Source organism: Marmota monax, unplaced genomic scaffold (genome assembly GCF_021218885.2).
Source record: "Marmota monax isolate L192 unplaced genomic scaffold, Marmota_monax_Labrador192_F-V1.1 WCK01_AAM20220418_F8-fsc00019, whole genome shotgun sequence".
NCBI lineage: Eukaryota > Metazoa > Chordata > Mammalia > Rodentia > Sciuridae > Marmota > Marmota monax.
The window spans coordinates 19,493,897-19,638,075 of record NW_026695242.1 but is presented as its reverse complement, the minus strand read 5'-3'; the positions used below and the strand labels follow the sequence as shown (position 1 = coordinate 19,638,075).

Genomic DNA, 144,179 nt, shown 5'->3' with positions numbered 1-144,179 from the left:
GTCTGTACACATCTGCATACCAAACAGTACAAAATATTATAGGTTTGCTGACATTAAAAGGGACAAGCTTAAATGTTGCCTGTGGGAAGGCTGCAGTCAGCTTTACCCTCAGATAACAATCACTCATAATGATCCCAAATGCCACTGATACACATATCCCTTTGCATTTTGTTCCTTATCCATCAAAATAATGAGGAATATACTGAATTTTACCTAAGGTAAGAGTGTTGATATTCCTGTATTTCTACAAGATGAATTCTAGATAAGAAAAGTTTAGAAAAGTTTAAAAAAAAAAAACAATTTCATCATTTTCACAAAATACAAAGAAAAGTAGATCTCCCTGAACTTTTAGCAAGACTCAGAAAGGAGAAATACACTGGAAAAAGAATACGTTTGATGCTTTTTTGCTGCAACGTGCAGAATTACAATTTTTTTAAAAAGAAAGCATAGCCCGAGACCTCGATTACTAGACAGACATCTCTCCAGGTTTGACATGAAGACCCAAAGAAAATCGCTCTAATAAAGTCATATTTAAATGACATTTTTAAAGCCATACTCAAAATACAACCTTGCCAACAAAATAAACAGTAAGAATTGCCTTTTTTTATTCAGAGGAGGGAAAATCTGTGGAAGAAAAATGAAGGTTGAACAGTCAGCATCAGTCTGCACAGAAGAGAGCAGTCTAGCAAGCTGTCATTGCCAATACAGCACAGACCCTGCTGTCAGGATGGGTTAACACAAGGCAGATCTTCCAGGAGAAACCAGAACACTCTAATGACAATTCAAACCAACGAAAAGCAAACTTGGAAAGAGAAAGTGACAAAGATTTTCAGTGTGTTCTCACTTATCAAAACACTTCTATTGCTTCAACAGAAGAGATGTATTTGTGGTTGATTTTATATGCTTGCCTTTATTCCATGTATGAAAAGGGGCTTAAAATTACTGTAATAAAGACTATAATAACAGCATGTTATTATAATTAAGCCTTGTAAACAGATTTTTTTTTTCTGTAAAAGAGGCTGTTTGTATCAACTCTGGTTACCAGAATTCTGAGTGCAGTTAGCAGAAATGGTCCATTCATATGGGTATCTAAATACATCTGTGGGGCATATTTAACTCTGTAACAAAAGACAACAAAAAGATTTCTTGGCAAGGAGAAATCTGAATGCTGAGAATGAAACTGTATATCTAGTGTTTAGTGGCTAAGCCCATGTAGTGTGATAATTAAAATCTTAAGGCAAATCATTCTAGCTGTGTAATGACTCCGCTCCATACCAGCTGTGTGGTCTTAGGCAAAGTAGTTTACCCTCTCCAGGTCTCTTATCTATAAAATGAGCCTAAAGTGCATCAATCACTTATCACAGAGTCAATAAGTCCTGAATAAAACAATGATGACGACGTATGTTTCAAATGCCTCCTTATTAGGAATCTAAAAATGATTTGTGCAGTGTTTGCCTCTGTTCAAGGCCATTGTCATTATACTTACCACTGCTGTGTTTCTCAAACCTCTTACAATGGTATTTGGTGTGGATAGACAACTTTCTTTTATCAAGTTCCATGTATTTTTTTTAAACGTTATCTTTTTTGTACCTTTTTTTTTTTTAATGTGATGCTGAGGATCAAACCCAGGGCCTCACACATGCTAAGCAAGCACTCCACCACTGAGACAGAACCCCAGCCCCTATGTAATTTTTTGTACACTATTTTTATTTTTATATTTATTTATTTATTTATTTATTTATTTATTTTTGGTGGTGGTGCTTGGGATTGAACCCAGGGCTTTGTGCATGTGAGGTAAGTACTCTACCAACTGAGCTATCTCCCCAGCCCAGGTTTCCATGTTTTACACTATTTTTATTCTTTGAACCTGAAATTACATAAAAATTTCTTTAAACAGGTCTTTAAAATATTTTTCTTCCTCTCTTGTGCCTTGTAAACATTACCTGCTTATCTCACTTCTTAGTACAAGAATGACCCTGGTTTATCTGATTAAGGGTTAAAGTTCTTCAAACTCAACACCACTCTTTGCATTCTTTGTCATGTTAGGCCTTTAGTGGGCAGTCACCTCCCACTGGGATCCAACTGAAAACAAAATCCCTACAAGTGCCAAAACTATGGTATTTCCTATGTAACACCATTAAATATTACTCTTGACTATTAAATTATAGCACGGTTACCATTGTTCATCCTGTACTAGCCAAGTATTGGGCTCAAGCAGTGGAGAAGAAGTTCTTGTTAAGCTGAATTATAAAAAACTGAATGAAACAGTGATGTTTCAGGAAAGTTTCCCACAATCTACTCCAGCTCCCCAAGACCATGGCAGCTGCTGCATCATGCAGTTCCCCTCATCTGGGAGCACCTAGATGTGAAGAATACTCAGTAGAAGAGCATAATGCCACATGTTTTGGCTGGTCTGTCCCCTAAGTTATGGAAAACGGGGAAACAAAACCAAGAACAGTTCTTCTACCTTCCATCTTACTCTAACATCACTCGAATTTTGTTACGTATTCACTGCCCTGGAATTAGTCTATTCATAAAAAATTAAGCCCACGTCTCTAATCAAATAAGAAAGGAAATGTTTTCATGTAATGTCATCATTTTACATTCCCTTGGTCTCATAGATATGGTCCCCACTGCGCTCATATATGAATTATTCAAGGGAAGGGACCTCACCAGCTGATGGCTGGCAGCTTAAGTAAAATCCAGTTATTCCTTAAGATTACCCTAGACAGAAAATAAAACAAAATTTACTGGGAGAGGGAAAAATTTACCTATTTTGTGAAGATTTGTGATTCTTGTTTTACAGTCATTTATAATTGAGATATAATTTCATAAAAGGGCCTAGGAAAAAAAAACACAACAAATCCTCTGAACCTTATCTTAGCAAAAAATAGCAAAAGGAGTCCAAGACAGGGAACCATGTCAGAAGAACAGTTCTCATGACATCTTATCTGACCGATCAAGTAAGGCAGACGCAGTCAGAGCACCCATGCCTTGAGTATACTGAGTACAACCTCAGCTCATGCAGGTTGATTAACAGCTAAGAAAGAAGACTCTGGCGTTATCCAAGAAAGCAACAGAAGACTAAAATTCAGTGAGCAGCAATAAATAAATAAATAAATATTAAAAATCTATGTTATGCTGTTGCCATATCCCCAAGGACAAGGGGCAAAGCTGAGATGTACAAATTCAACCACTCACTCAAACATATTTCCCAGTGCCTCAGTGGTTGGGATTTCCCTGACCAGCCTTCAGAGGTGATTGGAACTCAGTTTCTAACATAGACTCAGAGTCCAATATAGACTCGGTATCATTGTCTATAAAAGGAAAGAGTTAAATTGAATGAATTATAAAATAATATAATACATGATATATTAAAATAATATAGGTAAATATATAATATTATTCAATTCATTAATTAACCCCCTAAGACAAAGTAAATCCTAAGACAAAACTGTGAAGAACCAATATTCATTTTTAGCTTCTGCTCATCTCTGTGCTTTGCACTCCCTCCTCCTGGCATACTATCTGCCTATGACTCAGTTCCCTTTATTCCTTCTTTCAATGTAGTTATCTGATAAATAGATGTTTCATGCTTACTAGTAATTGGTTAACATGTTACTCTTTTCATGGGACATTTATATTTTAATAGATGATAGAAAAAGACGTGTGTTAACCTAAATAATAAAATTTCAAACAGACCAACAAATCAATATTTAAAAAATCAGGGATTAAGACTGGAGCCTTCCCTAGCCTCAGCAACTTAACGAGGGCCTTAGCAATTCAGTAAGAGCCTGCCTCTAAATAAAATATGAAAAAGGGGATGTTGCTCAGTGGTTAAGCAACCCTGGGTTCAATCCCCAGTAGAAAGAGAGGGGGGGCGGGGAGGAAGAGTGGTGCCTTCCAACTGAATAAATTTGTTATTTGAGCAATGCATGTGCCTTGAGAATTACAACTGCTTAGTTTTCTTGGAATTTACCAAAGGATTACTCCATACTCTCAAGATACTTGATTTATCAGTTGGCTATTACCACAAAATTACTGAATAGCAATCAACCACAAAGTCTCAATGGCATACAACAAACATGTATTTTCATACACTGAGGGTTTCTGCTGATCTAAGATAAACATAGATGGTCTTGAGTTAACTCAACTTCTGTCTTGTCTATGGGTTGCCTAGCTCATTCATGATTTTTTAGGATAACTCTGTGTCATAAAACTTTCATCATTCCTGAGACCAGTGAACAACCTGAGCATGACCTTCTCTCATAGTGGTGGCAAAGATGAAAGAGCATAAGGGCATTACATCAAATCTCTAAAAGGTTAAGGTCAGAAGTGGCACACAATCATTTTAACCACATTTGTTGGTGAAATAAAACCATATAAACCAAGTGTAGAGTCAGAGCTAGAGAGTGCTGAAAATTTATATGACAAAGAATGTGGACAGAGGGAATGTGGATGGAGGGAATGTATATGTATATATATACAACTGATCTATTTATATCAGTTGTATTTACCCTAACAAAATCGTCCTATAAATGAGAATAGACTCTTGCAAGATTCTTACATTGTTCATGTAACTAAGAGTATTTAATGAAGATCAACAATAACAACTTAGATGCACTTTACTTTTTTTTTGCCTCAAAAAGTGACATTTATTCAAAGAAAAAAAATGACAAGATGTCCATCCCTTGGCTCCCTTCCCTTCCCCTTCTAGCTGCTCCTTAACCCCCAGGATTGAACCCTGGCTGGAGCTAGGTAGCAGGACAGACCCTCTCAGATGAGATCAGCAATATTGAGGCATCTCTTCAATGGAGGTGTAATAGAAGATGTCTCGAAGAATCCTCTTGTCTTTTCCGTCATTATGTTAATAGCCAAACCCTTACGGCCAAAATGCCCACCTCGACCAATTCTGTGGATGTAGTTTTCCCTGTTGGTGGGAAGGTCATAGTTGATGACTAAAGAAACTTGCTGCACATCAAGGCCTCTGGTCTATGTCAAGAAAGATGGCAAATTCAGCCTGTGAATTGAGGATAAGATCCATCCAGAGGGACTTAAATATGCCTGTAGGCAGCCAAAGGAAAGCAAAACAAATCAAGTATCCTCTGTCTCCCAAAGACCTTAAGCATTCCAGGTCTTCTTCCAAGCACTTTACTTTTATAACTAAACATAAAGTAGAACTCATTTTATCAACATATATCTAACTCATTTTTACAAAAATAGAATTCCAGATTTTTTAAATTTAATAAATTCCTCAGTGATTAACAAAACAATGTTTTGAGATTTTAGCTGCAATAAACAATATTGCAATCAATGTCCTTATCCATGACTCTTGGAAGATGTAGTTGAAGAGATTTTAGTTGAAAATTCTCCAAAATCAGAATTCAAAGGAATCAGTCATAGGCCTTTTACACATCATCATTCCCAAGCAGGATAAATACAAACATTACACTTATTCAAACACACCATTCAAAGAGCTGGGAGTAAAATAAAAACAAAGCACAAATTTTAAAAGCAGATTTTCTGTTTTCAAGCACAGTTCAAAATATAGACAGAGCATATACATGTTAAAATCCACATAAAAGATAACCATCTTGTTTCCTGAAAGAATGAAGGACATAGAAAATGCAACAATATCTTTAAAGAGACAAATTTTTAAAAAAGCCACTCAGGCTGGAATTCTATATCAAGAGAAAATATCCTTTTTTAAAAAAAGCAAGTAAAATAAATATATTTTCAGAGTGACAACAGCAAAGAGAATGAGTTTTCAACAGACCTTCACTGTAAGAATACTAAAAGAAGTTCTTCAGGCTGAAGAGGAATGATACCAGATGTAAAGCAATCTGCAAGAAGACATAACCATCCCAGCAAAATGTGTGTGTGTGTTTAATTTTTTTTTAAAGATGGGTTGCTTAAAGATTCAACAGAAGTTGTAGAAATGATTGCATACTTAAGGTAAAATATAAGACAACAATAACAAAAAGAATAGGGAGGGGCAAGGGGAAAAAGACTTCTGCAAGGTTCTTATGCTCTTCATGAGATGGGGTGATTTTTTTTGAAGAGAAACTGCAATAACTCAAAAACTGCAATAATCTCTAGAATAGAGCACTCTGAAAAAGGACTAAAAACTGTTTATAACAAAAAACTCAATATATAAAATAAAGTAGTGAATTTACCCAAAGAAGGCAAGAAAGGAGAAACAGGAATAAAGAGTGTCACAGGTGACCTCTGAAGGTGACTTGTTTCAAAGGTGAAAAAAGAATGCCAACCTTACATAAGCCCTTTCAGAAAACAGAGGAAAGAATGTATCCCAACTTGATTATCAAAAGACAAAAAAGCTAGTGACCTGTGATATGCATCATGAAGATGAAAGTCCTTAGCAAAATACTAGCAAATTGAACCCAGAAGTGCTAAAAAAAAAAAAAAAAATTAAATAAAATAAAAAAATGACCAAGAGGTGTTTATCCAAGGAATGCAAAGTTATTAAGTTATTTGACAAATATCAATGTTCTGGACTTCCAGTTTCAATTCCAGGGTATAAAGAGCTTGGAAGTCATCTACAGCTGCCCCAACAAAAGTTAACATATTTAAAATCAATAACTCTTCTTATATCTATGACTGAATTGAAATCACAGAGCAAATCATTGAAAACCAGAGAGACATGAACACAAAGGATGACAATTTACCCACTGATGTCATAAACCGGAAGGAACACCTAATAGTTTTCTGGAGGCTGAGTGTGGACCAGCTGGAGAATTAAAAATCCCCCATAGTCCAGTCAGTCTTAGTGGCACCCCCAATCTAAGACTTCTGTGAGTCTTACCTCCAGGAGCTCCTCCAAATGTTTTCAGTGAAGATCAGAGAAAAATAGTTTCCTCCTCTGGATGAGGGGGGCACAGAGAAAAAAGTAACCAGTTTTAAAATATTTCCAGGGGAAAGTAATCCTTCTGAAATAAGCTCAGAGCAATATGTTCTCAATAACAAAGTACTTCCTTAGAGGAAAGTTACTTTGCCAGAACATTGTCTGACCTAGGGAAAGGCAATTAGACAGTGTCAGTCCTCTAGCCTTCCTATATCAAATGAGGGTGTAAAAAGAATGACTAAGAAACTTTCCCAAAGGTCACAGACCAGAACTCAGACCCACTAAAAATCTGAGATTAATTTTAATATTACAGAATGATTTCCCTCCCCAGTACCTACATATCATATTAAGGAAACTCCATTATAAAACAGTGAGTTACAACTGCGAGAGTTGCGAGGTGCACACTATTTAAGCATTGTCCTGACGCACACCCACGGGACAGGCCCCTCTGGTCATTTCCCAATCAGTCATGTTTATAAGAGTTAGGGGGACATATTAGATTCCAATGGCTGCCATAAGGTTACCCACAAATTTGACATCTTAGAACAATAAAATACTGTATTCTCTTACAGTTCTGCAGGTCAGAAGTCCTAAAACAGTTTTAAGGGGTCAGCAAGGCCAAACTCCCTCCAGAGGCTCTACATGAGAATCCATTTTCTTTCCTTCTGCAGCTTCTGTGGCTGTGTTGCTTGGCTGGTGACCACTTTTCCACCTCCAAAGTCTTAAGAGCAGCATTTTCAATTTTCTTTCTTCTTCCATCATTACCTCCTCTTCTGCACTCTGTGTCAAGTCTCTCAGCTACATCTTCATATCACCCTCTCTCCCATTAAAAAAAAAAAAACTCCCTCTGCCTTCTTCAGATAATTCCCACTTAGATAATCCAGAATAATCTCCCTGTCTCAAGATTCTTAATTTCAACACATCTACAAAATATTTTTAGCCACATGCTCCAGTGATTAGGATCTTTAGGAGCCATTATTCAGCCCAGCACAAGAGCCAGGAGAAACAGGGGCACATTCTATTTTAGGATTTGTATGGGAAAAGTTAAAATAAAGCATAATTACTTTTCTAATCAGGGTTAAGATCGTGCCATTAGCTAAGCATTTTATGCAACATTGTAGAGAGTGAATTGTGATGTTCCATTCACTGTGTTTCCACAGAATTATTTGTCGAAATTTAGCAACTAATTTTCAAGAGCTCCTTTCACTCAAAAACTTTTTCCATCTCTAACCAATATACAAGTCAGGAATTATCATAGAAATGGAACTATTTGGCGGAGAGTAAATATATTTTACCTTAAAATGCACTTTGAAAGTTTTGCCCATGGAGTTTCATGCAAAGAAAATTTATTTTAAGCATAAAATCAGTGCTAACATTCTGAATGTGAACATGCTGTCTCTGTTGGTCTTCATGGGGGGTCAGTGCCCAAAAGGCATAGATATATTCAAATTCTAGTTGTTTATTGCTTTTTATTATTTTATTTTACTTTGTCTACATTTATTTTGGAAAGTTTCAAATAAATGTAAAAAACAGAGAGAATAACATAGTAACTCCATGTCATCACTACCAGCTTTCAGCTACCAACCTTCCTACACTGTTCTTCTATAATACCTGCAACCACTTTTTTTTCCTGCATCATTTTAAAACAAAATTTAGCCATTATTAAAACTTCTCCTTAAATGTTAGCTTTTTATTTTTTTAAAGTGAGACTTTTTAAAAAATTGACTTGCCCTACATTCAGCACAATGGTAATTCATTCATTAATAGCTTTTAATATTAGTTGGTCTTCAGTCCCTCCACTTGTTTCAAAAATGTCTTCTCACATTAAAAAGCTAATTCTTCTTGATTCTAACTTTCCCCATACATACAATCCTAAAAAGGACTGTGTCTCTGTTTCTCCTGACTTCCACAGTAGGCTAAAAATTGCTTCCAAGGATCTCTAGGTCCTAATCACTGGAGCATGTGGATATGGCCTATAACGGCACTGGTGGTGTGTTCAAATCAGAATCCACGCAAGTTTTATTATCATTTTTTAAATCTATGTTGTACCTATATTTATTACTTTTTCATTTTGTACATTTTTCTTTCAGCCCTTCTTCTGATTAGTCTTGCCACCCATTTACCAGTTTGGGCTTTATTAGTATTCTCTATTATTATTAGTATTCTCTCTATGGCTGTTGTCCTGATTTAGTTTTTATTGTGAAAAAATATACATAACATAAAATGTACCATTTGAACCTTTTTTAAGTGAACATTTCAGTGGCATCAAATATAACTATGACCAGTATTTATTTTCAGAACTTAGAAAAAATAATTTTATGAGGAGAACCAAGCAAGTGATTGTAGCTCTTCGGATAACTTCCCTCCATAGGATGACTTGAGATTTCAAAAATAGTCATTTACAAACTCCTTAGAAGTTTCCAGTGTCATATAACAATTTTTAAAACTCTGACCTGGATCACAGTTAGGTAACCTTAACTGGTATTTAATAAATGCCATTTACAAGAAGGATATATAACTGCATTAAATCTTGATCAAAATAAATGTCAGGGCCCCACCCTGAGGTAGAATCCTATTATGTATTGATCTTTTGTATTCAACAGCCCATCAAATACCATCATATAGCAAATGAGATTGCTGGTTTCATCCCAGGGCTCATTGAATTACAAAGTTGTTTATAAAGATTAACTCAATAATGAATGGTATTGCAAAAGAGCTAGTTTACTCTCTGAAAAGTTTGCATCCCATTAACAGCCACAATCTTATTGAGCCATTTTCCTTGCTATTATTATTAATTAGAAGTGAAGCAATCAATTCTTAGGTGCACAATTAGCAAGCTGTGAGCATTCTTCATTGAACATGTATTGGGATAAAACAATTAGCAAAAAATGTAACCTAATTAAAACAGTTGGTAAAGTGAAAAGAACCTCAATGATAGATTGCTCCTCTAGTTCTACTGTCAAAACTTCAAAATAAAATGTGACACCTATTTTTTTAATTAAGCGCTTATTCAAGAAAATCAAGAGGATAAGAAATCACATACCCTGAAGAGTACATAGACTATTTCACATGAGATTTGGTTTATGAGCTAACAACTCATCATTTTAGAAAATGTGAGAGACAGAGATGGGCAAACTGTAAAGTACTGTGATATATGGGTCTCCCTCAATATGAGATCCTTTACAGATTGAAAAAAATCATAAGATTGAGGAAGATAGGAAAAGAGAAGAAGTAATCCTGTTTTTACATCTCATCCAAATATGAAGATAACATTGGAAAACCTGCATACGAAATAAAGTATGAAATTACTTTCATGGTATATGAACATCATGGTGACTACTAGTCTGTCATAATATTCTTTAAGGGATGTTTTATGCCAGTACTTTTGATTTCAGCTCCTGGCTGATAACAGTCTACAAAACATCTGCATGAATTAAACATGGAAGGATCACAAAACCTTGAATGATGGAAGGGGATGATAATGAAGTTTGACTTCTAGATGTACAATTAAAATGAAATATCATGAAAAAAAACTTTCTTAGAGATAAAAAAAGAGAGAGAGAGAGCAGTTTCCTAGAGGAGTAAACAAGATGCCTTGGATGTAGTTATGCTAACTAAAGAAGAGATGGCTAGTTGAACAATTTTACTTGCAACTGATATTCTTGAATTGTATAAGGACCAGGCTAGTCAGTTCTATAGTCAGTGCCACCTTTATCATTCATGAAATGTGTGAGTGCCTACCATGCACTAGTACTGTGCTAGGTTCTTGGGATACAAACAGGCACAGGAAAAATACATTCTCATCTTCATGAAGCTGGTATACCAGAAGTAGAGATGGATACTAGGTAAGTAGATACATTTTCAAAATAGTACTCACAGCTCAAGTTTGGCAGAAGCACATTTAAAGAATTATTACAGCAATGTTGGCAGAAGCAAGAATAACACACTGTAGGAGACATGAGTGGTCACAGTCTGATCCCTAATTTTATATTTATCCTCACTTGATGGAAGATGCTTTTTCACAACAGTCAACCAGACCCTCACAGAGTGACATTTCATTGATGATGCTGGTTATAGATGTAAAAGCAAAATGAAAGAACAAGTGCATGTGTCAAGCATTTAAGGAGTTGATTGTCTTTGGTAACCTCCTTGGCTATGGAAAAGGGTGAGATTCTATTATTACAACAAGTACATATGCATGTATACATGTACATATGCAGAAAAGACCAAAAAATGCAATATTTGCAACATAATCCTAGTGTCTATTTAACAGGACATGGCTGAATAAAAATATGTCCCTAACACAGGAAGCTTCATTTCTTATTTGGCCAGGGAATACTAATGATCTTCTATGTTCTTCTTCATCTCATTATAGAGCAAAAAGGAGCTAAAAGCAAGCAACATCTTTCCCACCACACTCCTCCCTGACCAATCCTCTGACTGGTATGGGTTGAGGAAGGCTCTCTTCCCCCAACCCCCTGCACATTCCCTTGGCCTATAAATACTTCTCCTAAAGACAGAAAATTCCACCCAAAGTCTTCCTGTGGAGTTAAAGTTTGAGAGTCTCAGCTCACATCCATATATTTTACGTGAGACCTCTAAAGCCATTAACATGGTGGTTCTCAGCTCTGGCTATACATTAGCATCACCTGAGAGGCCCTTAAAATTTTTGAGATCCCAGACCCATCCTCACAAATTGTGCTTTGATTGGATGGGGTAGAGCTCAGTGTGGGTAATTCCAAAAGCTGCCCCTATGTTCCTAATTTTGGAGCCAAGGCTAAGAACTGCTGCATTGGTGCATTGATGTGAATTCATTTGTGCTTTAGATAACAGAGGCCTGCCTCGGAGAAGAGGACTCATTTTACTAAGAAGGAAAAGAGAGACAGAAAGCAGGCAGGAAAAAAGATCCATTTCATAATAATGATAATTTATTTAATAAAATGAAGAATTGACTTGCTAAAGAAATTCATAATCGCTCAACTTTAAGTTTATTGTGTTATAGCACTACGAAGTAAATGAAGCTGAGTTAATATCCCAGATCTGTCACTTACTAGATGTTGTTTTGACAAATAATTCCCTGAGACGTAAATATCTTACTTACAAAAATTAAGCAGGGAGTGGTACTGCACACCTATAATCCCCAGCAACTCAGAGGATGAGGCAAATTTGAGGTCTAAATATATATATATATATATATATATATATATATATATATATATATATATATATATATATACCTCAAATTTGCCAATATGCCTTGAATGTAATTATCCTAACTAAATAAGATCTATCTCTATCTCTCTCTCTCTCTCTCTCTCTATATATATATATATATATATATAGAGAGAGAGAGAGAGAGAGAGAGAGAGAGTTGTCAATGGACCTTTATTTTATTGATTTATATGCAGTACTGAGAATTGAACCCAGTGCCTCAGACATACTAGACAAGCACTCTACCACTGAACCACAACCCCAGCCCTTAAGGTCAGTTTTTGTCAGATACTGTCTCAAAAATTTAAAAATAAAATGAGATATATAATGATACTAACCAACTCAGAGTATTATTGCAAGAATAAAATTAAATAATGTACTAAGAATGCATAACACATAATATTGTTTAATAAATAAATGTTACATAATATTATTGCTAGTGTTTTTATCTGTTTTTTGGTGCAAATATTAAAATACTTATGAGCTAGGTGGGGAGGTAAGGTAGGAGGAGGAGGAACATCTAGCACTAAGTGACCTCTTACAATGTGCTAGGACGACTTCTCAGGTAATGTAAAGTGTAGTCACAGGTATCACCTCCAAGTGTCTTCTGGGCAATATAAAAGGCATTGAAATATAAACCCATTGAAGTGGGACCAGGCCTTTGATATTTTCCTGACTTTCACAGATCATTGTATTCCTAAGGACAAGTATTTATCTCTAAATTGCTCCCTGTCCTTAGATACACATTTCCGATAAGTTAAGATCATATGATAAATATATGCTCTTTCTTTGTAATCCTTTGATCCATCAAAGCTGGAGAAGGAACACAGGAACAAATCTCCATTCCTAATTTTTTGGGGAATCTCCAACAAATCTCCATCTCTAATTCCCTTTGGTCGTGTTCTCTCTCTTTAGACCTGTTTCATCCCAAGTAGTTAGAAGAGGTGATCCTGGAGATGACTCCCCCTTCTAGAGCTTCTTGTCCTATTCATCATTACAGGGAGGCCTCTGGCCCTTGCCACTGGAGCTATAAGATCTGAGACTCAGGGGCACACCTCATAGGAAGAAAACAGAAGAGTCTAGTGATGATTATCCCTCACTATGCACTAAAATCTACTTTATTAGGTTTTTAAAATAATGTTGGCCAAGCCACATGCTATCCCAATTTAATGTCAGTATCTCTAGTGGCAAAGGAAAGAAGAATCCAAGAGTATTTTTTTTAATTACAGATTATCCCAAAAGGCAACAATAAAATTGACTGTGTTTTAGTTCTAGGCCTCATAACTGCCCTCAGGATGGATAGAAGTAAATTCTCCATATGATTCAATGTAGACTCTTAAAGTAGACTGTTATTGTATAGTAGAATCTAGGACTAAAGCCAGAGTATAACAAAGAATGTTCCTTGATTCCACAATTTTATTCCACTACTATATATTCCCTTTGAAAGCTTTGCATGGTTAAACTAGAAAAATATCCCAGGGTTTTGAGACAAATACTATTAATACCCTCTACCCCATAATGTTTTTCCCAAATTACGGAACCCAAGTATCTCTTATTACAATAGCTCGCTTTCCCCTTCCCATTTCTTTCAAGTCTTTGGTAACACTTAAGCAGAAAATTAGATCCTCTCTAATTATTATATGGTTCCTAAATCATCTAAAATTATTTTTAAAACATCTGGAAAACACTTCCAGGCAGAGGGAAAATGTATCTAAGAGAAACACCACAGGTTTCCCAAAACTCCTATTTATGTGTAAATCATGAAACAAAATCTTGTTTCCCTTTGTTCTATAACTATTTTTGAAATAACATATTATTTTCACCAAGGAAGAAAATTTTAAAAACAATGAATTATGCACAGAGAAGATAATAGATTTGATAACAGAAACAGCTATGGCCACAGTGGCTCTCAACTTAGTTCACACATTACAATATCCCAGTAAGCTTTTTAAAGACCAATGAATCCATAATCTTTAGAGGTGAGATCCAAGCATCATTTCCTTCATTTCTTAAATTCCTAAGAGATTCCCATGTTCAGTCAAAATTCAGACCCAGTGTGCTGAACAGTGAGTGTTTCAGAACCTTGGACAGCTACATACTGCCCAGGCAGCGGACAGGGAAAAATTATAAATCCAAGCTCTTTTTTGAATGATTAGTTTCCGCTAAGCAGACAAATACATGAAAGAATAAAAAAGGGGGAAAGCACAAACCATCTAGGGAAAGCTCAATTCCTGTTTAAAACAGCATTCTCAAACCAAAATGACTTGTAGTATCCATTTATAAAATGTTACATAATAGTAATGTAAGTTGATTCTTTTGATAAAGGCACCCGTTGCATGTAGACTACTATTCAGTTCCACAAAAAAAAAAAAGACTTTTGACTTTTCATGAAAAACTATGACCTTCTAGGTCTGAATTTTACTCTTCCACTTTAATAGAAAATTATTTAAAAGACATAATTGCATTTTTTCTTTTTATTCTGCTGTAAGAAAAACAGGATCATAATAAGTAGAAAATTCATGGGACAACAACAAAAAGGTTAAACAGAACATATCAGTGGGAAATTTTTGGCATATGTAATATCAATAGAAACTAGAGGAAATTAACAAAAATAAGGTCAAAGAAATGAAACTTCTTTTTGTTCCAAACAAGCTCAAATTAAGTTTCAGGTCATAATGTGGTATGATTTATGAGGCATTTAAGAGTGAGAGACCTCATCACTATTTATCATCAGCCTTCCTTCTTCCCAAATTATATTAGCCAATTTCTGTTTTTCAAAGTTCCTGTTGGCCTGATCACTAAAGCCCACACAATGCAAATAATTGTTCCAATTACCTGGATAATTCACAATGAGCAGTGCATTCACACAGCATCAAGATACTCCATTGTCATTTTCATTACAATATGGGCAAATTATTTCTTGGAAACCAGATAAAGCAGTTCACATTTATCAGGCAAAACCATGGAAGCTCTGTGCAAATACCTCAACTTTTTCTGTCAAATGTGATATTTCAGTCAGTTAATCATTGAAAGCACCTTTCATTCAGCAAAAAGAGGCTGAAAGCCAAGCAATCAGTTGTGGGAAAAAGGTAAAATGCCTACATTTCTAATTCATTTATAACTGATTAGTTACTGAAAATCAGAAATGAGAGAAATTTGTTTTCTCCTTGAATAAAGTAAACCACACGAAACACAGCTTCTGAAAGAGGAGGGTCTTTCTGGCCTATGGTTCATCTTACATAAGAATAGCGACTTCCTGCTAACTTTAAACTTTTTGCTTTAGTTTAGTTCAGCCTGCTAAAATCAGAAGCCACTCTTTCAAACCATCTCCCAGCCACTCTTGCAGCAACCAGTGAGCTTTGGATAATGCTCTTTCCAAGAGAATCAGGAGTGCTTGACTGTTCTTCCTGTGACTTTGAAAAGGAACACCAAAAAGACATAATGTCAGAAATATTTATAGTTGCCAACACTTCCATTTCTGTGCTAAAGTTATATATAAATACTTGACTAGATTCCAAAGGAATATTTATGAGATTTATCTTCAGAAAAATTGAGGTTTCTAACAATGTATTTTTTTAATCTAGTTTGGAAGTATGTATTTATTTCTAGTTTCACAGAAATTAGAATCTGTGATACAAGAGGCCTTGAGGCTCATCTCCCCACACCAGATCCTTCGATGTCACATGCAAAATTTAGAAGTTTGGGGTACCCTAAGGCTGGCTTAGATGCTTTGGTTAAAGGCTCTCCTCCTAGACCCTACTAGTTTTATTATGGTTAAACATGCCCATTAATTAGGAACTGGAACAAGATTACTGTAAATATTGGAAGGAAAAGCAAATTGGTTTTCAAAGCATGTATTTCTGAGATTGATTAACCACATGGGCAGCCAGTGAATACCAAATGTCACTAGCACACAGTTCATTATCTATTCTGAATTCTGTATTTGCTTTCCTGGAGTGTAATAAAATGTGTATTACTAAAGAACATAACAGATTTAAAAAAAAAAAAAAAAAGCTCTAGAGATTTGTTTAAGAAAAAAAACACCTATTTAGAATTGATAGATAGTAGGATAGTAAAGAGGAAATTTTCCTCTGAGTAGAAGATTTTGCATTTTGGGGTTTTTTTTATCTTTTGTTCTAATTGGAGTAAAATTTATGTAAGAAAAATATAAACCATTTTAAACTGAACACTACAGTGTTCCAGGTGTTTTAAATCCTAGACTGAGTAACAATGCCATAACCATGCTGAAAGTGAAAGCTACAATCAATCAAAACTTTTTGTACTTTATTTTTATGTTATATTTATGCCAATAAAAAGTGCAACTTTTTTTGCCACTGAACCAATTTTGAATGCAACTGACTCAAAATTGGCTGATTATTCAGGATATGCTTATATAACACTAAAATAACAGATCAACTAGAGGAAAATAATAATCAAATATATTATGTTCTTGTTCATTTGGCTAACAGACAGTACTTTTTACTTCTTAATCTACCTTTAGGGTGTCTTAGAGACGTAGCTCAGCCTTGAATTCTAAGACCTCCACGAAGAGCAGTCTTGTCTCCACCATTCCTCAGAGACTACAACCACCCCTGACAACACTGGGTTCCTCTTCTCCCATCTTCACCCAGGGAAGACATAAACCATCACACTCACTTCTTCCACACTGTGAGGCTGGGCAGCAAATGACAATTTTGTGAAACATATAAAATCTGTCTTGAAGAACATCCAAATCCACAAATCTCAATCCTTCTGCCACAATCTGGGTGGCCCTTGAATTTCTGTGCCTCCACAGACCTAGTCCTTTTCTTCCCAAAAGGAAGCAAGATCTTAAACTTTTCTCAACATTGATCTACCCAGTGCTTTATGCCCAGTGACTTATTGATCATTTTTCAGAATATAATAACTCAGAACTATAATGCTAAAAGCTGATAGTGAATGATGCCCTTTAGCCTCAAATACATTTAAAAAAATAACAGTGACAAAATTCTTACTAATCTGAAGAGAAAAATGGATTGGGGACATCTGGAACCTTTCTGTACTCCTAAACAACAGTTGTGGGCTGTCCCCCTCTTAAGGCTGATCTTACAAATGTGTTGTGTGTGTGTGTGTGTGTGCGCGCACATGCTTAAGAAATTACAAATATTACTCAAGGATGTAGCTTTCACTCTAGATCCACCTATGCAGCTTTTCCAATGAAAACCTCCTGTGCATGTGATTCACCTCCAGGGACACTGTATCCAGCATCCAGGCACCTGTACTTTTTGAAAGCACTGGGTGAGTTTCAGCCACAGCCAAGGTTGAATCTCCCTTGAAGAGATCCTAGTCATTAGATGATTGCTCAGGATCAACCTAAATCTTTAGTTCTATAATGTACAAGGAAGCATTTCTCTCTCCACAATCATGAGAGAAAATTATAACTCATGGTCTGCTCTGTTAGCCTGTTCTAGGATCACAAGAGTCTCATGAAAATATTTTTAGTACTAAACATGACATCAGCATTTTAAATCCAGATTTCATTTATCTCCCAATACTCACCTTTGACGAATGGGAGGTTAAGATCCTAGTGACCCCATTCCATTATGAAATGAATTGAAAGGCTTCACAAGTTTCCCCAGCCAAGCCATCAATAATGTGAAAACATGCTCCCCACGGATGGCAAAATAGATTTCTATTTCGATGGGAACATCCTGGGTGGCCTTTGGGGTGGGGGCGGGGGTTCACTTTTTAATTAAGAGAGCTCATCATCCCTGTCAGGGCCAAGATGCTCTTCAAACACGCTCACCAAATCTTAACAAGAGCATGTCTGCCACCCAGTGTCCAAAGCCAGCAAAAGATTCTGTCAGCATTCAGAGAAGCAGTTCCTTTGTTGGGCCCATTTCAGTTTTATTTTCCACAGCTCAGGTCAATTCAAAGTATGGAGAAACACTTGAGGGGAAAAATGTTATTTCTGAGTAAAACCTACAAAAACCCAGACACTTTCACTCATTAGTCACTTACTGAAGAATATAAAAATCAGTCCCGAAGATCATGATCCATCGGCCTGACCCTCATTCTTATCAAACTGGCTGCACAAAATTAGCAACCAGAACTACACATTTACAGTCAAAGACTTGTTTTAAGCAACCATATGTGGTTTCTACATGCATATTTACAAGCCTCAGAAAGTTTTTAAATTTCAACAACAGTGAGTACTACTATATTTTGGTGTTGAGATTCACATTTCAAAAAATACAGAACATCCTGTCCCTATGAAATGCCTGGGCCTCACAGCCCAGTGGACTAAACCTCTCTGTCTCCCTGATGATCTCCCTGATGATAATAATAAAAACCCTTCATCTCTCACCTGAGTTCCCTCTGATGGAAAATCAGTCTCAATTTATCACAAGGAGGTGTTGCAGAATAGCTGTTACCTGCAAAGGGGAAAGGCCTTGTAAAAGCAAAGATGCAGACGTACTTTTATAATATGATGCCCATTCCCTCAGCCAGAGTAGCTGATGTGACCACTCATTAGGTGAGAGATTCAAACAGAGGAGCCCATGGGGACAACCAGCACTTCATTTATCATGTTTCCACCTCTCCAATGCACTCTATCCTCTTTGCACTCTCCAAGGTTAAATACAAAATAGCTAAGACCCACTGGGAACAAATAAAAGACTAATGGTAAGCCTGGGCATTTATCTTGCCACCACTGTGACAGTAGTATAAACCCGACCCTTCCTCTGGTCACTATATTTGGCACAGAGGATACTAACTTGCAGAAATCAAGCATTTAGTATATACTGTGTGTTTTGTTTTACCCATACTTACTCCCATTTTACTAATCAGATAGCACTAGCAGTCTAGCATTAAAGCGATCCTCTTCTGCAAAGCCTGAACCATCATATTGGAGGGATCCCTAGGGCTTCAGGACATCTGGAATCCCAGCATCCTACTTATTCTTGGTACTATAAACCATCTTGGCTGTTATCACTTACTTGAAAAAAAAATACTTTGAGAACTCCAAACCAATATGCTTCAAACATTAGAACTCAGATAAACACTGTGTGTTACAGCCTAACGCTATTATTTTCATGATCTAAATCCACATGAGCAAAATAAAAAAAAAATTAAAAAAATAAAAAAATAAATTAATAAATAAATCCACATGAGCAAGAAGTCACCCAAGATTCTTTCCCCTGGTTCCAGGATTTTAATAGTACTCTGCAACTGATATCCTTTAGTCCTTACGTCTTCCCAATCCATTATGCTCTAAATTCACTTTCCTACATACTTACTTTATCATATAACCCATTCTTCTGTGGACTAGGATAAAATTCAAAGGGCATCTGAGGCCATCCTCAATTTCACCCCAGTCTGCACACAGCCTTTCGTGATTCTGTTTCAGCAGCTTTCCTTTCTAACCAGTCACATGAATCTGCTTATTAGGAAAATGCCCTTGCTTATATTTCTCTGCTCCTTCACCTGCTATAATATTCCTCAGGTCTGGAATGAATGTGCTTGTGCCAATGTTCCCCATATTTTCCTCATATTGCTTTAGTCTCACCTTCTCTACAAGGACTCCATCTTGTAAATTCTCAATAGTGATCGACAGCAGAACACCTCCAGCCCTTTCTGTTATCACAACTTGGTTGTGTGTGTGTGTGTGTGTATGTGTGTTCCCATTGCACCAAAGTTCCTTTGGGGCATAAACCACATTTATGGCTCAATATTAAAATACATTTATTGAGAATCTAGTTCTTTTAACTTCTTTTAACTCCCAATACAACACCTGACATTGAGCTGGGCTTGAAAGGGTGTTCAAAAATACATGTAAAGCCCGGCATAGTGACTCATGCCTGTAATTCCAGTGACTGGAGAGGCTGAGGCAGGAAGATTGCAAGTCCAAAGCCAGACTCAGAAAATTAGTGAGACACTTAGCAACTCAGCGAGACCCTGCCTCTAAATAAAATATAAAAATGTGTTGGGGATGTGGCTCAGTGGTTAAGCAATGCTGAGTTCAATCCCCTGTACCAAATAATAATAATAATAATAATAATAATATAATAATAATAATAATTGTAGAAGAAACAAAGGAAGCTAATATTATTTGAAAGCATACTCTAAGCCAAGCCCTATAGTGAATGTTTTTATGTTCACTATTTTATTTAAACATAAATCCACTTTAGAAGGTAGGTGGTATTTTCCCATTTTAAGATGAAAATGGGAAATGCCACAGCTTCGGCAGCACTTATACTAAAATTGGAACAATAGGGAGATTAGCATGGCCCCTGTGCAAGAATTATATGCAAATTTGCAAAACATTCCAGATTTAAAAATAAATAAATTGGTAAAAGATACCATAAAAGAAAATCATTCTTCTGAGGAAAACTAAATCTTTCAAATAAATGCCATTTTGTAAACAGAATTTCTCTTTTTGTTACCAAACTGTCCCTTAAATTCATGGTGCATCTGAGCCCAATTATGAACTAGGTCATACAAATTAGTTGTAATACATTAGTTGGGTTTAGGAGCTAATGCTATGTCTGAATTTTTAAGAATGTGGTAGTATGCGTAGAAACTAGAGGGGGAAAAGGACAAAAAAGAAAAGAGGGATCTTATGAAAATGGAAGGGAAAGCTGTAGAATAAAGGAAGGAGACTGGTGAAGGGTAGTACTGGGGAATGAAATGCACCTAATTATGGTAGGTGCTTGTAAGAATGCATCACAAAGAATCCCATTACTATGTATGATTATAATGGGCCAATTTAAAAAATTAAAAAGAAGAATGTTGTAGTATGAAGCATTCTTTTCTGAAAATTAAGCCTCTAGATCTAACTACCAATTTATTAAAAATTCAGGGATCTAGGGAGAAGATAAGCAATGCCATAAAGATGAATAAGCCAAATCCAGATTATGGTACATTTTATTGGACCAAATGACCCCATTTGGGCAACAGATGACTGGTGAAGCCATCAGCAGCTACGCTAGGACTGGTCCCAGGTAGGCTGCAGTGGGGGCTACAACCTGGGCTCTGAACCCTGTGCAGCCCTTACAGTACAGAGACTTATTTCTCCCTTAATTGTTATATTATCCTCAGTCCAATGGAAACAAACAAAAATCAATGTGATAACCAATGAAACTTAAATCAGAAACTTCACTCTTCCTCAAAGGAGGAAAAAAAAAACGAATTTTAAATGCCTAATTCTTTCCTCGCAGGATAAATACTCCTGACAGCTGGTTCCTGAAAGCATGGCTCAGTGAAACCACAAAACCATTCCTGGGCCCCCACTGACATCAGCATGACTGGGAAGATTGCCAGGACTCTAGTGATGTGTGTACGCTGCGGGCTCCCAGCCCCAGTCCTCCTAGTTACCAACATGACCACTATATAATAATTGAAGTTCCTTTTCGACTAGCTTGGACAATATTGGCAATGATGTATCTGGATGTTGTTTTCAACATTTGCAAACACAATTTGTCAAGCAATTTAAGACCATCTTATTCAAAAGTCAATCTAAGTTGCTAACTAACCATTTTCTGTGGTTTTAATGCTTATACCAGATTTCTTCTTTTCTTTTCTTTCTTTTTTTTTTAACTCATGTGGGCCAAACTATTTCCTCCCAGCAGACAAAATATAGTTCTGCCCTGTGAAGCCCTTGAAAAAGGTTTGGGAAGAGAGTTCCCAGGGCGTAAATCAAATGTTCCCAGAACTAACTAATCAGAATTTTGAGGTCAGATTTTCAAAAAACACAGGCTCTTAGGCCCCACCTTAGAACATCTGAGTCTGATTCTGGTGAAGTCGAAGAATTTTTAATTTTTTAAAACTCCCAGTTAGCCAGGCATGGTGGCACATGCCAGGCACGATGGCACTCCAGAGGCTGAGGCAGGAGGATTGACTCAGCAACTTAGCAAGGCACTAAACTGAGGGAGATCCTGTCTCAAAATAAAAAAAAATAAAAAGGGCTGTGGATGTGACTCAGTGGTAGAATACCCCTGGGTTAAATCCCCAATACCAAAATATTCAAAAGGATGAAGAAAATACATGCAAATTCTAAATAAACTATTAGTTAAAACTCCCAATTTATTTTTGGTGGTCAGGCAGATTGGAGACCTTTTGCTTTTGAAAAGGAGTCCTTTTCTTTCTTTTTCTTTGTTCCTGCTAATGCTCATGAAATAAGTACTTCTACCATTAACTTTATGCTAAGTATTAGGGAAGATTCTACCAGTCATCTGTTCCCCTTTCTCTCACTTGCTCTTACACAAGAGGATTATTTGACCTAATTAGGGAAGTTGGGAGAAGTCCCAGAGCATGTACAGACTGTCCTTTGGGCTCTGTTTATTGCTCTCTCCCAAGCAAGGCTGCTCACAAGTGGAAGGTCTTCTCTTCCTGCTTCCATACTACAAGTGCCCCTAGAATGGCTCTGTCTGGCTTCTCTCTTGTCCTTCTGACTTGCCTGTCTAAACTTAGAGAACTTTGAGCAGACTGTGATCCTTCAATTGTTTGACAAGAAGCATCCACCTTACAATTCTAACTCCCCCTACATGAAGTTTCCAAGGTCTAGACTCCAGTGTACATAAAAAGAGAGTACTGAATAGTCAACAAAATGAACCCTTGACATGATCTCAATGTGTGTGTGTCCCCCAAATTAACATATTGAAACCTAATACCCAATGAGAAGATACAAGGAGATGGGGTCTTCAGAAGGTGATTAGGTCATGAGAGGAGAGCCTTCATGAATGGGATTAGTGTCCATATAAAAGAAGTCCCAAGTGAGTGCTGTGGTTCCATACCAGCTATTAGGGAGTCTGTGACAAGAGGATCACAAGGTGGAGGCCAGCCTAGGCAACAGAACAAGACCTTGTCTCAAAATAAAATAAAAGAGGCTGGGGGTATAGCTCAGTGATAGAATGCTTGTTTAGCACATATGAGGCTCTTGGGTTCCATCCCCAGTTCTGCAAGGAAAAAACCAAGTCCCAGAGAGTGCCTTTACCCTTTCCATCATTGAGGACACAGTAAGAAAAAAAAAAAAAGCCATCTATGTACCAAAATAGCAGAATTTCACCAGACTGTAAATCTGCTGGTTCCTCGATCTTGGACTTCCCAGCCCCTAGAACTCTAAAAAATAAATCTCTGTTGTTTCTAACCCACCCAATTAGTGATATTTTGTTATAGCAGCACAGATGGACTAAGAAAATCCTGCATTTAAATTTCTACCTAGTAGGGCTGGGCTGCAGCTCAAGGATAGAGAGCTTGCCTAGCATTTGTGAGATCCTGGGTTTGATCCCCAGTGCCACAAAAATGATAGAGATAGATAGATAGATAGATAGATAGATAGATAGATAGATAGATTTTTTAAAAATCACCTGGTTCCTATAACTACTTCTCAAATGGCTCCTCAGATTAACTGGCATTGAGCCGAAACACATCTCAGTAGTCCCATACTGCATTTACCATTAATCATGAAACAGTATGTAATAAGCCCCAAAGTAGACAAAAAGCTGGAGCCTAGAAGCAAGCAAGAATTTTATGAAAGTTGCCCTTTTGGACTGTCTCATCAGAGGAAAAGGAGAATGCATTGGTTAGAAATGCTGAAATAAATGGATTTCAGGGGACAAAAGGAAAAAGATGTTCCTTCAGTTATCTATCCTTGATAAGAGTCTGATTCACCAGCATCTGGGGAGAAGGGGTAGATCCCCCTAACTTCCTCTTCCTTCTTCTCTTCCTAACGTACATACACATGCACATGAGCACATACATACAACCCTCATTTTTAAGGCGACATCTATGGCTGGGTCACTTTATCCAGCAAAAGCATGGGCATTGGACATGTTAATTTTGCTGAATGTCTTTCAGCAGGAATTTTATATGTAATTATTGTACAAAAGAGAAATAGCTTTTCCAAAAAGATTTCTATAAAAATACTCTAAGCTCCAATTTCCTATCAGCTTTCTTTATGTAAACTCCATTTCACTGCAGGTAGAAATAGAGAGGTAATTTTGATGTCATTTTGCAAAAAGTGCCCAGATTTTTTTTCAGTTTAAAAATACATACTCCTTCTGGAAGCAAGTAAAGTTCTTATGGAGAAGTAAATGTGCTTTTTAAAGCTCTTCAAACCTAAATCTTTTTGGCATTTTTATGAAGAACTTCAGAGTATCTTGGTGGAGTAGCCATGAGAGGAGAAGATAAAACAACAGTTACAACAGGAAGCAATTCTGATGCCAAGATAGAACTAACAGTATCCCAATAGTACAAATTATCTCCCATCAGAGTTTAAAGTACATACAATCAACATTCATCACGCTTGACTTTGCCAACTTGAAACTGATTACAATTCACATCATGGCGCTTTTTTTTTTTTCTTCTTGTCTATGAAGAGGAAAAAAAAAACTTCTATGAAGAAAATCAATAGTATTGATAGCATACATGTTAGAGTGCATATTAACTTAAAAAATAAAAAATGTTCTTAGGGTTTTTTGCAAAAAGTAATAACTAAAGAAGCAAATACTATTGTGTTATAATATGTATAAACATTTGTAGGTCTGAATGAATGAAAATTAAAATTAAAGAGAGTATTAACATGATATCAATAGTTTCCTTAATTACACTGAGTATTTTCTCCTTGGTTCTCTTACTTTCATGAGCCACCTACTGACCAGAAGTACTCATTTGCAAGAGCAAATGACCCTGACACAGAATAAAATCAAGTTACCAAGAGGGAGATGATCCTGGACAGTGAAAACTGCACCCCGATTGGTTTCGCTACAGGCTGAATCAAATCTAAAACAGTTCTAACAGACTTCACTGTTACTGGCTGGGAGAGTCTCTTTATATTCCAACAACACAACTATAATATACTTAGGCTGGTGGTGTCATGAACTTTTCTGTTCATGGTTTCATAAACCTACCTACTCATTAATATAAGCATTCTAGGAGGCTTTGGTGCAAGCAGGCAATTGAAAAATTCAAAAGAATTCATACACATTTTTTCAACTTATGCAGTTTACATAGATATTATTACCCACATTACCACTAAATTAGGTCCTACTGGGAACCTATGGAGCTAATGTGTTGAAAAATGAAAAAGTCACTCTATATTACACTTTTCAACAATGAGGTAGGTTAAAACTATATTTTCCTCTAAGAGCAATTATATGTTCTTCACGTTGCAACTAATATTTTAAAATAAGCTACCTCAATGCATTATGTATACATATATAATATTTATCAAGGGTGACCAAGGATTTGGTTCTGTCATGTTAATATGTCTCATATCAGAGATATTGGTATTCTTAAGTTATCTGGCAAGATGACAGCTCAAAAAATATGATTCAATCAGATATTTGGAAATCATTCAATTTCACATAAGAGAAAGAGAAAGAAAATGTATTAACTGGCAAAGAAAAAACATTTTCACCTATAATATTGATTTGCTTATATGAATGGAAGATCACTGACTTACTTTACGAGAAGAAATACCTTATTTGGTCCCTTAGGGTCTATTTGGCACTGTAATTTCAAACATTTGAATATTAAATTCTTCTACCAAGTTGCAAATTTATTTTTCTCTTGCATCAAAAATTTATCCCTCTGTGTAATTTTTCCCACTTAACACAAATAGTTTATTGCTAGATGCCTTTATAAGACAGCAAGAAATATGCTCACCTCTTTGATATTCTTTTAATCAGAAAATGGGCTGGAATCCATAGGGAACATTTAGTCATACCTGAAGGGGAATAGAATTTAACTAACTTGCTATTTTTTTATAAAAGTGTTGAGAAAGAAACCCTTCAAAATGACTTTTGCTGTTTGTTCAATCTCTCTCCCTAGAGAGAAAGCCAGTATTTGAGTGACAATGACAAGAAAAATATTTCCTATCCTTATGCTTTGCTGCACAACTCATGCAAAAAAGAGAAGAAGGGTGAATTTCTCATTCCATAACCACAAGTAACAGGACTACAACTTCTCTAGTATTGTGTGTCTGTGGAGGGGAGTCCTTGGAAGCATCCTCATCCATTGCAAGACAATCTTCAATGATATGGTCAATACAATGTCAGATCACATCAACACCAGAAGAACTGTGCTACTTAAATTACAACATATTTTAATATTTTTACATCTTAAAATGGACGTTGGAGGCTATTTTTTAACCCATCTCCTTTATTTTACAGATAAGAAAACTAAGGCTTAGAAAACATGTTCAAGTTTACAAAATCAATGCTAGTAAAGGGAATAGGACTCTATGTCCCCTGGATTTCAACTCAGTGCTCATTCTAAGTCAAATGTCTACTAACTCAACCAGTTAGTTTGGGACAAAAGATTTAGCCAGTGTTTATTGAGCATTTACTATGAGCACCAATCAGGAAACAACCAATATCTGTTATCAATTTGTTGCTCAGCTCCAAATTCTCCCTTCAGTACATGCCTTGAATTAAAAGATGGATTTCTTTATGCACTTCTCTTTGACAGAAGTACAGTGTACTTTTGTTTTCTCCCCCCACCCCTTTTTTTTTCTTTTGGTAGTGAAGTCTAAATCCAGGAGAACTTTTAAACTGAGCTATATCTCCAGCCCTTTTTTTTTTTTTATTTTGGGACAGAGTCTCACTAAGTTGTGGAGAATGGCCTGAAACTTTCAATCCTCCTGCCTTGCCTCAGCCTCCAGAGTGGATGGGATTATCACAGGCATGTGCCACTGACGGTTGTGCTTTCTTCAGAGAAGGCACTATAGCAGTATCCCAGAAGGAAGTAGCTCTCCTGCTGTTTCTTGGACAGCAATGTCAGTCAAGAATGCTGATGTGAGAGTATCAGGTTGTCCTGGCCTCAGACATGTACCCAGAAGGCGCAGTCTCTTGACATAAAAGCACTGGCCTGGCCTGGAGATCACCCTCCCAGAGTTCTTTTCACACTGTCACTAGCCTGCGCTGGTGCTACCACCCTGTCTGCACATCCGCATGCCCAACCACTGGACGCAGCTCACCTATGCCCCACCTGTCACTAAAAAGTTGCTTCCTTCTTGTCCAGAGACTATAGACCAACTCCCCCCAATGCAAATCAGCAAAATTGTCACCTAATGACTGCAACTATACCTGCTGCAATAAGTTTTGAACCCCATCCTTAAAGGGAAGTCACTCTCAAATAAAAGCTAGACTAAGTTTTTATTATGTCTTACTCTTTTATCAAACTTTAATAATTCTTTATATCATAGTTTTTCATCATTGTATGTTTTCTGTCTCCTGATTAGACCTAGAATGGTATTCTCTAACAGGGTTGGAGTCATGGCCCAATCAAAGTGAGAAACATGGCACCAAGAACAGCGTTTAGAAAAAAAGAAAATCTCCCTTTTTGGACATAGTGAACTGAACCAAAGCACCCAAGGTACATAGCCCCCATTCAGCTGTTAAGATAATAGGTGTTCTATTGTGCTGCATGGAGTATGCAAAGTTGAGTTAGAAATGAATTGTTCAGGATCACATAGAGAATTTGATCATCTGTGAGCTAAAAGAAATAACAGAAGAATGATGCATAAGAAACCATAAAGGTAAAGAACAGATCATCAATTGCAGGATTTTGTTTTTCTGTTGTACCGTGTAAATCCTCATCCACCTTAAAATATTTGACACTCATTAACACAAAGGAATATGGATGTATCCAAAGGCTTCATCAAGTTGAGTCTTGCCTCAAGGTTGGCCCAGAGCAAGAAGAGAGTCTGTCTGCAGGAGCCCTGCTAGCTCAGATTCCCAGCCCTGGTGCAGAGGCCCAGTGATGTGCTGCAAACGGATCACAAGTATGCCAACTGTTGATTCCCTGAACCTACAGATGGAGCCTGAAGCACCCAGAGCCTCTGGCCAGTTGCCTCTGGTTGCAAGGAGCCAGATTCAGATCTTGAGGGATTCTAAGAGGAACGCGAGAGAGGAGAGACAAAACTAACACTGCTTGCTGGATCTTAAAATCTAAAATAGAGTTTGGGAAATTTACCAAATAGAGGCAACTCAGACAGCAGAATAACTGAAAATTCAGAATAGGAGGAGAAAAAATAGGGTAAATTGAATTGTGGAGACTAAAATGTGTGTGTGCGTGTGTGTGTGTGTGTGTTTTAAGGGATGCTATAAATTAGGAGGAAAGAAAGGATCAAATGGGGAAAGTGTAAAAAATAGATCATGGGATAGCTTCATAAAGAATGTGAGTCCTCAATAGCTAAACTGTGGAACCAACCTAGATGCCCTTCAATAAATGAATGGATAAAGACACTGTAGTATATATACACAATGGAATATTACTCAGCACTAAAAGAATAAAATCGCGGCATTTGCAGGTAAATGCATGAAGTTGGAGAATATCATGCTAAGTGAAGTAAACCAATCCCAAAAAACCTAAGGCCAATTGTTCTCTCTGATAAGTGGATGCTGATCCATAATGAGGTCAGGGATGGTGAAAATGGAGGAACTTTGGGCAAGGGGGAGGGAGGAGAGGGGTGGGGTAATGGGGGCAGGAAAGATGGTGGAATGTGATGAACATTATTACATTAGATACATGTATGACTGCACATATGGTATGATGCTACATCGTGTACAATCAGAGAAATGAAAAGTTGTGCTGCAATTGTGTACAATGAATTTAAAAAAAAAAAAAAGAAAGAAAGAAAAATGTGAGTCCTGCTGGGCACAGTGGCATAGGCCTATAATCCCAGCTTGTAAGCTTTCTCTGAAATAAATTCTTCCTGCTTCACTTGAGGTCCACAGGGTGAGCCCTCTGAACATCCCCTGAGTCTAAACTTGTGGGAAAGTGTGGTTAACCTGTATCTTATTGCTACTGACTAGTGTTATCCATCTGGCCTGAATTCAGAAGGCACTGATGACACTTTTTAGGTGATAAAAGGAATCTGATACTTCCTCTTCAGGTAGAATAGAAGAAAAAAGGAACGATAAAAAGGGAGCATGGGAGGAATAGATGAACTCTAAATAGGGCAGATGGGTGCGAGAGGAAGGGAGGGGACATAGGGTTAGAAATGATGGTGGAATGTGATGGTCATTATTATCCAAAGTACATGTATGAAGACATGAATTGGTGTGAATATACTTTGTATACAACCAGAGATATGAAAAATTCTGCTCTATATGTGTAATAAGAATTGTAATGCATTCTGCTGTCATATATAAATAAAATAAATAAATAAAAAAGAATGAGAAAAAGAAAAAGAGAACCTTAAAACAAAAGGGAGAGCAACAGGGACGGATAAATAAACTGTAATTTTAAATATGATAAGATCCATGTACACCCTTGTCTTTACTCTCCATCCTTGTTTTCCTCCAAGCCTAAATTTTTAAAGACTCCCTGAATCTTTAGAGTATTGTGAGTCTAGGTGACTAATGCCTGTATACGTTGCTATCTAACGTGGTCTGAGAACCAGGAAAGGCTTCATAGAAGAAGTGACATGTCAGCAGCTGAGGCTTGAGGGCTGAATGGGAATTGGCCAGGTGACTGTCATACCCAGGTGTCCGTTCCTGCCTTTCTTGGGCTTCAGAAGATGCCCCAATTGGTTGCCTCATCCCCATTCTCCTTTCTCACGAGGTGCTCATCCCAGTCACTCCCCGCTCAGCCTTGCAATGAAAAAGTCCATCCGTATCTCACATAGCCTTGGGGCCTTTGAGAATATTGCTCACAGTTGCATCATCTGAGCACAACACCTGACTCTGCCACCTACAGACTTTATGCAAAAGGAAAGTCTAATTTCTTTTCTGAGCCTCATTTTTCCTCAAGTGTGGAGTTATTCAGAAGAGTAAATAAGATGATATTGTCATTGCTGTTGCCTTATAAAAAGATACTTTAAAAATTATAATTACCTAAGATGATCTAGAAAAAAATTAAACCAATGGCTCCCAAAATACTCATTCTCTCTCATGAGACTCTTAATATCATCATCATCATCTCTTTTTTTCTTTTGCGGTAGTAGGGATTGAACCCAGGGCCTCATGCATGCTAGGCGATTGCTGTTCTGCTAAGCTGCATGCACAACCTGAAAACCAACATTCTTCATTGCTAACTTTGATGTCTGCACATAGCTTCTTAACAATCTTAGGAGGTAGACTTGATAATTTCTATTATGATAATTATCTCCCTATCATCCCATAGATATGAAGAAGGGAGGGTTTCGGTTGTCAGTTCACCATCACACAGACAGGCAGCAATGCAATGGAGAGCAGCTATGCTCATGTGCAAAACATGGCCCACCTCCCTTCATTTCCCACTTATGTTCATGCACCACAAAGTGACAACTCAGTTGATGACAGATCGTGTAAACAACAGTGGTCCCATAAGATTATAATGGAGCTGAAAAATTCCTCGGGCCTAATGATGCAATAGCTGTCATAATGTCTCAGGGACATACATCACTCTTGTCTGTGGCAGTGCTGGTGTAAACAAAGAGCTAAGCTGCCAGCTGTATGAAAATATAGCACATACAATTGTGTACAGTGCATCAGACGACTATGACAGTAAATGACCATGTCACCGGCCTGTGTATCTGCTATACATACTTTTATTGTTATTCTAGAATGTACTCCTACTAATTTAAGGAAAGGTTACCATAAAATACTATGCCATGTTACGCAGCAGCTTCCTGTACCCTGTGTTTTACCACATACTTGACTGCATCAAGAGGCCACATCTAGTGATTAACCTATGCTATCTGGGTTTGTGCAAGTACACTCTATGATGTTTTTCAGAACATGTCCCTTTATTAACCAACACGTGGCTGCATCTGCTTGGAGAACCCTCCCTCCTCATTGTGCCATCGATATTTGTTTTCTGTCATCTTTCTTTGAAGCCAGAAGCCTGTCCTTTTCTCAACAGCACCACAACTGAACTGTCTTTTGCAGGCTGCAATCACAAAACTTTTCAAGCCACTTCTTGAACAGGCAGTCACATAGTTACAATGACAGCGCTCCATCTAGCAGTACTGGAAAGACTGCATCTACAGATGGGTACAGAAAAAGCAGGTGAAAGAAAGCCTCCTGCCAGGAATGTTAGGTTTTCTTTTAATAAACAACTCTATCTACAGACAACAGCATGTACATTCATGAAGATGCCTGCCTCCCTGCTTCTCTCCAAATGTATGGATTAGGTTCAAAAGAGCAGGCAAGGAAAATGCAATACTATCAGAGAAACTTGGGCCTTTTTGTTCCCCAGCATGTTCTGGCTGGATTACCACCATTGATGCTTGAGATAGCAATGAAATCCTCCCTCCTCTCCTCTGCTAAAGTTTATGAGAGAATTTCTTTCAAATACATAGGAAAGTGAGAGTCCCAGATAGTATATACCCAGGCCTCTCCAGTAGCTCACTTCCAAAGGAGAATTGAACCTGTTACCATTTGAGGGCATTATCTAGAAATAATGTCATGTAGAGTAAAATGATCAGAGAGGAAATAAGATGAAAATTATTCCAGTGACTCAGGAGGCTGAGGCAGGAGGACTGCAAGTTTAAGGCCTGACTTAGCAATTGGGCAAAGCCCTAAGCAATTATTTATTTTATTTTGAGTACCTGTCTCAAAATAAAAAATAAAAAAGGATTTGGGATGTAGCTCAATGGTAAAGTACCCCTGGGTTCAATACTTAGTACCAAAAAAGAAAAAGATGAAAATGAATGAAACCAAATACACAGCTCGCGCGCGCACACACACACACACACACACACACACACACTGAAATAAGGTAGTCATATGGGGAAGCTACACATTTGCTGAGAAGATACAAAATATACGCTGTTGGAAGCCCTGTGGCTTCACCTACATGGCACCCCCTGGCCCCAATTCCACCCCATCACCTGCCCCTTGGCTGGTCCAGCAATGAGATAGCCCAGTGGGACTGAGCTGGTTCAGCTGAAGGGCTATAAAGTGATTAGCTCATACTAGCCATGATATGTGAACTCCCTAAATTATGGACCCCCATCTAAGCTCTGGACACACCTATGTTCCAGCAAGGCCACTTCTTGCGGCCAAGGGTTTCCTGTCTCCCTGCCTTGTTCTCCATACATATGTAAAGTAGTATAAAGCAGGACTCTTCTCATGGAGCACTTTCTGATAGGAGACAAACAGAGGAAGTGGTAGGAACACGAGGTTCAGGGAATAATTCTATAAAATGGGCCCACTGTGCTTACCCACACATGCTTTCTTTTCCAAGAAGCAACTTACCCGCAGCACAGTCTGATTTAAGTGGACAGGCTATGTCCTGTTCCTCAGCAATCTACCTAAAATGTAGACCCAAAATAATATTGATAAGAGGATCTCATGTTACCCTGAAAGAGAAGACTTTTGTGACCCTTTTCACAGACCAGATCCCAAAACTCAAGATGATAAGGATAATTCCTCCTAACCATAAAATTTGTAAGAATTTATGATTAAGAATCCAGCTAGAACTGGATGAGCCAAAGTGGCCTAGAATTATCATCACAGTGGAGACTTGAAAGTCTGATGTCATTCTGCTGTCAGTCAAAAGTCAAGAGGTGGACCTGGGTGGGACTCTCTGGGAATTTCTCTGGGATCCCCAATACACTGAAGCGTAGAAGAGACGCACTGTCCCTGCTCTCTGAGAGAACCTACTCTCTCCCTTGAGACTGTCCCCTTTTTCCTTTTCCTATCCCTTCAATAAACGCACACCTGTTGCCCTGAGCAACACATCTGAAATCTCTCTGCCTTGATAGCAAGAATCTGTGTTTGAGGGGGAAGGGGGAGTTTTCACACTGCCTCAGTTTCCTGGAAGGCCCCAGTCCTGTCACAGTTTCTAAGATGCATTAAGCTCTGCCTAAGCCCCCTGCAGACAGACCACCTCTTACATCAAATCCCAATTCCCTCTCTTCATGCTTGCTCCTTGTGTCAGAGGTATTTATCCTGCCCCATGGCATGACACTTATACAACAAAGAAGTTTGTCTCCATGATTTATAGTCACCTCCTGGTTTTTATTCAAATAAACTTAGACCTAATGAGGCAGAAAGGCTGATAGGAAAAAGCATAGTCTTTGGAATAAGGCAAACCTGGTTTTGAGTCCCCTGTCCCTAGTAACATAGACTGTATCCCCTCAGCTTCTCCCAGGAAAGCAGAAGATAACACTGCCTACTTTGGAGGTTTTCATATGAGTTTTAGCAAAACGTAATGAAAAGCGTTTATTTCCTTTTCTCTTGCCCTGTGTCCACTTCTACCCTTCAGTCTCTCTCTGAATTTACCAGAATTCATTCTGATCAATTTCTGACTGCAGGGAAAAAAGGAAGATTTCCCACTGCTGAGCTATTTAAAAGATAAAATGCCAAAAATTTTGAACATAATTGATGATATCATCTCTCAAATCATACTGAACAATGGCAGTAACATTTATTAAAAGATGTTTTAGAGACTCTATGGTGGCTACTCTGAAGGTTATAATAGGCATTCTGTTCTATTAAAATAAAGCAGAGATCCGACAGGTGTCACTCATGCCATTATTAGGCACCTGCTCTCTTAATGAAATAGTGCTCTGCCCTGTGAGACATACAGAAGTGAATATGATCTAATCTCTATTTTCCTCCCTAACTGAAAATTTGTTTGATAATTAAGATAAGATACTGGTATGTGCAAAACATTTTAATGATGTAAATAAATATAGCAAGTAATAGGAATCATTTAGTCACAAATTACAAAAGCAAGTGGCATGGAAGAAGGAAGGAAGGAAGGAAGGAAGGAAGGAAGGAAGGAAGGAAGGAAGGAAGGAGGGAGGGAGGAAAAAGAAGTTTCCCACACATATTTAAGAAACCCAGTGGTATTCAGGTCAGAACTGTGTAGGCACTGAAGGGTGCAAGAAATCTATGCTTGACTATCTTGTTGCTGCCTCCTGCAATATGTTTTATTCCAAGGATCACCTAATATTCCAATATGGATGCTTTCAACTCCAGCTATTACATCCTTATTTTACCAACAGATAGGAAGCAGTATATAAGAAATTCAGATCTTTCTGTCATTAAAGATAACTCCCGGTTATATCCAATTGAGCAAAATGTAGTCATTTGGCCACATCCAGCTATCAAAGAGGCTGGAAAATATGTGCTTATTCTGGGCATTCAACCAAAAGTAAAGAGTTAATATCATTATTGAATAATTGGAGTATGAATATTAAGGGACAGGGGGAGAAGGATTACCAGCTTAAATAGTTAACTATAATACAACACAAGTTAGTAAGCGCTAATAACATTTTAAAATGATGCATTTGGCTTTATGTTTCTAAAACACTAAGCAGCTATAATTAAAATTGGTCTCCTGATAACACTGCCAATTAGAGAACAAATAACCCAGGAGAATACTAAATAGTGATAAAAGTAAAATCACAGCAGCCAGATACTTCAAGTATATCACTTGAGTATCTTTAGGATGGTGTTAAATAGTGATAATAGTCAAACTGAGACAGCCAGAGACTTCAAACACATCATTCATACAGCTTGAGACATTTATAAAGACATCGTTTTGAGAATAATAATGAAAGAATTCCTTACACATTGGGAGTTTATCATTTTAGATCTTCAAAACATGTCACAAATAGTAACAAGTAGTTTACATGACATCTCCAAGAGTAATATTAAGTAAACGTTATCCCTGTTCTATTACTAAGGAATCAGAATCAAAGCCAAAACAACAAAGATTTTGAGAACTGTACATAGAATATGGAATAAAATGAAGAGCCTTGTTTTAAAGATTTTCACAGTTATGGATCCGGCCTGCATTCCCCACCTCTCCTCCCAGAATTCCCAGCACAGCCCATGCCACCACATACTTACACATTCATTCTGCATGGTCGCCACACTTTCCAGTGGGCCTTAAGGTGCTTCCAGACACTCCAGGTAAAATTTTTGTGAACCATTCCTTCTTGTTGAAGTTCCAGCCTCCCTTTTATGATTGCAAAACCACAAATGAGACATGATGAGCACAGAGGGAGGAAGAGAAATAACTAAAACTAAGCCCCCCTCTCAAAGTAAGAATGCCCTCCAAACACTAAAATAATTGGGAAATCTGATCTAAGCCAAAATACAAATGTAATCAATCTTCATTTCATTTCACAAAGACCAGAATATGTATATTTAGGATGCTCATTAAAATATAAACATAAAATTTTAAAAAGAATAACTATGGTGAGAGATGTATCACATAATCTTTTCCGAAACTAATAGAACAAGCACATAACAATAAATGAAGATATCAAAGATCTGAACAGTTAATATTGGGTCTATTAAATTATTAAATATAGTGTAATATATCCTTTTTATGTATACATGTGGTATGTATAAAAATAAATTATTTTAGGCCTGTTAAAAAAAAAGTCTGAATAAATTCCAAAGGATCAACTTGTGCTTCAGACTATTTTCTCCAACCATAATGCAATAAAATTACAAAGTTTATTAAGATGTATCACATGTTTGAGAACTAAATAATACGTGGACAAACAACTCACAGACTAAAAGAATTAAAAAATAAAACCCTAAATGGTATTAAGATCTATTTAGAATGGAATACAAGCAAAATTTAGTTCATGTAAAAATTTGTTTGACATAACTAGGGCAGCACTTGTATAGGAAATTTATTGTTTTACATCTCTCATTAGAATTTAAGAAAGGTTAAAAATAAATCTTTCATGTCTCTTTGGATGCACTTTCTTATTCATTTTAAATCATTGAGTTGCATATTGCACTTGAGTGACTCATAAATATATGAAAAAAGATCCTCAATCTCATTATTATTCAGAGATAAGCAAATAGAAACAGTATGGTACAAGCCTTGTTTGTAGCATGTATCTGCATAGTCCAAAGTAGCTCACTACCACATTTACATTCCAGCTATCAGGGAAATGGAGGAGAAAATTAAGACTCTTTCCTTTTAAAAGTGCATGACATGAAAAATGCACACATCACCACTGACAGAACTTGGTCACATGACCACACCGAGTCAGGGAAATGTAGAGCTTCCATGTTTCAACATGAAAACTGAGATTTCTATTACTGTAGAAGAAACAGCAAATAGAAGTTGAAATGGAGAGCCAGCATAGTTTGTCATGGAAGATACACTGAAGTGGAAATTTTTTAACAGACCTCTGGAGGATCCAGCCCACTTGCAATGTTCTCATATAGTTCATTCGGGTATGAAAATTTTTCTTTTGCTTAAGATTTGGGACTTGAAAAGCAGGCCAATTGCAGCTTTGAACAGAGGGGGGGAAAGTATGCATGAAATCTTCCTTTAAGAAACTTATATTCACTTTCTTTAATCCAATATTTGATTACATGAAGTTTTTTTCAGCCTTCACCTTTTATGGTGTTTTTGAAGTAATGCTGTGTGGGATATTGTAAAGTGAAACTGATAGATAATTCAAACCCAGAGGCTGATATCAACCAGATATTTGTAGTACAAATCAAGAATATTTTGCATTTCTGTTTATGATATTCCTTGATTTACTTACAGTTTATCTTTTCATTTCTTTTCACATGAAAATAATAATAAAATTCCTTCAATGCAGTCACAAGTATTTTTTAGTAAATTTTTAGTATCAAGACAGCTCTAGGCAAGGAACACCAACTTGAAGTAAGGAAGAGGCAAGAAAGGGGGCATAGCCCTGTTAACAGCTTGATTTAGGTAGGACCACTATCCCCCAAAGCTGTGAGAAAATGTATTTCTTTAGTTTGAAGCCATCCATTTTGCAGTAATCTGTTACAGCAATCTAAGAAACTAGTACAGATGGAAGTGATATTTCTGGGTCAAAATTTTACATTACATCATCAGGAGTTAGTTGCACATAGTAGAACCTCAAGGGTATGAGAAAATCTGGCACTGGTTTTTGGCTTAAAGGAAGTGAAAATCATGTTAATACTCAGAAATGAGATGTCAGCAGCCCATAGTGTGCTGTGGTGTATTATCTAATTAAACCAAGTCCTTGGATCACCTGGAATAAACTAAACTTTAAAAGAGATTTAGAGAAACTGAGCTGCTCTCTAACCTTAGAATAATATAAAGAATGTGGGCCACCTCCCAGTTATGAGATGGCCACTTCTAACAAAACCCGGAAGTTCAGACAGAGAGAAGGGCAGTTCAGATCCTTAAATCCTCTGGACTTGGAGGAAGTAAAGGCTGTCTATTATGATTTAGCACCAGATATCATATCTGGGTACCGTGATCTTTCTGGTTATAGTTTCCAGCTTCATGATTTCCCATGACAGTTACAGCACTGGTCTCAAAGAATTGGGATACCAAGAATTTTGCTGAGAATTTATGGCAGGATTTAGACAATTGGGACTATCCCAGGATTAACCCAACCACCATCCCATCCTCCTCAGACAAAGGCATAAGCCGCTGTGCCCCTGCCTGATGAGGCTCTACCCACCTTCCTAAAAAAGCTGTCACTCCCTTAAGTGTGTCATTTTGCAAAAGGAAGACACTTCTCAATCCCCATTCTCAATCTCTCCTTCCCACCACTCCTCACAGTCTTCAGATATTAACGAGAGGGATATGCAGTATGTGCTAGGAGTTATTTAAAAACCACTGTACAGTGTTGTCTGAACTTCAGGAAAGACTGCATATCATGGCAGTGAAGAGCACAGACTGCCTGAGTGCAGCCTTCACCTGTGACACTGCATGACACTAGTCCAGGTTCTTCACATATTTTAGCCCAGTTTCCTCATCTATAAAATTTGAATAATAATTGTTTTTCTTCTTAGGATTTCTGCCATGATTTAAACGAGCCAATATAATATATATAATTGGAACACTTGAGACATGATAAGCACTGTATTTATATTAGCTGTTCATTATCTTTTGCATTGCACTAGCTTTAAATTACAGTGTCCTTGGGCTCCATCCAGCAACCGCCCCTTAGTGTAGTTAGACTCAGGCCCTTGCTGCTAGGCAGGCTCCACGCTGAGCTTTCACATCTGTGGATCACTGCCACTCTCAGCACAGTCCATCTGCACCTCTTCTGCACTGGAAGGGTACATGTGGCCAAGCAAAGAAAGACATGGTCAATGTTATTTCAGAGTTATCTTCCTTAGTCGCCACATGAAAAAGAAATAGAATTATGCAGTGAAATAGGAACAATGAGGCTCAGGTTACAGCCTCCTCTTTATATAAAACTACCATATATTTAGGGACTTCTGTGTGACTGATTTTCTCCTTTACAAACGGTTGTGGACTGAATGCTTATGTGCCCCGAAAAATTCATATGTTGAGCTCAGCCCCTCATTGTGCTGCTTTCTGAAGATGAAGCCTGTGGGAGGTAATTAGGGGACCTCATGATGGGACCTGTGTCCTCATAAGAAGATAACAGAGAGCTTGTTCTATGGAACTCTCCCCATAGTCCAGCACTGATCCCCCATGTGAGGACACAGGGAAAAGAAGGGAGCAGCTATTTCCAAACCAGAAAGAGGGTGCCCACCAGAACCCGATCATGCTAACACCCTAGCCTCAAGTTATCCAGCCCCAGAACTGTGAGAAAATTACTTTCTGTTAAGCCACCTTATTTATACTACTTTGTTAGGGCATCAAGAGCTAATTTGCATTGTCCTCTTGCATTAGAGGGTGCTCAAGACCCAATTCCTGCCCTCAGGGAACTTACAGTTTAGCAATTAGGTACTAATACCTAATTAGGAACACTAATTAGGGAAGTATACCAACGATAGCTTCAGGGAAGGAACATATAAACTGTCTTCCTCAACACACATCCACAGTTCTTGGCCAAACGCAAAGGATGTGTCTGTTTCTTTCTTTCTTGATGATGAAAAGCTATGCACTTAGAAACAATATAAATCATGTGTTTCTTCCAACTCTTTATTCCATAACTTTTCAGAGCATTCTCTCTCTCTCCTTCATCCATTCTTCCCTCCCTCTCCCATGTGTGTGTGTGCATGCTTGCATGTGCACATGTCCCCTCACCTGCTTCAAAATTCTTGGAAGAGGATACGCCAGAAGTCATCAGAATTCTGAGGCTTCAAAACAATCATGCTCTGTTGAAGGGGTGGTTTCAGAACCAAGGACAGCACTTTATACACCTCCTCAACACATTTGTTTCTACACCTGTGCAAATGGTCTGATTAGATTTTCCCCAGGGTCAAAGTTAAGACAAATCTTACTTATTAAGAAAATAATATTAATAGCAAAATAATAGTAGAAATCCCTAGCATTTATTGAGCATTTGATATATGTTACATACATATTATTTCACTTAATTCCCATAACAATGCTTCAAGGTAAGTATTTTTGTTATCCCTATTTTACTGGGGAGGATAAGTGGTCAGTTCAGGAGGAGTTCCAGTGGTCACATGGATAGTAAGAATCACAGGCATAATTGGAATATAAATTGTGCATTTATTATTGTTATTATTATTATTATATGAAAATTCCTACTTATATAACTCTATTGGCCAAAATAATAATAATAATAATAATTATTATTATTATTATTATTATTATTATTATTATTATATGAAGATACTTACTTACATAACTCTGTTGGCCAAAATTTTTTGTTTCTCTGAATGGTTTTTCTGTAATACAGCACTATTCTCCCGGATTGCTTTTGGAATTATGAGCATTTTACCATATGAATCTTACACTGACATGAGTTAATTAATCTTGCAATATTGAGCTTCCATTAAGCCAGACAATATGTGGAGTCTACTGGAAGAAGTCATGTTGTGAGGCTGAGAAGACATTCCCAATTAACAACCACTTTCAATCTTAACCTAAGTGATCAAGCTATTATCTGCATTAGAGAGAAAATGAGAAGAAGTAAACTTGGTGGAATATTGTTTTTACAGATACTTTGCTCTGCATTTTTACAATATTTTGAAATGTTTAAGTTACTTCTGTTTTTATTCCATATTTTGAAATTTAATGTTCACTTTTAAATATAAATTTTTTAACAGTTTTTCCAAATATATGTGTACACACACACACACACACACACACATACACATACACACATATATATATACTCAAGAGAAAAATAAAACCAAAAGGAAAATGATAGTCATTTTCCAATACCCCAAAATAAACATTCTTTCTATTTGTATTTTCTCACACCATCTTTGCTTTATAAAGTTAATTTCACATGTCAGGGAGCAACCCATTCCTGTGTCAAACAACAGTCGCTACGCATTTATGTGCTAAGCATCCTAGGGCTCCAAGTAAACTCTAATTTTAAAAATATTGTTCATTTTTTAAATTAAAGCTTTAAAATATTATCTAGTGAGGATTTTACATAAGCTTGTAAATATTTAGGTTGGTTTTCAATTATAACCCATACAAATTTGTTGCAAATTTAATGATCTCAAAGAAGAAATCTCAAATCTGAGAATTTCAGCAACTCCAATATCAATTTGCTATCCACTTATATACCACTAGGTGGTACTAGGTGATTTTTTTTCCCTCTTTAGAAGTGAGCAAGTGAGTGTGTGTGTGTGTGTGTGTGTGTGTGTGTGTGTGTGTCTCATGTCCTTTAAAAGATTAAAATGGGTTTGAGGAGAATCTGGAGGGTGATGTAAAAGCTCTAAAACTGGATTTGTAGTTAGTAAATAAAAAAATTTCTAAAAAGGTCTTGAATTACATCTCCATAAAACTACAAAGAGAAAAAAATGTTAAGATAAAAATTTCCATACATGGTTAATCTTGAAGATTCATATACTTTGTCTGTGTATTCATAAGAAAGCTCTCTGTTTAGGTACAACTTGAAATTTTAAGTTCACTTATATAATCTGTGCATGCACCTACCACTACTTTTTATTCCTTTAATCTACATCCTTTCAAAATTGCTTTGCAACATTAGAAAATCATCAAAATGCTACAAGTAACTAATTACCCAGTATAATGCAGGATTTATTTAATACCTCTTTTCCTGAGTTATGCAGTACTCTCAAATAGATACAATCCAATTTTTGGTTTGGTTTGGTTTCTGGCTTTTCAACATCTGTACCAAGAAGAGAAATATCCCCAAATTCACATTTTCAATTTGGATGACATTTTGTGCATTTACTTCAATTACAGATTTTGGAGGAAAGGGGTTGAAAGTACCCAGGATAGCATATTCTCACTAATGTAGGCATCCTTTGTTAGATAAATTAGATAACTGAGAAGTAAGCAAATTTAGCACAAAAGTAAGCAAATTCACCCTTGCCTCTAAGATCTAGATTGAACTCCTTTACAGCATTAATTTTGGCAAACAAAGTTTTGTAAGTAGATATGTCAATAGAATTATTATTATTATTATTATTATTATTGCCTAATTTAGATTCTCATTCTGGCTCTGATTATTACTTGACCTTAGACAAGCCACATGACCACCTCCCAAACATGTTTCCTAACTATAAAATGGGAATTAGAAACAGAAGCTTATCACAGAGGGTTATTGTGGGAATTAAATGAAATAAGACATGTATAGCATATATTAAAGCTCTGTGAACTTGGACTTCAGAAGCTGGGAGCTGCTCAACCTTGCTCAGACTTTTCCTCATCTTTTAATTTGAAATAAAACTTTCTCATAAAGATTTTGTGAGGTTTCAAGGGTTTGACATCAGGAACACAGAGGGAGGGAAATGTTACTAAAACTCCCACAGCCAACTGTGCTCATGAAGAAGTGGTTACCATAACTCATTTCAGTAAAACCAAATCTCTGTTCTTCTATTTATAGACATCATTGAGGCTGAGGGGGAAAACAAAGAGAGAAAGCCTTGGCTAGAGCTGTTGAGCTTAAGATGCAAAGTAGGCAGAAAGTCTGCTGTTTTAAATAAAGACATTAAATACTCAAAAATAGTAACCATTAAAAATTCCAGGAAGGAGGATGTAGGGACTGAAGGATAGTTTAAGGCAGGGATATTTGACATTCTATTTTAATTTGTTTGTGTTACGGCAATGTAACAAGGCTTATCATTCTGAACCTCCCCTGAAGCCTGCTACACAAAGGCACTGTGTTAGTTATTCGGGAGGAAATCAAGGAAGAGGAGCTGAGTCCCACACAGAATAGGTGTGGAGCACAAAGCAGGATGGTGACCAACAAGATCAGGGTGTAGGAAGAATACAGACAGGCTGGTCTTAAGTCCCTAGGATGCCACAGGATTCTTAGAAAGTACATCAGACTTCTTTTAGGATGTGGGATAAAAGGTTCTAACTGTGTGTGTGTGTGTATGTGTGTGTGTGTGTGAGAGAGAGAGAAAGAGAGAGAGAGAGAGACAGAGAGAGAGAGAGAGAGAGCGCCTCATTCATGAATTCCATATTTGGAAATTTACCTACTTGCTAAAATTTATTTGTAGCCTCGGAGCCAATACTAGTGGCATTTACTCAGTCATCTGTGGACAAAGAAGAGCAAAAATATTGAGTTTCCAGGTAACAGCTGAGAAAGAACAAGGCAATGTACCGCCTTGTTTTTTCAGCTCTCATACTATAAACAAGAGCTTTTTTTTATTCTCCCCGCCCCACTGCCACCTCCTACCAGCAATACTCTTCCACTGAATTATACTGAGTTACATCCCCAGCACCCCACCCCACCCTTTTTTTAAAAAATTTTCTTCTTCTTTTTTTTTCCTTAGTTTTTTAAATATTTATTTATTTATTTATTTATTTATTTATTTACTTTGACACAGGACTTGCTGAGTTGCCCAGACTGCCCTGGAATTTTATAATCATCCTATCAGTCTCCTAAGTAGCTAGGATACCAGGCCTGTGCCACCATGTGTGGCAATCAAGTGCCTTTTAAAAAGTCTATTTAGTTCCATGCGTTTTCCTGATTAAAATGCTCTTCCCAAGAGTAGTACTGAAGTGTGGTCTCAGGTTCCTAAATATAGAAAACTACAATATGCCTAGGGAAGAAAATAAATGTGCAGATAAGTTGTGCTCAGGGATGAGGTCTAGTGCTTCTGGCTGGGAGCTTAATGTTAATGAATCTACTATATATATATATATATATATATATATATATATATTTTTTTTTTTTTAACTATGGTGTCTTTTAACAGAAGCACATATTGAGCCACTGGAGTACCATTCTGACACTAAGTTCCCAGAGTTAGCATTCAGACTCCACAGGTTAAAGAGCAGCCATGCCCCCAAGTAACTGCTTTTATATCATGCACTAGTTTGGAATGTGCAGGCCACCAGCACTTCTGACAAACTGGCTACATATCAGTGACTCCCTTATGTTCAAAATGCAACTAGGATGACCCACAGAAGTCAAAAAAGTGAAACATTTATGTTAACAGTTTATTCATAAAGGATACAAATCAGGACCAAATGAACGAAACAATGTGGAATACAGTTAGTTCCGGAACCAGAACTTTTGTTCCTCTTTAAAAGCTTCTGCTAAAAGGGAAAGAAGAGGATAGAGATTGGGGATTGTAGCTCAGTGATGGAGCACTTGCCTTGCAGGCATGAGGCCCTGGGTTCAATCTCAGTACTGTAGGGGAAGAGGAAAGAGGCAGAGAGAAGTTGCTAAAAGATAGGTAATACAAAAAAGTCAAAAGCACAGCAGAATACAGCCCTTTATGGTAAAATAGGCTTGTGATTGTCACCCAAAGACATTACTCATTCGTTCATTCTCTTGCATTCAGCAAACATAGAATGAGCACCTGTTCTGTGCCAAATAGTGTTCTAGGTGCTACAGGGAAGGAAAGGTATGGTACCTATACTCACCCATCATAAGGTACCATTCTTGTAGCAAAAGGCAGGAGAACAGGAGAAAGGTATAACAAATAAATGAATGAACGCTTTACATGACATGGGAGCCTTTGAAAATGAAGACCCCTAGACCCAAGGGAAACTGTCCATATTTTTGCTTAGATTTGATAAAGAATGGACAGCTGTGTAGAAATGTGATTAGACAAAGGGTAGGCCCTTATGGTAATAGACTGAGATAAGAAACAGCAGGCCCTGTCTGTTCCAATTCTTCTTAGCCTCTCTGTGCCTTTCCTTCCTCCCAGATATAAGGTAGGGTCCTTTTAGAATGAAGATCTCATGATCTAGGCCAGAGAATTTCTTTATAGCCAGGAGGAAGTTAGAATAATATTTCTATGTTTTCTGGATATCTTTGGAGGAAAAAGATTCTAGTTTTCATGATCTGCCTTGAGAAAAAAAAAAGGATTCTAATTTGTATGGCCCTTTTTGAGGGAGACAGGGAAGCTAAAGAAAGAAGGGCTGGAGAAAGTCAGAAGGAGATTGCTTCTGCAGCCCTCCCAATATCCTCCCGTTCAAGGTGGTCAGCATGCCAAAGTGCCCTACTTCTGGGAATCATTTTCTGAGTCTCAAGAGTGCTGCAGAAGCAACTGTGGACAAAACTGGCCACGTCTTAGTTCTCATGGAGCTTGCAGGCAGCATTAGGGGGCAAAAGAGGCAGAGGACAGACTGTAAATGAATAAGAAAAAAAATATGTCAGATAGTAATAAGTGCTAAAGAGAAACTAGTGTAAAATCCCTGGGTAATGAGGTGCCGACTGTTTTCACACAGGGGAAAACTTTCTGTGGCAGTGATACATTCACAGAGGACTGAAAAGTGTCGGGGAGAACTGTACAAACATGTGAGAGTAGTCAATTCCACATAAAGCCAAGTGTCAACTTAGGTATTGGATAAAGGAACTGCATGATCTGCCTTGAGAACAAAGGGTAAAGTATGATAGGAACAGTAGAAAATGAGATAAGGCTGGGGATCTATCTCAGTTGGTAGCGTGCTTGCCTTGCATGCACAAGGCCCCATGGCTTGTGTTCAATCTCCAGTAGCACGGAGAGAAAAAAAAAATGAGATCAGGCAACTTGTAACAAATTTGAGAACAAAAGGTTCTGGAAAGCCACTGTGAATACGTTGGATTTTATTCAAGGGTGATGAGAAACTATAGGAGGATTTTGAGCAGAAGAATGAAACACTTTGACTTATATTTTAAGCATTTTGCTGCTAAGAAGAAATGAGATAAGGCAACAAGAGCAAAGACATTTGAACTGTGGGAATCTTACTGAGCATTCTTGGGATGAGTACCAGGGTGACCTGGACTAGGGTGGTGCGAGGGAGTCAGAATCTGGATGTATTTTGAAGGTGGAACCAACAAGATTTACTACTGGCACGGATTTGGACTGTATGGAAAAAGAGAAGTCAAGGATGACTCTAAGTCTTTTGCAAGGACAACTGGATAGATGTTGTTGACATTAACTCAGCTAGGGAATACCAGGAAGGAATCTGCCTATCTTTTAAGTGTTTCTGGAATACGTGGTGCTATAGTGCAGCTGGATTGCCTTGTGACTACACTATTCCTAATTACTCTGGCTGCTAAATGTTTAATGGTTAACCCATGTAAAGTACTGTGTTTGGGATTAAGTAAAGACTCAATAAATATTGCCTGGTATTTAACTACACTTTAAAACATGGTTTAACATCTAAGTAAATTATTTTGTAAAATATCCAGAACCACCAGAGCAAAAATACAGATAGTCATGAGAAAATAATACAATTTTTTTTCTTGACTTAGTGACTTGCCATTTTTCTAGGTAAAGAAAGTATGTTCCAAAAAAGAAAAAGAATGTTCAAGTATATAAATATACAAGAGAAACTAAATTTAAATGCATGGCTCTCTGATCTTTTCTTTCAGAATAACTGAAATGACAATTAGACATTTAAGAGACAGAGATTAAAATAGAGAATCTCTGGGAAATGTTGCTGGCGGGAAGATACATAACCTTAATAAATCAGAAAATCTTTCAATCTTACTGTTTTTCGCCCCGTGCTGTATAATTTAGTACCATGAAAATAAAGACAATGTGTGTCTTATAAGAGGGTAACTAGCACAGGATGTGCAGGTCCCACAGTTGCCCATTGATTATTTTAATGAACTTTTAAAATTAAAATTTACATACAACAAAGTACAACTTCAAAAAGTTCCATGAGATTTGATGGATACTTTGTGTAATCACTGTCACAATTAAGATAAACAATATTGCCCAGGCTTGGTGGCAAGTTTGTAATTCCAACAGCTCAGGAGGATGAGGCAGGAAGATCTCAAGTTCAAAGCCAGACTCAGCAACTTACTAAGGCCCTAAGCAACTTAGTGAGACCCTTCCTCAAAATAAAAAATAAAAGAGGCTGGGGACGTGGCCCCCCTGGGTTCAATTCCTGGTTCCAAGAACTAATAATAATAAACAATATTGCCATCATAGTAAATCTCCCTCCACCTCTTTTATATTGACTTTATATTGACTATTGTAAATGATAACTCAAAAGTCACTCATCTCTATCTAGCCAGGGAAAATCACACCTGTGCACCTGTGGTGATTCTCCTACTGGAGAGGAGGGACTTCTACCCCATAGTGACATTATTTGGTATATTTGGGGAAGGAGGAAGGTATTAGGGAAGTTTTTAAGAGTTTTATCTAATATTATTCTTTCCCCAAGTGCTCTCAGATAAAAATTGTTTCTATTTGTCTTTGGGTGGGACTTTTCTAACTGCATATTAAAGAAAGATAAATAAAATACTCTAAAATGTAGAAGATGGAGAAATGATAAGGACAAGAGAAAAAGGATGAGCATCTACCAGCCTGGGACCCAAATCTTGCCTCTAACATTTGCTAACTGCATGACCTTGGACAGGATTAGTTAACAAGACTGAGCCTCAGTTTCTCCATCTGTAAAGTGAACAGTGGCCTCAGGTACTGACTTCATGTATTAGTGCTTCTGCCTTCCTGATGACCTGTGTGCCTTGAGGGCAGCACCTGTCCCCACCCCACAGACCTGGCCCACTGAAGGGAGCTGATCTAGGTTGTGGAACCCCCACGGTGTGGTTCTGAGGGTCTCCTAATTCTCTTGGCCTCACACCAAATTTGATTCCCTCAGAAAGATTCTTTCTAAAGATTCCATTTGTCTTCTGCCATTCTCTTTTCTCTTCAATACTCCTTTCTTCATTAATAGATAGAACTTTTACAGATATGGAAATGTAACCTAATTTTTTTTCTATTTTTATTCAATTTCTATTTAAGGTCTTTTTTCTGTTTTTGTTTTTGTTTTTGTTTTTGTTTTGTGTGTGTGTGTGCTACCATTTGATGAGAACACAGAGGCATTCACCCTATCAAGGTCAAAATAATTTTACTAAAAGAGGAGCCACTGAACTACAAAAACTCCCCTTAAATTTTTCTCACAATTAATACTTCTAGTTTAGAAAAAAAAAATAACTAGCATGCCTTAATACCTTAGCTTATCTCTACTAATGTAATAGATCTAACTGGTGGCTAAATCTTGCCTCTCTTGGAATTATAGTGTGTTTCATTTTGTGCCTAAGTCCCTGATACCTTAGGCAAAGCTTTTAAACTATTTGGACATAAGCTCTCTCATTTACTCATCGGGAGATAAATTTCGGCATGAAACTACTTTACACAGAAGAAAAAGCATTGCAAATAAATAAAGCCTTGTGTGATTGGAAAAATCTAAGGGTTATAATTTTATTTGATATGTATATATATAACACTAAGAGTCTATCAATCATAATACACAGGTTGTGCATCCCTGGATTTATAGGATAGATTTATCCATGCATTAACTTCTTTGTGATCTTGGATTAGGTAAAGATTTCTTAGATCCAATATCAAAAGCACCATTCATAAAAGAAAAAAAATGATGAAAATGCAAATTTAAGAATTTCTGGTCTTTAAACAGAAGACAAAATATCTTCTCTGTCATGAGAATAAAATATGAGCCATAGACTGGGAGAAAACATTTGCAAATCTCATATTTGATAAAGAGCATGAATCTAGAATGTATGATGAACTCCTAATACTAATTTTTTTTTTAAAAAAGCAACCTCTAATAAAGAAATGGGCAAAAAAATTAAACATACACTTCCATAAAAAATCATACAGGTAGCAAACAAGCACAAAAAAATGATACTTTACATGATTAGTGAAATTCAAAGTAAAACCAGAATGAGCTATATGAATTAGAATATCTAAAAGCTTTAAAAACTGACCATACCAGTGTTGTAAAGTACATGTAACAAGTGAATGGTAAAAATGTAGAACAGAAAATCACTGTAGAAAATAGTTTAGCACTTTCTTGAAATGTTAAACCACTACCTGACCTGGTCATTCTACTTCTAGATATTTACTCAAGAAAAAGAAAAGCATACGTCGATACAAAGAATTGGACACAAAAGTTCAAAGAAACCTTGTTATGGTGGTACCCAAACAATGGGAACAATTCAAATTTCTTTCAACAGGTCAATGGACAAATTATGGTACATACATAAAACAGACTTCTATTCATGTATCTACTGATACATGCAACTATGAAAATGAATCTCAAAACAGTTATGATGAAAGCAACCAGACCAAATAAAGTACATGAATATTGAAAATTCAAACTAATGCATGTGATTTGAAAACAGAACACTGTTTGCTGGGGAATGGAGGTGGGAAGGGAAACTGACAAGGAAGATTGTATATTTCTATGGGGGAATATTTCATTCAGCACTTTAATTAGAATTATCTTAAATCCATAGATCACTTGGATGATAACTGGTATCTTTAAAACATCGAGGGCTGGGGGTGTAGCTTAGTGGCAAACTGCTTGCCTAGCACGTGTAAGGTACTGGATTCGAGCCTCAACACCACATAAAAATAAATAAATAAACTGGGCACAGTGGTGTACACCTGTAATCCCAGCAGCTCCGGAAGCTGAGGCAGGAGGATCGGGAGTTCAAAGCCAGCCTCAGCAAAAGCGAGGCACTAAGCAACTCAGTGAGACTTGTCTCTAAATAAAAAACAAAATAGGGCTGGGGATGTGGCTCAGTGGTTGAGTGCCCCCGAGTTCAATTCCTGGTAGAATGAATGAATGAATGAATGAATAAAGGTATTGTATCCATCTACAACTAAAAATATTTTTTAAAAGACATTGAGTCTTTACCTCCATAAACACAATGTGTCCTCAATTTATTTAGATCTGCTTTGACTTTTCATTTTACTGTGTCATGTAAAATGAGAGGTGAGAATTGAACTTCAATTTAACGATATAGAGGTCACTGGTGTCCTCAACAATAACCATTTCTGTTGCTGGGGTGGAGGGGATGAGACTGTCAAAGCCTCAGTGGAATAACTTAACAGAAAATAGGAGAAGTGGAAATAAATGGAAGAATTTTGCTGAAAAGGGAAGAAATAAGATGATAATTACAGGGACAAGGAAAAGTCAATAAAAGATGTTTAAGCAGTGGTCTACTGGAGGGTTGCTGTGGTTTGGATATAGCTTGTGTCTCCCAAAAGTTCATGTGCTGGAAGCTCACAATTCACAGCCCAGCAATATTGAGTAGTGGTAGAAGCTTTAACAGGTGAGGAACAGAGGAAGGTAATTAGGTCATGGGGTCCCACCCTTGGAAAACATTAATGGTCTGTCAGAGATTAGTTCCCACGAGAGTAGGTTGTTATAAAAAGAATAAAGCCTGGCTCCCTAATCTCTCTTGCTTCCTGTCTTGCCTGTGACCTGTCATGCTTCTCACCATGCTTGAGGCATTCAGAAGGTCTTGATCTGGGGTTGAACAAACGGAGTCACCAAATCTTCTAGCTTCCAAAACCATGAACCTAATGAATCTGTTTTCTTTATAAAGTTTCCAGCTTCTGATATTTTGTTTCTAGGAACACAAAACAGGCTAATATGTGGGTAAAAATAATAATATCCACTCTGGGAAAAATGAATTTTCACTCTTGCTGGGATATTATATACTAATAATAAAATAAGAGAAAGTGGTAGGGAGAAAACAACAATGAATTAATGTGAAATTCTGATTTAGAGGAACATGAATCAACTAAACTGACAATAGAATAGGATATCAAAGTTCAAATATTATTTTAGAATTCAGTAGCTCTTGCATCTAATACTGAACCCAAATTACTAGTTCAGTGAAAAAATAGTTTTAACATCAATTAAAGGACTGGTATTAATACTACATATAAAACGTGCATTTGTGTGTGTGTGTGTGTGTGTAACTTTTGTCATAGAAGCTTACAGTTTGTACACACTTGGAAGAAAATCAACTGACACATTTCATCAAGGAGGCTCATGAATAAGATGAGAGTGCTTAGGATAACAAACCACAATAACACAGTAATTTAAAATTGAAGAGGAGCTGCCCCCTGGGCTCTACCTAGAGGAAGTTATCAATGGAAACTTGGATAAAAGTAAAAAAGAAAAAGGCTTTTAAAGATTTGCATATGATTCTTATCATGCTGCCTCTGTTATGATACTTAGAATTAAATATCTAGTCTTACTTATCTCTGAAGGGGTTGACTGATTAAACCATGAACCATGACAGGTTTCACCTTTCTGGTGCCCTGTGTGAGCTACTCTGAGGTTGGAGCATGTGTTGATTGGGCTATGACCCCTTCTCTGTCAATGCTTTTCTTTAGTGCCTTCCCACATTGACTCTGGATTTGGCAACAGTAGCAACTTTAACATAAACTTTAATCCTGTTCTCATATTTTCAGCTTCTCTTGGACCCTTAAAAGGAGAGAGATGCCTGGACTATTCTGCTGAGAAGATGTAGGAGACTTATATCAATCCACATGCCACACACCAGCTGACCTTCCTACAAGCATGAGTAATTCTAGCCAAGACCAGCAGAACGACCCAACCAACTTATAGAGCCATACAAACAATAAAGTTGTTTAAGCCACTTACATTTTGGGTCATTGTGCAGCAACAATTGCTGACAGAGTGCTCAAGCTGGTCAGACCATTGCTTGATTTGTTCTGCCTCTGAAATAACCTGGATGGGTTAGGGCCAACTACTGTAAGGAGTGTGGAAAATGGAAATTAAGACTGTGGTAGTAGTTTCTTTACAAATTAGCAAACATGACGATGTTTTTTGAACTGGATCCGAATCCCATAAGCTAAACCTGTTTACCTTAAGTTTATAATCTTCAAAATGCATGAGATAATATAGTTCATCTCTGCATAGAATAATATGTCCCTACCCCATCATATTCATTTTCTTTGTGTTCCTCCGGTGATGGCTAATGGAATGCACTCACACCTACTGCTTAAGGTCAAACCACAGAATGTTCTAATAGACTTGGATATGAAGTCAGTATTTGCTGGCCTTCCGCTAGATGCCCTAATTAACAAATCTGAACGAGGGTTTCTTCCCAGCCAATGAATTGCCTTCAAAAACAGCTTTCTCTTTGTATGGAAATTCTCCATTAAAGACAAACAAACAAAAACACTTTTTTTTTTTAAGTCCCCAGTGCTTGCTTTGCAATATTCAGAGCTGCCCTATTAAATGTACTCAAATGGCAACTGTTTCCAAAATGATGACTTCTACCTTGATCCTTACCAAAAAAAAAAAAAAAAAAAATAGGCAATCCCAAGGCACTTTCTCAAATTATGTTAACATGTAGTAAAAACTTTAAGGGCTAGGGGTGTAGCTCAGTGGTACAGTGCTTGCTGATTATGCACAAGGTCCCATGTTTGATCCTCAGCATTACAAAAAAATTCTAAAGACATTCCTACCTTTCCTTAAAAATTCATAATTTTCAACGTCAAACCAAGCATATGAATTATACCACATTCATATATTCTGAGAACTTCTTGCAAATCTTGCTAAAGTGTGGTCCATGGACCAGCAGCATCACTACTGAAGAGTATGCATTGAAGCAAAATCCACAAGAGGTTATTTTTCACTCTTATTATTACATTAAAATTATTTTCACTTTGTATTTCACTTCATCTAAAAGATGAAGTCTTTATATTTAGCTGTAACGAGGAGACCATAGTGGCAGGGTTCCCTGTTATTTTCAGCAGCTGGCAGCCAGTCATAACAGGGGCAGGGAGGTGGGGAGGGGGTGCTTTGAGAAGTATTGATCTTTCCCATGTACATACACACAGAAGCTGAATGAGACATTTCTAGACATTGACTTACATTTGCTGTTATGAACCATGACCCTTTATTTCTTTGTGCTGTTCCAACTGCCCTCTTTCATAATCCTGCTAGGTATCAGTCATAGCTCTAATAACATTTTACCCCACATTTACATGCGCCCCCCCCGCCAAGACCAGACAGCATATTTTTTGTGAACAGGAACTGAATCTTCAACTTTTTAAAGACTATGCTTGGTAAAGTGTAGGTGTACCCTCCTCTTAATACATGAAAATAATAACTTGGGTCACTGATTAAGTAACCAATTCACTAAGCTTCAAATACATGCAAAAATTTATCTACTTTGTTTTCACAGCCAAGTCAATTTGTTTCTCCTATAGTCCACTTCTGTAAATTAGACTTTATTTAGTTCATATGATAGAAAATATTCATACAAAATGATTCCTGAAGTGGACTTTCTTTCTACTAACACTTAGTTCTATCTTTGAATTCCTAGTGATGCCTATAGTTTCTGGTACATAAAACACACTAAAATATTTGACTGAATGAGTGACTTTTAAATTACCATGAGGCTATAAGCATGCTACAAGTAATGGGGGGGAAAAAAACTCCAATGCAAAACATTTTAATAGGTTGTCAAATATACACAGTTATTAGGATTATCTAAATATCACTTATAAAAATTGGTATATCACATTAGATGATTCTATAAAACAAAAACACAAATCACACATTGACAATAACCCCTGCAGTCCAAGAATAACCCCCATCAATAGTACAAATTACAAACACACTAAAAAAAAGAAAAAAAAAAAAAACTAAAGACATTACTTAGACATTTAAACCAAAGTTACTGTGACTAAGTACATTCATTCATCAAGTACAAGAAATTTAGCATTGCTGCTTATAGTCACTAATAACACAATTTTAGGTGCAATTTCACATGCTTTCATAAATCTTCCAGTACAGTTCCCATAGTAAAGTGTCTGTGTGCACTCCATTTTCATTTATATGCAGGTGTATCATACATCATACTTAAGATTATTTCACTTTATAATTACACTGTTTATATTTTAGGTGAACACCAGGCCAAAATTTAACCCCAATGATGACATTAAAAACAAAACAATTCTTGAAAGTACATGCCAATTTGTTTAATTGCATGAGTACCTTTTCCTCTTACTAGAATCCATCAAATTAAGCAATAAGAATTTAAAACATTAACAAAAAATGATGATGACTCTACTTTCCCTGAAATACTAACAATTTTCCTGAACTATTTAAAATTTCAATAAAATCACTGAGTCAAAACGTTAATTTCATAATTTTTTTTTTTTTTTGGTAGTACTGGGGATTGAACTCAGGAGTGCTCTACCACTGAGCTACATATCCCCAGACTTTTTGAGATAGGGTCTCCCTATATTGCCTGGGGGTGGCCTTAAATTTATAATCCACAGCCTCCAAAGTCTCTGGGACTATAGCATGAGCCACTACAACCCCCTACTGCCAAATTTTAAATACCAGTGATTTAAGATTGAGGCCTAAAATTACTTGTACTAAACTGTAAAATACAATTTTAAAATGTGCAGTTAATGTGCTTATGAATATGTAATGGAATGTTTTTCTCACAGTAATGTTATGTTAAACACTACTCTAAATGGACAGTCTAAGTAAACGTACCTTTACCACCAAGAATATTGAAAAATTAAGGCTTTTTTACACTATCAATAGCTACTACCCAAACTCAAGAGTCAAATGAAGTTTACAAAGCTGCAAAATACCTAAACTTTGTAATGGTTAGTTGCCTCACCTTAATTCAGTACTTATTAATCATTACACTAACTCAAATGCTAGTTATCTTTAAATGCATTTTTCTCTATCTCTATTTAAACTGAGTTCCTAACCCACTTGGCCTAGACAGGATGCTTAAAATAGTTAGGGCCTTGTCTGATTAGTTCAAACTGTATACTAGGAGTAGGGATTACAAATGCTTGGCACACATTATTCATCCGATACATCCGATGTTTTTGAATAAACTAAGAAGCCTGGCCTCCAAAGGAAACTGTATTTGTTTCCCAAAATATTAATGAGTAATTACTACATCTTCAGATAATCAAACTGACAATTTTTTAAGAAGAGATTGATGCCTCCTGGGCTATTAAAGACATTATAAGATACAATAGAAAGGAAAACTGAAGCTACAAATATACCAAATCAAGGTTAAAGGCACTGGATAAGGAATAAAATTACAAAGCACTGTAAACAATTTTTAAAGCAAATCAAGTTTAAATGTCAACTCTAAGATAAAATGGTTCTAAAAAGATGACAATGCTTTAAAATAGTGGACATGATTTCTGTAATTTCATGATAAAATTATTTCATTGTTCTAGTTTGTTTATCCTATAATATTTCAATATCCTTAAAAAATAAAATTAAAAATGTGTTTCCAGGTTCCTGAAGCAAGAAAACTACAACTCAAAGAACTATGGAAATTAATTCCTTTTCAAATATTATAATTTGGTAGAGACTTTACAGACATGATAAGAATATCTTGGAAATCATAAATACTAAATTATACTTAATCCAAAATTCTTTAAAAGTTATCTAATTCAGTAGAACAGTCTTGAGGCCCACAGTAGCAAATTGTAGTGTAAAGAGGCATAATAAGTACAATCTTTCCAGACATATAAAACAAAGAATCATGAATACCAATTTGAAATACAAGCTCCATGTTAGAGCCATTTAATATACACATTTTCATAATTATTTCTTGAAAAACTATTTAGATAAAATATGTATCATTTATCGTGGATTTTAATTTATTTCAATCTATGCAACTTCCATCCATATTAAAATATCAATTAATGTAAATACTTTATTATAAAACTATTTTACAATTTAATTTCATTTGAGAAATGTATTCACATCCACAATTTCTTAAAAGTCCTTTATATGAGTGCATTTCATAAGAAATACACTAACATTATTATTTATGTTTCCTAGGGGAGAAAAAATTAATAATCCTATTAACCCAAACCATATCATTAATTTGCTTATTTCTTAAACATTTACATGTTCAAACATGTTTGCTGAATAGTGATCATTCATCCCCACAGTGGCATACTTCCGCATAATCTTAAAACAGGACTAGATAATAGTCACATGTAGATTACAGAAACAGATACTTATTCTGTTACATACAAGCTTACTTATAAAGTAATAACATAAAATGATCATTGGGTAACAGTGATAAAAAAATGTAAACAAAAAGAATTAAATGTTAATCCCTTCCCTGAAAAACAAAGATAAAAGCACTTCTTGTTTTATTAAAACAAAACATGATCTATTTTATCAGAAAGGCAAGACATTGACTTTACAAAACTCTATTTCCAAATACAGATAAAGAAAATCTAGAACAGATGATTCAGACTTTATTGAACTAAAATGTGCAAATAATCTGATAATACTTAAATTTATTAAATTTAATGTACATAGGCTGACACAATCCCATACAAAAATCCTCTGAAGATTCAACATAGTGTTCATTTATATGAGCTTAACACTATCTAACAACAACAACAACAACAACAAAAGTCCATATTGAAGGAAAAAACGAGTAAAACTAAAAAAAGTTTCTTATTAATTAAGACTTGAATTTCATTCCCACAAAAACGTATGGCCAATACCCACTTGGGAATACAGAAAAACATTACATCCCAAGGAAAAATATTTTACACTAATTCTAAATAAAAATAACAAAATGCATATAAAGTTATGCCAGTTTAAAAGATTTGCTAAGTACAGTATTCATAGAAATTTATCTGGTGACTTTGTTTGGACTCAGATATTTGCAAAGTACCCTCAGTGAGAGTTGGGAAGCTAAGAAACAAAATTTCCTCCATACCACATAAAAATGGCACTTGGATTTAAAAGTTTAAATTGTGATTCTGAGGTAAAAAGAGGAGGAAAAGATCTTAAATCATAACTTCAAAATGTGTTCCAGGAATATGGTAAAACTGCTCAACTACTTAGATATATTACTAATGAATCAAAGTGCTTTGAAAGCATTAACATCAAATTATTTTCAAATTTAATTTTAAAGTCTTACAAGTTTTCAATGAAAATTACCTAGTTATTTTTTAAAACGTGGTGTGTGTGTAAAACAAAGGTAATATTTACAAATCTGTTTTTGCCTCTGCCCCCAATAAAATTAGTTTCTCTTTTGATATGATCTAAAGCTGTTACGAATAATAGTGAAACAGAAGCACAGATTTAGATATGTGCCAAACCCTGTACAATGTACTAATTTACACACAGTATTTTTAAAAACACTTACACGATCAGATGCTGTTTTTCACTGCTTAACCAAATTCTGAGAAACACTATATTTAGCAACAAACGTTTATACCACTGCTTAACTAAGTGGGACCACAAATACATGAATTTTAAAAGCAAAACACTCTAAAATATTGTTTAGAGGAAAAATAAAATTTCAATCATTCACCTTTTTGAAGCCTCTGTTTGAGAAAAAGTATTATATGTATACCTACATATCATGTAATGTCTTCTCACATTGTAGTAAATATAGATTCCATTTTTGCCACAAAAGAACTTGCAATAAAAGAATTTTAAAGAAAAAATTTTGTTTCTTGCAAATAATTTCTCTCTTCTGACCCTGGTAAAAATCATCAGTGCCTTTAATTTCAAGATATTTGTTGTTGTTGCTGTTGTTGTCCATTTATGTTGTGTATTTCACAAAGTATAATATTTTGTATTACATAGATAAATGGAAATTAAATGGAAAACCTGCTTTTGGAATGCAACAATTCTAAATCATTTCACTAAGAAGCACCTTTTGATATGCTGGTCTGAACTTTTAATATAAAACCTAAATGGTACTTATTTCTGAAGTAGAATTTTCTCCAGTTTTAATAACTTCATACATAGCAATACTAAGGATATCAACCTGTGCTTTCTAGATTTTGAAGGTGTTCTAATTATGTCATAGGTTAGATATGGCTCATTTTCAAGGTTGGGTGGACAGATTTCATGATACATTGGCTACAGAAAGCTAAATAAACTCTTACTGAATAATGGTTTGCATTTTACTTGAGCCAAATAGATGTTCAGGCCATGTACCACCACATTCCCTGCTTAACATTCCTGTTTCTTTATTCTTCATAGTTTTCTAATGAACAAATTAGTATTCCTGAGTAAGATTATAAAAAAGTTAACCTTTCTACCAAAAGTATAAAGACAAATAAAATGTTGACTCACAATACAAAGTTTTTACACAGCATTACAGGTGCAGAGATAATGACTGCTGCTCTTTATGATGATTTGTCCACCACTTAAAAAGACTGCAGCAAAAGATTCAATTGTCTAAAATACTTCGAAGTACAGTAATTAAATGCTTTAGACCATAAACATATCCCTCATCTATTGTGTTGCTAGGAAACACATGAGCAAAATCTATCATTCGCACTTCTACTTCCGCAATCTCTTGGCAACCAGTGGGAAGATGGTAGAAAACTTTTTCCAGTTGGGAAAGTACATTTCCATTTAAATGTTCCTGTGACATGCTTTTCCACCCATTGTCTTGCTCCATATTTTCAACTTTCAATGAAGTCTGACTGTGATGTTTTTTTGAATACATTTTTCTGTGACGAGCATACATCTTGGATAAGCTTTTACCTACTGAAGCCTCTATTTTTCCATTTGCTGTGGAACTTAACACATGAAAGTTATTGTTGTACTCCAGTAACTCTGTGTCTGACAATTGTCCTTTGGACAAAAACTTTTCTGCCAAAGTTCTGTCATTTGATTTTGTAGTGGTTGGCTGAGATGAACCTTCATAAACAAATAGTAATGAACTTGCATAAAAGCTAAGCTGTTTCTGGCTTTCAAACCACTGCAGAATTTTCTCAATCTTCTGAATACTGGCAGCAATAGCATCTTTTCTTAGACAGAACCCATTATGAAAAAACCTGGAGACTCCTATAAAACAATACATTAGGATTAGAATCAATGTATAAAATAGTTATCATTTGGAAAGTGGATTCATAGTAGATAAAATTCTTCAGTATTTTCCCCACCATCCTTACAGTTACTTCGCTAAACTTGGAATTCTAGGAATTCCAGTTAGACATAGAAACCTTAGATCTCAATTTTTGGTGATGAACTCATATAAGAAAACATTTAAATGACACAAATGTAAAGTGAAATACTCCACTCAAACAAAAGAAAAAAGAAAAATAAATTTATGACAGGTAGACTGGAAGTTTAGTTCTATGTTTTCTCTGAAGAAATGCCATTCCAAAAATTTGCTACTGTGAGGAATTTTATGGAAAAAAATACCTGTTTGTCAGAATCACATTTAAGAGTTAATCTAAATTCTAGAGTCAAATTATAACCATTTTTAATGATGTCAATGGCCTGTTACCAAATACCAAATCATAATTCTACTAATTTTTATTTTTCCTCAATACTGATTAGTCTTTTCACAAGAGTTAAAACTTGCTTTTGAGACTAGCACTTCTCCAGGATGACTGTTAAGTAAAACAGAAACTTTTAAATGTTTTAAATAACCCATGTCATTAGGCATCTCTTAAAACTATGTCTTAAAATTTTGTCATACTTGGGAATTTATGGGTATGTACAATTTTATTTCTGCTTTTAAATAACTTGTTCCTTCACCTTGGAACAATAACTGTTAAGAAATATATTCAGATAGGACCAAACTGTATCCCAGAAAAATATTCTTTAAAAAGTCAATCTGAATATTATCTGGCTATTGGTTAAGTATACCAAAGGAAGCATTAACTGTCAGGCTCACACTGTGGATGTTTATTTTCTATACATAACATAAAAATTTTCCACAAACTCGTGCTACACATAAACTGGTCCTTATCTTAGTAGAACTAAGAATGAACGTTTCAGAGATATAGGATATCCTTGTTTTTGTGATATTTTGACCACAAATATTTTAGAAGTATATATTGACACTATTTAAAAGTTTTATAGCTCAACTACACACTGGAAGTTTCAAAAAAGCATTATACACAGCATGTATCTTAAAAGTCTCTTATGTAACAAGCAATTTTGATATACTATGTCTCATAGTCTTTACTTAAAAAATGATTTTAAAGATAACCTTTAGTTTCAGTATGAGCTAGATAGCTGATTCACAAATGTTCAATATTTTTTTAAAAAGCATAGGGCTAGTTTAAATCTATAGTGTCCCCTGCCTATGTGTGAAGGTTTGGTCTTACTGGGAGGTGGAAAAACCTTGAGGCGGGTCTAGTGGGAGGAAATTAGGTCACTGAGACTGTGCCCTTGAAGGGCATATTGAGATCCTGGCCCCTTGTCCCCCTCTTCATGCTTCCTGGATGCCAGAAGGAGAACAGTTTTCTTCCACAGCATGCTCCTGCCAAGATGTACTGTGCCACCCTAAGTCCAAAGCAATAAGGTCAAATGATCATACACTGAAACTGTGAGCCAAAATACCCATTTTCTCCTTTTAAAAAGTTGACTGTCTCAGGGATTTTTGTCACAGTAATGAAAAATTAACACACTTATTAGTAAGATATGAATGAAAATGTTAAAAAAGTGCCATCTGTGGTCCCATGATTTGGATGCATTATGAACCAGGAGTTCTGATTAATCCAATTCTGTGAATCTGTTTCATTTAAAAAAATTATTATGAATTTGATTATTATTTTGAAGGAAAACTAAAACTGAAATGACTTCAGAATTAGTGTTAATGGTACTATAAAAAAAAACATTATTTCTTTTTTAAATACTTACCATCCTTTATAGTTTCTTTTGTTAAGCTTCTTCCATAGTGCTGATTTTGTGTCTCATAGCTATCAGAATGAACATGATAAACCTATCAAAAAGAGGAAAGAAAAACAGTGAACACTAAAAAAAGAATACTCTTGACCACATGAGGTTAACCCAGCAATATGAGTTAAAGGCGAGTTAAAAATGAAATCAACCTATATCATTCATTCTAATAGTTTGAAAAGAAAAAAATCACGTACTCATATCAACAGATGCTGAAAAGGTATTTAACAAATTTAATATCCACTGTAGATAACCTTATCTATCTCAATCTACCAAAAGTTAGCATCAGGTTTAAAGGAAAAATAAGGAAGTATTTCTTTTAAAATATAAAAAGCTTCCACAAAAAGTATTCTATCACAATGTCTTTTGTCATTATTATTATCTAATATTGTTCTGGAGTTAGTAGCAGATGCAAATAGATAAGACCAAAAAGTAGAGGTATAATCATATAAAAAGGACAATATAGAATTATTACTCTTCATAGGTAATTGCTGTAAACTAGAAATCGACTGAAAATGAATATAAACAATAAAAATCTGAAATGGTGATTAAGTACAAATTAGTAAACAGAAAACAATCTTTTATAATCATAAAACCAGTCAGAAAATGGAAAAAAGATCCCATTTACAAATGAAACCAAAAGATTAAGACATATAAACTGAGTAAGTATAAAATCTATATGAAGACATCTTTAGAACATTCCTAAAACAAACACCCATGAATGTTCTCCAAGAAGACAATTCCACTTCATAAAAGATATAAATTCTATTCAGATAATTTACAACTAACCATGTAAGTTAATTCTAAAGTTCACATAGAATAGGTGTGGCATACCCCCATAGTCCCAACCAAGAGACTGAAGCAGGAGAATAGCTTGAGCTTAGGAATTTTAGGTGCTAGTTTGGACAATATAATGAGGCCCCAACTCAAAAAAAGGATTGCCCTTTCTTCCAAAAAACATTTCACTTAGAAAAAAAAGAAGAGCCAGGAAAAAACAAAACAGGACTAACCTTCCATCCTACCAGATATTAAAAATATTTTAGAATCAAACATATAAGAGAATTTAGTTATGTGATAATAGGATTTTAAACCAGTGAGAAAGGATGGATTATTTATCAAACAATGATACCTTATGCTGTACACCAAAGTAAATTCCAAATATATCAAAGACCAAAATGCACAAAATGAAATGATAAAAGTACTCTTAACATGGAAGAATCCTTGAATAACATAATTAGAGAAGGCTTTTGCAACCAAAACTAAGAATTTTTATCCCATACAGTATGATTGTTTAGTGTTTTCCCATGCAGAAATCAAAATACAAATGAAAAACTAGCTGAGATTTATTATATGATGAATATAAGAAATGTTTACAGTTTACACTTAAGGAAAAACAAAGGATTTGAAGAGTTCACAGAAATCAAACAGCTCTCAAACTTACCAGGAATACAGCCCTTCCCTCTAAATGTGGCAACTGAAAAAGTCTCTTCTGGACATTGCCAAATGTCTCCCAGGGCAGCAAAATTGTCCCGGTTGAAAGACATGCTCCATGTCAGACAAATTGCCAATATCAGTCAAAATTATAAATGTACATGAGCCCAGCAATTTCCCTCTAAGGATGTATCCCAAGGATATGCTAGCACATTGATAAAATGAGGTAGGTCTATGGTCATTCACTGTAACATTACTTACAACAGCAAAAGACTAGAACTAGAAATCCATCAAAGGGAACTGATTAAATTATGGTATAACAATACTGTGCCACAGTAGAAAGATCTCTGGTATATGTTAAGTGGGGGGAAAAGAGCAAAACACAAAATAGTATTCAAAGTAGGTTTTGTGATAATAGAACACACAGATGCCATATTTGTACAAGTTTAAAGTATCTCCTCAAGGATACACTGCAGATAAAAAAAAAAACTATAATAAGATATCCTGTGTGGAGGTGAACTACTCACTATATGTTTCTATAGTTTTTGGAATCTAAACCATAAAAGTATGCATCTTCTCAAAAATTATTTTTAAGAAGCATTAAGAATATATTTAGGGGCTGGATTGTGGCTCAGTTGTAGAACGCTCACCTAGCGTGTGCGAGGCCCTGGGTTCGATCCTCGGCACCACATAAAAACTAAATGAAAACAAAGTTATTGTGTACAACTAAAAGAAATAAATATTTTAAACAAACAAACAAAAAAATAATATATTTAGAAATTGATACATTTTAACTTCCAGTCTGATATGGCTAATTACCATTTAAAATGTTTCACCACATTGAAAAAGTTCAAATCACATTCTTTCTCACATATAGGCCTATTTAAGGCAGTAAGTGCTAGAGCTGGAACCCAGGTCCTCAAGTGTGCCAGGCAAGAGCTAGAACACTGAGTTACACCCCCAGCCAAAGAAAGATAATTTCTTTTGAACAAAATGGTACTACAAATGGAAAAAAAAAACACCAAAGATTACATTCAATTACAGGACAAATTATTTTTTAAAAGAACTGTTAAACACAACTAAAACTTTTTTTAAAAAAAATCATAATTTTTTTTTTTTAACATGTTTCAAAAGGGTTTAGGGCTAGGGACATAGCTCAGTGGTAGAGCACATGTTTAACATGAGTGAGACCCTGAGTTCAATCACTAGGACCAATGAATAAACAAATAACCGTAAGATTCTAAGGCTGGGTGTGGTGACGCTTGCCTGTGATGCCAGCTACTCTGAAGGCAACACAAAAAGATGGCAAGTTCGTGGCAAGCCTGGGCAACTGACTGAGATCCTATCTCAAAAATAAAATTTAGAACAGGGTTGGAACATTAATTTCAAAATTATCCCAGTCTGTCGTCATTACCAGTCTAAACAACCATTGTAATTTTTAAAAGTTCAATGAACTTACCACCCACTAAAGAAATTATTTTTTAAAAGTTAAAGTGTTTAAATCTGTCAATTAGATTTTGATGACTTTGGGATAGGCAATGGTTTCTTACACATGATACCGAAAGCACAAGGTTTTTTTAAAAAAGGAAAATAGATAAATAAATAGAATGGACTTCACAACTAAATACTTTTGTGCTTCAATGGACACCATCAAGAAAGTGAAAAGATGACCCACAGAACAGGAAAAAATAGTTATGAAATCAAGTGTTGATAAGGGATAAGGGATCTGTATACAACTCAGTAATAAAAATCAAGCCAATTGGAAGTGGACAAAAAATATGAACAGACATTTCTCTGTAGATAGATAGATAAAGGTCAATAAGTTCAAGAAAAGATGCTCAACTACATTAACTATTAGGGAAAAGCAAATCAAAACCACAAGACACTACGAGACATTTACCAGGTGGATCCCCTCCTCCCCCAAGAAAGAATAAAAAAAGTAACATGGGTCAAGGATATGAGAAAATAATACTTTTGGTAGGAATGTAAAATGGTACAATTACTTTAGCAGCTTCTTAAAAAGCTAAACATAAACTTAACCATAGTAGCTACAAATTTCACATTTTAAGAAATCTACCCAAAAGAAATAAAACTCGTAAATAGAAACATTTACAGAAATATTCATTAAAAAGGAAATAACCCAAAGTCCCCCAATAAACAAGTGGAAAAATAAAATGTGTATTATCCATATAGTAGAATGTTATTCAGCAATTAAAGTACTAATATACGCTGCAACATGGATGAACCTTGAAAATACTAAAAAAATATAAATATATTAAAATATTAAAAGAAGACAGTCATAAGACCACATTATTTTAATTATATGAAATGTCCAGAAGAGGCAAATCTACAGACACAGAAAATAGATAAGTTGTAATATACCAATAGAGGGGTTGGAAAGATATGGGGAGTGACTGCTAATGAGTATAAAGTGTTTTTGAAGAGTGATTAAAAAAAGTAAATATGGTGATGATTGTCCAACTACATAAATAGATGAAAATCAGTTAAATGTATACACTTCTCCTTCAATATCCACAGAGGATTGGTTCCAGGACCCCTTGCAGATAACAAAATCCAAGGACACTTAAAGTTCCATCTGTATCCTTTAAGCCATCACTAGATAACTTATATTACCTAAAATAACGTAAATGTTTTATATAGTAATGCTTACAGAATAAGAAAAAAGTCTGTACAGTAGTACAAATGTGATTTTTTTAAAAAATATTTTTGATCTACAGTTGACTGAACTCATGAGTGCGGAACTCCCAGATACCAGAGGACAGCTTTGTTTATTTATTTTTACTTTTGTGGTGCTGGGAATCCAATCAGGAACTTGTCCATTCTAGACAAATGTTCTACCAATGAGCTATACCCCCAACTGGACTTTAGCTGAATGAATTCAAAGATATATAAGTTAAGTCTTAATAAAGCTACTTTTAAAGAAATACAAACAGGGGGCTGAGAATAAAGCTCAGCAAACTCAAGGACCTGGGTTCAATCCCCAGCACCACAAACAAAATTTTTAAAAAATATAAGGAAATGCAAACAAACCTTTATTTATCTAGGGAAGCAATACATCCTAGCAAAGCTAAATTACGCAATGCCTTACTTATTTATCCTGTAAGTGTACACTAAAGGTAATGGAAACCCAATAAAAAGTTTTTAAACAAGAGAATGTTGTGATTAGACATATATTTTACAATGTTTAGAGAGCAAATTAGAAAAGAGCAAAACTGAATTTGAGACCAAAGTTCAGAGAGGGACAACAGTGAAAATGAGACTCAAGAGATGTTTGGGAATCAAGAGATGGCTCTGAGGGATGACAGTGACTACCAGGTTTCTACTTTATAAGACTGAATGTATGACAGGTCATTCACTAAACAGGGAATAAGAGAGATTTGGTGTTACTGTTATGATCATTTGGGAGAGGGATAAATGTGTCAGTCGGTATTGGGTTTGAGACGTTTAAGTAAACGTCTGGTAGGCTGTTACACACACAAATTAGAAGATATAAGACAAAGTGGAGGTTGAAGATATGCACATTTGGGAGTTATCTGTGAAACCAAAACGGAACCAAAAAGAACAGAAAGCACTGTACAAAAAAAGAGACGGAGTATTAAAATGGAAACAAGAAATTACCACAACTTTTAAAGAATATACAGAAAGAAATGAGCTGGTAAAGGAGATTGCAAAGTGGTCTTAGACTGGAGGTGGGGTGTCACCAACACAAAAAAAAATGTCTCAAGGAGAACTTGGCCAATATTGAAGGCTGCTTTTCAAAGTAAAGTAAAATGAATAATGAAAAATGCTACTTAAATTTAGTGACATGGGGGTGTTATTAGGGACCTTAGTGAAGATCAATCTGGTAGCATGATGGGCAGAAGCCAGATTATAATGAGCTAGATTCTGAGTGGGAAGTAAAGAAATTGAAGTAACTAGTTTGGTTCTGAAAAGGAGACAAGTTAAATCTACAACAGGAGTGATTTTGATGTTCTGTTTTTTAAAGAATTGAGTGATTTGAACATATTTAAACCAAAAACAGACAGTGGATAGGCAGAAGTTGAAGATATAAGAAGACAAGAGAAGATCAATAGTTTAATATCCTTTTTACTGTTTTTATTAGCATGCTATGGTTATGCATAACAGTGGGGGTTAACTGTGACATATTCTCACGTGTATATAACATAATTTGTTCTTTTTCATTCCCTAGTATTTCCCTTTTTCTTCCCCTCCTCTCTCCCCCAATCCCCTTCCCTTTACTTAGTTGGTCTTCCCTCTAATTAACTTTTTAAAAACTTGGTATATCATAATTACACATAAAAGCAGAATTCAATGTAATATATGCACACATTTACACAGGATAATTCAGTCAATTTCATTCTGCTGTTCCTACACTCTCCTACTCCCTGCAACCCCTTCTTCTACTCTACAGTTCTCACTTCTGTTTTCATGAGATCCCCTTTTTAAATTCCTTATTTCTCTCTAGCTTCCACACAAGATTTGACCCACAACTTTCTGTGTCTGGCTTATGTCATTTGGCATGATGTCCAGTTTCATACATTTGCCAGCAAATGACATAATTTTATTCTTCTTCATGGTGGAGTAGAACTCCAATTTACACACACACACACACACACACATATACATATTGTGTGTGTGTGTACACACGCGCGCGCGGACACACACACACACATTATGTATCTGGCAATTGTGAATTGAATTGTGCCGCTATAAATACTGGAATATAAACAGTAATACAGTATGCTGATTTCAGCTCTGGGATAGATTCCAAAAAGTAGAATAACTGGGTATATGATGGTTCCATTCCAATCTTTTGAAGAACACCCATACCAGTTTCCATAGTGGTGATACTAATCTGCAGTCACACAATGTTTAAGTGTTCCTTTTTCCCCATATCCTCACCAGCATTTATTTATATCCTTGATGTTTACCATTCTAAATGGTGAGATGAAATCTCAGTGTAGTTTTGATTTGTTGAGGATTTGGAACATTTTTTTCAAGTATTTCTTATTCATTTTTATTTCTTCTTTAGAGAAATGCCTGTTTAGTTCATTTGCCTATTTATTGACTGGGATGTTTTACTGGTGCTGAGACTTTTAAGTTCTTTAAATATTGAAAAAGTAGCTGGCAAAGATTTTTTCCCATGTGAAAAGGAAGGATCTCTTTTCACTTTTTTTTTTTTTTTTTTTTTTTTTTTGGTATTGGGGATTGAACCCAGGGGCACTTTACCCCACTGAGCTATATACAACCTGAGTCCTTTTTATTTTTTAAGACAGGGTCCCACCAAGTTGTTGAGGTTGGCCTCCAACTTGTAATCCTCTTGCCTCAGCCTCTCAAGTCATTGGGATCATAGGCATTTTTTGCTACGCCCAGCTCTCTTTATACTTATCTCCTTTGCTATTCAGAAGCTTTTTAATTTGATCCACTCCACTTATGATTCTTGGTTTTATTACTCGAGCTTTAGAACTTTTACTAAGGAAGTCACTGCCTAAGCCTATATGTTGGAGTGTTGACCCAATGTTTTCTTCTATCAGTTGCAAAGCTTCTGTTGTAGTTCTAAGGGCTTTGATCCATTCTGAGTTGACTTTTGTGCAAGGAGATAGATAGGGGTCACCTTTCATTCTTCTGTATATGGATATCCAGTTTTCTCAGCACCATTTGTTTAAAAAGGCTGTCTCTTTCCTCCAACATTGTTTTTTAGCTCCTTTGTCAAGGATGAGATGACTATACCTGTGTGGGTTTGCTTGTGTCTTCTATTCTATTCCACTGATCTTCATATCTCTTTTTATGAAAACACCATACTGTTTTTGTTATAACTCTATAGTATAATTTGAGGTCAGATATTGTGATACCTGCAACCTTATTCATAGTGCTCAGAATTGTTATGGCTATACTGGGTCTTTTATTAGTCCATATACATTTTAGGACTGTTTTCATTCTTGTCCATCTACAACTAAATAAATAAATAAATTTTATAAAAAATAGATATAAATATTATTAAAATATTAGCAATTAGTATTTTAAAACACATAAAGAAGATTGCATTTCATGATCAAATTGGTCATTCCCAGGATATAAGATTGATTCAACATACACAAATCAATAAATGTAACTCATCACATAAGTAGAATTAAAGACAAAAATTACATGATCATCTTAATAGATTCTGAAGTCAAATTATCTCTACTTGCAAACTCTAGCACTCATTCATGTTAAAAATGCTGAAGAAACTACAGACAGAAATATAAAGGCTCTTGAAATAGTGGGAGAGAGTGAGACCTAAAGGATATAAAGAAGGGATGCCTTTAGACAAAAGGATTAAAAATTTTCCAGTTCAACAGGAAGGAACACAAGGAAAACAGCAATTGTAGGTAACGTATAAATATTTGTTAGCAGGAAATTAAGGTAAATCCTATCTGATGGTTTTTATTTTTTCTAAAGTGAAAGACAAAAGTCATCCACTAAGTGAGAAAATGGGAGGGTAAGAAATTTGAAAAGAGTGGAGGTTTAAATAGCTGTCCAGTCAGATTGCTATGGGATATCTATTTCTTGTTTTAATATTATTCCATTAATTTTCTGTATACCCACAATTTATCGTTATCTAAAATGAAATAATGTTTGGGTGATTTTTCTTGTTTTGTTTACAATCATATCAAATTCGATTGTGCAGTTATTACTAACTATCACACTAACAATTACCTATAATGTTTCTTTTAGCTCTCCTGTTTAAAATGCAGAAGACTCACATATTATCTTACATGATGATTTCATTATGTTTATATAAGTAAGCAATCATTTGGCATTATCCACAAATTTTATCTCCACACACCTAGAAGACATACCATTTGTTTAGAAAATTTTATTCCATATTATTTCCCAACTGCGTGGTACTGTCTGCACAACAGCCTGAAAAATTCTCTCTCATCCTCGTGCATTCTGTAATTCAACTCGTGACTTGGTTTTTCCCACCATCAGAAGTGAAATCTATTTCCCAACCCTATCAGCTGAACAACACTTGCAGTTCCTGCTGGTGTGTGCCTCTTGGAATGTGGTACTGTGACATGAAAAAGCTTAAGCTAGCCTTCTGACAGATGACATCACATATAAAAGCCAGTCAACAATCAGTGCCAACTTGTAGACCAAGAGCAAGGTCATTTCAAACCAGCAAGTCCCAGTTGAGTTATCTGACACCAGCAACCACATAAGGAGCTGTGGGTGAAACCAATGAAAGAACTGTCTCCCTAACCACAACTCAAACTGCGAATCCAAAGGTCGAAAGAGAAAAGAAGTTTTGGCATTCTAATATATAGTAAGGAACCCATAGATAACAATAATGTACAGTATATTTTTTTAAAACTAGAAAAAAGAATTGGGAATATTTTCACCACAAAGAAAAAGTAAATATTTGAGGTGATAGATATGTTTACCCTGATATGAATATTAAACACATATCAAAACATTACATGGTATGCCATATATGTAAAACTATTTTGTATCAGTTAAAATCAAAAACTAAAAATGCCAGTCAACAGAATTATTAGGAAATAAAACAACTATTTTAAACCACAAAGTTTGAAGCAACCTATATTTTAATTTATTTTCCATTTTAAAAATATAGTAAAATTACTGAATGTATAAATAGCACAATTCTCCGGGAAATCATACAAAACATCACATTTACTTTTAATGTTTATTTTGCAACTAAACTTAAAGCTTCTTTAAAACAAAATTACCAAAGTTATAATGCTGAGGTTCAGTTGTTTATTTATTTAATCACCTACTATGTACCAGGACCAGAGACACTAACCATATATCAGTGAACAAGAGATAAAAATCCCTACCTTAATTACCTAAGGTATATAATTCATACATTGGGGAGTTATAGATAATCTAATTTCAAAACATTATCTTCTGATATATTAGTATTATAATGATATTCATAATTTTTCAAGGGAAAAACACAGAAAGAAAAATGTATATAGTTATGCCAATAATAACTCTTACCCTCATGCCAAGCACCAAGAACCCAATCTCTTCCATTAATGGGTACTTGCTGACCTGTTGCTGAATCTTCTCGGATGAGGCAAAAGGATCATAGCTTTTTCGCCCAATCTTTACATCCATTATACAGGGCTTATTAAATTTATGGGTCACATCTTCCAGTTTTAGGTATAAATCTGTTATTAAAGAAAAACCTTAATTAGAAATAGACAAATTACTACTCAAGTAACTGTCAAGAGAAAAACAAAATGAGAAGTTCAGAGGCTGGGGTTGTGGCTCAGCAGTGGAGTGCTCGCCTTGCACATGCGAGGTACTGGGTTCGACCCTCAGCACCACATAAAAATAAAGTTATTAAATATATACATATACATATATAAACAAAGAAATAAGTTGAAATAAATTTAGAGTCTGTAATTATTACTCTTCTACCTAAAAAAAAAAAAAAAGAGTGACCAACAAATTTATAACAAGTATAAAATATCACTGACAAACTCTAGCAGGAGATGAATTTAATAAGTATTCAACTATAAGCAAAAGGTATAAAGTAGATAATAAGGTTTCCACTAGCATCAAAAAGGCAATAACGGGGACAGGGGTTGTGGTTCAGTGGTGGAGCGCACGTCTAGCATGTGTAATGCATTGGGTTCAATCCTCAGCACCACATAAAAATAATGTTAAAAAAAAAAAAATCTTAAAAAAAAGGGCAATAATATTATTTCAAGAGCTGTCCTAGAATACATTCATACCCCTTTTGAATACTATTTATGGCATCTATGTATTGTTCAGCAAAAGATCTTAGTACTTTAACAATATTTATTTTCCATTTAAAATTAGTAATTGGAGGCAGGCATGGTGGCGCATGCCTGTAATACAAATGATTCCAGAAGCCTAGATGGGAGGATGGCAAATTCAAAGCCACCTCCTAGCAAGGCTCTAAGCAACTCAGCAAGGCCCTGTCTCGAAAAATAAAAAACAGTGGGGATGTGGCTTAGTGGTTAAGTGTCCCCGGGTTCAATCCCTGGTACCCCCCACAAAAAAAACATCCAAATGATGGTCATTGCAAATATACATTTCAGTCTTACTAGTTTCAAAGAGAAAACAAATATCTTGCTTTTTAGAATGCAGCATTCCCCAAAAGTTGGTCTGTAAATCACTTTGGCATTCTGCTTGCATGTTCCCACAGAAAACTTAAATGGAGATTCAAGAATAAAATTATAAAAGCCCAGTTATTATACACAGATGAGCTGCTTACAGTTGGAGTTTGAAAGGAAGGTCCAATGAGGAACAAAGTATGTAAAGAAAATTTTTCCCTTTTCCTAGGTAAAATAATATCATGATTCATTTTCATTTATGAATGTACTAACAAGCATTTCTCCTGAAAACTTTGCAAGGGAAGATTATATCCTGCTATCTATCAACATAAATAAGGTCATACAAAGAGCAGATTTTCTCAGAATTAAATAAACAGGTACTAGAGGTAAGAGAAGACTTATCAACTCTGATGTCCTTTTCTTTGTTACTGTCTCACCAGGACTAGCAAAGTTATTAAATTACAAATATACACACACACACTATATATATATACAACCTATATACATATACATATATACACGCACATATATATATCTTCCCCTCCAGCAGAACCAAAACTGAGATAACTTAGTTAGGGCTTAAAAAATTTTAAGCCCCTCAGATTTAAAAGGCATACATCTGCCACGTGTGGTGGCACACACCTTAATTCCAGAGACTCAGGAAACTGAGGTAGGAAGAACAGGAGTTCAATGTCAGTCTCAGCATCACAGTGAGACCCTGTCTCAAAAAAAAAAAAAAAAAAAAAAAACAATAAAAAGTTGGGGATGTTTAAATGGTAAAGTACCCCTGGGATCAATCCTCAGTAACACAAGGGGGGAAAAAAAAGAGGGAGAAAGATCTTCTTCCTCAAGAGAAAAATGTTCTCCCTTAGACAAAGGAATACGGGAGGAAGGTTATGACTATACCCAAGTTAGGACCAATATGACAAAAGAGCAAATGTAACCCATGAGAGCAGCACCAACTGTATAAGAAGGAGCCCTTCACACTTCTAAGACAAGTAAGCTTCGACAGGATAAGAAAAAACAAAAGGTCTGGACACAAACATAACAAGTGTAGGCAATAAACATGGGACAAGTGGGAATGTCCTGATAAAGGAGCTGGAACAAAGTCAAGTTTCTATACTTTAAAAGACAACCAAGTGATGTAGGAGAAGATATGCAGTGTCCTTCAGTCTTTCCTACCATCTCCAATCAAGCAAAAGAGAGGAAACAGATCCATCTTCTCTCTTATATATATAGCTGTATAAGAACTTCAGTACCATGGCTTCGATTCCAAATATCAGAAAAGACTAAAGATTCTGTTATGGTAGATCCTTAACATTCAAATTATCATCATTGATTTGGAGACAAAAGAACCCAAAAATCTTACTAAGACAAGCTGTCCATGGGAGTAGAAATGCAGCAGGAAAACCCCATATCTATATCTCAGTATAAGGTTATTTTCCCCTTGTTGATTTGGTGATTAAAAACAAACTGTTTCTTTTTTTATTGATCCTTTTTAGTTATAATATATAACAGTAGAATTCATCTTGATATAATTATATAAGCATGGAATATTTTATTCTAATCAGGACCCCATTCTTGTAGATGGTGAGACTCACTGTGGTATATTCCTATATGTGAATAGGAAAGTTATATCAGTTTCATTCCACTGTCTTTCCTTTTCCTATCCTCCCTCCCTTCCCCTCATTCCCCTTTGTCTTATCTACTGAACATTTTTCTATTCCCACACCCCCCACACATTGTAGGTTAGCTTCTATATACCAGCTAAAACACTCAACCTTTGTTTTTTGTTTTTTTGGATTGGCTTATGTCACTTAGCACAATAGTCTCCATATCCATCCACTTACTGGTAAATGTCACAAAGCCATTCTTCTTAATGGCTGAGTAATACTCCATTGTTATATGTACCACATTTTCTTTATTCATTCATCTGTCCTTTGTTTATGATAAAATAGAACTGATAGAAGCTGGGATAGAGACTTTGCAAGTCTGAATATAAAAATCCCTATTTTTTCTCTCTTTTTGGAAAGGAGGAAAGTATAAATGTAAACTACTTATAGTATAAATATAATACTTTGCTGAATTATGAGTGTTTGCCCTTTCCAATCCTACTTCCCAGTGGGAGTTTGGGCTTGGCCCTCCTTTCTCACTCTATGAGAGAGTCATTTCTTCTGTAAATAGAGATGAGTGTAACGGATTTTATTTGATTTTTATTTTCACTGGCTCAATTCACTTTACTTTCAGATTCTTGATGTAACTTTATGATTTAAATGATCAAATAATTTCTACATTAATTATTACTAGCTTTCAGAAATAAAACCTAAAGTTAAGGCCTACTGAGGGTTGGTTCGGTGTTTTGTTTTAGTTCTCTGAACTCAATTTTCTCTAAATAAAAATAAGAACTTGAGAGTCTCATATCATTTTTTCTAAATTATTAAAAGTAAACACCAAAAGCTGTTTTAAAGATACAGAGTTCTTAGGAAAGACATGTTGTTATGAATTCCAAGTAAGCTTCTGAAGAAGGTAAGTAGGAAAAAAACTGGGACATGATCTGAACACTGAGATTGTTACTGTTCTTTTATAATCTGTCATCTGTATATAAATCTGAGTATTAATTCACTCTGAAAAATGCTACTAGTAAATTCTTTCCACAGAACACAGCTTAATTCAAAGTAGGTCAATCTGGAGATTCAGTTACTTATATGATCAAAGGCATTTTCTACAGACAGCTTCATAAGGTAATGCTACAGACTGGATAACAAAGGGCACTTTTTCAGCTAGGCCCCTCTGGGGGTAGAATGGAGCAGTACTTTTCCATTTGTAGGTCACTACCCATTATTTCAACTTAATAGATGAAAGAATGAGAAAATATGAGACTGTCTTATATTACCTAAGACTAAATAAATATTGTTATGGGGTTGGTTTCAATCTTAGAAACACTGAGCTGTGATGTAAAAATATATTTATTACTCGTCACAGGCAAAGAATTTTTACAACACTCAATTTGACTAAATAGAATGTCACTGGGTATTACAGTGACAGCTCAAGAGCTATCCACAGACCCTCAGAAGTGATTTGTTTGCAGTCATTGTCACACTTTGGAATTCACTGAGGAAGGAGTGAATCTGACACAACCTTGGCCAGTCTTACCAATTTAGAACAGGGATTCAGAAAAAAACCTGTTGGTGACATCTCTGAGTCTACTTGAGGAGCTAGCATAAGATCGCCAAGGAGAGAAGAGGAAGGATTAAGAAAACTACAGAGAGAGATAGCCCTGGGTTTTTATACAATTTGGTTTCTAATTCTGGTCCCATCTTGGGCTCAGATATGTAACTCTTGGCTTTCATAAGATACCCCTGTATCCTTATAAATAAAGTCTCCCTTTTTGTTTAATCAAGTTCATTTCTAGAACTTACATCTAAAGAATTTTAACCAAAATGATCAAGTTTAAAACAATTACTTTGGAAGCACAGAAATAAGTTCAGATCTCAACTCTACCATGTACTAGTCTGTGACCTCAGTAGCACTTCTCTATACCTCAAATATATATAAAATGGAAATAATTTTAGAATCTACCACAGGGATATCACAAAGATTAAATGAGATACTGTATGGCACAGTGTCAATACTAGTTCCACAAATGAAGGTTACAACATTCCTTTACTTCAAAAGTAAAATTGCATATACTCTTACTCTACATATAATTACCACACAAGGTACTGTTCTGGGATATATAGGTAAACAAAACAGGCAAAATCCTTGTCTTCACAGAGCTACTTTTTAAGAGTATAAATAGCATTATTTAGCATAATGCCCGGTGCATATCTGACACTAACTGAACACTTATTAATTTTACCTATAAGTATATATAAATATTAAACATGTATAGCATTGATAAATATTAAAATCTGCCAACTAGATTAGACCAACAATGAGATTCAGGTCAAACTTCAATATTCAGTATAAACAAAAATATAAAATGATTCTATGAAGTGTATGCATACCCTTCCTATAAGTTAACAACTAAAAAATAAAAAGACAGTCACAACCCAATTAAGCATTTAATAATGGATATTTATCAACCCTGAGACTAATATCAAGTCTTAGCCTACAGTTAAATAGTAACAAAAACATCTATTACATATTGATTTTATCTCAAGTTAAAATATTTGCCATGATTACAAAACACAATCCTGCCAAACAGGGCCTTATAATTGCTCAACTATTATAATAAATTGGCTAAATCTACTCACTTTTCCATCTTACTAGTTCAATACTTTCTTGCTCAAACATTGCCAGCTTGCTTTTTTTTTTGAAGTCTGAAGAGTTACAGATTAATTGAGATCATAGATGTTAAAGATTACTGCACTAAATATGGAACCATTTTTAATGCTATATTAATGATTAAAACAATGATGGCAAAAAGAAGATATGTTCTAAACTGCATCAAAAAATCTGATGGACTAAAGATAGGATAAATATGCTGTATCTGGAATAGTTTAGGTTTACTATGACCAAGATCAAGAATGTAAATTAGACTATATGATGTTTGTAAATTCTTACAATATAATGGTATGATTAGCTTGTAAGAGTTTGAATATTAAAAAATACAGCTGATTTTTACATATATATGTATGTATGTTGGTACAAATTATAAAGATAATGTAAGTAATTAGATTTAATTTTCAAACTGTGGAAACTCTCTACTCAGGACAATTTATTCTTAAAAAGCCAGTCCTCCAGAGGTCTTAGGCCTGGCGTTTGTTAACCCTAGATCTAAGAGAGACATTCTGTAAAGATTAGTGACGGTATCTATATAATAAATAAAAGGATATATATTCTTCATAAATATGTAAAGGTCATTTCATGAGGTCATAGTAACCAGAAATGTAGTTAAGAGGCTATAGTCAATCCAATATTTATACATTAATTCATTTGAAAAATATACATAGAACTAGTATAGTTAAAAAAAATTGTGGGGGCTGGGGTTGTGGCTCAGGGGTAGAGTGCCTGCCTCATACACATGAGGCACTGGGTTCAAGTCTTAGCACCACATAAAAATAAATAAATATATTGTGTCTATCTGCAACTAAAAAAATATTTTTTTAAAAAAATTGTGGTAGAAATCATTCCAAAATATACTTCATGCTATTATAAACAGACTATTAAGATTTCTCATTGGCTTTACCAAGAACATTTTTAGTATGCTTAAAATATTTATATATTTTCATGTTGTTGATCATAATATAAGATTATATAGGTTACTGTGAATGAAAAAAACTTTTCTATCTTGTTAAATATATATAATTTGCATGCTGGGTATGGTGGCACATGCCTGTAATCTCAGCTTCTTGCAAGGCTAAGGCAGGAGGATTCAAGTTCAAGGCCAGCCTGGGCAACTTAGCAAGAGCCTGTCTCAAATTGTCTATATAATATTTATATATTATATAGACATATATATTTATATATATATGTATGTATATTTGTGTATAAATATACATATATATTATTAAGGGCAGGAATATAGCTCAGTGGTAGAACACTTGCCTGGCATACAGGAGCCCCTGGGTACAATCCCCAGTACTGTCAAAACACACTCACACACACACACATACACGCATGCAAGCGCACACACGTATATAAAATTATTGTTGGGCTGGGGATGTGGCTCAAGCGGTAGCGTGCTCGCCTGGCATGCGTGTGGCCCAGGTTCAATCCTCAGCACCACATACAAAGATGTTGTGTATGCTGAAAACTAAAGAATAAATATTTAAAAATTCTCTCTCTCTCTCTTTAAAAAAAATTATTGTAAACATAAATTACATACGATACTTATATTGTTTTATAATATGTTAAGTATAAAAAATTCCTATAGGGTTGGGGTTGTGGCTCAGTGGTAGAGCATTTGCCTAGCATGTGTGGGGCACTGGGTTCGATTCTCAGCACTATATATAAACAAATAAATAAAGGTTCATCAACTAATAAAATATTTTTTTAAAAAAAACCTATAGCAAATTTTCTACTGCTTGAACATAGCCTTGATACTGTAAGAAAGAGAGCCAGAAAACTTCCCAGCATCAAAGGAAGAAAATCAGAAACATCTGAATTATGAAAAAAAAATGTTAAATCATGGATAACTAAACAATAAAGATGAAGGCAACTAGCCATCTGTTTAAAAGGAGTCAGGGTGGGGGACACTCAGGGAATTGAAAGATGACTTATTCAAGTTCCCCTTAATGAACATTAATGATTATATAAATTATTAAAATATGAATTCCAAGTTTCAGTACGTTTTTCACCAATTTTATCTGTACAATCTACTATACTTTTTTAAAAAATTTTTTTAGTTGTAGATGAACACAATGCCTTTATTTTATTTATGTATTTTTATGTGGTGCTGAGGATCAACCTAGTGCCTTAAAACTACCAGGCAAGCATTCCACCACTTAGCTATAACCCCAGCCCTACTATCTTCTTTTCTGAATCTGCCAAAAAAGGAGTTAAGGCCAGGTGAAGAATCACCACAAAAAATTAAGCCAAATGCAAAAAAGGAGAGATAATTGCTTTTCCACATCAATATCCAGCCATTTTTTTTTTCAGAAAAAAAAAGTTTATAGTAGAAAGAATTCTAAGAGAGACTGTGAGCCCCCAAATTTGGAGTAAACGGAGGTGAGGAACGGATGTGTGCTGGCTTGTTTCAGTACATGCTTCCTGAAACCTGATTAGAAGCGTGAATCCAGAAACCTACCAATTCTATTTGAAAACTCTCCATCTGCTCAAACCTACTTCATGTTCTTTTTTTTTTTTTTTTTAAATATTTATTTTTTAGTTTTAGGTGGACACAATATCTTTATTTTACATTTATGTGGTGCTGAGGATCGAACCCAGTGCCTCATGCATGCTAGGCAGGCACTCTACCACTAAGCCACAATCCCAGCCCCCTACTTCATGTTCTTGATGTTAAACTTTTCTATCACTCCAAATAACTATCGAATATCTGAAGGTCTCTTTATGGTACATGTAATATACTTCTAAGTGTTTATACACAAGTACAAATGAGATTTATTACATATAACTAGCCCCAAATCTTCAAAGATAATTGCTAATAAATATGAATATTAATATTAAAAACATTCTACCAGGGACTGGGGTTGTAGCTCAGTGGCAGAGCACATGCTTAGCATGTATGAGGCACGGGGTTCAATCCTCAGCACCACATAAAAAAATAAACAAAATCATTGTGTCCATTTACAACTAAAATAAAAGAAAAAAAATCCCACCGGCCATGTTCTAAAATTAGATAATGGTGATGACCGTAAAACTCTGAATACACTAAAAACCACTGAATTGTATGTTTCAAATAAGTGAGTTTTATAATATGTAAATTACATCTCAATAAAGCTGTCAGGGGCTAGGGTTGTGGCTCAGAGGTGGAGCGCTCACCTACCTACCATGTGTGAGACACTGGGTTTGATCCTCTGCACCACATAAAAATAAAATGAGGATATTGTGTCCACTTATAACTAAAAAGTAAATATTTTATAAATAAATAAATAAAGCTGTCGAAAATTCAAAAGAAAATAATGTATGTGGTCAGTGATTATGCTTCAAGTTGCTATATAATAATCTCGTTGAGCAAATTGGCTTTATGACTTTTACTATTTTCAGCATTTTACTACTTTGGATTATGAAGGAAAAAACTATTAGTTTTATAAAACACTTCCCTGAGGGGCTGGGGTTGTGGCTCAGTGATAGAGCACTCACCTAACATGTGTGAGGCACTGGGTTCTATCCTCAGCACCACATAAAAAAATAAATAAATAAACAAAGTATTGTATCCATCTTCAACTAAAAAAAATTTTTTTAAATAATAAAATAAAATAAAACACTTCCCTGAGAACATAAGGTGCCCACACCAAGTTTTAAAAATAATGTCATTAATTTAAGTTATGTAAAGCACAGATACAAACCATATTAAATAATTAATACTTTATTAAATTTTAAATCTACTAAAATATTTGTTTTCATGATTTTGTACCCTAAACGTACGTGTAAGCTGGCCATCTTACATTTATTTTACTTATAATCAAAAGGTTAAAAGTAGAAATATGATTCCATGAAGTCTAGCAAAATTTAAACTGAGAAATCTGCATGGTGCAGTTTTGTCCAACACCTTCCAAAGCAAATAAAGTAGGAAAGGAATAGGAAATTGTCTGAGGCAGTGTTAATATCACTGGACCATTCCATATCATGTATACTTTATGACCTGTCATTTTTTGCCTACTATTTAAATTTTCTACCCTCTCTTTTATTTTCCTCAACTCATCTTTTCATCTTCCTAGCACTAAAATCTCCAGTTATAGTCAACTAATAGAATTAGTGTTTTATAAGACAATTTAACATACAGAAAATGAGCTCAAAGAGTTTACTGTTATCAAGTGCTCAACTTGCAGATAACTAAGGTAGAAGCAACTTAGTGAGACCCTGTCTCACTAAAAATAAAAAGGGCCAGGAATGTTGCACAGTAGGGACCCTGGGTTCAATCCCTGGTACCAAAAAAATAAAGAATAAAGAAAAGAAATTACCTTCAGACTACAAGGTGCATATAATCATGAATTTCATGATTAGGCCTAGCTCCCATCAAGATATCTCATATACATATGCAAATATTCCAAAATCTGAAAAACTCACAAACCCAAAACACTTCTGGTCCCAAACATTTCAGATAAAGCATATTCTGCCTTATGTTAACAGAGCCTGAGCTCACTTTCAGTTTTTCCATACAATTGAAGAACAGGACAGTCCTAAACATACAAAGGAGCCATCAATTTACAACTAACCTAACTGATGATAATCACAGGGAGATACCATGATTTCTTACTAATGAAACTTGGCATACTAAGTCAATGAGTTGAAGGAAACAAATGAGGAGAAGAATAAGCTCAAAGTGGAGTCTCCTTGTCTTTCTACTCTCAAAATGTAGTTCAAGATCTACATCAGAAAACTTGTACCTTTTATTTACAAATCACATCACTAAACTCAAACCTGAATAATTAAAATGTCTGAATGCCTATAAATTTGCATTTTAACAAGACTACAAAAAATGAAAAGGGATGGGGATGTAGCTCAATGATAGAGTGCCTTTGGGTTCAATCCTCAGTACTACCAAAAATGAAAAATAAAAATACTATAGAGGTTATTCTTTTTTTTTAAACTCAGCTATGCTTATTTTTGTTAGTGTTTACATATCTTAAATATCTTTTCCTGTCCTTTTACTTATTCACATCCTTGTTTCCTTATAATTAAAATGTGTCTTTGTTGCCTCCTATAAACAAAACAAAGCTAACATTAAATTTTTCAATTCAGTCTAATAATATTTTTAAAATTTTAAATGAATTTGTTGATTTATAATTAACATAATTACCAGTTTTAAGTCTAACATTTTGCTCTTGATTTCTGTATCAATCAGCTTTTTCAATGCTATGACTTAAGACCCAACCAAAACAACTGTAGAGGAGAAACTATAGGTTATTCTTAAACTTATTCAAACAATGGCTACTCGCTTAAATTCTACCTGCTCCAGCAAAGTTATTCAAGGGGTAGATACTGCTGCAAGTATTAACTAATACTAAGAAAATTATTCTTAATATAGATTATTTTATCCTCTAAGGAACTTTGCAGTGCTTTTCAAAAGACCACAACTTAAAGCCTGAAGGCAGGGGTAAAGAAGGAAGATAAAATAGAGAGAAATCATGCAGAGAAATTCGTTTTCTTGAATTTTTTTATTACTCAAAATAGAAAGAGAAATTATATAATAAGTGAGGAAAGAAGAACATATATAAATTAAAACAGTATTAAATACTAGTATATACACTTTCATTCAACTATAACAACAGTCTGATCATTAACTTGTATATGCCATTTAAGAAAATGGTTATGGTAAAGCAAAAGTTTTAATAAGCTTTGTTTAGTGAGGTGATGAAAGATTAGTAAGAAGACATATATTCTGTATTTTTATAATACACATTAATTTTCCCTTTATATAAACTCAGAAAACCAATCTTATGAACTGAAACTAGAAGCTGTACTTTTAAGAAAGTATTACCATTTGGTGCCGTGGGAGGTGACCAGATGCCATAATATTTTGGCAAATACTTTCGAAGCTCTAGAAGAACACCATCACTACAATCAGCAGCATAAACCTGAAACGGAGAAATATAAAACTGGTTAGTTTCTTATTGTTGCCCTGCACATTTCTCAAACACAATATCACTGACTCAATTATCTGGTGTGAGTTTTAATTGGAAATAAATCTGGAGTAAGCAAAAAATATCACTATGTCTCCAATGAAAAGCTATGTGTTATTTAAAACACATTTTCCTTGGTTCTCTAATACTACCCTTTCACTGTCCTTTGGATTATTTCACAACAGTGTAAGTTGCAGGTAACTGACATCAAATGCAAAATAATTCTTAACCCTAAATATGTAAATAAGTTTTGGTCAGAGGAGATTCAATGAACAATTAACTGCCCTCCACGCCCCAGGGAAGGAAGGAATTGAGTGCCTACTTAAAAAATCATCTCAACTCTGGAACCCAGAGTGTTTTATCCCTAAGCTATGTCCTTAGCCCTTTTTATTTATTTTTTTTATTTTTGAGACGTAGTCTTGCTAAGTTTTAGAGGTTGGTTCCAAACTTGCAATCTTTGATCCTCCTGCCTCAGTCTTCCAGGTAGCAGTAGCTGTGATTACAGGCATGTACCACCATGCCCAGCTAATTTTTTTCTTATTAAAAAAAAAAAAAAAATTGGGGCTGGGGATGTAGCTCAAGCGGTAGCGCGCTCGCCTGGCATGCAGAGGGCGCTAGGTTTGATCCTCAGCACCACATAAAAATAAAAAATAATGATGCTGTGTCCACTGAAAACTAAAATAAATAAATAAATATTTAAAAATTCTCTCTCTCTCTTTAAAAAAAAATGTATCCTTTAATACAATATAAGTCTTAATTCCATGATTTATAACCCTTAATAATTCTAGAAGATACTACAGATTTATGGATATCCTGGACCCAGGCTCTAGTTTTGTTCAGCTGAGAGCAGAGTACTATACTGAAACATGGGGAGTAAATAAAATTCTAAATACTGAACAGTGAAATATCATGGCTTCTTTCTCTTTTTTTCCACACAATAATACACTCCAAGTATGCTAGCAACCAAATGATCAAGAAAGAAAGACACAGCAAACACAACATTAGGACTGAAAAGGGAGTCAGTCATACCAGATACAGCAGAGATATCTTTTTTAATATCATCAAGAACTTTACAAAGTAGGCAATTTTCTATAAAAAAATAGAATCAAACTACATTTTACTATCACAAATTAAAAAATCTGAAAACTGTTAAGCAACTGAATCACTAGTTAAAAAAATGTATCCCATCCCAGGAGAGACGGAAGGGAAGAAGACAGAAAAATGTGGACAGTAAAGGCTAGGGTGATAAAATGTGGACTCCACTGGATATTGAACTAGAGACCATTCTTGTTACTTTGTGGGAGGAAAAAAAAATAGGTTGCACTATGTCCATGTTTGGGGATGTTATGGGAGACTGACCCTAAACAGGACAGACTAGTTTATCTGGTGAGAAAATTTCAAGGCAACAAAGCACTCAGGCTGCAACATGGGTATCACTGGTTCTGCTAGATTTGCATTGAGAACTGGGAACAAAAAGCAAAGGAGATAGATTGAAAAATTCACAGCTTGACAAGAAAAGAATGTTGAATCCATTAAGTCCCAAGTTTTTAATTCTACAAATATTTCAATGAAATTTACACAGGTACATCAAAATAGGACAGAAATCATAATCCAGAGCTTACATATGTGTATATGTACACAATGTTAATCAATAATGTAGTTATGCTACAATTATTATTATATAATAATTCTGAATTATATAACATACTATATTTAAGCTTTTATAGGTGTTGCACATCTAGGACGATGGGACAAAATCGGCTAAAAGTGCCTATTTTGTGGTCAAGGATGGTGAAGAAATTAGGGTCATTAAAAAAGAAGCCAAGGGCTGGGGATATGACTCAAGTGGTAGCACACTCACTTGGCATGAGTGAGGCACGAGGTTCGATCCTCAGCACCACATAAAAATAAAATAAAGATATTGCGCCCACCTAAAACTAAAAAATAAATAAATAATAATTTTTTTTTTTAAGGAGTCAAGCATTTCATGCAGGTACAAGAAAATGTGTCCTGAGGACATCTCAGGAATCTGTGGGAACCCACCCATTACAGCTTCAAAGGTGTCTAAGTGAAAATTGTTTCAGACTTTCTAGGGCAGAATCTTTTTTAAAAGACAGTTCCAGGACATTCTGCCCACCCAAGACCACCTCATTTATCTTTCCACTGGAATTCATTTCAGCTGACAAGGAACTCAGAAGCCAGCTGTCATGGTCTGAATGTGAGGTGTGCCCCAAAAGCTGTGTGAGACAATGCAAAAAGACTCACAAGAGAAATGACTGGGTTGTGAGTCTTGACCCAATCAGTGATTTAATACCCCTGAGAGGGATTAACTGCATGGTAAGAGAAGTGGTAGGGTGTGGCTGGCGGACATGGGAACTGGTACCTGGCTTTAGATATATATATACATATATATATATTTGTGTATCTGGCAAGTGGAATCTCCCCCTCTCTACTGATCAACCCTGTTTGCCTCTGCCACATTCTTCTGCCATGATGTTCTGCCTTACCTGGAGCCCAAAGGAATGGAGCCAGCCTTCTAAAGACTAAGACCTCTGAAACTGTGAGCCCTCAAATAAATGTTTCCTCCTTTAAAATTGTTCTAGTCAGATCTTTTAGTCACATCAGTGAAAAAGCTGACTGAAACACCAATGCAGCCATGGTTCCGTCAGGCACAGGAACTGCTTGTGCTAACAGCAGACTTTGGTGTTATCCATGCAATACTAGTTTTGTAGGCAAGGAAACACAAGTGTCATAACATCACAAAAGCTTTCACCAAGATTTTGAACGAAAGTCTAGGAGGCCAGGCAGTAAATAATAAAGTCAGAGTCCCTGCAAGCTGCCCTACAGGGTGACACATGGAACTGTGAGAGAGAGAAGCCAAAGCTGTAAAAGACCCTAGGAAGTTAGAGATGCCAAGAACATGGACTTCCTGCTGAAAAAAAAGCTGCAGGCAGTAAAGAAAGCCAGTCCAAGAGAACAGACATGTATCTTGCAGCCAGCGAGGCCATAAGGGCGAGGCTGTTCAAGCCCTTGGAGGCCCACTTCCTGCCACAGTGTGCCCAGGATGCCATACATGGACCTTAAAATTTAATGTTTGCCCTGCTGGGTTACTGTCTTGCTTTGGTCTGATCCCTTCTTTCTACTTTCCTTTTCCTCTCTTTTGGAATGGGTGTATTTACCCTGTGCCAATGCATCTTTCAAGTATGTAACTTCTTTTTTATTTGTATAGGGGCTCACAGATAAGAATTTCCCTTGAATCTCAGAGGAGACTTAAAATTAGACTTCTTTCTTTTTTCTTTTTGGTACAAGGGATTGAGCCCAAGGGCACTTGTATATTGAGCCATATCTCAAGCCCTTTTTTATATTTTTGAGACAGGGTCTTGCTAAGTTGCTTAAAGCCTTGCTAAACTGCTGAGGCTGGCTTTGAACTCAGGATCCTCCTGCTTCAGCCTCCTGAGCCCCTGGGATTACAGATGTGTGCCACTGCACCTGGCTAATAATTTTTATTCTAAATACTAATGTATAATTTTGTTTTTTGGGGTTTTTTTAAATGATGAGGGAATAAAGTAAAAAACATTTGAAAATCATTGGTTGTGGTGATTTTTTAATGTAATGCGTAGAACAGACCTTGGCTTATTCAGTACACGTTATTAGCTATTACTGTAGGGAAACTAAGAACTAGTAATTAATTCACTAAAATTCACAAATTTTAATTAGTGAAACTAACTGAAAGAAAAAGAGACTTATTGCTTTAACTCTGAGCCATCATACTATATACACTGCCTTGAAAATAAGTGAGGAAATTGGAGATACCTGATGCTATAGTTTGAATGCTAAATATCCTCCAAAGGCCCATGTTTTAAAGGCTTGGTCTCCAGCTTGGTATAGTCAGCAGCTGGTAGAACATTCAAGAGGTAGATTCTAGTATATAGGAGGCCCTTAGATAATTGGGGGCATACCCTTAAAGGTGATTGTGGGACCCCAATCTCTTTACATACTCTTTTTTTTTTTTTCCTTTTGCTTCCTGGGCAGGGGTAAGAAGTTTTGTTCCACCCACAGGCTCCTCCCAATTATGTGTTGCCTCACCACAACCTAAGGAACAGAGCCAATCAATCATGTACTGATACCTCTAATACTGTGAGCCATAATAAACCTTTTCTCTTTAAAATCTGATTATCTCAGGTATTTTGTTACAGTAATAGAATATGAATACACCTAATAACATATTAGGTTCTCTAAATGCCTGAATATAGAATATACATATAGAATGGTGACCACATTTTGCAAGTCAAAACCTATAATTTGGTACAATATAAAAAAAGTGTACTTAGGAAAACATAGCACAGAATATTATAAATCAGGTTTGTTCAAAAAATATACAACGTATGGCTGCCCAAATATATACACACCCACCTATTCTCACCACACAAAGTACTAATATTGCCCCCCAAAAAACCCAATACTCAAAATTTATGACCTAATATCCCAGACAGAATACAATTTCTAATTCAAGGGAATGCATCTCATGCATCCTCAAAATTACAATTCCATACAAATTTAATGATTATTAAGTCTGCTTGTATATTCCAGATTGACAAATAAATATAACTGTTTGATGGGGGGAAAGGAAATTCTTTGCTTTAAGTCAAGTCTAAACTGCAAACAAATTTACAAGTAAGCCTACATATTTATACAGGTAATATCTCATTAGGGCTAACTGCTAGAATGTCTATGGTATGATAGAATCCATTTTACCAGAAACTGAAAGGAAAGGAAAAGAAAATACATTATTGTCTCTCCACAAAAACAGCCCTGAAAAATATTGTGTACTAAGAAAGAAATGTGTGTATTAAGCAAGAATGTGGCAACATTATTCAAGCATGCTATCTAGATTACTGTATGCAATCTAAATCTCACTGGGACTTAATAATTCAGTATTAATATATCCACGGGATTTTAAAACCTGGAGAAAAATCAGTCATGGTTCATAGTCATACAACTAAATGTTAGAACTAAAATTAGAACACAAATTTGTACAATCCCAAAACCTATGCTCCAGTAATATGTCACTTTTCACAAAAAAGAAAGAAAACAAAACTTTCACTTCATAGGAATCCAACACATTATCATAGGCTGAACTGTGCTTCACCGAAAGTAATATACCCAATTGCAACCCCCAGTACCTAAGATATATGAAAAGTCTTTAATAATGGGGGCTGGGAATGTGGCTCACTGGTAGGCTGCTTGCCTGGCAATGGTGAGGCCCTGGGTTTGATCCCCAATACTGGGAAAGAAAAACAAAGTAATTAAGATTCAATGAGGTTATTAAGGTAGTCCCTAAGTTGTTATAATTGTGTTCTAATAAGAACAGGAGTATAGGACATGAACACACACAGGGAAGACCAGGAGAAGACAGAGAAAACAGCCATCTACAAGACAAAAAGAGAGAGAACCTCAAAAGAAACCACACCCCGATTTGAGACTTCTAGCCTACGAAACAGTAAAATAGTAAATTTCTACATAACTAATCTGTGTTACTTTTTCTGGGAGCCATAACAAATGAATATACCCACCTATTCCTTTCACTGTTATCTATTAAACTTCTGATATCTTCTTCTGCTAGATGGTCCCTAAACTTAAGAGAACTTTAATAGGGGGAGAAATACTAGAAACATATTTAATATAGGAACAACGGAAGCACTCCCAGTGAAAAATTACCATGCACTTATATAAAGCATTCAGTACAAGTGAAAAACAATAGAGCCAAGCAAAAAACAAAACAAACCAAAACAAAAAAACCATAGACCCTCAGTAACTCAGCAAGACCCTGTATCAAAAAATAAAATAAGGCTGAGGATGTAGCCTAGTGGTAAAGTGATCCTGGGTTCAACTCTCAATACCCTTACCTGCCCTCCCCCACCAAAAAAAAAGAAAGAAAGAAATCACACATATATGCACTTGGGCTCTCTATTCAAATATATTTACATACCATGGTGAGTTAAAATATAAAGTGTTCTGAAATGCACAAGAAGCATTCCACATTGTATTGCACAACTGACAGATAACTTTCCCCATAAAGAACATGCATCATTTCTGGGGGCAATAATGAAAAAGAAGCCCTCAGTGATTTAAGCAATGCACATTTAGTATAAAGAATTACTAAGCAGCAATGATAGAGCAATCAGAAAATGTAATGAGAATTCTCTAGGATACTCTCTGGCTTAAGAAGGATAAACTTGGAAAGTAGGCCCATTTCCTAAGCAGACCTCATTTGGTTCCATGAAAACCAAAATGCAAGGAACCCAAAATAGACAAAACAATTTTCAAAAAGAACGAAGTTGAAAGACTCATATTTCTCAATTTCAAAACTTACTAAACAACTACAATAACAGAGTGTGAACAAATATCTAGACCTCATTGCAGAAGGCAAAACTGAAGCCCAATGGATAGCAGAGAAGTCCACTTAGTTAACCCACCCAGAGCTGGCCCACAACTGGACCTGCATGAAGCAACCACACAGAGAGTAACCAAGAACACAGGCCCAAAGGAGAGTTGGTCTGCCATAATAGGTAGGAAACCTAGAATGCCTGATGTCCATCCCAGGATGGTGGCAGAAGACAAATATGAAGAGGAAATGACTATGAAGGAGTCAGGGCACAAATTCATACACAGAAGCCCTCTGTGCTGGAAGTGCCACAAAGTGATAACCAGGTTGGGTCAGGGCTCTGTGGTCACAGAGGATACATATTTCCAGATATTCAACTGTAGCAAGAAACCCTCACCTATACTGTTGACCAAGAGAACACAGATAGAATCTTCAACAGATATTGCAGCCTCTTTCTCCTGTAATCTCTCTCTGATGCCTTCTACTGGGGATATTTAACAATGATCTCACTGTAAAGGAGAAATGCTACAAGGATTAAGTTCATTATCACAGAGGCAGTAATGATGGGTGAATTTGGAACGGAGAGGCAATAAATTGGAAAATGGAAGAGTGGTTTTACAGTGTCCCATCATTTAAAGAATTTTCATGTAAGTCTAACATTATTTGTTATTTTGAGCTAAGTTCTTTTAAAGTAGATGAATTCTTTAAAAAATCATATACAGCACTATAAAAAAATACAGACCAACATCCCTTATGAATGCAAAATATTCAATGCAATACTAGCAAACCAAAGCCACTGACATATAAAAAAATTACAATTTATTGCTAAAATGAAAAGTTGACAACATGTAAAATTCAATCAACACAATATGTAGTATTAAAAGAATAAAGGATAAAACCACAATAGTTCCCAAACTAATGTAAAAAGTTCATAAAAAAAAAAAAGTTCAGCTGGCTTTTTTGGCAGAAACTGACAAGCTGATCCTAAGACACAAACGGAAATGCAAGAAAACCAGAACACCCAAAACAATTTTCAAAAAGGATAAAGTTGAAAGACTCATATTTCCCGACTTCAAAACTTATTACACAGCTATAATAAGAGTGTAAATAGATATCTAGACTAATGGAACAGAATTGAGAACTTACAAACCAGTCTGTACCAATATCAATTTGCAGCCTCTTGCTTCCAAATTCACCCTTCATTACCGGCAGAATTCCTTTAAGCATTTCTCCTTTACATTTAGTCAACTGATTTTGACAAAGCTACTAAAATAATTCAGTGGGGAGAGTACAGCGATTTTAAGAAATAATAATGGATGACTAGATATTCATATGCAAAAGGATGTTGGATGCCTTCTTCCATTCATAAAAATGGATCCAAAGCTTAATTTTAAGAGTTAAAGCTATAAAGCTCTTAAAAGAAAACAAAAAAACATAAATCTGCATGACCTTAGATTAGACAATGGCTTCTTAGATATGATATTAAAGGCATGAGCAACAAAAGGAAAAAAAATAGGTAAACTGGGCTTTACCTATTCAAAAGGTTGTTGGCTGTCGTGGTGCATGTCTGTAATCCCAGCTTACTCAGGAATCTAAGGCAGGAGGATCACAAGTTCAAGATCAGCCTAGGCAACATAGTGAGACCGTGTCTCAGAATAGAAAAGGGTTGGGGCTGGACGGTAGAGCACATGCTAAACTGCAAGGTCCTGGATTCAATTTCCAATATCACACACACACACATACACATGAACACACACACACACACAAAAAAAAAATCAAGTTTGTGCTTCAAAGGACACTAGAAAGCAAATGAAAAGACAACCTGCAGAAAGGCATCTTTTCCATACATTGGAAAAGATATATTAATAGCAAATAAGATGAAAAGATGCTAAACACCATTAGCCATTAAAGAAGTGCAAATCAAAACAAACTACATTGAGATTAACATTTTATAATAACTAGAATTCCACTCAAGACAAAATAAGAAATGTTGGTGAGGATGTAGAAAAATTAGAACATTCATACAGTGCTGAAGAAATATAAAATAGTCCAGCCACTTTAGGAAACAGTTTTACCAATTAACCTAATATTTCCATTTCTAAGTATATATCAAAAAGTAGAAATAAGTCTGAAATACTTGTACATGAATGTTCACAGCACTATTAGCAAAAGCCAAAAGGTGCAACAACCCAAACATCCATAACAGGTGAGTGGGTAAGCAAAATATAGTATATATGCATGATGGAATGTTACTCAGCTATAAAAATAAATGAAGCACTAATGTATGTTGTAATGTACATAAACCTTAAAAACATTACAGAAAATGAAAGCTAAGGGAAAAAAGACCACATTTTGTCTGACTCCATTTATATGAAATGGGAACAGGGAAGCCCATTAGAAAGCAGATTAATGGTTTAAGGTGCTGGGATAAAGAATAATGCAGCATCGTGGTTTAATATGTAGAGTGTTTTCTTCTGGATGATGAGAATGTTTTGGAATTAGATATAGGTGATGATCACGGAATATTATGAATGTACTAAAAAAACATTCCTAGTCATAATGGTTAACCAGATGTTTTCCTTTCCCTTTTAGAGATTCACAATGCAGATTAGCATTTTTAAGAAATTCTATAGTAAAAACACTTATGTAAGTTAACATTTCTGACACTATGGAGACACTCAGTTAGTGTTTATCATATTGTGGGTCACTACCCAAGTTGAAATCAATTCAATGACTCAGAACCTTTGAGAAATGAAATAGAACAGAAAATACTACACTGCATCCAGTACCATAAAAAAAAAAGCATTGTTTTTCATGAAGTTTTTGTTTCTATTATACATAGTGAACTAAGACAGGCTGTCAAACATATTTCTTACCGTGAGTCACCACTAAAAAACTCTGAAAAACACTTTTAATGCAACAAACAAATCTTACCTTACTTACCATATTATAAAATTCCAGCTCTCTCGGGCCCCTTGGAGGTGGCTGTAACTGTTTCAAAACTGTGCCATCTGGGTGTTGCAGTATACCTATGGAACAAAAATTATAAAGTTTTTTAGTGTTTTAATTATAGGGTACGTTAATTCACAGGATATATTTGTTCCAGAATAGGTAAACCACTGTCATAAGTTTAGCGATTCAATTTTACTTATACTAGAAAATTTAACACTCAACAAACATGTTTTAGTACTTTATATGCAAAGCACTAGAACACAAATTCTAAATCACTTAGTTTTATTGTCTCCAACTGCTACACCCTTACAGTTCCCTCATATTCTAATAAATGTAAGTGTAAATTTTTATGAAAATACCTCCGTAATAGACATTCCATTAAAAACAAGAGACAAGTTAAAAGCAGCAGCTCAAATTGATCCTGTTTTTATAAACACAAAAATAAAAATGCCAACAGTGGCCACATATGGATTTCCTACTTGGTAATGTTTTAGAAGTCTCTCCTCTATTTTAAGAAAGCAACCTAAGAAATTTTCCTGACTCTCATGAACTGTACACAGCTGTATAGATAGTACAAGGATATGTAGCCAATGGGAAAAGTGAGGGCTGAGGAGCAGGCACCAAGTCTGGAGTAGGAAGGGGCACCTTTTTATAATCTGTTCATTCAAAGTAGGGAGTCTTTAACTCAACAAAAGCAGAGAGTTTCAGCTTAAGAAATACAGCAATCAATTCTGTTTAAGACCTACTATAGATTAGAAGGAAGGTAAATATTAATCCATTTGGATAAGATGAGTTTGTAAGCAGTTAAAAAGATGTGGGGACTTTAAGAGTACTAAAATATAACTAAAAATTATGAAAAAGGAATTCCATTCCTCAAGGTAAGAACAAGTAAATCCTTTGCTCCTCTGGTTATGACATTTTCTGTGGGACTAATGAAGAGTGATATACACATAAAAAGTCTTGATGAAAAGATTTCCAATTGTCAATCTCTTAGAAATAGAAGATGGAACTGTGCTTACCAGGGGCTGGGAGAAAAGGGAACAGGGGAATTATTCAATGGTTATAAAGTTTTTCTTGCCTAATAGTAGTAGGTTAGGAGTTGCCACTGAGAAATCTGACCTCTATATAGTGTCCCCAAGGCTCCTTGAATGGCCCTTTCCCACCTGGCTTCCTCTGCTGATTGATTTTCTAGTGGGTTTTCTCCTGTCCTTGGCATCTTATGGCAAGAAACGAGGGCTTCAAGCCCCTATCCCCTATCTAGTTTGGCAGCAGAGTTAGATGTTGTACTGTGTTTTTTGTTGTTGTTTTATTTTCCTCCAAAATTAAAGAATGCAAAATTTTTTTTAAAAAAAAGCAGTTTCATACAAAAAAAAAAAAAAAAAAAATCAAGAAGTTCCAGAGATGTGTTGCACAATAATGTGAACTCAGTTAACACTTAGTTTATACTTACAAATAGTTAAGATGGTCAATTTTACATTGGGTCTTTTACCACCACCACCACAACAACAACAAAAGTTGTGTATTCAGGAGGATTATAACTATGTAAAAATAAACACAAGTTAAAATTTCCATCTGCACCAGGTGCAATGGCAAACACCTATAATCCCAGGGGCTCAGGAGGCTGAAAGCATTAGGTTTGAGAGATCAAAGCCAGCCTAAGCAACTTAAGGAGGACCTAAGCAACTCAGCAAAACATTGTCTCTAAATAAAACATAAAAAGGGATGAGGATGTGGCTCAGTGGTTAAGCACCCCTGAGTTCAATCCCCAGTTTAAGGGGAAAAAAAATTATCCATGAAAGGAACATTCTAGGTAAGTTTTCTTTCTTTCTTTTTTTTAAATTTTTCTTCCAGAAATATGTCTTGCTTTTATTATTAGAAGTAAAACTATGACATGATAAATAAACATATGCTAACTGTATCTTCTGCTTAAAATCAATTATATAAATAAGGTATAGAAAAATACTTAAGGGAAATTTTTTTAAATGAGAGAAAGGGACTGAGAAAATATTTGACAAGACAAAGGCTGAAATATTCTAAAAACAAATGAAAAACAAAAACATGGAGCTAAGACAATCAGAATATTAAATAGATGGAAAAAACAAAATCCTTAACAGTTTATATATAAGGACATGTGGGTTACAAGTAAAAATGAAGGAAAAGGGTAATATGCAAGTACAGGTCATAAGAAAGATGATACATCAATATTATTATACACCAAACTACACAATACCGGACACCATAAGCTTCAAGAAAAGGATTCTTTTATATAGGAAAACATTCTATAATAATAAGGTCAGCTCATTAAGAAGACACAAATATATACATACCTAATAACAGATTCGAAAGACATGTAGCAAAATCTGACAGAAGTGAAAGGATTAACAAAACCATAAATAAAACCCCAATGACTTTCTTAGTAATCAATAAAACATTAGTACATGATATATAAAACTTGAACACTATCAAACAACTTGACCAATTTGACACATCGAATGTTATATCCTGCGGGCTTAGTGGCATGCACCCCAGAGTCCCGATACTCAAAAGACTGAGGAAGCAGGATCACTTGAGGCTAGGATTTGAGGCCAGCCTGACCAACTGTTTTAGTGTTTAGTGACCAACTTGTTCACTGTTGCAACCAAAAGACCTGACAAGAACAACGTTAGGGGAGGAAAAGTTTATCTGGCACTGAGGGTTTCAGAAGTCTCAGTCCACAGACACTCAGCTCCACTGCTCTGGGCCCAGGGATTGGCAGAACGTCATACTAGAAGAGTGTGGAGGAAAGCAGCTCAGGGCATGGCACCAGGAGGCAGAGAGGAGGGAGGGAAAGAGGGAGAGAGAGAGCATGCCCCTGCCTACTCCCCGCAGTCTCCAAGGACAAAATATATACTCCAAAGACCCACCTCTTCCAGCCACACCATACCTGCCTACAGATAGTTACCACCCAGTTAATCCCTATCAGGGGATTAATGCACTAATTAGATTAAGACTCATAACCCAATCATTTCACTTCTGAACTTGCTTACATTGTCTCACTCATGAGCTTTTGGGTTCATATCTAAACCGCAACACCAACATGGCCAAATTCCATTTCAAAAAAAGCTACATCCAACAGAATACACATTCTCAAGCACAAATGGAGCATTTACTAACTCAAGCTAGGCCATAAAAAAGTCTTAAAATCTAAAAGTTAGACTCATACAGAGAATATTCTCTAACCACAATGGACATAACAATACAATGTTTGGGGAAATACCAAATAATTGGAAAGTAAACAACATATGCCTATCTATGAATCAAAAAAGCAAATAGGAAATTAGAAAGTATTTTAAATTTAATAATGAAAACAACATATCAAAATTTGTGGAATCCAATTCAAATTCTTAAAAGAGAAATGTGCAGTTCTAAGTGCTTATATAAGAAAAAAAAAGTTCCAATTTAAGATGCTAGCAAAAGAATAATATATTAATTCCAAATACATAGAAAGATGTGAGCAAAAAAGTCATTGAAATAAGAAATGGACAATGGAGGGGAAAAAGTGAAATCAAAAGGTGATTCTTTGAGATCAATAACATGAAAATATATATTCTCTTGGGGAATAAGTCAAAAAACACAATATCACTACAAATCCTACAAACATTAAAAGGACAGTAAGAGAATCAGAAATTTCATACTAGTAAAACCAACAATTCAGATAAAATGAACAAATTCCTTTAGACATAAATTATTGAAACTGACACAATAAGAAATCTGAATTGTCACGTCTACTAAAAATACTGAATTCATAATTTAAAACCTAAGACAACTTGCAGGGACCAATGGCTTTATGAGTAAATTTTATCAAACAACAATATCAATTTAAAAATTACCAAATTCATCAGAAAACAGAAAAAAATATCAATTAGTTCCCAATTTTATGAAGCCAATATATATCATGATTTTTAAAAACCACAACAGATTTAATAAAATATATAGAACATGATCTCAAGTGAACATAAGCCAAAAAAAATTTAGCAAAACACTAGCATATTAAATCCACCAATATATACAGGATAATTTATCATGGACATGTGGACTCTGTTCCAGGAATGCAAGTTGGTTTATTTTCAAAAATTAAATATACAAATGTTTTGAGCAAAGTTCTCAATGAAGAAAGGAGATATAAACAGAAAATGGGAGAAAACAAAAACCCTGTAGTATTGAATTTAAGTTATAGTGGGGGGGGGGGGGGGGCTAGGCAGATAGGTCAGTGGTAAAGCACATGGGTGAGGGCCCAGGTTGGTTCACCAGCACCACAAAAACATAAACCAATAAACACATTATAGGTATGGGACTATACTTAATAGAATTTGCAAGGACCTGGATTCAATCTCTAGCACAAAAACACCAAAAACAAAAAACTCTGCTAAATTATAAGAATGAACTCAAAATTTCAAGAATATGAAATTAAATATTTCTTAATCCAATCTGGTGAAAGAGTAAACAGAACTACATGCAAGGAGCAATGACCACACCTGGAATCCAGATCTTGATTTCTAAACACCATTCATTCCCATAGGAACCAGTTTCCTTGAAGAAAAATGGCTCATTTCAGGGTGTGAACATGAAAAGCACAAAATGAACATAGAAAACCTTTTATGCCAGAAAGTGACAAAAATACAAGAAAAAAAGCAATATTAACATACAGTAGCAAGCCTGAAGAAGCTATCAGTGCCCAAATCTGGGAGAACATCAGCATTAAAATCAACAGTAACAATAATAGATAGTATCTATTCATTTAAATTTGAAATGAATATTCCATCCTAATAGATAATGAAGAAAGATGGACATGGTGGCACACATCTATGATCCCAACTATTCAGGAGTCTGAGGCAGGAAGATGGAAAGTTATGCCAGCTTGGGCAACACAAAATGACCCTGCTCAAAATAAAATTAAAAAGGATGGGGCTGGGGATGTGGCTCAAGCGGTAGCGCACTCCCCTGGCATGCCTGCGGCCCAGGTTCGACCCTCAGCACCACATAAAAACAAAGATGTTGTGTCTGCCGAAAACTAAAAAAAATAAATAAATATTTAAAAAAAAAAAAAAAAAAAAGGTTAGGGCATAGCTCTGAGTGCTAGCCTAGTACACATAAGAACCTGGGTTTGATGACCAATATCATTTAAAATAAATAAATAAGGAGGGGAATGCTGATTAACCAAAGTAACAGAAAAGGTTTGACTATTTGTTTTGCAACCATCATATTAATATAAGTGAGTGTGTCAAATATCATCAATGGATGTTTAATCACTGGATATAAAGTTTGATGAGGAACAGGGTATACAACCATCTCAAAATGTTCCTCTCCAATTACTTAATTACTATAGTAAAAATGATAATTTTACATTGGAAAAAATTAGGCAGACATCACTTAATCATATGATCAAAGTTACATCAACACTATCATTAACATCTTTTGCCTCTTAACATGATTTTTTAGAGCACAACATAACAATGTTTTCACCAAAAATGCATAACTTGAATCTAATCACACCTGAAAAAAAAAAAATCAGTCAAACATAATTTAAGGATATTATAAAATGCCATATGCCTATAACTCTCATGGTTAAAAAAGACTAAAAAAAAAAAAAAAAAAAAAAGACCTGATCTAAATGCCAGGCAACTAAAAAAGTTATGACAACTAAATGCAATGTCTGATGCTGTACGGTCAAAAGCATTGCTATAAAGGATATTAGTATATCTCTTTTCAGCCTTTAACTAAGGTCAAATATAAGAAATATTATGTAAATAATGGCAAAAGCCAAATGTTATATTCTGAAATTGATCATTTGATCAAGATTAGGTAAGAAATAGTCTTATTTTTAGTTATACAATTATTTAGAGGAAAGAGGTCATGATGTCTATAATTTATTATTATATAGTTTTACAAAATCATCATCTACAAAGAGTAATAAGGCAAATGTAGTAAAATATTGGTAGCTGGTAAATCTAGATGAACTGTATAGTTCATCACACTATTCTGGAAACATTTTTCTAAGTTTGGATTTTTTTCAAAATAAAAGTTATTTTAAAAGGCAACATAATTCATAGTAGTATTAAATACTTATGGAAAATCTAGCAAACTCTACTCTGAAAACTTATAGAGGAAATTATAGAAGAACTGAATAAATGGAGAAATATAACAAGTTCACATACTAAAAGGCTCAAGATTGTGAAGAAATTAATTCTCACCAAAACAATCTATAGATTTAAAGCAAACTCAAACAAAATCTCATCAGGTTTCTTGGGGAAAGTGACCAGGTGATCTGACTCTATATGGATATGTAAAGGGCCAGAAAAAGTCAAAACAATCTTGAAATGAAAAATAAGATGCTTAAGCTACTATTTATCACTACTTAACTATATAGTACTTGAATCAAGACAGTGAGGTATTATTAGGATAAATAAATAAAGCAATGAAAACAAATAAAAGACCAAAGCAAATTCAGGAAACCAAATGAATAAACTGTGGTACAGATGCACAGTGGCACACAACTGAGCAATGAAAAAAGAATGAGGAAAAGCTCTATGCTGATTGGTAGGATAAATTATCTGTTAAAAGCAAAGTGCAAAACAGTATATACAGCATACTTACTACCTGCTGCCTCAGAAAGAAGGGGAAATAAAGTTCTCATAAATGGGCTTATTTATACAAGAAATTCAGTAAAAGCGAATCAAAAAACAATAAAACTGGCTATCTACAAAGCATTCTGAACAAAGGGGAGGAGTTTCAACTTTCAAAAGCATGTTAGTTTATAAGCATTCCTGTATATAATGGAATGGAAATGAATTTAAACAGAAACACATGAAACCAAATATTTCAAATAAATGCTATTACTGTAAAGAGGGGAGAAATAACAACAACAAAAATCTAACCTAAAAAATTTTTCAACAGTTGCCAACCACATACCCTTAGAATAAGAAAATCTCATGCTGAATTCTTCATTTTATGATTGTTTTCTACAGAAGTATGGGAGTAGAAATTCTGAAAATTATAGGACTGAGCAAAAATCATAAACCTATGATAACACCAGGAGTCAGGGTTCTCAATGTGGAAGAAGAGAAATATAAATTCAGAAACAAAAAAGAAAAGAAAGCACTCAGATTGGAATGAAATTAGAAGTACAAAATTATGATTCCTGGAATATTTATACATTTATTTAAATTTCATCCACTGAAAAGATCTGGAAGCAAAGGTACTCAGTAGTTACACCACATATAGCACCCAAATCAGAGTTTCTAAATATTATTCCAATTAACCAGGGCTCCTTGGACAAATGGCTGATTCTAGGGTAAGGAAGGAAGGTAAATCTCTAAAGTAATTTGGTGACAGAAAGCCAATCTAAATGGCGAGATTCAGTACAATTTGAGAGGCAAGAAAAGTTCTTAAACATAAAACAGAAATTCATGACTCCAACCCAATCATAAATGTAGACATGCATGGACAGAAGTAAAAGGAGGGCTCTCTCTCATAATGAAAATTTTTACAGGGAATATTAGAATTGGAAAACTTTTATGATTTTGTAACCGTCAAAGACTTATGCAAGAATAATCAATAGATGCCAAATCTAGGGGCGCAATTTAATGAGGCTTCCAGATATCTGCATGACCTTCTAGTGTCTCCCCATAGATAGCTTGTTAATTGCAAGAGGAAAAATAACAACTATATACTGAAGAAGCCAGATGACACTTGGACCAGTTGACCAAAATTAACCACTAATAAAGGTCAGACAGATACAGGTCTCTAGACATGCTATCTTATAAAGGGTACACATAAATAATATTCTAGCCAGAAATGCATCACTTGAATCAGAAACTCAAATTGAAGAACATTTCATAAACAACTAACCTATTTTTCAAAATGACAATATTATGAAAGAGAAAAGCTGAGGTTATGTTACAAATTAAAGGAGACTAAGAGACATAACTAAATGCAACTTGATATCCTTAAGCAGCTCTACCTCTGAGAAAAACAAATGGGATAAAAGACATCAGTGTTACTGGAACAGTTGACAAAATAAGAAAAAGGGCTATAAAATATAATCACTATTAAATTTCCCACATTTAATAAATATACTGTGGCTACAGAAGAGAATATCTTTGTTCTTAAAACAGAAAAGGATTTTATGCTAACTCTAGAGAGCTTTGGGAAATTAAATTGACAGAACCTTAGTAGAAAAAAATTCATTTCAAATGGAATGCAATAATATACAATATTAAGGAAAAACATCCTCCAAAATCCAAACTATTACTTTAATTAGGCTTGGATGACAAATTAACTCTCTCTGGGTCACTGTTTTTAATGTAATTTTACACTTTTGTGAAACTTATAGAAATAGGAAAGTTATACAAGGTATGCTACAATGTAAAAGAATGTTTAGTACATTATTTATAACAAATAATAGCCAAACTCTAAAATATATTTTTTTTTTTTAAATATTTATTTATTTATTTTAGTTTTTGGCGGACACAACATCTTTGTTTGTATGTGGCGCTGAGGATCGAACCCGGGCCGCAGGCACACCAGGCGAGCACGCTACCGCTTGAGCCACATCCCCAGCCCCTCTAAAATATATTTTTATAAGAATATATTGTTAAGCAAATTTTGATATATCTACTCTGCAGAATATAACACAGGAAGAACAAAGCACAGACAGTCCCCAACCTACAATGTTCAATTTAACAATCATTCAACTTTGGTGCCATAAAAATAGGTCTTCAGGAGAAATCATACTTCAGATTTTAATCTTTTCCAGGTCTAAGATTATGTTGCATATTGTTTTACGCTGTTAGACAGTGGCATAAAGCTACAGCTTCCAAAGCTACAGGTACACAATCACAAGGGTAAAAGTATATTATGATGCCAAGCTATGACATTTGGCAGGTAGTAGTATTAAATACATTTTCAATTTTCTTCAATTTATAATAGGTGTATCAAGATGTAACCCCATTGTAAATCAAGGAGTACAAAAATATGTTTATACTATACGATATAATTAGGATTAAAAAAAAAGCTGGGACTGGGGGTGTGGCCCAGTGGTAAAGCCCTTGCTATATTCCACAATATTTATTAGGTTGCCTGGGTTCAACCCCAGCACTACAAAAGAAAAAAAAATGCTGATATATCTATCTGTATGAAAAATTAGAATTGTGTTAATGTGTTTATGTATGTACACAGAAACAAAGGCTTAAGGATGCATGGAAAATTGTTACCAGTGATTGTCCCTGGGAGAAAAAGAATGTGGGAAAGGGCATTACTTAAAGAATTTTTTTTCCCTAAAAGATTATGAACCATTTTTACAATTAAAAAAAAAAAAAAGTTTTACTCCTGGAATTCAAAATTAAAATGTATTTGATGAAACAGATTTGAGTGGAGAATATAAACTCTGATAATCAGAAATATGAATATAGTCTTGATACTTAGCTACAACAACATATAATTTTCTGTTTAAGCACATTTGTTCTATCAAGTTCCACATTTTTCATTTTTAAACTACCAAAAATAACAACTCCTTTTTGGAGATAGTTAAGATATCAAACCTAAAATGGAAAAATCTGGCCATGTAATGATAGGAACAAAAATTAAAAAACAATACAGAAACAAATATTCACACAATATCCTTAACAAAGTTTACAGAGAATTACTTCAGTTGACAGACCAAAGTCCGATTAACAATGTACTTTAAACTGTAAGTGATTCATGATAGTGCAGAGACATAATGAACTTTGAATTACTAACCATCTTGTTATTCATTTTATGAACAGGGAAGACTATCATCATATAGGTGTCCTTTCAAAATACTAATAGATGCATGACTCTGTAAGTACCAGAGAATTAAATTCCACAATATTTATTAGGTTGCCAGCACCCTTATCTTTGAAGAACTGTATTATGGTGATACAAAGACAGTTCCTTGTCAAAAAAACCTTAATAGAAAAAAGGTTTATTTTAAATTGAATACAATAATAAACAATATTGAGGAAAAACATCCTCCAAAATGTAAACTGCTACTTTAATTAGGAAATTTGAGTGACAAATCAACTCTTTCAGTCACTGTTTATAATGTAATTTCAAGTCACCATAATTAATTTTTTACTAATCTCACGTAACTCTAATAAGAACACTATTACATACTTTGATAAGCAATGATTATGTTCTTAAGTAACAATCTTCATAGAGATCGTTTTTATTTATGTTGGGATTTTGACTTTTTCCCCCTTTGCATGTAAGTTGGGCTCTAGGACCCTTAGGTAAACAATCTTTTAGCCCTCTATCTAAAATATTATTAGGAATAGTATCATCACAATTTATTAATATAAATGAGTAAGTAAGTCTCTATTAACAGAGACTCCATGGGTACACTCAAACTCTCATACACAGATATGACCCATAGGAGGAAATGTCTACGCTAAGCACCTTAAGTACTGTTTCCTAACTTGATGTACTAACAGAGCAGTCAATTGTCATTCTTTCAACATTTCATGAGTGTAATTGAGTCCCAGTCTGTGTACTTTCTGCAAGTACAGAACAATTAAAAAAACAATAGTCCAAGGAAAATCCCTGGGTATCACATGGTAACACATAGTAGCTGTATGACTTTAGGTGTATCACTTAACCAGGCTTAACCTTAGTCATGTGGTCTAAAAATGTCCTTACTTACCAACCTAAACCTGAATCATTATACCAGCAAAAAACAAACAGTCTCTAGTGGTTGTTCTGGGTCAAAGATCTGCAATACTCACGTACTCATCTATCAGATTCTTCAGGTAATCATGGCTCTAGGAACCACTGTGAGTAAACTAGGTGAATTACAGTTCCTAAATTGAGATAAGCTTCATATTATCCTTTAAAAGTTGTGAACTTACAAAATGTATTACAGAGGCCATGCTAGTTTTATGAATGTTTTATCTGTGCATCATTCTAGCAGGGTGTATTTCCTACCCTGAATGAATCCGAGTTTCTGCACTACTGGAACCACGCCTCCCAGAGAAATCCAGGAGACAGACAGACAAACACCTACACACACACACACACACACACACACACACACACACACGCACCCCGTCAAGGGACAAGGAGGCAGAGATCCTGATTAAGCCAAGCAAGCTTCCCAGGGGTTCGAGGGAAGGCCTTGTTTTTTGTTTTTTTCCCCCTCCAGCTATGCAGCTGCACCCAACTGAGAAGCACTAGATTAGCATCATCTGCATTTCATTCCTTTTCTTTTGCAATAGCTACTCGCCTATAATAAACAGATCTTGCGCTCGAGGGAGAATTCACTTCCCCGTCCAGTAAAATTGAAGTTCCTTATTTTTACTAACAACACCATCTCCAACGAACACCCACCCTCCCTGGGGAGACCGGACACGCCTTTCTCCGTCGCCCCTACAGTAAGCTTGAGCCTCACACCCTAGAAATAGCCCCACTTTCCGAGCCCCTTTCTGCACCGGTAGCGAGGCTCCCAGGGAGGGCGGAAGAGGCCAGGGGTGCGGCGTGCAGCCCTGGGTGCGGAGTGGGGGGTTGTCCCAGCACCGTTGTGAGCGCCAGGCTGCCTCGGTTGGCCAGGGAGCTCGTGGAGACAGAAGGGTAGCTGGGAGCCCCGCGCCACCCTCACTTACCCACTTTGTCCTTTCCGTACATGTGACCGGCCACCTGATGCGACAGGGGCACGCAGCCGTTGAGGAAACGCAGCCTGCCGCCCGCTGGTTGCGGGGCGCCTTCGGGGGCGGCATCGCTCACCGGTGGGGTCCGCATCTCTGGGGCGCCGGGCGCCTCGAGCCGGAGGGGGGATGGCGGCTCTGTTGCCATAACCGTGTGCACAAGCGGTAACGGTGGCGAAAGGAAGAAAAAATAGGGAGTAGGGAGCGAGTGCCTGAGAACCCGGGGGTCGCTCAGGCTCGGCCGCGAGGAGGCCTGGGGGTTCCCGCGGCTGGTGCCCGCTGAGGCCCGGGAAGGGGGCCCATGACGCCGCGGAGGCGCGGGTGCTCCCCTGCCCAACTCTGCGGACCGCGGCTCCCAGCTCCCGTCCCTCCGCCGCCGCGGCCGCCGGTCCCGCCGCTGCCCAGGAGACGGAACCGAGCGGAGCAGCAGCGGCAGCGGCGCCCCGCGCTCCCTGGGGCCCTGACGGCGACGGCGGCCCCACCTCCCGCGCCCCGCCCCCTCCCGCCGTCCTCCAGTCCCCTCCGCAGCCGCGCGCGCGTCAGCGCCGCCTGCACTGCTGCGGCCGCTGCGAGCTTCCGACTGCTCGACCCGCGGCAGGCGCCTCACTGAGCATGCCCAGAGGCTGCCGGACCAGACCCCAGCAGCGGGATTGACGCTCGGCGCGGGTGGGCAGAACCGCGATCTGGAGGATTTTAGGAGTCCTTCTCGTCTCTACCCCAGAATTGGCGTTACGACACCACAGAAGGAGTTTTGCCTTTGTTCATTTAACGCGCGCCCCAGAGCTTCCCGGGGGCGGGCTTATAGACCCCTGGGGCTTCCAGGTGAGAGGAGCTGTCAGGTGCTGGGAGAGTTCGGAGGCAGAAATGGGAGGCCACCCATTCTGTGCAAATCAACTCCCTGCAACCCCTACCCTACGTAAGAACAAGTAAAAGCAGGTAGCTCGATAGAAGACGCCATCTTCAAAGTAGTCTTTCAAGTTTAGCCCCAATCCCCAGTTGCTGCCTCTAAAACTGCTCTTTCAAAAGAATTTTGGAACAAATTTCAGGCTGTTGGGAAAGAATAATAATTTTTTTTAAGTGAACACGGTTTTTGTTGTTTTTTTTTTTTTTTTTTAGAAATAAGCAAGTATCTCTTTCCCCTTTCCCTCCTTCCTTCATACTTGAGCTCTAGGTAGCGCCCGCCCCAAGTCCTGAGTGGATAATTAACTAGGTCAAAGGCAGAAGGAAGAGGTGGATGCATACTGGGACCTAAGGGAGTTTCTGTAAAGGGATTGTATCATCGATGCCTGTGTTTGCCGCTGGCATCTTATACGAAAACTGGACCCGACCTTACATGTAAAAATTAAGCAAGAAAATTTTAGGTAATATCTTAGTTATCTGGTTAAGGGAAGTGTCTTGCAAGAACCTGTACCGGCCACCAGAAACCCACACACCTGGAAGAAATGTAAAATCTGACCTGGATTTCCTATTCCCAGGGCCCCGCCCTTCAGAATTGCGCAGACTCAGTGGCTGCCTCTCTAAGTCTTCCTACTCCCGCCTCCTGCAGCTGTCAAAATCCGGATTCCAGACTTCCTTAGGGCCCGGGACACAGGTCTACGCATGCTCAGCATCAACCCCGGTCGAACACAAACACGTGCTTCCAGCCTATCGGCGCCTGCGCCGTAGCAACCCCAGTTGGTGCCCTTAGGACGCTTCGTGTGCTCTGACTCCAGCGGTCTGTGTGAGCCCATTTGTGATCCGCGTCCTGCGCATACACCTTGCGAGTGACAGAGCCATGGGTCTGACCTCCCATTCCAGCATACGAGGTGAAGTGGGGCCTGGGAGCGGGTGAGGCTGGCGGCCTGCGCACCGGTTGCAGCGCCCGCAGCTCTTGTGGTTTGTTATCGCTGTCCTACACGCCTGCAGGTCCTTTAACCTTGAGATGCAGAAGGACATGCGCTCCGCCCGGCTGCGGGCTCTGGACTGGACCAGCGAAAGGAGCGAGGTCAGGGTGCGGATGGATGGTCACTAGGCATAAGTAGCGCGGGGCCATGCAGTGTCTACGCAGCTCTGATACTTGTTTCCCTCAACTAGTCAAACCCTAACACATAGTGATCTCGCTGCTGGCTTTTCTTGTTTTCCCCCAAATTGCTTTTGTGTCCTTAAATCGCTGGGCCTAGAAAAAGGAAAGGTGAGCGGTAAAACAAACATGTTCTCCTTCTCACGTTGAAATCGACATGGAGCCAGAAAGTTAATTTCCTGCAATCCTGAAGCCGTGCATGACTAATCACATCTTAATTTTGCAGATTTTTTTAAGGTGAAGAAACCCAATCCGAGGTCTTCTGTTTTCCCAGTTTTTTATTATGCCCCTTGCATCTGGCGTTCGGTGGCTGTAGTCCAAGAGAGAGGATTAAAAACCAAGTTCCTTGATCCTTCCTTCAGCTTCCACAGTCGTCCTTCTCTGTACTAGTACCTAACGTTTGGAAACAATACTTTGCAGAAAGTCCAATTAAAGTTAAGAGAATTATTTATAAAATTTGCCTAGTGTGGAGTTCACTTTATAACAATATTAATGATACTATATTTGTTAATATAACACCCTCCTCATGCTACATGATATATGTGATCTGTCTGTCCTGGTATAAAATGCAAAGTTTGGCTACCTGTAAATGTATCCAGTAAAGGTAAAGAGCTTGTCCAGAAGTAATTAAAATTGGTACAATTGATTCATTCAGTAAATTCTGAGCATTTGTAGTACCAGGTTCTGTAATAAGCCCCTACTAACTTGAACTCTAATTTTGTATTAGAGATAGTCCATAAGTTGGAGAGTTCTACTTCTTTTGACAACATTTACTTGGAAGATAGGGGGGAAAAGTTCTAAGTTAATAATAATAAAAAGGTGATTATTTGCAAAAATTATTTGAAAGGATCATCATCTGGAGGCATCTTGTACATTTAAAATATCGAGTTATATCTATGGTTTTGGTTTTTATAAAAACTTTTGTCAAGAATAAGACTTTGGATAAAATAAAATGCTCATGTGACTTATGCTGCCAATATTTTTAATTTTATAGAAAGACTGCACATGGGCCAAAAGATTCCAAAATGTGTTTTTGTTTAAAATATGGGACCATTTTGTGTAAATAGGCATTGAAATCTATTTAACTCTATTTCAGGGGCTTGTTTGTTATGGTATTAGGGATTGAATCCAGGGCCTCATGCACGGTAGGCAAGTGATCTACATCCCAAACCCTTCATCTGTTTTTATTTTGAGATAGGTCTCTCTAAATTGTCCAGGCTAGTCAAACTTTTCATCTTCCTGCCCAGGCCTCTTGAATAACCATGACCACAATTGAACTTCATTTAGGTAGCATTTTGTGGAATCCCTAGGACTTCTTATCACTATGTACAGGTTAATTTTTCCTGTAAGCAAGACAAGTGTTTTGTTTTTGTTTTTTAAGTCTTAACATAAGGGAGTTCAGGGATGAGTTTTCCATTAGTTTATCATTGAGTAAAGGATACAAATCACTTGGTGAAGCTGATTGTTAACTAAAACTTTAAGTACACAACTTCATTATGTGGAGTAACTACTTTTTATTTCACTGATAAGCATAAAGGTTGTTGTGGGGGCCCATAGGGAGAGGCCCAGAGGCTTTGTAAATCTCTCTGACAGTACTTCCTTCTCAAATATAGTGGCTGGCAAAGTAGAAACAGAAAAGAATTTGGTTTGGAAGAATAAACATCCCTACACCCCATTAAAGTTTGTTTCTTCTCTCTCTCTTCTCTCTCTCCCTCTCTCTCCTCTTTCTCCTCTCTCTCCTCTCTCTTCTTTTTTTTTTTGAGGTACTAGGAATCAGAGCCTCAAGTATACCAGCCCTCTACTCAATTTTCAAAACAAACCTATTAGCTTCTATAGATTTGAAGATCAATTTGATCTTTTAATTTAGGGGAAGATGATCATACCTGTTCTCAATTAAGTGAATTCATAATTATAAAAGGCTTAGAACATAGTATGTGACAATGATAACTTATATGTTGAATAAAAAGTAAAAGTATATGTATATACATTCTGAATTCTTTATATTCAGGGAAAAAGAAAAAGTAATGAGTGGGTTATAAATAAGAGTAAATGGGGATCAGGCCAGGACTGGAAGTAGGCAATGAGAATGAGTGATTGCAATTGAAATCCTGTCAAAGATCTTTGCCCATGTGATGGGTCTTCTTGTCGATTTGGTTGATGAGACCATTAATTCATTATAGTTTTTAGCACTAAGTGACATTTCCTGCCTGCTTCCCTAATCTCTTAGGATTCTTCCCTGTGCCTTCTAAATGGACCTTCCAGAACTGACCGGGCTATTTAATATCTCCAGGAGACATTGAATCCATTCTCATCCTTAACCCCTTTGCTTCTGTTGACAAGAAAAATATAATTCTTGAGGCCATTCTCTTCCCATGTCCTCCAGATACCTTAATTCTTGCCTCACTGATACTTATCACTTTTAAATCTTTAGCCCCTCATAATGGTTTTCTTCTCTTCAGCCTAATTTGCCTTCATCTTTAGAAAGAAAAAACAAAAGCAAAAAACAATTGAACTAAGTATTTTAAAAGGGCTTCTTTAACCAGACTTTCCTTTAAAACATTTATACTCACAAGTGGCTTTACCCCCAAGTTACAAAATAGAGATTTATCTGTTCACCTTCCCCTTCATTATCCATCCCAAACCCTAATCATTAGAATGCATATAACCCAAACCTTATGTAAATCTTGCCTGACTTTTGTATCCTTATATATTTTATTGAAACTAATTCATAATTTCCCACCTCATTTAACTTCACCAAATTGATTGAGTAAATTCATTAATTCCTTGAAAGTAATGCTTTAAGGAATTCTTTTTTTCTGAGAAAGGATATGTAAATCATACTGAGGATAAAGCTGTAGCTCCGATAGGTTATAAACAACAAATAAATAATTAGAGGGTGGGATTTGGAGCTATGGGCAAAACAGGATTGGTCATCTGTTGATAATTGTTGGAACTTGATGAGGGTAAATGAATTTTTCTTTATCCTGCATGGTCTCTATGTATGTCTGAAATATTCCATACTAAAGGGTTTTTTGTTTGTTGGGGTTTTTTTTATTTTATTTTTTTGTTTTTTATCTGAAGAAGTAAATTCCACACTTTACTACAGTAGGTTAAAAGAAAGGCAAAGATAAGTCATTTGGTATAAGGGTAAGACATTTGGCATAGGAATGATAAGACAGTTAAGGCCGGACAGATGAAATTGCAAATTCAAATTAGTCCATTACTTCTACTCAACTCACATTGAACTCCACCAGTACACCAAGCCTTGAGAAGAAAACATTACCAGATGCCACCTCCAGTCTGTGCAAAATCTCAGGGAAGACTGGGTTTCAACACAGCTCCCTTCCCCCTCTCCTGATAGACAAGAATGTTCTGATTCTGTGGCAGTTGACAGTGGGTAGGAGAAGGCAGTTTGAGGCAGAAAAGGGGCTGAAGGAAAAGAAGAAGGGTGAGATTTCCAAGTTAAAGAAAAAAATAATCCTCATGATAAAGAAAATCTGAGGAATGGATTGTAAATAAGGGTGGGGGATTCGGGGTCAAGTCTGTGTTTTCTCCATCTCCGAATAATTTTGAGAGAAATCTAGAGATTATATAATAGTCCAAGGGAAGAAAGAGGGAGTTTAGAAATGTTTATGTTCTTTAATGGAAGATAATTTATTAAAAAGAATTGGGTAGAGTGGGTTCAACCTAACTATAGGAATTACTGCACCATGAGAAATGTCTACAGAAAAAGCAAAATGAAGATAAGCCAGAAAAGGGGGGAAAAAATGAAATGCTGAAGATTTGGGGCTACCCAGTTCTAACCCAGAGTCTGAAAGATGCCAACTGACAAAATATTTTTAAGTATTGAGTCTTGGTAAAGACCCTTTTTGCCTCTGAGGTTATTCTTTCCCCACCTCTGCTTATTCTAGGACTTGAACCCAGGAACATTCTACCACAGAGCTACATTCCCAGTCCTTTGTGTATTTTATTTTGAGGCAGGGTTTCTCTAAATGGCTCAGTCTGACCTTGAACTTGTGATCTTCTTGCTTCCACCTCTGGAGTTGCTGGTATTATAGGCAGCATGACTATTCTTAATAGGCATATATCGAGTACTAAATGTCACTTGGGTTTTGTTATTTGTTTACTCAAGTTTTCAGTTTTTTCTCTCCCCTAATTGTTGATTTTTAAATCTACCATCATTTTTGTTTATCTCTGTCTAGCTTTTTTTTCCTTCTTTTCCCTAGAGTAGTCAGTGAAATTCAGCTTTTTGCCAGAAGAGACTGATTCAGGCCACAGTAATGAAATGATAAAATAGCAACTCTTTTGTTACTTCTGGGAACTCTTACATTTGTCCCCAGTGAGATTAGAGAATTAGAATTTGGGAAGAGAAAAAAGGGAAATAGAATTGGGGAAGAGAAAAAAGGGAAAATCTTAAGATATTATCTAGCTCTGTGATTCTAAAATACTTATTTGGAGCAAATACAAAGCTATTTTTCTAACACACATGGTACTGTGATAATTGCTTACAGCATGAGTGACCCGTGATGGGGGTAGAGTATATATTTTGATTTCCCCATGGGGCAGCCACTCAGCACTCATTTATTTAAATGATACTTGCAGTATTGCCTCTTTTCTATGCCAGTTATTCTGTCATTTATTTTACCATCACAAAATCCAGGGGAGGTTAAAAAAAATTTTTTTTAAGTCACTAAATGAATTCAGTTGGTAATATGAGAAAAGAATGTTCTAACAGCTAGGAGAGATTCTTTTGACCTGTTGTGAGTTTGATGTTGAAGTTCCTATAGGATTTTTTTTAATATCATTAAACTAATAACTAGCCAACTCAGGATTTTTTGCAATAGATAAGCACCATTAAAACAGGTATATCAGAAAGCACTTCCCAATTCACGTAAAAAAGTAAAATATAAGATTCACTTTTAGTGAGTTGTGTTATTTAGTCTTCTGGAATATTGACCTCTTTTAAGTTTGTACTGAAGACAACATTCAGCAAACATTACTGAGCATATCCTGTGCATAGCAATGTTTTAGTCCATTTTTAAATAGATACTTTAGCTATTCAGAGTGTCTTTCCATTAGCTAAGTAGATTACTGTAGCTCCTAACAGAGAATATTTTTTCAAGAAAGTTCCATAGTAAATAATGCATCAAAAAGGAAGATCACAGATAAAGGTAGCAATCACAGCAAAGTTGCAGCCCTGCTTGGAAATACCACAGGATAATACCATGAAATAGCACTAAAATTTCAAGAGAAATCTACAGGAAGAGTGTACTTTAAAACAACTTCTGATGAGGCCAAAGGTTTAACACTGTCAAATGACTTGTTTTCTCAGTCATGCAGCACCTGGGAAGGACAAACTGTTAATGTTTATCTTAGGGGGTTATAGCAATGAAAGAATGGAAGTGTTGTGGAAAAGAAAACAATCTAAATTACTTTGGAAAGAATACTGGGCTAGGGATGTAGCTCAGTAGTAGAGCACTTGCCTAGCATACAAGAGGCTCAAGGTTCGATCCCCAGTATTACAAAAAACAAAAAAATACTGAAGTTGAAAATAAAATCCATAGAACATGGTAATTAGAAACATTGGTTAAAAACAAAATTAGAAAAATTTGTTAGACAAAATTATTAAGTAACTGGAAGTCCAAGATAAAAGGAATTAAGTATGGGAATGATATATTTCCTTTCCAGTTTAGAGTTAATATTGAGCTACAATTACACGTAAGACAATGTTAGGTATGGTGACTGATCACATTAGTGAAATAGGAAATATGACCACAGTAATGCAAATAAGCCACATGGTTACTAACTCCTTATGTGTTTTTATTTGGCCTTGGAATGTGTTTTTTGTACTTAATCTCCCTAGGGCTTTATTTGATAGTCTGGGAACTTATTTCAAACACTGTGAAGATGTGACTCAGGAAGTGCTGAGAAGCAGTGCACTGTGTTTTTCCTGACCCCTGTTCAACATCATCCTGCAGCCCACTCCATGCTGAGAATAGACAACTCTCATCTGAGGCTGAGACTAACCAGATTATGCAGAACTTTCTTCTCTCCATCACTGCCTGGAGCTGGGGTAGTCATTAAGCATTTGGGTTTCTAAGAATTCCTTGAAGAGCTATGCAAAGAGAATAAGTAAATGGCCTGTTAGTCAAACACATTTATTACTATTATAATTAGAAAGGAGAATAATATCATTAAATTAAAAATGGAGTTTGTGGGGAATTCAGATAATCATCCACTTGTGGTTAATAGAAATTTGAATTTATTAAATGAGACTAATTATATTAATCACATTTTATGTGAAATTTGTATGTTCTGATTTTTATTTTAATGAGAAAGCACTTTGAAACTTTAGAATTCTGCAAGATATATTCCTTTGAATGTTTAGCTTTAGGAGTGGTTTTGTTTTGTGTTCTTTTTGTGTTTTTTCTTTGAATACTGATTCTATGTGTAATTAGAATTAAGTTTTGATAAATAAAATCATTTTAAAATCACTAAGGAACTAGCTATTTAAATGAACACTAATGAGTCATTTTGCTAACGTAATCTCCTCCTGTTTTATTGTTTGTTTGTTTGTAATCTAAAATTTTACTTTGCAGGTTTTGTGTTTTCTTTTAAGCAGTGTATACCTGCAGGCTCAAATTATTTAAAAATCTGTTTATGAACACTTTGAGAAAGATTAAGCCTTGTTTTTGCTTCTCTGTCTTAAAGAAGGGAAAATAACCATTGTTTCCCTCTTCTATCTTAATTTCACTTTCATCACTCAACAGAAAATATATAACTGCCTTAGACCTTTGTTGGGACTTTCCCCAGCCCTCACTATTACACCAGCATGTTCTGGTCATTTTGGTAACATTGAAAATCTTTGATTGTTGCACTCCTTAATATTCAAAAACTGAATTTCCTAAACATTTGTGAATGATTTTTAGTGTGTATTTTGGTTTGGGTAATTATTCCTCTTTTTCTTCCCTGCCCCAGTTGAATGGATTGCAGCAGTTACCATTGCTGCCGGGACGGCTGCAATTGGTTACTTAGCTTACAAGAGATTCTATGTCAAAGATCATAGCAATAAAGCAATGGTAAACCTTCACATCCAGAAAGACAATCCCAAGATAGTACATGCTTTTGACATGGAGGATCTGGGAGATAAAGCTGTGTTCTGCCGTTGCTGGAGGTCCAAAAAGGTAAGGATAATAGGTCATACAAAACTGTTATCAATGTAACATTTCTTTTTAATCTACTCTGTCAAACTTGTATTACCAGATTGTGAAGACACCCTTTTTTCTTTTTTTTTTTTTTTTTAATTGCATCCTGTTCTTCTGTTTTCCATATATTTACTACTAACATATATATAACTACCATTCAGTCAAATTATACCATACCCTCAATTGAGTTCAGGTGAATGCAACCATATTCTTGACCAAATAAAAGAGAAAAATCTCTTTAATTTACTCTTAGGATTTCCTCCCCAAGTGGATCTTAGTTTCTTCTATCCCAGGAAATGGGAGTGTGCAGCTTGAGTACAACAAGAAACAAAAGAAATACTTTTTTTTTTTTTTTTTTTTAAGATTAACAGCTCTGGATACTAGGACAAGTTTTTAGAAATTTCAAAAGAAACTTTTGAAAATTACCCTATCTTATTGGCATCCCAAACCTTCTATCAGCTGTTAACTCCTTTAATTAAAAATCTAACAATACAAGATTCTTTAAAATCTTATTTATTTTATGAGAATTGTATTTCAGATTTCTTGGGGAAATATCACCTACGGTACCTTTTCAGGTTTAGATATGATGGCAGCTAGTGAGCCAGACAATAGAATCCTCTCCTGGGTTCATCTTTTTCTTGAATGACTTCAGAATTTCTGGTATATTGTTAGAAATACAGTGAAAACATCGTATGTGCTACCATTATTAGCATTCAAGTAAAATTTGTTTCACCAAAAATAATAGTAAAAGATTCCAAAAAAACTGATGTTTCTAGGGTGGGGATGTAGCTTAATATTAGAGTTCTTGCCTAGCATGCACAAAGCCATGGGTTTAACCAAGTTCTGCCAAAAAAAAAAAAATAATTAAAAGTGTTCATTTTTGAAAGTATATTATGTTGGTGACCCTTCCCACAGTGAAGAACCATTTAATGAATCATATTATCAAAAATGTGGAAGAGGGCTGGAATTGTGGCCAGTGCTAGAGTGCTTGCCTAGGATGTGTGAGGCACTGGGTTCAATTCTCAGCACTGCATATAAATAAATAAAGTCCATTGACAGCTAAAAAAAATTTTTTTAAATGTGGAAGAAACTGTGAGCTTGGTTCTAAAAAGTATATTTCTCGAATCTATTTCTCCCAAATGATCTATGTACAATCCAGTGATTCAGAGCTAGATTTTGTTACTGTGTTCAGAAATTGATGAATATATGGAATATGAACCAAAAATTAACAGACCCATTACAACAAATTGTACCTTAAGAATAACACTGTATATTTAGAATAGGCTTCCTAGTAAGTACTTGTGGGGTTGCTAGAAAATAATCTCTTAATAGTATTCCATAGGCTAAACTTGGTTTATTTTTTTAAACAAACCTTGTCTATAGTAGGTGCCTCTCTTTTTGCTCATTAAAATATGAAAAATAATGCATTTCAAAATTACAGAATTTCTGTTGGTGTTGCAATAGATCTTCAGTTAATGATCTTAAATATAAGTTCATTTACTGCTTACTATATATATGTACATATATAGTAAAACAGTAGTTTTCTTGGAAGAGTATAATAAATGCAATACAAATGTTCTAAATGAGAGAAAAGAAAGAGCTTACACCATGGACTAAAATTTTCTGGGAAAGCATAATAATTTATGTTTGGGAGTTAAATTTCCCCTGAAAAGATAGGTGGTATATGAATATGCTGCAAGTATTCGGAACCCATTTTCAAAATCTTCAATAAAAGGCTCATATGAGGAAAGGGGTATTGGGTGAAAACCCTAGTCTGGTCCTTGCACGAGCCCCTCTTTCCCCCAGGGAATAAATCTAAATTGAGGAGAATCTGAGTGACCGTGTGAGGAATTTGTCCTTCCAGGCATGCAGAAGTGGTAGGATACATAGTTTTCAGCAGGGATTTCAGATATAAAGTTATAATACTTACATCAGAGTGTTAGCTGTATAAGTGTGTGTCCGGGGGTGGGGGGACAAACAGTTAAACATTTTGAGGGAAATATCAGCCAAATTTAGTGACTTGTGTTTGGATGACTGGGGGAGCAAAACTAAAGGAACCAAGTGTGGGAATTAGAAAGATTATGTCATTAACAAAAATAAGGAATTCAGGTAAAAACCCGATTTTCCAGAACAGCAATAACAAGTTTAATTTCAAAGAGTGTATTTGAGGTGACAGTTGAATGGAAATGTACAGCAGATGATCTAAAATGTGGGAGTACAGCTGAGACATCAGGGTTGGAGATAGAAATCAGAAAAACTGATGAGTCGAGTGTAAGAATGTAACTGATCCTTGGTACTGATAAAAATCAAAAGCTAAGTATGAAATCTTAGAGAATTTTTTGCATTTTGGAAAGAGGAACAAGAGTCAATTGAGGGGGCTGGGGTTGTGGCTCAGCGGTAAAGTGCTTGCCTAGCACGTGCGAGGCCCTAGGTTCGATCCTCAGCACCACATGAAAATAAATAAGTAAAATAAAGGTATTGTGTCCAACTACATCTAAAAAATAAATATTTAAAAAAAAATAAAATAAAAATAAAAAAAAAGAGTCAATTGAGGAGGTGAAATAGGCCAGAGGGATTACAATAAAACTAAAAATATTGTGGCTTTAAAGTGGAAATGGAAAATTCTCAAAGATTATTAGTGAACATCTGCCTATACAAAAACAAAAACAATCAGGTGAATAAACTATTGTAGTAGAACAGTTGGATTAAGCAAGTAGGCATCTGACCTTTGGTGTCATTTCAACAGAATGATTAAACACTGTGTCTAAGTAGGTTAAAATGTGAGTTACTAATAAAGAAATGCTATAAGTCTGAGTATATGTCAAAATTACAGTAAATATAAATAGTGAAGGAAAGAAAAATAAGGTAACTGCTTGAGGGAACTTTAATAAAGCATCACTTTGAGGTAAGGAGAGTTTTCCTTTGATTGGGTTTTCCGAGAGGTAAAAGTGTCCAATAAAGTAAATATGGATTTTCTTCAACTAAGAGCTCAATTTTTATGACAAGAAGGATCAAGAATGGACACAAGCTAGTGGTTTAAATGTTTATTAGACTTTATAATTCAACAAAACATTCCACTATTATTCTTTCATTTTATAGAGTTCCCAGAGGGTTAGAAGAGGGACCGCCATTTCCCATGGGGAAACTTCAAGAAATGCCAGATGACTTTTTGTGTAGGGAGGTGGGGAGTCTATGGGCATTCAGTAATCCTCTTTGCATGTAGGATTTGCCAGTTACGAATTTTCACTTGAGTCTTGGGTACTTGTTATTCCTGCATGACTCAATTAAGGATTCACTTTGAATATATTCAAGTTAATGAATGTTCTTACTCTTCAGACACCTTTGGAAACTCCCCACATTTCTCAGGTTCCAAAGGTTATCACACAGCTGCCAAGTGACACATTTACTGGCTGACTAACATAAGACTTAAAATTAACACCTTTGTTGAAATGGTTGTATTGAATTATATTCATTTTTCCCTCATTCAAACCAGTTGTATTTATAAATAACAAAATCTAAGCTCCTTTTTACCAATCAAAAAATATCGTGTGATACATATATTCTTAAGATGCAATCACCCATACCTAATTGAATCAGATCTCTTACTGATGCACAGTAATTACACTGTTTAACATACTCCATTCCTTCTCTTTCCAGACTTAATATGCTGTCTGCTGTTTCAGAAACTGGCCTATTTTGTAGTATTATACAAAAGGGCTATCCATATTTTAAGTAAAAATGAAATGAACCAGTACACAAGAGATTAAAGTAACTTTAGGGAAAGGTACTATTTGGGATAGTGGTGTTTTGAAAAGGGGTGAAAGGAAAAGAGAATAAGAGGATAAATGTGAAACTCTGCCTTATAAGAGATGGTCTCACTTTCAAAAAGAAAATGAAAGAAGTTTGTTTGAGGGAAGAGTATGCACCATAGTTTTGCTAAATTTCTGTCATCCCCCACCCCCCACATCAAGTAGTGTGTAGAATTATTTTCTTTCATTTATAACCTGGGGAGTTTGAGTTCTTAATTTTGTAGGTAGTGGTGACAGCAGGCTTCTGTTTTGGTGAAAGTGTATGTGTATGAATGAAAGAGAGAAAGCTTCCATCCTATTAATGGTTTAGTAGTGGGTTGTATTGTACTGAGTCCATTTTTTCATAGAAGCAATATTCCCAATGTTAGATCTCTTGAAAACCCAATTTTGGATTTATGGTCTTGTAAAATCTTAATTTCTCTATATGTATTTTCATATTATATCCACTATCTTGTGTTTTATTAAATTAAGGACATAAAATGAGTAAAAAATGTCATATTGTTCTCTAAGGTAGTGTCAAAGATCTCATTACTTTTAACTTTTTTTCTCAACCAAAGTAATCATATTTCTCAGTTCAGATAATGGTAATGAGCCAAAATGACCTCAAGTAACTTCCTGGGAACATAGCAACAAAACTCCCATTAAAAATACAAAGTTTAGGGCTGGGGTATAGCTTAGTGGTAGAGTTCTTGTGTAGTAGGTACAAGGTCCTAGATTTAATCCCCAGCACCACACACACAAAAAAATAATAATAATAAATAAAGTTTGGAAGATAATGTGATAGTTTCTTTTTTTAAGTGTTTCAGATAGAAGACACAGAGAAGAGCATTTATTTCTATTTTGAAACTTCTTGAAAAAGACACAAGATGTAAGGGTCATTAAAAAAATAAATCTTGTGCCTTGTGTTTTTTATGAAGACCCTGAGAGTGTTACTGTCTTTCCAAGGAAAGAGCAAGGATCTTTGATATTTTTGTGCTTACTCTTTCATTCTAACCTTTTCTCACACTCTTCTTCCCAGTTTTAAAGATTTATAGTTTTCATATTGGGTTAATAGTATTTATTTTATGTACATCCAGGAAATTGAGGCAATTTGATTAACAAACTTTCTCTGGGTTTTGATAATAAAGAAATACTGGCATCTTACAAGAAATTTGGCAGTATGTCAACTGAATTAAAATACCCTTTGAGTTTTTTGTTTAAGTTCTTTACTTGAGGGCTGGGGATGTGGCTCAAGTGGTAGCGCGCTCGCCTGGCGTGCGTGCGGCCCGGGTTCGATCCTCAGCACCACATACAAAGATGTTGTGTCCGCCGAAAACTAAAAAATAAATATTAAAAAAAAAAAAAAAGTTCTTTACTTGACAGTTAAACATAATTCAGAATTTTTAATTTCAGAAGTTTAAAGTTTGAACAAATTTCAAAATTTGTTTTTATTACATTGCTATTTAATACAAAAACTCTTTATGAAGATAAGTTTGAAAGCATATATATATATATATATATATTCACTACACATTTTCTTTCTCTTGCATAGAAATATCAAGCAAGGCACTCCCTGAAAAACATAAATATTTTTATATAATTTGCCTTTTGAATTTGAATGCCAAGTAACATTCATTCACTTATACTATATTGAGAATTCTGGATTAATTTAAATATATTTTATTACCATGTATATTGTATTAAGAAATTAATGATCCTATCTTGAAATTACCCATTTTTATTCTCTATTGAAAAAAAGTTTTTAGTCTTTTCATCAACTTAAAATTAGAAATCTGCACTGAATGGGGCATGTTCTGATTTAGTGCAGTAAATTTTGGAGTCAAATGATAAAAGAAAGTACCATTAAAAGGCACCTGTAGGGCTGGGGTTGTGGCTCAGTGGCAGAACCCTTGCCTAGCATGTGTGAGGCACTGGGTTCAGTTCTCAACACCACATAAAAATAAATAAAGGTCCACCAACAACTAATAAAATATTTTTTAAAAGGCATCTGTATAGGATAACATAAAGAACCAATCAAATATAAATTAATAGAAGAACAAAAGTGAATCTAGTAGAGCAGATGAAGGAGAATGGGAGAGGAAAGGGAGGACAGGAGAGAAAATGGGAAATTATGAACTGAAATCGATTTTCATGCATTTTTGTAGCCAAGCGCAGTGGTGTACTATGGATGTAGCTCAGTGGTAGAGCACTTGCCTGGCGTGCGTGAGGCCCTGGGTTCCATCCCCAATACTGGAGAAAAAAAAGTGTTGCTAAAAAAAATTAATTTTAATACCTAGTTTACATTTCTTTTGGTACTAAGGATTGAACCCAAAGGCACTTTACAACTGTGCTCCATCCACAGTTGTAAAGTGAGTCAGGGTTTTGCTAAGTTGCTCAGCCCAGCCTCAAACTTGCGGTCCTCCTGTCTCACCCTCATAAGTAGCTGGGATTACAGGCATGAGCCACCACTGCCAGGCCCGAGTTTACATTTTAAAGATGTAAAAGCGTCATATACTATAAACCTATTAAAGTATATTAACAAGTATCGAGGATTTATTACTCCTTTTTCCCCCAACCCTTTGGCTAGGATGTTCGAACCCAGGGTAACTTTACCATTGAACGATACTCCAGAGGTACAGCTATTTTGAGACAAGGTGTCTCCCTGAATTGACAAGGCTGGCCTTGAACTTTCAATTCTCCTGTCTCAGCCTTCTGAGCTGCTGGGATCACAGGTGTGTGCTATTGCACCCAGCCCTTCTTGCTACTTTTTAAAGAAATGTTTATTTTTTGTTTGAACATGAGGGCAGAAATAGATTATTAGAAAAAAAAAAGCATATTCAAACTTTAAATGTTGACTTTCTTAATATTTTATAACCTTTTTTTTTTCTTTTTTTTCTTTTTTTTTTTTTTTGGAGCTGGTGATGCATCTCTGTGCCTAGCAAACATAAGGCCCTGTTTTTTATCTCGGTGCCTCAAGGGAAAACAAGATTTTCTTTGTATATTTCTTTATAAATTACTCTTCCTATTCTTGATTCTTGTTTCTGGAGGAAGTAATATGAGAAAATAAGTTAGTTTTTGAAGAGATTAAAACAAAAATTAAGTGTGCCATTTCAATAAGTTAGTTGAGGCTTTTTATTTAGAAATGTTTCGTTTTCAGAAATATATTTTATAATGCGTGTAAATAAAACTGTACTAAAATGCTTTGTGTGCGCTGTTTATAAAAATGAAGTCTTTTACAACGTAAACTTTTATTCTTACTATAAAATGATCTGTTTATCAAACATGTCACTTTGAAATGCTGACCTCTGATATGGAATACATTTTAGTTTGCTCTTTTTTTTTTTTTTAAGAGAGAGAGAGAATTTTTTAATATTTATTTTTAGTTTTTTGACGGACACAACATCTTTGTATGTGGTGCCGAGGATCGAACCCTGGCCGCACACATGCCAGACGAGCGCCGCTACCGCTTGAGCCACATCCCCAGCCCTTAGTTTGCTCTTTATAGCCTCTTTCCTCATCTATGCCAAGAAAAAAACTGAAATCTTGTGGGTTCATGTTTTTGTTACAAGGACTTATTTTTATTATGGACATATGCCATATCCTAGTGATCTAAAAAAAGAAATATGTAGTCTTTTCATACATTACATTTGCACTGCCATCTACTCCAAGATAGACTTATGTCTAGAAATTTAAGATATGCTCATATCTTGAATTTTCCTATAATTTTTAATTAATTTATTGCCTGTTTTAATTATGTACCAATAGTTAAATTAAGATGGGATTTCTATAACATCAGTCAAATATTATTTTAATCTTAGAATTGAGGCTTTGGAGTATCATAGTTTGAGATTATGTGCCATCATAGGTTTCAAGTGTCAGAAATTATACTTTGTTCATTTGAGTAATGAGGTGATTGTTATTTGAAGGGCAAGGTACTGTTACTTTACTCTTCTGAATAAACTTCTTCAATGACACAGTATACCTTCTATTAAACTATGAAGCTCACAGATTCTAGAGTGTAGTTCAAAATATCAAGAAAAATAAATGCTAGCTCTCACGGTTTGATGTTAAATAGAAATAAAATGTACAAATATAAAAGGAAAGAAAGAATTTACTGATAAGTGGACCTCCTAAGTATAAAATCCTGAGGAGTCACCAGAAATGTTATTGAATTCTTATTTTTATCTTTTAACAATAGAAAGGATATGCTCACACACAAAAAAAATTATATACAGCAAGAATATTCAGATATGAATATTTGGAAATTATATAAAGAAATATAAAATAACAACAGAAATAATCTCAGAAGAATGTGCATGGGAACTGAAAATGAAAACTACAAGAGAAATAAGGCAAAAAAAATTCTCAAGCTTATCTAGAAGAATAAATAAATAAAACATAATAAAGTTAGCAAAGAAGAATAATGAAAGAAAACCCACCCTATCAAATACTGGAACTTATTTTAAAAGCAGTTACCTCTAAACAATGTGATAACAAGGAACATATAAGTAGGCATTTTTATATGATTTTATTTTGATAAAATTATGAATAAAGGTATAACAATTTGAAAAGTGACAACCTCTAGTAATATTGAAGCAACAGGCTCTTAAACAGCATTTTGCAAAATATGCCCTACATGATTCTGTGATGATGGATATCAAAGTTAAAAATGCCCATAATCCAGGCAATTTGAGAAATTCTAGGTTAATGATAATGTTTTTTACAAAATGATTTCTTCAAAATTAAAAAAATATGCTGTGACTCAAGAGTTATATATGTGTTTTAAACAGAAGGAAACTAAATCAGAATAACTTGCAGGATTCAGCTTCTTTGGAATACTCTGGGAAGTACTATTAAAATTTTAATTTTGGGACTAGGGTTGGCTCAGCAGCAGAGCACTCACCTAGCACGTGCAAGGTGCTGGGTTCGATCCTCAGCATCACATAAAAATAAATAAATAAAGGTATTGTGTTCAACTACAACTAAGATTTAGTTTTGTTCCTTTCCCTCCCACTAGATACCAAAAAGATCAGTTACAACTAAAATGTAAAATCATGAAAACAAAATAGAAACTGGGAATTTATATATATTCATCACAACTGTAGATGCCTCTATGAACAATGGTAAAAGGGAAATAGTAGCATAGTTGTATGAAAGTAAAGAGATTAAAGGTATGAAAAACTAAACAAAAACTTGGGGGAAAGATTGCTGCAAAGATGGTCAGTAGAGATAGCATACAAATTAATTTTAAATAAATAAAATCTTATTAATAGTGCTAGGGGTATAGCTCACTGGTTGCCTAGCATGCACAAGGCTCTAGGTTTGAACCCAGCACCAAGGATGAAGAAAGAGATTAATCCTTACAAATAGGCAATGGACATAGTTCACTGGAAACTTAACTAGTATATAGACTGAAATAGGTTTACAGCATCCATAATCAAATATCAGTGAAATTCAACTCCTGATGTGTCTTATCCCCAAGGGATTTCTTCCTCCTACTCAGTATGTGTATTTTGCATGTGCTCCTTAAAAATCCTATTTAAAGTTTCAAGAAAAATCTTAAGTTCTGATGTGTGTGAATTAAACATCACTCTAGTTCTGCCAAGCACTATATACTGTTTGGGGATTAGCTGTTCCACATTCATTCTCTCTTTCTCTTCTAGTTTCCATTCTGTGATGGTGCTCACACAAAACATAACGAAGAGACTGGAGACAACGTGGGACCTCTGATTGTCAAGAAAAAAGAAAGTTAAACGGACAATTTTGATGCTGCAGACCAACTTGTCATGATGTTACCTGATAATTTAATTAGAATGACTACCACTTCTGTCTAATTTACCTCCCCTGCGTTCTAGATGTGTGGTATATTGCAAACCTCACCTTTCACATTCATGGCATTTGCCTTACTTGTTGAAACATCGTGGTGCACATTTGTTTAAACAAAAAAGGAAAACCAACCTTATGGCCTATGGGTTATTTTGGTCTTGTAAGGATCCGTTTCTTTAAATTTAAAATAATGGTATTAGACTATAGTTGTATCTTGAGGTTGGTGTATTAAATTATTCTCAAAATCATGTATATGCAGATTGTACTTGGAAGTTTCAAAGAAAATTTTATCGCCTTTTCATATTGCTTATTTGACCTAGAAAGTGAACAGGGTGTGATTAAGCTACATTAATTTCGTAGTATAGTCTTAAGAAAAACCTGTTATAACCTTGATTTTCTTCTTGACAGTGGTAATAACACTAAGAAAATACAGCTTCTGTGTTTTCAACGTTTTCAATTTAAATGAACTATGAATGTCACTCTACTTAATTATAAGTTGACCAGGTCAGTAATAAAGGGGCAGCAACTTCCTTTGTGTTTATCTTTATGGATATTTAATTGATCCATTAAAAGAACAAATAGTAGGAATTTAGATCACAGTGAGAATAGGTTAAAAGTAGTCATGAAGAATGTCTTAAAATATAATGCTCCAGAATTCTAGACCAAGGAGTGGCAAGCACTGGAACTAAGGACGTGGAAGAAACTGAAGCACACATTTCAAGTCTCTTAATCACAAAGCCAAACATCTGTGACGGAAATAGTAGTCATAAGACTAGATCAAAGATGGGGGAAAATTTTTTATTCCTCACTCTGGATAATCAAACACATGGCTTATATTAGTAAAGATACTATTTGGGAAAGAAAAAAGAAATTTATCCTCTTAAATTGTATGATCTTTATTCTTCAAAGATTTGAAGACAAAGTGTTTATGTAATATTCTTCAAGACTCAGATCAGGGCTGGGATTGTAGGTCAGTGGTACAGTGCTTGCACAAGTGAGGCACTAGATTCAATCTTCAGCACCCCATAAAAATAAATAAATAAAAGGTATTGTGTCCATCTGCAACTTAAAAAAAAGACTCAGACCAAAAGTATTTCATTCACTGCCAATTAAAAAAAATATGTGTGTGTATATATATATATATATATATATACACACACATACACACACACATACACTAGAAGCAATGGAATAATTAAGAAATAGCTTTTTATGTGTGTATTTTTTTTTCCCCTTGGCACTGGGGATTACACCCAGGGGCACCTTACTGGTAATCACATCCCCAGCCCCTTTTTGTTTGAGATGGTCTCACTAAATTGCCTAGGCTGCCTTCAAATGTGAAATCCTCTTACCTTAGCCTCCCAAGTCGCTGGGATTATAGACAGCACCACTACGCTTGGACATATATAAAATCTAGGCTGTGTATGTGTGGCTTTGATTTGAGGATCTTATAGGTTAGAAGGGAAAGTCATGATACAATTTGGGGCACACAATTTGAAATGGTAAAACAGTCATTTGTACATTTGAATTCTCAGTTAACTATCAGTCACAAGTTTCTATGTGCTAAAATTCAGGTACCTTAGAAGTCACAGGAATCAATGAAACCAGACAGCACTCCTAAAGGTTAGGTTTGGGGTAGAAGGTTGTTTTTTATGGTGCTGGGGGTAGAACCCAAGGCTTTGTGCATGCAAGGCATGCAAGCATTCTACCACTGAACTACATCCCCAGCCTCTGATTCTAACATTTTTTAAATGTATAATTTAACGTACTACGGTACATAAAGGTTGATGTCATAATTATGTGCATTTGCCTCTGTGACTGACCTGGACATGTCTTCAGGACACATCTCCAAGCAAAATCTAAAATCTACCCTGATTCTATCAGATTCTTAGGGTAAAATTTTTTCCATGCCCATACTCCTTTTTTAAAATAAGTATGAATGGGTCAGCAAAAGAGATCATCATGCTTTTAAAACGTAATTATTTTAAAGAAAAATCCATAACACTCAGTTTCTGATAAAGGGACATCCTTTTAATGGGAATAAACTATATTCTTCATTTTGAATTTGAAACTGTTATGCTTTTTTATAATTGGGGCTAGTAACAATTTCAGAACTATAAGTGTATATATGTATGTGATGAAATTGGAGATGACCTACCGTACTATGAAATACAAATATTGAACATTTTGATAATTCAAGATAATTAGGTAAATGTAGTTTCCAAGTCCTGTTAAAATTTTATCACAGGCTTTTGAACTAATTCATTTATAACAATAAAACATTCTGTTAATTATAAAAATAAAGTGTTTATGGTTAGGTTAATGCAAGATTCTTTACATACACACAAAATTGTGTGCAGTTACTGATCTAGTTAAAGCACCTTAGAGCTTCAAAGTGCCTTTTCATTTATCAGGCAATTGGAGTGCCTTTTTTCTCAATATAATTTATGTCTTAGGGATTTCTGTTAGATCTGTTAGGTTGAGAGGGTTTTAATGTAAAGAATCTTGTTTTGCAGTGATCTTGATGGACATCTATTCTTGCAACAGACATGTATTAGACTAAGGACCATATAATGGAGAATGAAGCATTTTAGAGAATTAGCAGCTCATAGTTTGGATTATATAATTTATGACATAGATTATATAATTATAGCAATTCTAATTCAGGATTATTTTTCTTGATAAATTATGACAAGTACCACCAAATATACTAAACAGTTCTACTAAGTAGGTGGGATTACCTGATTTGATATTTTTTGGGCTGGGGATATAGCTCAGTTGGTAGACTGCTTGCCTCACATGCACAAGGCCCTAGGTTCAATCCCCAGCACCAAAAAAAAAAAAAAAAAATATATATATATATATATATATATATATATATATATATATATATATATATAATGAAGGTGTTTGGTGTGGTAAATATCGACTAACTTTATTAATTGACAATATATGTAGTGATTGAATTTCAGGGATGGTGTATGCTACTAGTTGTTAGAAGCTATGATTTCTCTCTCCAATTAAAAAAAAAATGACCTCAAGCTATGCCACTCATCCCTCAACCTTTTAAGCAAAATTGGTTAAAGTAAATGGTATTGATTTAGGCCCTTATCCCCAAATTCTAGGCCAAGATTAAAATTTCAGCTATCCATAGAGGGGGAAAACTGCTCAAAGAAGGTTGTCAACTCAAACATTTAATATGAGATTATCCCAACTTTTATAGTACCTGTGTTTCCTTTCTTTAATGAAATGATAGTAATGTTACTTGCTTTAAATATATTTTTGGTGGGGCTGGAGATATAGCTCAGTTGGTAGAGTGCTTGCCTTGCACATAGGGCCTTGGGTTCAATCCCCAGCACCACCAAAACAAACAAACAAAAAGTCTCCTTGGCAAAATGTTAGAAGCTCTGTCTGTATTGGTCCCTACTATTTTTTTTTTTTTTTGAATTTTGATATTTATTTTCTATTTAGTTTTCGGTGGACACAACATCTTTGTATGTGGTGCTGAGGAGGATCGAACCCGGGCCGCACGCATGCCAGGCGAGCGCGCTACCGCTTGAGCCACATCCCCAGCCCCCTACTATTTTTTTAACAGCTCCACAAAATGTAAAAGTCTAAGCCAAGTTCTATCAAAGTTCTGAGACATGTTATTTCATTATTAACAGTTTTGATATGTAGTTTGTGTGAAATTTTTCATATCTGATTATTAGCACAATGTCTTGAGGCTTCATGAAAGTTACTGTAAAGAAAAGCAAAATTTATTTTCACTCACTTTACTAGCATGAATCCAAACTAAAGGCCATGCCAATTTATCCTGTCCCTTTCACAGCCTGTCACTTTAAATGATTAAACCACACAACATGGAATTCACAAAGGATGAGTGTTAACTGTGGGAAGGCATACACCCAACAATAAATCCACATTTTTTTTTGCAAATGTTCACAGCACCTTTATTCATAATTATCTCAAGAATGGAAGCAAGCAAGATGTTTTTTAATAAGAGGATAGATGAACAAACCATGGTGAATATATCCAGTGGGATATTTATCAATATTAAGACAAACATAAAAAGTTAGCAATCAAGCCATGAACAAATGTAAATACACATTTTTGTGGGTTTAAGAAATCTGAGCTGGAGCCAGACATGGTGGCTCAGGCCTGTAATCCCAGAGACTTGGGAGGCTGAGGCAGAAGGATAGCAAGTTTGAAGCCAGCCTCAGCAATTTAGCAAGGCCCTAAGCAACTTAGCAAGACCTTGTCTCAAAACAAAAAGAGTTGGAGATGTGGCTCAGTGGTGAAGTGCCTCTTTTGTACCTAAACAAGAAATCTGGGCTGGGGCAACTTGAAGAACTGAAGCAGGAGGATCACAAATTCAAAGCCAGCCTCAGCAACTTAGACCCTGTCTCAAAAAAAGGGGGATGGGGATGCAGCTCCCTAGTAAAGGGCCTAATCCCTAGTACTATAAAAAGTAAAAAAAGAAATCTGGGCTGGGGACATAGCTTAATGGTAGAGTGCCTAGCATGTGCAAGGCCCTGGGTTTGATTCCCAGCACCACAAAAAAAAAAAAAAAGTTTCATAAATAAAGGAAATGCATATATTAGCTGAAGTTACCAGGAAAGTGGAAAGACTAAGCCTCAAACATGGACCAGAAGAATGCCAAGCTTAAAATGTCAGCCAAGCATTTTGTGAGACACTCCTCACTTTTAGTAATACCTGCATCTGAGAATAACATACTCCTTTCTAGTTCTTCCAAACTATCTCAGGATATCCATAAGTCAATTTCTATCAAGATCTGAAGCTTAACGTGAGATTATGTAAATATCACAGGGTTGTACAGATTCCCAGCTTTGTTAGGTAATACTGCCTACAACATGTTCACTACTGGGTTAGACAGAGGCTCCTCTGTGTATGTCAGACAGGAGAGATGATGTCTCTTCTGGCTCTGTCATCCATTAAGCTTAGTTGAATCTGTTAAATTCATTTCAAAACCTCCCAACCATGAAAGGTGAAGTTCACTTATATAATCTGTCCCTGTACAGTAATCCTTCTTCTTTATCCTAACATTTCTTAACACAGTGTTCCTCTCATTCTAGAGAAGGCTGTGTTTTCACCTTAATACTGTGGTTTTAGTTTTTAAATTTCTCAGCCATCATTTTTCCAATGTAGTAGATTTCACTTTCCACTTCTCATCCCTTAAAGAGCGGTGTGATCATCACTTAATGCAACCTCATTCCTTTCTCCCTGCCCCCACCCTCACCTCCATCCTCTCCCATTTCTGGGTACTGAGGGTGGAACCCAGGGGCACTCTACCACTGAGCTACATCCCCAGCCCTTTTTATTTTTATTTTGAGACGGGGTCTCACTAAGTGCCCAGACTGGCCCTGAACTTGCAATCATCTTGCCTCAGCCTCCTGAGTCAATGGGACTCCAGGCTTGTGCCACTGTGTCCAGATCCCTTTCTCTCAATATTATTTCTCTTAGAATCCAGAAGGAAACTGCTTCTAGCATGGAAGCCCATATAATGTTTAAATTGCTGTTTTACTGCTTCAGTCGTGACCCGGGACGCCACCTAGTGTGGAATCTCTGATAATGAAAATATTAAACCATAAGCTACATTTTATATTTTAAAATTGTCAGCAGGATATACACCTGACTTGAGTCCCTGGTCCTGAAGTAACATTGTACCCCTCAAAATTTGATCCCTTAATAACAGTTTACATATCTATAATTTCCTGATAGTTTTGGCAGCTGGTTTGGGAAATCATTGGTAGTAATGTTCCAGGACTTACTGATGTTTAACTCGTGAGAAAGAAATAATAAGTCAAATTTTGAGCATTAAGGTATTCTCAGTACCTAGAACAGTTACAAGCACATAGAAGATGTTCAATAAAACTTGTTTCAATTAATAGATTTGAATGCAATTTTTAAAAGTCACAAAGATAATTGCCAAAAAGTATTTCTGTTTATTCTTCCCCAAACCCTGATACTTCTTTTCCATACTGAAAATGTACTGAATAGTTATCTTATCCTAACAAGATTGGCTATTATTTAGGTTACCTAATCAACATTCCTGTGGCTAACTAAACTGGTGGTATAAAGACCAACCAACAAAAACCACTATCCAGGGCTGGGGCTGTAACTCAGTGGTAACACACTTGTCTGGCATGTATGAGGCCCTGGGTTGACAGCCACCACCAAAAAAAAAAAAAAAAGGAAAACTGCTCTCCAGGGTAGCTCATTTTAAGCCAGTATCACATGGTGCATTATATTTAGGGGGACATACAGTACATGGTTCTTTCAAACCCATGGACAGCACTGTAAGAAACAACGGCAGGGGGTCTTCCCTACACTGGGCAGCAACTTCCTTGCTACAATCCCTCACCGGAGAAGGAACACCTGCTCCCAGGTCGTCTCCACTCCCTACTTGGTCCTGAGCACCCTTCAGCTCTATGCAGCAAGGCTGAAATGAACAGACACTGACAGATGACAGCTTCAGAACCTTGGCAGTCTCCCATTCCCCTGACCTCACTTGTCCCTAGCCGCAGCTTTTAAAGCAGCACCTTTTCAAGGGACATGGACACAGCAATCAGCAGCTGCCTCGCCATCAGCGGTGCCAGGAACACTCCTCTGCGGCAGTGGCCTTTCTCCTATGTCATTCTGGGTTTTCCCTCTCAGAGGTTGCAGGGCCCTCTGCCTGCTGGTGGCCTTTCTCATCTTCTTCAGCATGTGAAGATGTTCTCTCCATTTCCCGTTGTTCTTTCTCATGTCTACCCTATATGTTCCTTTTCCCATACCTTCACTGGGTAGTCTGGGGGAAATGGTTGACTAGGTTTTTAATAAAGGGGGGAAAAATACTGTGGTACAAAGAGAAGAAGTGGGGGTTGGGGAGTCTGCTTGCCGCTGGGTAAAAGGCTAAACTTTTTGGTGTTGGTCAGCCTAGAAGGCCTGCTGGGTACTTTTTTTCCCTCCTTGGGGCAGGGTGGATGGGTGCAACAATCACAGGTTTTTAAATCGGATTTGATTCAAATCCCTGCTCTACTCTTCATTAGGTAAAATCTTGAAGAAGTTATCTTCTATGATGGTTAATTTTATGTGTCACCACAGGGTGCCCAGATATTGGGTCAAATATTCTTCTGAGAGTTTATGAGTGTTTGGGGAAGAGCTTAACGTTTTAATTGTTAGATTGGATGAAGCAGATGGCTTTCCCTAGAGTAGGTGGGCCTTGTGCAGTCCTCTGGAGACCTGAATAGAACAAAAATCTGACTGTCCTCCAGGAAGAGAGAATTCTTCTTGCCTGACTGCCTGTCTTTGAACTGAATGGTCTCTCCCTGGGTCTCAAGCCTGCTGGCCTTCAGACAAACTATACCATCTGCTCTCCTGGGGCTCCCAGGCTTGCTGACTCACCCTACAGATCTTGTCAGCCTCTGTAATCTGGTGAGCAGATTCCTCATGAAACATCTATTTTTGCCTCTCTCCCTCTTCCTCTCTCTCTCCTTCTCTCCCTCTCCGTCTCTCTCCATCCTCTAGGTTCTGTTTCTCTTGAGGATCCTAACCAACATGACCTCTTTCTTTTCTCTCTTTCTTTCAGCATGTGAAAGGGGAATTATACCTACCCTAGGAGGGTTACAGATACTGAATTTACCCATCCATCATGGTATCTCATAATACATACCAGTTTGGCTTCCTTACCCTAAAACATGTCACCTGCTAAAAGCAGCACAGAGACTCAGAGTGGTTTCTTACATAATACAGAGAAATGATTGACCATTGCTAATTTTATTTTGTTAACATTCCCAAGATAATTTTCTACAAATGTCCCCTATTTTCTGTATGAGAAAGAGATTTAAAAATAAAATCAGTTTTTTCAAGTTAGAAGATCTTTCCACAGTGATTTCTACAAATAATTATTGAACACCAACTGTTTGCCAGGTAACAAGACCAAAATTAATCCCTACCCTCACTGAGTTTATCAATTAGTCAACACACAATCCCCCACTCAACTCTTAGTGTGGGGGGAAAGTTAGTGTAAAAGACAAGTAATCAGGCCATTAGTAAGATGATTAGAGACATGAAGTGGAAGAGATAAGAACAAAAGCAACAGACTCATCAAGTGAAAGCAGGAAAAAGGACTAAACTGAGGTAGAAGAGGTTGGTCTTCCTTGTCTTGGCCAAAACTTGAAAGGACTTGCATTTAACCATGACCCCTTTCCTGGAGAGGAAAAAAAAAAAAAAAAGTGAAATCAATGGTGGCTATGTATTGTTGTCTTTGCCTAATTAAGAAATACCTGATGCAGGTGGAAATGTCTGGTGATCTCAGTACAAATAGTGTTAAGGTGTTTAAATTTGTTAATTGATACATAGCAACATTAACTTTGTACACATTAATGGAGTAACTTGTGATGTTTCAATACATGTATATATTGTGTGATGTTTAAATCAGGTTAAATAAATCTCTCTCCAAAACATTTATGATCTCTTATGGTGAGAACATTAAATTGAATAGCTTTTTGAGATATACAGTACATAATTGTTATCTATTGTCATCCTACTGTGCAATAGCACACCAGACCTTCCTAATCTTACCTAACTATAACTTAGAATCCACTGATAAACCTTTCCTCATCCTTCCTCCCTATTCTCCCCAGCCTCGGCTAACCACCATTCCACTCTCAACTTCCATAACTTTTTTAGATTACACATATGAGTGAGATCAAGCAGTACTCACCTTTCTGTGTTTGGCTTATTTTACTTAACATAGTGATCTCTAGTTTTATCCACGTTGTCGTAAATGACAGGATTTCATTCTTTTTTATGGATGAATAGTATTCCATGCATACATGTACCACATTTTCTTTATCCATTCTTCAGTTGATGGACATTTAGATGGTTTTCACTTCTTAGCTAATATGAATAATGCTGCAATAAACATAGAAGTGCAGATGCCTATTATAGATGAAGCTATACCACAAAGTAATTTTTTAGAAAATATGGAATACTTCATAAATGTCATGCAGGTACAGGGGTCATGCTAATCTTTCTGTATCATTCCAATTTTAATATATGTGCTGCTGAAGAAGCACATACCATGATGTAATTCTGAAGAAAATTAGTTTATCAGTTTATGTCATAAACATTCTCAGTATTCACTGCCCATTAATGAGTTCCCTGGGGGGAATCCCAACAAAAAAACTGGGGGCTCTTGGTCAGGTAATTTAACTTCTGTAAGCTCTTATAACATAGGGATATGAGGACTATTTCACAGAGCTGTCATGAAAATTAAATGCAGATGAAGCACTTGTCAAAAGGCAAAATCACAACAAATTAGTTATAGATCTAATTGGCTTTTATCAATGATTCATGAAATGAAGTCAGCCTCCATTCTACAAAGTAAAATGAGAACTCCCACTGGGCAATAGCAGAAGAGTGGGGGCCTGGGAGTTACAAGGTGATAGTAAGGACACAGAATAGTAAAAATAAAAATTAGATAAAACTGATTGGTTAACATCAGGTTATATGCCCCTTCCTGCTGATGATCAAACCCAGAACCTCATGCATGCCAGGAAAGCACTCTACCACTGAACTACACTGCTAACTCTGGGTTACTCCTTTATAAGAAGTAAAGCAGGGGGCACTTTCTAATTATGCTGACTCAGCTAGACTGGAATCTCCTGTTATCAGAAAAACTGGTCCGTTTGGGGGATCTATGTGCTTCCTTTAACTTCCCTTTTGATTAGGTGGCAGTTATCAATGAGTGCTCCATTTTGGCCTCTTCAGTCTTTTGGGCCCAGTGCAGTGGCTCAGTCAAAAACAATGGCCTCCTACAATTTTTTGTTTTGTGCTCTTTACACAATGCCCAGGGACACCGGGTCATGTGCTTAATTATTCATTAGCCATTGAGATTCAGGTGTTCAGCAGCTTTCAGAACGCTATAGGAACCATTACTCCTGCAGAGTCATGACTTTCAATTCACAGAAGCCATTTTCTTAATCGGAAACTCATTGTAACTACAGTCAGCCTACTCTAAATGGTTTGGTAGGGAAGGTTGCCTTATTTGCAATGCCCTTTGGTCAACACTGTCTAAAGACCCCAAAGAAGAAAGGGAGAAGTATAAAAGCAATCAACATACCACGCAAGGGACAAGGCTGGAAATTTGAACTGAGAGAAGTATCCCAAACATTCCTTCATATTCTAGTGCCCTCCACTGTCCTCCAGACTGCTGGGTTAATATCTGCTCCTTAGGAGGAAAGCCCAGGGGGGATGCAAAGTTCTGGAAATCCCCAGGCCCACCAGGGGGAGTGCTGGCGGCAGCTTTCTATGCAAGATAAGAGTACAGGTAGGTTCAAGACTTTATTTTGTAAGTTTCTCATAAATATATCATCAAGAGTAGAAGGACTACAGTACCAGAGATTAACATAACTGTGCCATTTCATTGAAATAAACTGTTTCAACAAGCTAAGTTTTTAATCAATATCCTAACAAAGGGAGAATGCAGTAAACTCTATGGGCAGAATCAAATATTACAGTAAACTGATCAAACAAGTAGATCTTAAAAAAAAGTTTTTTAATAAAAATGCAAGCAGATCTCAGACTGTTCTTTTATCAGTGAGTACAGAAAAATGCACAGCTTGGATAAGAGCTTTAAGCAACTCCACATGTAACATCCAATAAAATTTCTAATCTTGCACTGCCTTCAAATACATCTTAAACTGTAGGAAATATATAAAATAACATACTTCCTGTGTGGAACGTACTTCTCTAACTTTAATCCTCTAATTTCCAAAGAGTAACGACTTTGGCTTTTCCTGCTTGATAAGAAAGATTCCATACATTCATAATTTTTGACTAGGGTAAAGCAAAGAGTCAACTTTCTAGATGTTTATCTCTTTCTCTGCATGTATTTACATACGGTATTTATGATGTCTTACAAGATAAATGTCACTTTAGAGGTACAAATCAATGCCTGAAGTATGCAATCAGAAAAGAAGTGAACAGGGCTAGGGACGTAGCTCAAAGGTCCTGGTTTTGATCCCCAACACCAAGAAAGGAAAGGAAAGGAAGAAAGGGAGGAAGGGAGAAAGAGAAGAAGGAAGGAAGGAAGATGTGCATGCAAAAAGTCCAGAGAGATCTAGAGGAAAGAGCTCTTTGAATTACAATAGTTGGACAAGGGTACTTGGAGCAAGGTATAGTAGCACACACCTGTAATCCCAGCTCTTAAAGAGGCTGAGGCAGGAGGATCACAAGATTGAGACTAGCCTGGGCAACTTAGTAAGACCCTGTTTTGAAATAAAAAGGGCTATGACTGTAGCTCAGAGGTAAATCACTACCTAGCATGTGCAAGACCTGGAATCAGTCCCCAGTACCACACATACACGCACACACCCATGCACGCACAACCACATGGAGAAAATCAAACATGAGCTAGCTCTTGAAATACCAAACCCATAGTAAGGAAAGAAGAACCTGTTACAGTTGCATGTTCATTGAAGCTAGCCCAAATATCCTTACCCTCAATCATGTGTGAACACAGGCCACAGCAATGAAAGAAAAGTTCCATATGAAATGGAAATTTCATGACAGCTTCCTCTTATGCAAAGGCCATTAAATTTTCTTTATTCTCAGTTATTTGGGCTTTCTGTTTAAATCAGATGATTCATAAGAACCTGACTATAAACACTATCATATTGGTACAGAGTTTTATGGATATCACAAAATAGTTTTCTATATTATCTCAGTTGATTGTCACAGCAACCCTGTGAGGTAGCAGGTAGTGTTTGTTGGTCTTCGAGTTATAGAGAGCCTGAAAACTTAGGTGCCTTGCCAAGTTCACACAACGGGAGAGTGGGAGTCAAAATCGCTATATGCTGACTTGAAGTCCTGCATGCTCTCTGCAGCAATAGGTCATCTCTTTTATCATACACAAACATGTAAATATAGTCTACCCTTCCATATCTGCAAGTTCTGAATCCACAGATGAGACCAACCACAGATTGAAATTTTTCTGGGAATGCACAATGCCCTGAGTTTAATCACTGACATCCAAAAAAGCAGGGGTGGGAACATACATTGGCACTGAACGTGTACATGTACACTGTTTTCCTTCTCATATTTCCTTTTTAAAATTTATTTTATTTTTATTTATTTATTTATTTTGCAGTACTGGGGATGGAACAGGAAGTGATCTATCACTGAGCCACATCCCCAGCCCCTTTAATTTTTTTTTTTTCATTTTGAAACAGAGTTTCTTTAAATCGATGAAACTGGTCTCAAATTTGCAATCTTCTTGCCTCAGCCTCCCTAGTCACTGGGATTATGACCCTTGAAGTCATTATCCCCTAAATAATCCAGTATAATAACTATTTACCTAGCATTTATATTGAATTAAGCATTATAAGTAACCTAGATTTAAAGTATATGTTAGGATGTTCCTAAGTTATATGTAACTAATATGCTACTGTATATAAGGGATTTGAAATTTGGGCATCTAATTTTCTTTCTCTTTCCTTCAATTATTTTTCTATTTTTCTGTCTTCCCCTACCCCCCTCCACCCTCCTGTCAAGGAAAGGAACTTTGAAATGACCTCTCCATTTTTTTGTTCTTTGTTTCTGCTTTTTTCAGCATTTTTGCCTATAAAACTAGCTTCCTCTGCTCAACTCATCAGAACACTTATTATACTTTATAGAATGAAATGTGGTTCTTCTATTCTAGAATTGAAAATAAAGCCAATTAAGATCTTTCAATTGTTGCAATTTTGTCCTTTGACAGATCCAAACTGACACGCTCTCTGAACTTGCATTTATGACACAGATCTCAGTGTCCACAACATCTGAAATAGTCTCTAATTGGATATAAGATTTCAGAGGGTTTATTTTAGGACTTACTTGTCCCAGTGCCACAAAACCTTCATATTCCCCTGTTGCATATGAAAACTGCCCTGGAATATATTACGTTGATTTACCACAGAATGTCTTCCACCTAATCATATTTTCTCTAACAGCAATTTCACTTCTGAAAAATAACATATGTGAGCAGTCTCTGGCTTGCTGCTTAATGCTATTTCCTGCAAAAACTGTTTTTAGATCTCATTACTCCTTCAGATATTTCTTCACACATAAACCACAAGCCTCACAACATACTCCTTCATCACTTTTAAGACATGAAAGTTCGCAAAATGGGATTTTTACATCAACCTTTCACCTGCATAATCCCTGAAAACCAACTGACTTGGAAACTAATCCTAGCAACAGATAATCCTTGCAGAGATTTCTGATCAAGTATTTTTTTCTTCTGAGACTTCCCATCTTCCTTTTTTATATTCCAGTAACATAGCAGGTATCCCAACAATATTTGAGTTCCCTTTGGCCTTTTGTCCTCTTCAGATAACTGCAAAATTTCTCTCCCTGTTTTTTTTTGTTTCTGTTTCATCCTTTATTTGTTGCAGAAAGAAGATACAGTGCATTTCTTTTGCTTCTTTTTTTCGACTTCCTATTTGAGTAACCACTGACAGATAAAGCTGTCCGTCAATGTCGGCCCCACCTTTCTTATAGCACCTGTGTGACCCTTTTCAAATTAGTTAACCCTCTGAATCTCCAACCCTGTATGTGTAAAACAGGAAAGGCAATAGCTACTTCAAAGGGTTATTGCAAGGAACAAATCAGATAATACACTTAAAACACAAAGGTATGATACATAATCAGTGCCAAGAAGTTTTGTTATTATTTGTTATTATAATTCTGGCTCCTCTCAATTTCAGTTCTTCCCAATGCTCACTTTGCTACACAATCTTTTTACTCTCCATCAGTTATTTTTTCAAGGACTCCATCTGTTCTCCCTCAGGATAGACCATTATCTAGCCTTCTAACAAAGCATCAATCAATAATCAGAGTGCTGATAATGGTGATTAAATATTCACTATAATGTTTACCTCTGTTAGTCATGATGACCTCAGAGAAGCAAATTGGGTGCAGAGAGAAAGGCTCTAAGCAGTTGGAAGTCTATTGACACTCCACAATAAAATATCCAAAGTAAAATACATTTCCATTGTCCTTTTTTGTTGTTGTTATTTTGTTTGTTTATTTTAGTACAGTAAATTGAACCCAGGGCCTTGCACACTACCACTAACTACATCCCCAGTCCTTTTTATTTTGAGACAGGGTCTTGCTAAATTCCCCAGGTTGGCCTTGAATTTGAATCTTACTGCCTCAGCCTCCTTAATAGCTATGATTACAGATATGTACCACCATGTCTGGCTTCCCTATCTATTTTTTTTTCCTTGTACTGGGGATTGAACCCCGGGGCACTTTACCACTGAGCCACATCCCCAGCTCTTTATTATTATTATTATTATTATTATTATTATTATTATTATTATTATTATTTTGAGACAGGCTCTCACTAAATTGCTTAGGGCCTTTCTAAATTGCTGAGGCTGGCTTTGAACTTGCCATCCTCCTTCCTCAGCCTCTAGAGTTGCTGGGATTACAGGCATGTGCCATCATACCTAGTCTTTCCTGTCTTTTGATTAGCCTATTTTTAAAAAATCTGAAATTCTAGTACATTTATCAACTATGTCCATTAATTAATGGACTTAATCTGAACTCCTCACCTGGATACCCAAGGTCCTTCATGCTATACCCCTAACTTTTTTGTCTTACCATATACTACCTCCTAATTCCTGCCTTATATTTAATCTCTGTTCATATGTTTTCCCCAGCATATGCATCCACATTTTTGCCTCTGTGTCTTTGCTTGTGTTATTTCATTTGCATGATATGCTCTCTCACTCTTTGTTTTGTTTATTTCTTAAAACATTGGGAATTGAACCTAGGGCTTTGCACATGCTAGTAAACAGAGCTATATTCCTAGCACAGGCTATTTTCTTTTGACTTGTATTTTCTTAGAATGTCTTTGTTAATCCTTTTGTTTTCAAGTTTTCTTAGTACTTTTAGTCTAGTGCTCTAAAGCTGGGCAACATGGTGCATAACTGTAATCCCAATGACTCAGGAGATCTGAGGCAGGAGGATCAAGTTTGAGGCCAGCCTGGGCAATTTAGCAAGACCTGGGCTCAAAATAAAAAATAAAATGGTCCGGGGATGCATACCTCAGTGGTAGATCATCCTTGGATTTGATCCCCAATACTGGAAAAAAAAATAGTGCTCTGTATGAAATGTATACAATGGGACACTCCACCACTGCTGCATTCCTAGCCCTTTTTACTTTATTTTCAGACAGGGTCTTGCTATATTGCTGAAACTGTACTCTAACTTGGGCTCCTCCTGCTTCAGCCTCCCATATTGCTGGGGTTACAAGCATGTGCCACCACATGATTCTTTCTATAATAAGTAGACTTTAGCATATTTAGATTCTTGAATATATCAGATGAGTCATAGTTCAATAGCTTTTTTAATTTCCTGTTCTTGACTTCTTTTTGTTGCTGTTATATGGGGAATTGAACCTGAACCCAGAGCCTGTGCATGCTAGGCAAGTATTTTACCACTAAGCCACATCCCCAGTTGTTGTTTTGTTTGTTTGTTTAGTTGGTTGGTTGGTTTTGTTTATTTGTTTTGTTTTGTTTGTTTGTTTGTTTTAATTTTGAGACAGGGTTTTGCCAAGTTGCCCTTGCCTCAAGCTTCTGATCCTCCTATCTCAGCCTCCCAAGTACATGGAATTACAGGTATGATCCACTGTGTTTGGCTTTTAGCTTCATTTTTAAAATAATATTTCACTATACGTTCTATGCTCATTTTGTCTTGATATGTGTGTTTCTTCTATTTGAACAGTTCATATTTTTGTTTTAGTTGTTATTTTTTATTATGAGGTAGATTTAATTTTCTGTGTGTCTGGATAAGACACATAATAAGACACATAATAAGAAATTATGACATGAGGGGTTGGCTGTGGGTAAAGCTCAGTGGCAGCAAGTGCTGAGTGTGTATAAGACTCTGGGTTCAACTCCAGCACACCCACCAAAAAAAGAAAGAAAGAAAAGAAAAGAAAAAAGAAATTATGACATGAACCATTTACACTTTCTCCGTCTTCTATCTCTGCCACCAACCTGAATGGTATCTGAGGGAAGCAAGTTCCAAGTAGCAGGAATGGCCAGATTGTGCTTAGTGTGCTTATGTGTTTGAGGAAAATCAAGGAGGCTCCTGGGTCTGGAGCTGAGTGATGGAGGGAGTAGGAGAGGATGAGGTCAAAGAGGTCGTTAGGACTGTGTTGGCCAAGGAGAGAACTTCGCTTTTACTCTTGAATAAGATGAAACGTTACACTGAAGACTGTTGAACAAGACATTGACCTCTGATTTACAAACAACCTAGGCTTCTCTACAGAGACTGAACTGGTAGCGGTGGCACTAAACACAGAAGCAAGGAAACCAATAGGGAGGCTATTATAATAATGCAGATGAGGGAAATGGTGGTGGCTTTGCTCAGGATAGAGTGGAAGAGAATTGGTCAGATTCAGGAAATATTTTGAAGGTAGAATGGAGCAGATTTGCTGATAGATTGGATGTAGTTTATGTTGAAAGAAAAAGGATTACTGTGAGGCATTTGACCTGAGCATTTACTGGAATATTCTCCAGATCACTGTAGGAAGATAGCAAACCTATTATTAAACCCCAAATTAGCAAGCCAGATAGTTAAGCCTATTATTAAACTACAATAATCATTGAAATAGTGTGATAAATGGAGCATGTATTTTTAAAAACGATGAAAAAGAAACTTAGAAAGGATCTTAATTCAAATGAGAATTTAATGTAAAAATGGCATTTTATTTTGTTATTTTTTTGTCTTTTTTTATTAGAGCTTTATGGTTATACACAGTAGTGGGGATCATCCCAACAAATTCGTACACACATAGAAGTTGATTTCTTTTCTTTTTTTTTTAAATATTATTAAGGTGTACTTGGACACAATACCTTTATTTTATTTATTTTTATGTGAGCTGAGGATCGAACCCAGGGCCTCACACATACTAGATGAGCGCTCTGCCGCTGAGCCACAACCCCAGCCCCGAAGTTGATTTCTTCATGATCGCCACTTTTCCCTCCCGTCTTCCCCTCCCCTTCTTAAAAATGGGATTTTAAATCATCAAAAAATGATAAACAATTCAAGTATTATGCAGAAACTCTAGATAGACAAATGGGGGAAAATAATGTTAGGTATCTACCATTATCTGATAGCATACAGCAAAATAAATTCCAGATTCGACCCCCTCCCCACAAAATAGAAAGACTATAAAGTTTGGAAGACAGGACAAAATTTTTTTATACTTTGGAAAATACTTGATAAATATAACAAAAAAAAAGCAGAAGCCATAACTTTTGAAAACTTCATTTTAAAAAACAAGCAAATCTTCTGCATAACAAACATCAAATAGACAAGGTCAAAGATAACAAGATAATGGGAGAGGGGAATATATTTACAAGTATTAAAATGCTATTTTTCAGTGTTCTGTATTAATAACAATTTTTATTTATTTATTTATTTTTGGTACCGTGGATTGAACTCAGGGGCACTCAACCACTGAGCCACATCCCCAGCCCTTTTTGTATTTTACTTAGAGACAGAGTCTCACTGAGTTGCTTAGTACCTGGCTTTTGCTGAGGCTGGCTTTGAACTGTGCTTCTCCTGCCTCAGTCTCCCAAGCCACTGGGATTACAGGCATGCACCACTGCGCCTGGCTAACAATTTTTATTTTTAAAAAATTTCAAAATAAGATTTAAAAAATAGAACCCTACGTATATTCAAGAATTGGTTATAACTTTAAACAGGAGGAAGAGGTAGGGCACTGAAATGAAAAAATGATTTAACATATGATCCTTTGCCAAATCTCTCACATAGGCAGGTGACGCCACCCCACTTTACTCCTGAAATACCACTTAAGGTTTACTGTGGGGAAGCCACAGTAAAGAGAGCTGTGAAGGAGAGCTGGATCCCAGGATCTTGACATGGTAACAGGCTGGATTAAAAATACCTACAGAAGCCAGGCACAGTGGCACATACCTATAATTCCAGTGACTTGGGAGGCTGAGGCAGGAGGATCACAAGTTAGAAACTAATCTGGGCAACTTAGTGAGACCCTGTCTCAAAATAAAAAACAAAAAAAAGCTGTAGATATAACTCCGTGGTAGAACACCCCTGGGTTCAATTCCCAGTACCCACACCCATAAATATACAAAAGGGCTAAATTAAAATCTGTATATTAAAAGATGAAATCTCCAGCCCCATTTCCTGAACTCCTTCCCATTATCCCATCCCCATGCCAACACAATGGAACAGCCAAGGAAAAAAATACTAACATTTGTAGCACAAATAGATAACCCTAAAGTGATATCCATCAGTCACTCTTTAAATGTGAAATGAATAGCCAATAATCATCACATCTATAAGGTAAACTTCCAACATAAAAATCAGAAGCAATTGGGTGCAGTGGTGCATGCCTATAATCCCAGCAGCTCAGGAGGCTGAGGTAGGAAGATCAAGAGTTCAAAGGTAGCCTTAGCAACTTAGCAAGGCCCTAAGCAACTTAGTGAGACCCTGTCTCTAAATAAAATATATAAAAGGGCTGGGATATAGCTCCCTGGATTCAATCCCTAGTATGCCACCTCTAAAAATGAAAATCAGAATCAAAGAAGCAATAGAGAATCTTATTTTGGAGTTATTAGATGCATTATAAATGCCAAGAAGAGAGCTGGAAAGGAAGCCAGTAATAGAGCATCTGCTTAGCATGTCAAAGGCCTGGGTTCAATCCATAGCATTATAAGAACAGAAAAAAAGGCATGTTTGGCTCTTCTGTGAAACTATTTATCTGGTTATAATTATTAAACAAGCTGTTTTTTCTTCAGAATCTTGTAGTATTACTTGACTATTAAAACTATGTACAGACAGATCCCTAGAAGCTCTATTCAACATGTGGGTGTGTGGTTGTAGAGGAATGAAATGAAGAAACCACAAAAATTTAAAAAGAGACAAAAGAATTGCAAAGGATGAATACAATTCCAGATGATCTATTTATCTGTAACTTCAGAATTTCCAGAGTTTTAACCATGACTTTAAAATTATTTTTAACTTTGAAATACACATGGTACCCAAAAGAATATTGGTCTAAGAATGTTAGAACCCATTAGAACATGTAAGATAATGCAGGGTAACCAGGCATGGTGGTGCACATCTGTAATCCTGGCTGCTTGGGAGGCTGAGGCAGGAAGATCGAAAGTTCAAGGCCATCCTGGCAATTTCAAGAGAACTTGTCTCAAAAAAAAAAAAAAAAGTGAGGGCATGAGCAGCTAGGGATGGCAGCTAGGGATGTAGCTTCGCACTAGAGCACTTGCTAAGCATGTACAAGGGCCTGGGTTCTATCCCCAGTATGGAAAAAAAGTAATAATTAAAAAGAAAAATATCATGCAGGGCTGCCAAATACAAGTTTACAGTACTATCCTAGTCAGTTTCCAACCACTGTGACAAAATACCTAAGATGATGTACTTTGAAAAAAGGAAAGGTTTATTTTGGCTCATGATTTCAAAGGTTTTAGTCCATGGTTGCTTGGCCCTGTTGCTTTGGGCCTGTATCAACACAGTATATCATGGTGGGAGTGCATGGTAGAGGAAAACTGTTTGCTTCATGGCTGCTGGGAAGCAAAGAGAAGAGGAAGGGGCCAGGATCTCAATAATATACTCCCAAAAGACTTAACTTCCTCCAACTAGGCCCTAAACTTTGAAGTTTCCCAAACCTCCTAGTAGTGCCACAGGCTGAGGACCAAGCCTTCAAGATGTGAACCTTAGAGAGACATTTAATATTTAAACTGTAACAGATACTAAATCAATTAAATTCTTAAAATATAGCAACAAATAATTGCTAAAATAAATTAATTTTTTTAAAGAGAGAGAGAGAATTTTTAATATTTATTTTTTTTTAGTTTTTGGCAGACACAACATCTTTGTATGTGGTGCTGAGGATCGAACCCGGGCCGCACGCATGCCAGGCGAGTGCGATACCGCTTGAGCCACATCCCCAGCCCCTATAAATAAATTAATTTAACAAAAAATACAAAGACTACATTCTACTGTCATGTATAACTAATTAAAATTAATTTAAAAATTAATTTAAAAAATCACCTAAGAACAACAACAAAAAAAAGGATATAAAGATCCTAATGGAGAAAAGTATACAATTTCAGCAAAGAACACATAAGAAAACCTAAATAAATGGAAAATAGAGCATATACAAAAATCATAAGAATTGTCATTTTATCAATGACCATTTCTCCCAGATTGAGACAATCACAGTTGAAATCCCTAGAGGGTTGTTTTTTGGTGGTGCTAGGGATTGAACCTAGGGCCTTATGCATGTGAGGCAAGTATTCTACCAACTGAGCTATATCCCCAGCTCCTTACAAGATTTTTCATGGATTTTGACAGGCTGATCTTAAAATTCATACGAAAGAATAAAGAAAAGGCAAGGTAATTTTCAAATAAGAAAGGGCACTTGTTTCACAGGAAAGAAAAACTTGTTATAAAGCCAGAGTAATTGAATAGCATGGCTCATTGTGTCACCAAAACACTAGTAAAATCAATAGAAGTCCCATAAAAGATTCACAGAGATATAAATACTGGCAGGACAGTTATCTAATCATATGGAAAAAGATAAATGAGATTCCTGCATCATTTTACACAAAAACAAATTCAGGCAAATTAAAGATCTAAATATGAAATATAAACTTGAAAATATTTAGAAAAATATCACAATATTTTAATGACATTGAGAAAAGGAGAGATTTCTTAAATAAGACCCAAAGCACAAACTCTGAAGGAAAAGATCTGGTTATGTAGATCAGTAGACATTCAATTACATAAATAATTAAAACTTGCTTGACAAAATATAATCCATCTAGTATCCAGAATATGTAAATACAACAACCTTATAATGATGCAGAAGATTTTTAAAATAGCAAAAGAAGTGAAAGAGCAATTCATATACAAGGATCCCAAATGATCAATAATCAGGTATGTACTCAACCTCTTGAGTAATAAGGAAAATGTAGATTTAAAATGAGCAATAAAAGCCAGGTGAGTGGCTCATGCCTATAATCCTAACCACTTGAAATGTTGAAGGCAGGACAATCACAAATTCAAAACTAGCTTGGACAATTTCACAAGACCCTTTCTCAAAATAAATAAATAATAAACAAAAAAATTTTTTTGTAAAGGGCCAAGAATGTAGCTCAGTAGTAGAGTACCACTGGAGTCAATCCCCTGTACTGCAAACATAAAATAAAATACTAGTTGACATACATCTGATTATCAAAAAAAAGTCTGATAATACTAAATGTTAAGAGAGAGAATGAGGAAATAGAAAACAGCACAAGCAAATTGAAGAGCAATTTGTCATTACTGAGGTTGACAATGCAAGTACTCTAAGACCTAGAACTTTCATATCTAGGATTCAGCCCAGAAAAACTTTTGCCAATTCTAAGATCTAAAAAGCAAAAGCAATTAGTGACACATTATTGATAGTAGTGAAATTTGAAACAACCTAAATGTCCACTCACAAGAACTAATGGATAAACTTTGGCATATTCATATAAAATATACAACAATTAAAATTACTTGACAACTCTGTATGCATCAAAATGAACAAAATGCAAAACAGTTTTTGTTGAGTTAAGAAAGGAGGTAGTCCATTGATAAAGTGTGATATTATTAATGTACAATTTTAAGACAGAAACCAATATTTTCTTTGGACACCCAGTAGTGGATTGCTGTATTATATGGCAGCTCTATCTTTAATGGTTTGAGGACCCTACAAGTAGTAGTTGCGGTGGTGGTGGTAGCACAGTAGTCTTCCATAAAGGCCTTACTAATTTTCATTCCCACCAACAGTGGGCAAGGCTTCCCTTTTCTTCACATCTTTGACAACACTTGTTATCTTTTGTCATTGTGATGGTATCTATTCTTACTGGAGTGAGGTGACATCTCATTTGGTTTTGATTTCCATTTCCCTGATGATTAGTGATGGTGGGCAATTTTTTTTTTCACATACTATTGGCCATTTAATGTCTTCTTTTGAGATATGTCTGTGTAGGTCTATTGCCCATTTTTCAACTGGGTTACTTACTTATTTATTTTTTGCTATTTAGTTTTTGGAATTCCTTATATATTATTGATATCAACCCCTTGTCAGAAGTATAGTTTACAGATATTTTCTCCCCATTTTGTAATTTGTCTTTTCAATCTGATGATTTTTGCCTTTGCTATACAGATATTAATTTGAATACTTTCATTTCTCTATTTTTGCTTTTGTTTCCTGCACTTTGGGAGCCTTGTTCAAAAATTCCTTGTCCATTCCAATGTCCTGAAGGGCTTCCCTGTTTTCTTTTAGTAATTTTATAGTTTCAGATAAATTCAAATAATTTAAATCTTAATCCATTTTGTTTTGTTTGATTGTTTTCGTAGTTTCATACAAGTTTTAGGTTTGCTTTTTTTTTTTTTTTTCTAATTTTGTGAAGAATGTCATTGCCTTGAATCTACAGTTCCCTTTGGATAGTATGGATATTTTAATAACACTGATTTTTTTCACACTATGAATATGAGATGTTTTTCCAATTTTTGTGTATGTCCTCTTCAATTACTTTCACTGGTGTTTTATTTTTTTAAAATATTTATTTTTTAGTTGTAAGTGGACATAATATCTTTATTTCATTTTTATGTGGTGCTGAGGTTTGAACCCTGGGCCTCACATGTGCTAGGCTAGGTGAGTACTATACCACTGAGCCACAACCCCAGCCCCAATATATTTTTAATTATGGAAATATTCACTTTTTTGGTTAAAATTATCTCTCAGCAACTATTTTGTAGCTATTATAAATGGGATTGATTTCCTGATTTCTATTTCAGATATAATTTGCTATGGGTGGATAACAAAGCTACTGATTTTTGTGTGTTGACTATGAGTCCTGCAACTTTGCTGTATTTGTTTGTGAGTTCTAATAGTATGTTGGTGTAGTCTTTGGGTTTTCTATATATAAGACCATGACACACAATGCTTCTACTCATCTTCTTTGAACCAACTTCACCTACACTGGGTCAATACCTAAAGTGTGCTGCAGAGAACTGGAGGCCAGGAGAGGAAAGGGGAGGGAAATGCAGAAACTATAAATTGTCAGTGTAGTTTCTTTAAAATTCTAGAAGATACAGTAGTTCAAGGTGTAGAGGGGCAATTTTTTTTCCCTGTTCTTTTTTGATTCCTGGTTGATTTGACTAAGGCTGTATAAACAGGAGCCTTAGTAATGCAATTCAAGGCCACGAAGTTAACAGGCGTCTTTTCAGGATATTAGAGCTATGCTGGTGGGAGGCTAATTTTAACAGTGTGAATGGTTAGCTTTCTTTTTGGCACTCTATCAGGAGTTAACACCAGCTGGCATTGCTAGAGAGAGCCATTAGCCACTGACCCTGCCACTGCTCAATTGAGAGCAGTTCTGTTTCACCCATTATTCTGCTAGTGAAGTTCAAAGAGGTTAAATAACTTGCCCAAATTCACACAGCTGTTAATTAGAGGGGTTAGGATTCAATCCCAATTCTCTGTGACTCCAAAAATCCAAGCTCTTGCACATAATTCCTTTTTTTCCCCTTAATCCTACACAAAGATGAATGCCAGACTTATTACTTGCTGTATCTCAAGAGGAAAGAAAATGTTCCAATGAAGGATGGCAGA

The 144,179-nt window shown here is 35.9% G+C and overlaps 2 protein-coding genes, 1 non-coding gene and 1 pseudogene across 6 annotated transcripts; 2 read left to right on the top strand and 2 right to left on the bottom strand.

Moving 5' to 3' along the window:
• Positions 1–20,282: 20,282 nt before the first annotated feature.
• LOC124076183 (U6 spliceosomal RNA) lies at positions 20,283–20,388 on the top strand. The gene has a single exon (XR_006846283.1). It is a non-coding gene; the product is annotated as a U6 spliceosomal RNA (small nuclear RNA).
• A 32,143-nt stretch (positions 20,389–52,531) lies between these two features.
• On the bottom strand, positions 52,532–102,040 carry Ipmk (inositol polyphosphate multikinase). 3 transcript variants are annotated; one of them, XM_046419577.2, is made up of 6 exons: positions 101,553–102,040; positions 89,881–89,975; positions 80,420–80,516; positions 69,278–69,396; positions 59,729–59,810; positions 52,532–57,919 (listed from the first exon to the last, which is right to left on the bottom strand). In XM_046419577.2, the coding sequence occupies exons 1-6, from the start codon at positions 101,740–101,742 to the stop codon at positions 57,297–57,299; spliced, it is 1,206 nt and encodes a 401-aa protein (XP_046275533.1). In that variant the 5' UTR covers positions 101,743–102,040; the 3' UTR covers positions 52,532–57,296. The 3 variants fall into 3 exon arrangements, with proteins under 3 accessions (XP_046275533.1, XP_046275531.1, XP_046275532.1); XM_046419575.2 differs by having other exon boundaries at positions 69,224–69,396; positions 101,553–102,036; XM_046419576.2 differs by having other exon boundaries at positions 69,224–69,396; positions 89,890–89,975; positions 101,553–102,034.
• Positions 102,041–103,195: 1,155 nt separating this feature from the next.
• Cisd1 (CDGSH iron sulfur domain 1) lies at positions 103,196–121,002 on the top strand. 2 transcript variants are annotated; one of them, XM_046419573.2, is made up of 3 exons: positions 103,196–103,399; positions 110,632–110,837; positions 120,310–121,002. In XM_046419573.2, exons 1-3 carry the CDS (start codon positions 103,369–103,371, stop codon positions 120,397–120,399), a joined length of 327 nt encoding a protein of 108 aa, XP_046275529.1. In that variant the 5' UTR covers positions 103,196–103,368; the 3' UTR covers positions 120,400–121,002. The 2 variants fall into 2 exon arrangements, with proteins under 2 accessions (XP_046275529.1, XP_046275530.1); XM_046419574.2 differs by lacking the exon at positions 103,196–103,399 and adding an exon at positions 108,349–109,796.
• Positions 121,003–129,453: 8,451 nt separating this feature from the next.
• LOC124076181 (U6 spliceosomal RNA) lies at positions 129,454–129,552 on the bottom strand (annotated as a pseudogene).
• Positions 129,553–144,179: the final 14,627 nt, after the last annotated feature.

Excerpts from the sequence above, each read along its gene's own strand:
- Ipmk (XM_046419575.2), bottom strand. The coding sequence starts at position 101,742 with ATGGCAACAGAGCCGCCATCCCCCCTCCGGCTCGAGGCGCCCGGCGCC. Across the intron at positions 69,397-80,419 it reads ACCTCCCACGGCACCAAATG|ATTTATACCTAAAACTGGAA; the intron begins GTAATACTTTCT and ends CTTTAATAACAG. Across the intron at positions 57,920-59,728 it reads AAAAGAAACTATAAAGGATG|GAGTCTCCAGGTTTTTTCAT; the intron begins GTAAGTATTTAA and ends ATTGTTTTATAG.
- Cisd1 (XM_046419573.2), top strand. The coding sequence starts at position 103,369 with ATGGGTCTGACCTCCCATTCCAGCATACGAG. Across the intron at positions 103,400-110,631 it reads CTCCCATTCCAGCATACGAG|TTGAATGGATTGCAGCAGTT; the intron begins GTGAAGTGGGGC and ends TCCCTGCCCCAG. Across the intron at positions 110,838-120,309 it reads GTTGCTGGAGGTCCAAAAAG|TTTCCATTCTGTGATGGTGC; the intron begins GTAAGGATAATA and ends TTTCTCTTCTAG.